Here is a 143,555-nt window from a genome sequence, read left to right on the forward strand (position 1 = left end):
TTGTGGGCCCAAGCAGCACAGAAAGAGGCTAGTGCTACTATGACACAGCGTGGCGGCAGTCAAACCTCCTAGGGCTGTAGTCCTCTCAAAGGCTTCCTCATTCACATAACACTCACATTTGTCACCTGGGGCCCCAGTTAAGGCTGTTGGCCAGAACACCTGCACGTGGCCTCTTCATTGTGGCCTGGGCTTCCTCACAGCATGGCAGCTGGGTTCCAAAAGCAAGTGTGCAGAAAGAGAGCCTGATAGAAGCTCTATCATCTGGTACAATCTAGCCTCAGGAATCAAACAGCATCACCTTTTTGGTGATGGAAAGCCTCTTTCCAGCTTTTTGGTTTTTGCTTTTGCTTTTTTGGCAATGCTGCATGGCATGTGGGATCTTAGCTCCTAACCAGGGATCAAACCCATGCCCCCTGGGGTGGAAGTGTGGAGTCCTAACCACTGGACTGCCAGAGAAGTCCCTCACCTCTTTTTGTTTATGAGAAATAAATCACTGAAGCCAGTCCATCATCAAGGGGAAGGAATTAGACTACACTTTTCTGATAGGAAAAATGTGTAGACAAGTTTAAGATCACTACAACAACCAGGAAATCACCAAGAGAAACAGAAGCTTCTGAAAATATTGTGCGGGTCATGCTAGCTTTCCACCAGGTGTGGAAATGCATCTCAGATGGTTCTATTTGAGTGTCAAGGGTAGTGTGACTGCACAGGCTAGAAGACTTTTGGAAACCCAGGGCAAAGCTGCTAGTTGCCTGACACCCCCCAGAAGGTAGTAAGCTCACTACCCTCTGCCCTGGGCGTTGAACTACGTTGGTGTACACCTGCTACAACTGAAACCATTCACGGCTTGTTTCCATACCATGCACCTGTTTGCTTAAAGTTTGGCAAATGTGTAACATCTGTGGTGCTCACTACAAGCACTGCTACAAGAGAGTACTGCAATTTGCAGACTTGAGAATGAGTATCTGGGGTTGACTTTGGGACTGACCGGAACTCTGTTGGACACACTCAGAGGTGGGTGATGATTCTTCTCATGATCAAAACTCACCAACTAAAGCAGACAGTTAAAATAAGCAGAGATGGATTGAACCCTGAGCCCCTCCACAGCATGGTTAGTGTCTGAAAGTGAAAGTGAAAAAGCAAATTAGACCATAGGTATCACAAACATGTCTGTGAGAAGGAGAGGACAAGGGCAGAAAGTGTGAACCAGGTTCTGCTAAAAGGCAGCAGGCTGGCTCAGATAGCTCTGAGGACCTTCCCTCAGGGGAGACCCTGGGGTTTCTGACACTAAATCATTCATCCCATCCCTGAAAAGAGGGCCAAAGAGAAGAAGCTACTTACGCTGAATCAGCACTTGTCCTTTCACCGAGAAGATGGAAACCCTAGAACATCAAGGTACGACTCATCCGCTCTACCTTCACTCCTTCCTATCTCCAACCAAACCTGCTCCTTCTCCCTCTCTCCTGACAAATGACAACAGGGGGTGAGTAATGCCAGGAGGCAACAGGGGGTGTCAATTGCTGCACGGAGACTTACTAGGCTCTTGGCAGACTTTTGGAGAGGGAAGTGGTAGGGAGAGAAGGAAGGAGGTATGTGTCTCAAAGCTTATGCTCCAATGTAGGGTCTACCTCTGGCCCTGGTGGGATGTGGTGGAGAATGCTCCCTTGTTGTGGAAGGGTGTCCAGAGGAAGGGGGAATCTGACCAGCAGGGACACTGAAGCTGGTTCTTTCTTCACACCACTTTGCACAACTTGAGAGGAGATCAGAGCAGCAGTAGCCTGAAGTCACAGGCCTGAGCAGGGAAGCCATCTGAGGCTGACTTCATTCATTCAACAGATACCCAGTAAGCTACTACTATGCTGAGCTACTAATACTAATGCTAAGGGCTGGAGACACAGAGCTATCTCAGACATGGAGGAACTCCCAGAGGAGGGAGAGAGAAAAGTACAGAACAAATCAGGGCAATCAAGTGTTTCCTGTTGCTGGAACCATGGTGAGGAATTTGTTACAGCTGGGGTAGAAAGGAAGGTCATGGAAGCATTCCCAGAAGAGGGGTCACTAGAACTGCATCTGGAAAGATAAACAAGCACTCCCTAGCAGAGAAGGTGACATGGATAGCCAAAGCCAAAGAGGCAAGGCACAGTCAGCCAGCTGTCGGATAATTCCAGGGGCAAAGGGCATGAAGGTGGTTCAGACTGAAGGGAGAGGCTGGAGAGGCAGGCCAGACCCAGAGCATGCCCAGCCTTGCAGGCGAGGTTGAGGACCTGGAGCTTGACCCTAGAGGCCATGGGGAGGACTGAAGGCCATAAAGGGAACTGAGGCATTAGTCACTCTGGCTAACGTGGAGATTAATCTGGGGAGGTGGAAAGACCTGGAGGGTAGGAGAGCGGTGAGGAGGGCTGATAAGAGAGAGTGGAGGCATATACTAGGGCAAAGGCCATTGAGGATCACCTGGATGTAAGACTAGCAGCCGAGGTCAGCAGTCCTGTCCTGTCCATTCCAGTGTACCAGATTCTAGCCCCAAGCTTCTGTTTCCTGTCCCAGCTTTGGATGGAAAATAAGTCTTGGAGATAGATTCAGAAAGAAAAGAGCAGGCCTTCCCTTGTGATACAGTAGATAAGAATCCACCTGTCAAAGCAATGTGCATAAGTTCAATCGCTGGTCCGGGAATATTCCACATGCCACTGAGAAACTAAGCCCATGTGCCTCAACTACTGAGCCTATGCTCCCCAGCAAGAGAATACACCACAGTAAGAAGCCACGCACTGCAACGAAGAGTAGCCTCTGCTCAACACAACTAGAGCAAGCCTGTGCACAGCAACAAAGACCCAGCACAACCAAAGAAATAAAACTAAATTAATAAAAGAAAGAAAAAAGACATTATGGAAGACTTTGGGCAGTGACACAATTAGGACGGAGAAGGCAGGGAGAAGAAACATTTCCTCCTCAAGCTGGAGATCTGCTCTCAGCCCTGTGTGGTGTTCACCCCAAGAAATAGGGTGGCTGGGAGGAGTAGGGTGTCTGAGAGGGAGGAGGACCCTGCCTTGACTTAATTCAACAAGTTTGTTCGACAGACATTTGTCCGGGGCTTGCTAACAGAGACACGCCAACTTTTTGGAATCAACACACCTGGTTCACATGCCAGGTATACAATTCACCAGATCCATGGCCACAGGCAAGTGACTTCATTTCTGAGTCAGTTTCCCCATCCAGAAAATGAAGATGGTCATCCCCTCTATGTGCAGCTGTTTTGAAGGTTCGAAATAATATATAATACTTGTGGCACATAGAAGGTGTTTGGTAAATGGCAGTCACTATTACTTGTCTAGAACTTTGCAGAGGCTCTGACCATGCAAAGGTACGGTGAACCCAGTTCTGGGCATCAGAAATTTCTGTTTCACTGCTTCCCTCTGCTGATCAAAGGAGGCAGACTCTGCTGGGGAGAGAATCGGAGGATGCTGACACCAGACAGAGCTCCCTATCACTCCACCTGGAGGAGATTCCCCATACACCAAACGCTCTCTAGTGGGAGGACACCAACCTCCCTCCAGATATGGATCCCTCCAGAGACAGCACACATGAAGCAGCATACAGACAGACAGACACTTAACAGCAGTTTGAAATTGAATTCATAGCTCACCTCTCTGCACCTCTTGGCTATAAAATGCATGATGATCTCTACCATGTTTCACAGAATTGTTGTGACTTTCAGGAGAATAGATTATGCCTGGATGATCTCTGTGGACAGACATGCTCTGAGCTACCACACAAATGTTACTGATCAAGCATTTTCTGATGTCCCTTCCCCACCATGCTGGGTGCTAGGGATCCCAGGAAGATAGAAGAAGCTGGCCCTGCCCTTGAAGAGTGCCAGTCTGGTGGGAGAGACAGTCATGTTTCAGGCAGGTGCTAATGGAATGGGGGCTATGCCGCCTGAGGGAATCAACGAAGGACCTGCTGTTATGTCAGCTTGTTCCTAGGACCCAGTTTTTCAGCCCTGAAATGGCAGAGGATAAAGCCAAACTCAGGATGACCTACTCCAATCACTGCATCTCTTGACATAATCCTTTCTGCCCTTCAATTCCCTCTCCCTCAAAGCCATGAAAATGTGGAGGAAGGTCAACAGAGTCAGCCAGACAAAGCCACAGCTGTCTCTGAGTATAAACCCACCTTGTATTCAGGTAAGGTTCTCAAGACCTTGCCTCACTTGGTAACACTTTCACACTGGAATTTCTGGGCCAACTCCTAAGGGAGTTGCCTTCACCTTTAAAGCTTTGTTTTGACTCCACCTCACTAATCTTGCTAAATCTCCGCAGGTGGGTTTCCACCAGACAAGCTTATCCAGGTTCCCACAACCTATAGAAATTTCTGAGGACATAGATATTGACAAAGAATCACAGGGACAGAAAGAAGTTAAGAAAACAGAAAGGGACAAACTGGTAGGGAAACATACCTACTTGGCCCTTCCTTAGAATTTAGTTTCAGAACAGAAAAAAATTTGTATGACAAGGAAGCACAGGGGCTGAGAGAGTGGAAAGGAGAAACTTCAGCCCTAACAGGTGAAAAAGACATCCAGGTATGAATAATTGGAAAAGGAGAAATATAGTTGTCATTAAGTACAGATAATATGATTGTCCACATAAAATCAAATAAAACAAAAAGTTCACAAATTCTTAGAATTATTAACAGAGCAAGGCAATTGGACAAATGTTTGAGTGATTGCATTTCTATACACCAGCAGCAAACATTTGCCATAGAGAACAATATTTAAAAGATTTCAACTATAATAGCAACAATATTATAAAGCAGTTAGGCATAATTATAACTAAAGTTGCATAAGATTTACATGTAATTAAATATAATATATTACCGAGAGATACTTCCTCACCCAAATGATCAAATCTAATGTCAGCAATAATTACACTACTGACATTTTACCCTCAGGTGTGATACACTGAGATAGACATATCAATGATAAAGTATTCCTCCCACAAACATGTATAACCTGAATCTAATCTTGAGGGAAAAAATCACATGACAATTACTGGTGGGAGTGTATATTTACATAACCATTTTGAATCTAAATTGAAGTACATTTTTGCAGAAGATTTGGCCTGTACATTCAAAAATTTCATAAAAGACAAAAAATCATAGGTCTGTGACAGGCTGGAAACTGATCTAGATTAAAGAGGAAAAAAAACCAAGGCAATGAAATGTTATGTAAGCTCTTTGATCACATGTTTTAAAATCAGTATGAAGGACATTAAGGGGAAAATTGAAGAATTTTTAATAAGAACTTTATTAGAAAATAATAATGCAACAATGTCAGATGTCCTGAATATGATCATTACATTGTGCTCATGCAGAAGAACATCTCAGTACTTGGCAGTTATGTGCAGAAATATTTGGGAATACAATTTCATAATTTGAGTTACTCTCAAATGATTCAAAACAAAAGAACATATTAGTATTTATATAAAATAGAGCCCTAAAACAAATGTTGCAAGGGTATGTGGGCGTTGCTTTACTGTTTTTGTGGATATTCTATATAGTCCTTATTACTATTCCAAAATTAAAAACTGGGGTAAAATAAGCAGAGACAATATCAGGACTTCCCTGGTGGTCCAGGGGCTAAGACTCCAAGCTCCCAGTGCAAGGAGTCCAGGGAACTAGATCCCACATGCCACAACTAAGAGTTTACACACTGAAACCAAAGATCCTACCTGCCACAACTAGGACTTGGCACAGCCAAATAAACAAACTTTTTTTTTAATGGAGACAATATCTATCACAGGTCTCCAAAGAAAAATATATATTATGGTCAATTTTAGATTCAATGCAACCTCAATCAAAATCACCATAGAGCTTTTTAAAAATTAAGCCTAACAAACTGATTGTAAATTAATATGGAAGAGGAAAGGGCCAAGAATACCCTAAATATTTCTTTTTTTATTGGAGTATAGTTACTTTACAATATTGTGTTAGTTTCTGCTGTACAGCAAAGTGAATCAGCTACATGTATGTGTATATATATATACATACATATGTGTACACATATACACATGCATGTACATAAACACAAACACACACATATATATATATATTTAGGTCACCACAGAGCATTGAGTAGAGTTCCCTGTACTATACAGTCGGTTCTCATCTGTTATCTATTTTATACACACTAGCATATATATGTTAATCCCAATCTCCCAATCCATTCCATGTCCCCTTCCCCACTTCCATACATTTGTATCCTATGTCTGTGTCTCTATTTCTGCTTTGCAAATATATCCTAGGTATTTCTGAAGAAGAAGAGGGAGGAAAGACTAGCTCTACCAGTTTTTAGAGTATATTATGAAATCACTTAATCACAAAATTAAGATAGTGTAATGGTACAAACCTAGACAGCATATTTAAATAGCCAGAAACATCACTTTGCCAACAAAGGTCCACCCAGTCAAAGCTATGGTTTTTCCAGTTGTCGTGTATGGATGTGAGAGTTGAACCATAAAGAAAGCTGAGTGCCGAAGAATTTATGCTTTTGAACTGTGGTGTTGGAGAAGACTCTTGAGAGTCCCTTGGACTGCAAGGAGATCGAATCAGTCCATCCTAAAGGAAATCAGTCCTGAATATTCAGTGGAAAGGACTGATGCTGAAGCTGAAACTCCAATCCTTTGGCCACCTGATGTAAAGAACTAATTCATTGGAAAAGACCCTGATGCTGGGAAAAATTGAAGGTGGGAGGAGAAGGGGATGACAGAGGATGAGATAGTTGGATGGCATCACCAAATCGGTGGACATGAGTTTGAGCAAGCTCTGGGAGTTGGTGATGAACAGGGAAGCCTGGCGTGCTACAGTCCAAGGGGTCAGAAAGAGTTGGACATGACTGAGTGACTGAACTGAATGGATGGTACAAATTGGCCAATATGGATTAGAAAGATGAGAAATGTGAAATTGGATCCGTATTTTGAGTGAAAGTGAAAGCTCTCAGTCATGTCCGACTCTTTGCGACCCCATGGACTATACAGTCCATGGGGTTCTCTAGGCCAGAATACTGGAGTGGGTAGCCTTTCCCTTCTCCAGGGGATCTTCCCAACCCAGGGATCGAACCCAGGTCTCCCGCACTGCAGGCAGATTCTTTACCGGCTGAACCACAAGGGAAGCCCTCCGTATTTTGCCCCATACACAAAATGTCTGTTCAAGGTGAACTAAGGATCAAAATGGAAACTCTAAAAGGTAAAGCGTTTAGTATATACTTTAATATCTTTATAACTTCGACCTGGGAGATAATTTCTTAATAATTTACAAAAAAGTTGTTTTAGTTGCTAAGTCATGGCCAACTCTTTTGCGACTCCATGGACTGTAGCCTGCCAGGCTCTTCTGTCCATGTGATTTTCCAGGTAAGAATACCGGAGCAGGTTCCATTTCCCTCTTCAGGCGATTTTCTGGACCCAGGAATCAAATCCACATCTCCTGCATTGGCAGGTGGGTTCTTTACCACTGAGCCACCAGAGAAGCCCTTATTTAAAAAAAAAAAAAAAAGTTAATCATAAAAGAAAAAGAATAACTTGAACTATATTAAAATAGTTCTACCCATTAAAAGACATTTTAAGAAAAGATAAGCAATTATTTACAAACTGGGAAAAATATAGTTGTAACAGATACCAACAAATGATTTGTATCAAGAATATATAAAGTGCCTCAAATCATTTACAGAGGGGAAAACAATTAAAAAATGAACAAAAGTCACAATTACGCATTTCACAGAAAAGGGAACCAAATTATTAATAAACATTTGCTAAACCTCACTAGTAATACAGTAAATAAAAATAAAGACCACATGAAATCACAATTACTCCAGTTCAATTTATGAAGATTAAAAAGTCTGACAGTATGGGACAAGAAACTATATTCAATATCTTGTAATAACCTATAAGGGAAAAGAATCTGAAAAAGAATATATATAACTGATTACATATATATATGTATAACTAAATCACTTTGCTAACCTGAAGCTAATACAACATTGTAAATTAACTATACTTCAATTAAAAATGGTTAAAAAATAAAGAAGTCTGACAATAGCAAATGTTAGAGAAAATGTTGGTCAACTATTCTACTATACTACTGTGGCTGGGAGTGTAAACTTACACAACCACTTTGATAAGCAATTTAGTACTAGCTTATAAATCTGAATTTCCAGATACTCTACAACTTAGTAATTCCACTTCAAGATATATACAGGTGTGTGAGTAAGTGTAAGTATGCACAAGGAGAGATGCTCCAGTATATAAATACAATAATATTTTTAGCAGTACTGTTTGAAATAGCAAAATAATAGAAACAATACCATTATTATCCATTGACAGGAAGATCAATCAATAAATTGGGATATATTTGCACAAAAGAATATTTCATATACAGCAGCAAATTTGAGTGAACTATAGCCCATGTTACAATTTGGTTGAATATTGATGATATTTACACTGAAAGAAAATAGCTAGTCTCAAAAGATTGTATACAGCATGATATTCTTTTTGTAAATACCAAAAAAATAACTAAAACAAAAAAATGTGTGTGTGTATGTTTTGAAAATCAAGGAAATGACAAATGCAAATTTCAGGATGGTGTTTACATGGAGATATGGAAAGAGGTTCAGTTCAGTTCAGTCACTCATTCATGTCCAATTCTTTGAGACCCCATGGACTCCATCACACCAGGCTTCCCTGTTCATCACCAACTCCCAGAGCTTGCTCAAACTCATGACCATCTCATCAGTGATGCCATCCAACCATCTCATCCTCTGTCATCCCATTCTCCTCCTGCCTTCAATCTTTGCCAGCATCAGGGTCTTTTCCAATCAGTCAGTTCTTCACATCAGGTGGCCAAAGGATTGGAGTTTCAGCTTCAGCATCAGTCCTTCCAATGAATACTCAAGACTGATTTCCTTTAAGATGGACTGATTTAATCTCCCTGCAGTTCAATGGACTCTCAAGAATCTTCAACATCACTGTTCAAAAGCATCAGTTCTTCGGTGCTCAGCTTTCTTTACGGTCCAACTCTCACATTCACACATGACTACTGGAAAAACCATAACTTTGACTAGATGGACCTTTGTTGGCAAAATAATGTCTCTGCTTTTTAATATGCTGTCTAGATTAGTCATAGCTTTTCTTCCAAGGAGCAAGTGTCTTTTATTTTTTTTTTTTTTTTCTTTTTTTTATCCCTCTGCCAGGGGATCTTCCCCATCCGGGTATCGAACTAGCGTCTCCTGCATTGCAGGCGGATTCTTTACGGACTGAGCCAAACCCCTAACGGTAAAGTGTTTTTTTTTTTAAAAAAAGATATTTATTCTGTTGGTTTGTAGAATGATTAAAGGAGATTATGTAATGCACATGGCATACAGAAAGTACTGAATAAGCAGAAACTATGTATTATTAATACTAATCAGCTTTTCCTTCAGGAGCCTGCAAGTAACTCAAGAGCAGGATTTATGTCTTAACCCGTCTTTTAATCCCCAAAGCTTACTGAATGAACACGTGCCAAGTGCTGCAGACGTTTTGGGGCTTTGTTATTCGTTGATGATTTTTTTCCCCCAGGGTGGGGTCTTTTACATTCTGAGCAATCCCACCTCCAACGCCCACTTGTATCAGTGAAGGACAGAAATGTACCCCCAGAAGAAGGGCCATAAATATCATACTTTGAGCTTTTTAAACAACAGATCCGATTCTAAGCGCTTTTCAGTCAGCTCACCCCACCCCAACCCTCTTCTCTGCTGCAGGCCTTGGGCTGGGCCGGGAAACAGAACAAGGCAGTCAGAAGGCCGGGTTTCTGCCCAAGGAGGGGCAGAACTTCCAGGATGGGAGGCGCTTGGATGAGAACAATCGCGGACTTTCCCACTACCTCAATCAATCCTGTAAAGACTGTATCTCGCCCCTCAAGGGGCCTTAACTAAGCACCCCCACATCTTTTCCCCCCACAACCCGCCCAATTACCAAACCCCGCAGCAGATGGCCAGGGTCCCCAAAGTCTAGTTTGTCCAATCAGAAGACACTCTAGAACAGAAAGGCCGCTCAGCCCCACCCAAGGCAGCGCCTCCTTTCCCGCAAGTGTCTTTTAATTTCATGGCTGCAGTCACCATCTGCATTGCAGTGAACCAAGAAAATAAAGTCTGCCGTGATTTCCATTGTTTCCCCATCTATTTGCCATGAAGTGAAACTGGATGCCATGATACTAGCTTTTTGAATGTTGAGTTTTAAGCCAGCTTTTTCACTCTCCTCTTTCACTTTCATCAAGAAGCTCTTCAGTTCTTCTTCGCTTTCTGCCATAAGGGTGGTGTCATCGGCATATCTGAAGTTATTGATATTTCTCCTTGGCATTCTTGATTCCAACTTGTGCTTCATCCAGCCTGGCTGGATGTACATCATTTCATATGATGTACTCTGCATATAAGTTAAATAAGCAGAGTGACAATATACAGGCTTGATGTACTCCTTTCCCAATTTGGAACCAGTCCATTGTTCCACGTCCAGTTTTAACTGTTGCTTCTTGACCTGTGTACAGATTTCTCAGGAGGCAGGTAAAGTGGTCTGGTATGCCCATCTCTTGAAGAATTTTCCACAGTTTGTTGTAATCCACACCGTCAAAGGCTTTGGAGTAGTCAATAAAGCAGAAGTGGATGTTTTTCTGGAACTCTCTTGCTTTTTCAATGATCCAACAGGTGTTGACAATTTGATCTCTGGTTCCTCTGCCTTTTCTAAATCCAGCTTGGCCATCTGGAAGTTCTCAGTTCACATACTGTTGAAGCCTCTCTTGGAGAATTTTGAGCATTACTTCGTTAGTACGTGAGATGAGTGCAATTGTGTGGTAGTTTGATTATTCTTTGGCATTGCCTTTTTTGGGATTGGAATGAAAACTGACCTTTCCAGTTCTGTGGCCACTGCTGAGTTTTCCAAATTTGCTGGCATATTGAGTGTAACACTTTTACAGCATCATCTTTTAGGATTGGAAATAGCTCAGCTGGAATTCCATCACCTCCAATAGCTTTGTTCATAGTGATGCTTCCTAAGGCCCACTTGACTTCGTACTCCAGGATGTCTGGCCCTAGGTTAGTGATCACACTATTGTGGTTATCTGTGTCATGAACATCTTTTTTGAATAGTTCTTCTGTGTATTCTTGCCACCTCTTCTTAATATCTTCTGCTTCTGTTAGGTCCATGCCATTTCTGTCCTTTATTGTGCCCATCTTTGCATGAAGTGTTCCCTTGGTATTTCTAATTTTCTTGAAGAGATCTCTAGTCTTTCCCATTCTATTGTTTTCTTCTAGTTCTTTGCATTGATCACTTAGAAAGACTCTCTTATCTTGCCTTACTATTCTTTGGAACTCTGCATTTAGATGGGTATATCTTTTCTTTTCTCCTTTGCCTCTTTGAGGAAACAGGATGGACACTTGCATGTAATTATTGCTGATGTTACTTGCTGGGCTGGTTTGCAAGTTTGAGTGTGAGAGAAAGAGGAAAGGAGGCAGGGAGAGGGAGGGAAAAAAGGAAAGAGGAAGGAAGGAGGGGAGGAAAAGAGGTCAGTTCAAAGACTAATGATGACAGTGTTATGAGCCAAGATTATAGATAAACTAAATTTGTGCAACTGGTGTCAGTTAAGAAAAAGAGGAGGAGGAGGGGAAAGAGACACCTAAGCAACCTGGGTACCAAGGAAGGCTTTCTAGAGTAAGGTACCCCTAAGTTGAGCATTGAAGAGCATCTAGGACTTATTCAGATGAAGGAGGCATGAAGAGGCTTTTCAGGGAAAGTCAACATGTAATGATAAAAGGCCAGAGAGTTTGGGCTACAGGTTGCTGATGCTTCAGGTTCTCTGATGCTGAGAAAGATTGAAGTCAGGAGAAGAAGGGGGCAACAGAGGATGAGATGGTTGGATAGCATCGCTGACTCAGTGGACATGAGTTTGAGCAAACTCTGGGAGATAGTGAAGGACAGGGAGGCCTGGAGTGCTGCAGTCCATGGGGTCACAAAGAGTGGGACATGACTTAGCAGCTTACAAGTTGCTAAGGATAATTGCTGAGCAGAATGGGAAATGCTAAGGAACTGTGCCTGTAAGAAACAAGACTAGGGAACTATGTAGGTCCAAAAACTTCAACCATATGGACGGGGTAGGACCTAGGAAACTGACTGGGTTGGGGCACTCCATTCTCTAGGTATGAAGCCTTTCTTAATCTGTGTGACCAGCAAGACTATCACAGCAACAGTAACCTTGGAGATCTGAATAAAGGTGGAGCCAGGCACACAACCCCAAAAATCTTTTATCAGATCTTAAGGCTCTGAGTCTCTGACCATATGCAGGGTGATGATTGGTTCTGTGATGATTGATTCAAGGCTAGCTGGTTCTGTGCCAGTCCTGAAAGCTGAGGTGGGAGCACAGATGTGCCTTTAAGAGGTGGAGAGAGGAACTTTCAGATCAGCATCATGGACAGAAGACCCAGCCATTCCTGTCTTCTCAAGGTTTAGGGCAAGCCAGGAAGACCTAGCTGGAATCTTTTGCTTTGTTTGGTTTTGTTTCAGCTGTTCTAGGTCTTTCTTGCTGTGTGGGCTTTTCTCCACTTGCAGAGAGTGGGGGCTACTCTCTACTTGAAGTGCCTGAGTTTCTCATTGCAGTGGCTTCACTCATGAAACACAGGCTTTAGGGCACATAGGCTTCAGCAGTTGCACATGTCGGCTCAGTAGCCACAGCTCCCCAGCTCTAGAACACAGACTCAGTAGCTGTTGCACACAGGCTTAGTTGCTTTGTGGCATGTGGAATCTTCCCAGACCAGGTATCAAACCCATGTCTCCTGCACTGGCAGGCAGATTCTTTACCACTGAACCACCAGGGAAGCCCCCTGGAGCCTTTGGCAGACAAATCCTTGAGCTCCAAGAGCCCAAGGATAGAGAAATCCCAGATCAGGAGACCATCAGTCCTGATCTTCTGATTGGATGACCTCACGATTGCTTTTGCCTCCTCCCTGGCCTTCCCTGGTGACTCAGGCAGAAAAGAATCCATCTGCAATGCAGGAGACTCAGTTCAGTCCCTGGGTTGAGAAGATCCCCTAGAGAAGAGAATGGCTACCCATTCCAGTCTTCTTGTCTGGAGAATCCCATGGACAGAGGAGCCTGGTAGACTATGGGATCTCAAAAGAGCGCAACACAACTGAGTGACTAAGCATGAATGCACACACTGGCCTTCCTACCTAAAGTCTGACCCCTTCCTAACCTCTGTTTGAATCCCACAGTGCTACCAAAGCAATCTTTCTATGACTTGAATCTGACTGTGACTCTGTCTTTTAAGATTGATATCCCCATCTTGGCATTCAAGACAGTTCAAGACTTCCCCTGCCCATATGTCTGACATTATTGGTCTCCTCTCTTTTCTAACACCTTTGCTCCTAACACAATTTTCCCTCCTATTTCTCAGACGAACCCCTTTAATCCCACAAGTGCTAAATATTGGCGGACCCACAGGGTTCAGTCTTTGGAACTTTTCTTCTATTTCCACTCATCCCATTAGTCATCTCATCCAATCACATAGCTTTAAATACATCTGTAACCTAGACTTCATATTCATGGGCCTACCTACTTGATAACCCCACTTGGGTATCCAATAGGCATCTCAAACTTATCATGTCTCTGACAAAATTGTTGGGAAGAAGGATGTTGAATAATATCCTCTGAATTGAGAAGGAAGTTTAAGACTGAAAAATGCAGCAAGCAACTCCATAAGGTGCAACAATGAAGTCTATTGTGGGTAACTTACATACAGGCAGGACAGTGTGGACCACAGTCCAGACATTGATAGCTCTGCTTCACACCATACTGTGGAGGGAGTACAGGAGGATTTAAAGGAGCCAAAGCTAAAAATAGAATCTGACTATCAAGTGGGAAGCATGTCAGCACCAAGGGAAACTGGGCATTTTTCATCTCCCCCGGGGTCTCATGACCATTAACCATCTGCATCAGCAAAGGCTTTCTTCCAGTTTTTATATGAGACGAAGGCACAGGTAAAAGTTGATAGAGAACATATATGGTTTGTGCACATTCCTTATGAGTAGGTTAAAACTCAGTCATGCAGAAAGAGGAGGGGGTGGACTTCAGGCCTAAGATGAAGCTGATAGGATGGAGTCAGTGTGGTTCAGCCACACAAAACACTTCGTCTCATCCTCCTACCAGCTTCCCCACCATAGTAATTAGCATCTCTGTTGTCCAGTTACCCAGACCTTAAATTCTCTCTTTCTTTCATGCCCTATATCCAGTTCATCAGGAAATTCAGTCAGCTCTACCTTTAAAAATGTGTCCATAAACCAACCACTTCTTACCACTTGGTCCAGATCACCATCATCTCTGTATTACAGCAGTAGCCTCTAAACTACTCTTCTGCTTCTGCCCTTTGTCCTTTTTTTCTCTTCTGAATATGGAAGCCAGAGTGACCTTATTAAGACATTAAGTGGGATCATATAAGCCCCCTTATCAAAATCTTCTAATAGCTCTCTAACTGACTTAGAATGAAATTCATAACCTCTTTGCATCAAACATTCTTCTACAGTCATACAAGTATCCTCACTGTTCCTCAAATGCACAAACATGCTCCCACCTTGGGGAAAGTTTTAGAATCAAATATTGTAAATCTTCCAACTTTGTTCTTCCTCAAAAAAATTTTTTACTATTATAGGTTTTTGCATTTTATATATATATTTTAGAATCAGCTTGTCGATTTTTATCCCAAAAAAGCCTGCTGGTATTTTTGCTTATGGCTGCATTGAATCTATAGATGAATCTAGGAATAACTGACATCATAACAATGTTGTCTTTCAATCCATGAACATGATATATTTATTTATTTAGGTCTTACTTTGGTCTCAGCAGTATTTTGTAGTTTTAGTGTACCAGTTTTACACATAATTTGCTGAACTTATCCATAAATATTCCATGTTTTTAAGTCATTGTAAATGGTTCTAAGTTTTTATTTTCCAGTTGTTCAGTTCTAGTATACAAAAATATAAATAACTTTTGTACATTGACCTTTTATCTTGTGATTTTGCTAAATTAATATATTAGTTCTAATAGCTCTTTTATAGATTCCTTAGGACTTTTTATTTATATGATTATATCATCTGATCTGTAAATAAAGACAGTTTACTTCTTCATATCTAAATATGTGACCTTTTTTCTTTTTTACTGTGGCAGTGATTAGGACCTCAGTACAGTGTTGAACACAAATAATGAGAGCAGACATCCCTGTCCTGTTCTTAATGTAAAAGTATTCTCTTTCAGCATTAAGTATGGTATTAGCTGTAGAACTTTCATAGATGCTCTTTACCACATTTTACTCTTAATTTTAATAGAGCTTTTCTTATAAATAGATGGTGAATGTTATTAATACTCTTTTTTGTATATATTGTGACAAATTATGTTTTTCTCCTTTATTTTACAATATGGTGATTTTCAAACGTTAAACTAATCCTGCATTTCTAAGATGAACCCCACTTGGTCATGATATATGCTTTTTATTTGGAGTGGGTTATGATTTGGTAACATTTGTTAAATATTTTTATATCTATTTTCATAATAGAAAGACAGTTAATTTTCTTTGTACTGTCTTGTTTTCCTTCTCTCAAGGATAATAGTTCTGCGCTAATTATTGTCCAATGCCTAAAAAGTTATTCCATATATTTGTACAGTTTTCTAGTTATTTATGGGCTTCCCCCATGAGGCAGCAGTAAAGAATCCATCTGCAATTCAGGAGACTCAGGAGAGGCAGGTGTGATCCCTGGGCAGGGAAGATCCCCTGGAGGAGGAAATGGCATCCCACTCCAGTATTCTTGCCTGAAAAATTCTCCTCCAGGACAGAGAAGCCTGGTGAGCTACAGTTTGTGGGGTCACAAAAAGTTGGACACGACTGAGTATGCACACACATACACACACTAGTTAGTTATGCAGGACAGAAAGTCCAGCACAATTTTAATCATGTACAGAAGCTAAAATTCCTCTCCCTTGAATATTTTTATTCAAATTTCACTTCAAAAGCTGTAATCACTACAACAATACTCTTCCTTTACTGCTTCATTTTTCTCCTTAGTATTCATTATCTAACACAGTATATATTTATCACCTCATTTGTGAATTTTTTCCTTTCATTAGAATGTAAGTTCCATGCAGGCATGGATTTCTGTGTATTTTGTTCCTTGTTATAACTCCAGCACAAAGAATAGGACTTAGAATACATTAAGTGTTCAATAAATATATGATGGATGGATGATTGAATGGATGAAAGCTTACTTCATTTCAAAACCTTTCCCTAGTTCCATCCCTACCCTTTCTGCATCTTGTATCATGGCACTGATCACATCTTTACTGTTCATCTTTATTGTTCTCTGTCTCTGTCTGTTGATCTGTCTCTCTCTCTCTGTCACACACACACTCACACACACCAGAAGCTCTTACACAGCAGGAGTATGATCTTGTCTATCTTGTGTTTCCCCATCTCCTGACAGGAGAGTTATTTTCGGTGAAGAGCAATTGTCCCCATCTAAGAGGTGCAGTTGTGCAGGAAACCTGCAGAGGGCAGCATGAGGTAATGTATGTCTATTGTCTCCTAGTGCCGGTCTCCGTAAGTAGACTGGTCTCAGATGGAGCTGAACTGCAGTCTCAGGCTGATTTAGACACACAAAACCAGTGCTATTCCCTTAGAAAAGAACTCAGGATGGCCCAGACAGCCTCTCCATGTTGTCCCCCACTCCTACACCTTGCTGATTCAGCATCACCTGCCATTTACTCCTTCATCCACCCCCAGCATTGATGGAGGGAGCCCATACACACACACACACACACACACACACACACAGCCCTTTCTCAATTAGAAGAGCCTTCCCATCACGATCCCATTACCTTCTTTCCAAGTCTGCACTAAGTCTCCTGCTCCAAATAGGTATCTCAGAAGTATGTTTCCTGGTCTCCCTGTCCACTCAATGCATTTAACAATTCCCTTGAAGCCCTTTAATGCCCACCATTTAAATTTAATCCTCAAGCACTGCCAGGAGGTACACATAGTTAGTTCCAGTTTATAGACGAGAAAACATACTCAGAGAGGAAAAGGAACTCATCTAAGATCATACATTCAGTAGGTGAAGAGGCTGAGACTCAAACCCATACAATACTGTACCCAGACTCAGGGCTCCCTCTGATCCAGTCCACTTCCAGCTCAAGCCCCTGGAAAGGAGGGCAAGAACTGGTGGTCTGAAGGCCATTGTACATTCTTTCCTCCCAAGATTATTGTTCTCATCCTAAAATAAACTCAATCATTCCAGACTTTCTTTTTGTCCCACAGTATAAACCCTGGGGACCACTGCCTCTTCCTGGGAACTCTGGCAGCGCAGAACCTGGATATTACTGGTGTATTCCAGGGCCACACACAGGACTTGGCACGTGGAAGTAGCTTCCTTAGGGCAGGATTGTTGGATGGATGGATGGATTGATGGATGGAATGAATGGGTGGGATCACCAAGATGAAGAACAATGCCTAGAAATTCTTCCAATAGCTCTCTTCTGCTCTCCCAATAATTTAATTCAGCAAACAGTGCCCAAGGTCCTTCCAGCACTGGATTCTGTTCTGGGTGCTAGGATAGTCAGTAGATGGGGAAACTGAGGCTACTACACAGCCAAGGGGAAAAAGCTTGCAGCAACTCAAAGGAGACTGTGCCAGGAATAGAAGAAGTATCCCGGTGGGGGCAGTCCTTACCCCTGCCCACAATAATGCTGGGAACCGGTGCTGCTTCCTGTTGCCTGGGACCCACCAGGAGAAAAATCATTGTTTAGCTTGGAGCTTGGCTCCTCTCCTACCACCCAGTCCTTCCTCTTCCCATTGTCTTTAGGGTACCGGATGCAGCTGCCGACACAGCAGCAAAAAGAATGGGGAAGGGGCTGGGAAAGCAGATGAAGCCACCCCAGGAGAGGTAAGATGCTTCAGCTTGTGGTCCCTTTCCAGATGAGCTGCAGACAAAGGCCCAGGCAGCAGGTCTGCCAGCATGGCGCTGGGCACCAGGTGCAGAACTCAGGCTTCCAAGGCTAAGATCCAGATTCAAGTCCCAGTTTCTGACACTGATGTGCTGTGTGTCCCTGGGCAAGCCTCTTGCAATCCCTGGACATCCATTTCCTTTTCAGCTAGAGCAAGGACAAGATGCTTAGCTTGGGAGGACTAATTTATTACAGTGATGATTAACACAAAAAATGCCTAATACATGACTATTTTCAAAAGTTCATTTCTGTTCCTTCCTTCCAACTTTAACCATAGAAAAATAACAAGAAAAATGATGGCAAAAGGAATTCTTGTAGCAGATGGAAGCAGCATTTTCTATTAGGTAAATGAAGATGAATTACCCAACTGGGTCACCATGAAAATTATACTTAATAAATCACATTGAATAATTAATAATCACATTGATGGAACAGGTACATTTATTGAGCATTTACTATAAGTCAGGCACATTGCTTCTTCACACAACTATTCTGTGGGTCACATGTTATCAGGGTCAGTTTCACAAGTATGTGATGCAGAACCCCCAACTCAGAAGGGTGCCCTACAGCTGGGGCTTAATGCTCTGTGGTTACCATCTTGAAATTCTTAATCATTTTATTTTTGAATTTGTGTTTTGAAAGTGAAGTCTGATGGAGCAAAGGAGCCTACACTAGGGACTTGGAGGCTCTGTTCATACGTAGTCCTGCCTCGCCACACCTCCCTCTCCCCTTCCCCAGGGTAGGTTCTCAGCAGCCTGTTCCCCTGCACCATCTCATCCTTGGCCTGGGTACAGACACAGGGAGGGCTGAGTTGGGGTGCCTGGGGAAGGACCCCTCACCCCTGTTAGTGTCCCCATGCCCAAGGAAGCACAGGGCTAACTAATGAGCAATGAACAGCGTGACAAGCTAGGTAAGAAATCATGAGAGAAAGGGGGGGAAAGGCTTTTTTCCTGATTTTTGAACAAGGGATCTTGCATTTCCATTTGCACTGACCCCCACAAATTACATGGCTAGTCCTAGGTACTATTATTACCACCACTTCACGAAAGTGGAGACTCAAAGAGGCTCAGTCATTTGCCCAAGGTCACACAGCTGCCAACTGGCAGAGCTCAGATGTGGACTTAGATCCCAAAGAAGAGAGGATTATGAGATCTTAAAGAGCTTCAGCCTAGGAATCAGAAGTCCACACATTTCTGATCATTGGCCCTGAGCCAGTTCGCCCCCACTCTCTGCCTCAGTTTTCCCACTCTCTGCGTCAGTTTTCCCAAGTGAAAGCATTCTGTAGGTCTTCTAAGGTAGCGCAGCATCTCAAGATGTGACTTCACCACTCACACAGAATGGGATTTTGAGCTCTAGGAACTCAACTTTGCTTACCCTCTGCACATTGTTGTATGAGAATTCAGCCCGTATCATTCACCCTGTATAAACACTATGATGTTGCTCCCTTCCCAAAAAAGCATGGAGCAGAAAGCTGGGCAGGGAATATGCTTATTCCCGTTGTACACACGGAAAAGCTGAAATACCAGAACTGGAAAGTGACTCCAGTTCAGTTCAGTTCAGTCACTCAGTCGTGTCCAACTCTTTGCAACCCCATGGACTGCAGCACGCCAGGCCTCCCTGTCCATCACCAACTCCCAGAGTTTACTCAAACTCATGTCCATCGAGTTGGTGATGCCATCCAGCCATCTTATCCTCTGTTGTCCCCTTCTCCTCCCTCCTTCAATTTTTCCCAGCATCAGGGTCTTTTCCAATGTGTCAGTTCTCATCAGGTGGCCAAAGGATTGGAGTTTCCGCTTCAGCATCAGTCCTTCCAATGAATATTCAGGACTGATTTCCTTTAGGATGGACTGGTTGGATCTCCTTGCAGTCCAAGGGACTCTCAAGAGTCTTCTCCAACACCACAATTCAAAAGCATCAATTCTTTGGCATTCAGCTTTCTTTATAGTCCAACTCTCACATTCATACATGACTACTGGAAAAACCGTAGCCTTGACTAGATGGACCTTTATTGGCAAAGTAATGTCTCTGCTTTTTAATATGCTGTCTAGGTTGCTCATAACTTTTCTTCCAAGGAGCAAGCGTCTTTTAATTTCATGGCTGCAGTCACCATCTGCAGTGATTTTGAAGTCCCCCCACCAAAAAAAGTCTGTCACTGTTTCCACTGTTTTCCCATCTATTTACCATGAAGTGATGGGACCAAACGCCATGATCTTAGTTCTCTGAATGCTTAGCTTTAAGCCAACTTTTTCACCCTGTTCTTTCACTTTCATCAAGAAACTCTTTAGTTCTTCGCTTTCTGCCATAAGGATGGTGTCATCTGTATATCTGAGGTTATTGATATTTCTCCCAGCAATCTTGATTCCAGCTTGTACTTCATCCAGCCCAGCATTTCTCATGATGTACTCTGCATATAAGTTAAATAAGCTGGGTCACTTGGGAAAGTGACTTACCCAAGATCTTAGTGCATTCCAGACAAGTTTTGAATGGGTAACAGGGCTGCACAGACACAGAATCATAATGTGAACATCCCCAAATGAACAGATGGGTCACAACCTTTAGAGGTCCTGGTGTGGGAAGGCGCGTGGCTCCTCAATGCAGGAGCCCTTGCTCTGATAGGGTTGGCTTAATTTCTGGCCTTGAGGGTCCAGGTTTGAGGGAGGAAGCTAGAGAGTACCAAGAGCTCCTGAGAGAAGAAAGACACTTGGCCAGCAGTTTTCAAAGGTTCAGTATCTCATGGGACACCCAACACCAAAAGTCATGTTATCTAAAGACCAATAGACCAAAAAAAAAAAAAAATAGACAAAAAGGTGGACAACGGGACTGAATCACAGATCCTTCCTCCTCCAACCTCCCCACCCATGACTGGTCCACTGCATGAGAGGGCAGGGCCTGGCTAACCAGATGTCATTGAAGCTGGGTGAAACAGCTTTGATCCCACCTCACTCCCTTGGGTTCCTCAGCCCCAGTTTCCCTTGGTGTATATGTAACATCTACAACACAGGAGGGCCATGAGAAGGGCTATCCTGGGCCAGTCATTCCTTATGCCTGGGCTTCTCATGACCACAGCATGTGTTTGTGAAATGGTTCTAGAAGTCAAGACCTTTTCCTGTGCAGTACCACACCTTCAAGGAGATGCTAGTGCAGAGCTGTCCAACAAAACTTTATAATGATGGAAATGTACTGTTCTGTTGCTGCCCAATAGCCACTAACCACATATGGTTATGGAGCACAGTGGCCAGTGAAACTGGGGAACTAATTTAAGCTTTTAATTTTAATTAAGTAAAATGTAAATTAAAATTGTCATAGGTGGCTAGTGACTACTGACTACCATACTGTGTAGCACAGCTCTAGAAACAAAAGGAAATGAAAAACCAAAATAACTGCATCATGTTTGGGAGGCATCAAAAGCACTTTCACAAGTATCTTCTCGTGTGTCTGTCCTGTGAAATAGATGCTAATCCTCACTTTGCAGAGAGGAAAACTGAAGCTCAGATTTAAATGGCTTCCATGTTGACAGAACTAGTAAATATTCCAAATGATTTCATCCCAGATCTCTTGATTCTAAACCTCCACTCATACCTCTACGTAACTCTGCCCACCTACAGAGGTGTCACATATATATCGGATCTTCTACCTCTGGACTTGACACATAAAGATAAATAAGAGACAGGCCCAGACTTTGGGTGCGTATCCCTAGACAAAGCCAGTGTGACTGACACAGTAACAAGTGTCAATATATAAAAAATTACTTTAGGGCCATATTTTAGGATATAAAAATTACTTTAGGGCTTCCTGGTGGTTCAGTGGTAAAGAATCTGCCTGCCAGTGCAGAAAACATGGGTTCAGTCCCTAATCGAGGAAGATCCCACATGCCACGGAGCAACTAAGCCCCTGTGCCACAACTATTGAGCCTTGCTCTAGAGCCCGGGAGCTGCAACTAGTAAGTCCACGTGCCACAACTACGGAAGCCTGCACGTGTGCTCTGCAACAAGAGAAGCCACAGCAACGAGAAGCCTGAATACCACAATGAGAGAGCAGCCCCTGCTCACCACAACTAGAGAAAAGCCTGCACAACAAAAAGTACAGCCAAAAATAAATAAATTTTAAAGTTATATTTTTAAAATTACTTTAAATGACTTTTTTCCGAGGAGTTCAAAGCACTTTGCTTTAAATACTATCTACATGGGAGACTCTCAGATTTATATATCATGACCCAACCTCTGCCCAGAATACCAAATAGATATACCAAACAGTCCATCTGAGTATTGAATTGGCTTCTCAAGTTTGCCCCCAATCTGCTCTTTCCTATATCAGTAAACAGCAATTCCTTTGTTCCAACTGTTACAACCCGACTCTGGAGTTATCTATGACTCCTTGTTTTGCACACACCTGCTCTGTAAACCATCAGCAAATATTGTTAGCTCAATGGTCAAGAAGCATCCAGAATGCTCACCATCTCCACTATTGCCATCATATTTACTTGTCCTTTTCTCTCCTAATTCTCTTTTCCACACAGTAACTAGAGTGATCTTTTTAAAAATCTAAGCCAGAGCTTAAAGCACTAATGGTTTCCCAAAGTCCTCACAGTAGTCCCTCAAGCCCTACAAGATGCTCCTGATGCTTGTCTGACCTCATTTCTTATAGCTCTCCTCTGGCTCTTCAGTGGAGAAGGAAATGGCAACCCACTCCAGTGTTCTTGCTGGAAAACCCTGTGGACAGAGGAGCCTGGTGGGCTGCCGTCTATGAGGTCACACAGAGTTGGACACTACTGAAGCGACTTAGCAGCAGCAGCAGCTGGCTCTTCAGGTCCAGCCACACCACATTTTCCACATCACTCCTTCCTTGGGGTCATTGCACAACTCATTCCCTCACTGCCTCCCAATCTCTAACCAAAGGTCCCCTTATCACAGAGGCACTCCCTGTCCCTTTATCATGTTTCAGTTTTCCCCATAATATTTATCACCTCCTGACATTTAACATGTCATCGTTCTCCTTCCACTCAAGTATAAACTGCAGGAACAGGGTTGGCAGATAAAACACAGGAGGTCCAGTTAAAATTGAATTTCAAATAAAATAACTTTTAAGTATGAAGATGTCCCAGACGTTACATGAGATATACTTACATTAAAAAAAAATTCGTTGTTTATCTGAAATTTAAACTTTCTTAAAGAGTGTCCTGTTTTATTCACTAAATCAGGCAACCCTACGCTGGAAGACAGGGACAGTGGTTATTTTGTTTATTGCTGTATACTCAGCGGTAGAACTGTTTCTGACACGTGGTAATCAATATTTACAGAATGAATGAATGAATGTGTTCAACTAGGTCATTAACCTGTAACACGCCTAAACCTTTAATAAACAGCTGGAGAGTCAGAGGGTTGGCACCCCTAAACTGGGTTAGTCACAACCGGGGGCCGGTGCGGTGATGAACTTCCCAAACAAGTTCATCCAGCTGAGTGCTTTGCCTGGCTCATCGCTGCTCCTCTGGAAAACTCATACGGCCCAGAACTGGTGAGAGACAGGTCCCCTGGGACCCTCCTGGGGGCGGGGCCTCCTCGACGGGGCAGAAGGACTAGCCTGCGCCAGAGCCTGCGCCTTTTAACGCCCCGCCTCCCCTACTCCCTTGCGTGACGTCATCGAACAGGCGGCCAATAGGAGTGCGCCTTACTGGCAGGCGGTGCCGGTGGCCGCTGCCAAAGGGGAAGTGAACTGGGGCTGAAGCTATGGCCCGGGTCTGGAGCCTGCGGCCACAGCCGCCGCCGCCACCAGCGACTTGGGAGCAGCTGCGGCCGCAGCTGGAGCGGGGGCCGGAGTCGCGGCTGGAGTGGAGGCGGCGTGTGTGAGTTGCCGAGAGTCGCCCGTACCGGAACACCTCAAACTCTGGGCGGGAGCGCTTCAGGTGGGCTGAGCTCCGGTCACCCCTCCTCCCCGCGCCCCCAGGCCCAGACAGCAGGGCTGGCGTCTTCCCAGGCGCGGGACTGGCTCCTCTCAGGCCGAATCCTCCAGGCTGGGCTCTGGGTCTTCCTTGGCCTCAGACTCCCTTCAAACTCAGGACGAAGGCCGGAGGACGGTGATCTTCTCGGACTCGGGCATTTTCTCTGTCAGGGTTGTGGTGGCTGGGAGCCCCCTCCTGCTGCCATCTAGGGAGGGACCAGCGCGTTCCCACCGTCTTGCTTTGCATCTCCCCGTCTCTTCCCATTCAAGAACCAAGTTTTCTTGTTTTTCTCTCCATTGGAAATCCTGCCCCGGAAGTCCGAAACACCTATCTGTGTGTCCTTTCCAGCTCTTGGAGTACCCTTAGAAATACTGTCTGCTGGCCAGGGTTCAGAATCTCTCATTCTTGGCTTGACTTTTTATCCTGAGAGACAAAAGTTGCTCCCCTCCCCAGTACCCTCTTAAGTAACTGGCACTCCATGCATAGGCCTTTACCCATTTGGATCACCAGCTCCCTGGCCATCTTTATGTGACTTCCCCCATTCATCTGAGTTTCAGTTTCCTCTGGAGTCCAATCTCCAGCCCGTAGTGTATCTGGTCAGTCCCACCCTGGGTGGGAGTGACCAGAGGGCTCTGGCCCAGGATTCCTCACCCTGGAAGGCAGCTCCAAGGCAGGGAGAGAATTGGGCGTCGGGTACGAACCTGGCAGCTCAGGAGTGGGTGCTCCACTTACCCCACACAAGAAGATGAAAAAGCGCAAAGAGCTCAATGCATTGATCGGCTTGGCTGGGGACAGCCGGAGAAAGAAACCCAAGAAAGGCTCAGGCCATCGCCTGCTTCGCACGGAGCCTCCTGACTCAGACTCCGAGTCCAGCTCAGAGGAGGAAGAGGAATTTGGTGTAGCTGGAAATCGCTCTCGCTTTGTCAAGTGAGTAAAGAAGTGCTGAGGCTGGGATGGGAAAAGGCATCTCCTTGCACTACCAAGGGGGCGAATGAAAGGGAAGGAGAGGGGAGTTCTTAGGAAGAAAAAAGTGTGTAGTTCCTGGAAGGCACAAGGGAGGAAAAATGTTAGAAGATGAGTTCATGTTCTGAATGAAGTATAAGTTAGAGATCTGTCTGTAAGTGTACAAAGAGCTCTGAATCTACGGTGGAAGTGTGGACTTGGGGAATGTGCCAAGAGCCCGGTGAGAGTAGCAAAGAAGCTAAGAATAGGGACATAGGGAGGGAGAAATTTGAGAGACAAGGCCTTGTTGTTAAATTCAGGAGACACAGGGACCTTAAGACTGCAGGGTTTTTTATTTGTTTGTTTGGGTTTTTTTTTTTTCCCCTACTGTTGATGGGTCTGAATCTGGTAATGGGGAAATATGATGAAGGCCGTTCTGTAAAAACTATGAACCTTGAGAGAAATGGAGTATGGGAGACAGACAGAAGAGTCAGCTTTTTTCAAATCACTTTTAGATGGTAACACCCTCCAGTAGTGAGCACAAGTGAAAGTGTTACTCAGTCAGTTGTGTCTGACTCTTTGTGACTCCCGGACTGTAGCCTGCCAGGCTTCTCTGTCCATAGGATTCTCCAGGGAAGAATACTGGAGGGGATTGCCATGCCCTCCTCTAGTAAACACAAAGACATTGGAAATTGTGGGTTAGGGTAGGAAGGGGCTGAAGGGAATCTTTAAAGTGCCCTTGGACTCTCTCAAGGAGCACATTAAAAGAGTATGCTGCTGAGGATGTGAAAGCAAGAGCTAGACTGAAGCTTAGGATGCTAAAAGAAATAAAATCCTTTGAGATTTGTTTGTTTGGAATGTCTTTTTCCTTTTATATTAAAGGAAGAGATTGGTTTCTAATAATCTTTGCCAGATGAAGTAGTTCAGGGCAGTCCTGGGCTTCAGCTATGAAGATCTGATGAAGTGGAATAGTTAACTGGAACAGTTACCCTGTTGGTTTAGCTTAGACCTTGAGTGCTGGTTGACATTTGATGTGAAATCTAACTCCTTCCTATGTTTCCTTCCTTCTGAGCCAATCAGCTGGAGTGTATGAGGTGTCCACTTTAACCTACTGTTCTAGTTTTTTTTCATTCCATTTTCAATAAAGCTTACTCAAAAGTTTATAAAGTTTAAATAAAGTGAAACAAGGTTCTCTGGAATGACTATATATTTGCGAGAGAGAACTAGATAGATAAGTGAATTACAATACAGTAATAAATGGCAGAGAAAACTCTGATCTTTACACTTCCCTAACCTGAGTCAGTTTCCAAAGACCTGAATTGATGATGATGGCAGTGAGCCCCTGTAACTCAGAAACTCCCCCATTTCATGAGAAGTTTGTCCCCAATAGACTAACTCTTCCTGGGTCATATTATCTTGACATATTCAACCTGCTGTTCAGATTTAAGTGTGTTACCCTATGTTCCCTGGTAAATGGGTTGATTTTTCATTAGAGATGCTAATTGCATGCCTACACATGTGCTATTTGGAATCAAACTGTATTCATAATCCCTTTCATACTCCTGGTTGAATTTGTTCTTATGATCAGGGGAGACTATTTACGATGCTGCAGGATCTGTTATCCCCTCTGTGCGTTTGTCATCCTTGCCGCCTGTGTCGTGGCCTGCGTTGGCCTGGTGTGGATGCAAGTCGCTCTGAAGGAGGATCTGGATTCCCTCAAGGAAAAGTTCCGAACAAGTAAGTGGTCACCCTTTTCAGAGTATAACTTTGGACTTCGCCAGGTTCTAGGACAAAGTGAACCACACTGAGTTAAGATTTTTGCTCACTCTGATGAAGCAATTACACGTTCCTTTCAGCATTTTTTAAACTCTTTCTTAGCTGTCGGCTTGAATGCAGTAACATTTATTTTTAAATGCACAAACAAAACACAGTGCTTATGCATCATTGGGACAAATAACATCAGAAATAATGGCATTGCAGTCAGCGTTTATAGCACAAAAGGGAAGGGCTGAGATCCAGGATCCTAGAACTTTGGTTAATTTCCACCTGTTGCCACTGCATGTTTCCCAACTGTAAAGTGTCAGTAGCAACACTAGGCTATTTCCTTCCTCTTCACAGGGCCATTTGAGAAAGAATGTGGGCGTGTCTATCAGACGATATCCTCCTTAAGAAAAGCCTAGGGAAGCATAGTACTGAGCAGTAATAATAATACCCAGCATGTATGGCGTGCTTACTGAGTGCTGAGTCACAGATAATTATTTGTCTCATGAGTCAGTGTCTCTTAAAAAACTTTTGAAGTTGAAGAGTTTTATACATTCTAAATTGTTAAGTTGTATTTTATGCATCCAACGTCCTTTTTCTGAGAGATGTGCTTGCATGGTATCTTCAACCCTTTTTAGCCTAAAGATCTTTCTTTAGCAACACTGAGTTCTTTGGTTCTAGGTTACAAGGGTTAATTTTCTAAGCTAATAAAAATCTTAAAACAACAACAGCAAATTACAAAAAAAGGAAAGAAAGTTATACCCAAAAGATGCTTTACTTAGTCTTTGTTTTAACTAACAAATAATGCATAGCTATAATTACAACCTGAATTTTATTATAAGTAATAAAATTAGCTTTTTAAAAAAAATTTCTAAGCTAAGGAACCAGTTTCAGGTTAATCACAAAATCACAAATACCCTAACTTTAGCAGCTTTAACATTCCAGGAGACTGACCCCTAGGCTTTCTCAAAGTCGTAAAGAAATCTATCCCTAGAACTAGAATTAGAGTTGTTCCTTACTTCCTAGAAGTAAGCCCTAGGTGATCACAACATCCTAGCTTTCCTTCACCCCAGTTTCTCTTTGTTGCCTGCAGTTAGTTAAGTTCCAAACCTAACCTAGGGACAGCTAATTCTTAGTGTATTAATGAGGTTCCTAATGATGTTGCTTAAAAAAAATATATTGAAGTATTAACTTTAGTTTTTTTCGGAGCTTCTGATTCAGGGAATGGGATTAGATAGGCCACAATTCTCTGCCAGGGTCATCCTGATTTCCGTATTATAAATTGGTGGGATCAGAGTACGGTGTAAGAAAGAATGAGCTTTGTATTCTAGTTATTTTCCCTCCTTAATTTTGTACTTAGCAGAATTACATGGTGTTTTTCTTGGTAAGTAATAATCATAACTTGGAAAGGAGGTTCTGAGAAACAGTGTTTTAACTATCCACTGACGATACCTGTCTATGCCGATATCTCTTCGTAACTAGTTGGGCCTCCTACGTTTGTACTGCAGCTTATTTGGGTCACATGTTTGTTGTTGTTGTTCAGTCACGGAGTCGCATCTGACTCTTTGGGTCACATAAAGCAGTTATTTATTTATACATTTCAAAACATTGCTCAATTCTGCCTTCCAGGGATTTATTTCTGACTGCTCTGTGCCTATGTTTTCAGGACACCAGTGTAATGTGTACCTTAGCTGAGCTTTTCATTCTCAGGAAATTTCTTTGTCTAGAAAGGTATGTTTGAAGTGTGTACATACAGTAGACCTAACAATCAATCAGGCCACGAATATGTTTTGAGCACTTGTTAATACCAATTCCTGGAAATTCAGGAGATGCCAGGAGTTGTGCCCTGGGACTGTGAGACCTGCTTTCTACCACTGAGCAGCATTCCCCGGGGACCCTGGCTGTACTTGTCAGCCAGCTGAATGAAGCAGATTTGGAATTGTCAGTTCAGCTGCTCTGCGGGCTTTGGTTTGCTGCAATAGATATGCTAGCACCTGTACTATCTAAAGCAGAACTTCCTGAGAGAACAGACGTGGGGCCTGGGGCTCTATAAGTCAGTCTATAGGCTGAACTTTAGTGGACCACTTGGCAAGAGGCTTTTTGGGAAAACCATTCTCTTAGCTAAATGACGTTAATCTTGTTAAACTTATATAATCTTTCTTTGAATTATGTTGCTACTTTAAATATATTTCAATAAGTTTATTTTTATTTCTTGTTTTTCAAGAGGATAGTGGAAATAAGACTACCTGCTGGTCTGGCTTAAATACCTTTTTTAAAAATTCAGAGCACCTTGTCATTTATTTCATTATCTTCCAAGACACTAGTGAGGAAAGGAGACAGGATTGCTGAGATATCTGGAGCAGAAAGCAGAGCAGGTAGGCTAGATGTTTTTTCTTTGGGGCCAACGAGTAATTTGATCCTTAAGCTAAAAGTGCTGCCCGGCCTTGAAACTCTTCACTCAGTTTTCTTTTTCTAGAACCAGGTACTCCAGAAGACCTCCACAGTTATTCTAAGGAAGATTCTATACCCAGCCATTCCACTCTATCACTCAAAGCTAGACGGAGGGGAAAGAATTTGGAAGAGATGGACAGTATTGATAAGTCAAACATGTCTGTTTCTGGTCATACAGAAGAGTAGCAGTTCAGTCATTTCATGCAGAATTTAAAAATGATCTTATGCTAATAAGGGTGCTAGGATGTAAGCATCTGTGACAGCTGAAGTGTTCTAGAAAGAGTGCTGGTCCTTTCTAGACTTTCCTTTCCAAATTTTCTAGAATCAGAAAGTTTGACTGTTGAATCCTGACTTGCTCATTACAAGCTATGAAACACAGACAAGTCACTTATTCTTTCTGAGCCTACATTTTCCCATCCATAAAACATAAATTTGTGCTACAAAAGCACTTTGGGCATTCCTGTGTCATAACATCCGTCACACTCTACAAAACTCTGGGCTAATGCCTCGTTCCCCACCAGACTGAGAATCTCATGTTCTTTTGTATGCAGTAGTGCCAGGTACATGGCTGAGCACATAGTAGGGGCTCAATTACAAGATGAGTAATTACATAAAAGTATCTTGTAAACTGTAAAGACGCACAAATATAAAATATTACTATTGGCATTATGTGTTGTATCTAAAGGGCATGTCCAGAAATCTTCATTTCCTCTTCTTAAAGATCAGGAAAAGAGCTAAGTAAGTTCTTTTGAGTAGGATTATCAGTTCAGTTCAGTCGCTCAGTCGTGTCCGACTCTTTGCGACCCCATGAATCGCAGCATGCCAGGCCTCCCTGTCCATCACAAACTCCCGGAGTTTACTCAAACTCATGCCCATCGAGTCGGTGATGCCATCCAGCCATCTCATCCTCTATCGTACCCTTCTCCTCGTGCCCCCAATCCCTCCCAGCATCAGGGTCTTTTCCAATGAGTCAACTCTTCGCATGAGGTGGCCAAAGTACTGGAGTTTCAGTTTCAGCATCAGTCCTTCCAATGAACACCCAGGACTGATCTCCTTTAGGATAGACTGGTTGGATCTCTTTGGCAGTCCAAGGGACTCTCAAGAGTCTTCTCCAACACCACAGTTCAAAAGCATCAATTTTTCGGTGCTCAGCTTTCTTCACAGTCCAACTCTCACATCCATACATGACCACTGGAAAAACCATAGCCTTGACCAGACGAACCTTTGTTGGCAAAGTAATGTCTCTGCTTTTTAATATGCTATCTAGGTTGGTCATAACTTTCCTTCCAAGGAGTAAGCGTCTTTTAATTTCATGGCTGCAGTCCCCATCTGCAGTGATTTTGGAGCCCCCAAAAAATAAAGTCTGACACTGTTTCCACTGTCTCCCCATCTATTTCCCATGAGGTGATGGGACCAGATGCCATGATCTTAGTTTTCTGAATGTTAAGCTTTAAGCCAACTTTTTCACTCTCCTCTTTCACTTTCATCAAGAGGCTTTTTAGTTCCTCTTCACTCTCTGCCATAAGGGTGGTGTCATTTGCATATCTGAGGTTATTGATATTTCTCCCGGCAATCTTGATTCCAGCTTGTGCTTTTTCCAGCCCAGCGTTTCTCATGATGTATTCTGCATATAAGTTAAATAAGCAGGGTGACAATATACAGCCTTGACCTACTCCTTTTCCTATTTGGAACCAGTAGTTGTTCCATGTCCAGTTCTAACTTGCTTCCTGACCTGCATACAGGTTTCTCAAGAGGCAGGTCAGGTAGTCTGGTATTCCCATCTCTTTCAGAATTTTCCACAGTTTATTGTGATCCACACAGTCGAAGGCTTTCGCATAGTCAATAAAGCAGAAATAGATGTTTTTCTGGAATTCTCTTGCTTTTTCGATGATCCGGCAGATATTGGCAATTTGATCTCTGGTTCCTCTGCCTTTTCTAAAACCAGCTTGAACATCTGGAAGTTCTTGGTTCACGTATTGCTGAAGCCTGGCTTGGAGAATTCTGAGCATTACTTTACTAGCGTGTGAGATGAGTGCAATTGTGTGGTAGTTTGAGCATTCTTTGGCATTGCCTTTCTTAGGGATTGGAATGAAAACGGACCTTTTCCAGTCCTGTGGCCACTGCTGAGTTTTCCAAATTTGCTGTCATATTGAGTGCAGCACTTTCACAGCATCATCTTTCAGGATTTGAAATAGCTCAACTGGAATTCCATCACATCCACTAGCTTTGTTTGTAGTGATGCTTCCTAAGGCCCACTTGACTTCACATTCCAGGATGTCTGGCTCTAGGTCAGTGATCACACCATTGTGATTATCTGGGTCGTGAAGATCTTTTTTGTACAGTTCTTCTGTGTATTCTTGCCACCTCTTCTTAATATCTTCTGCTTCTGTTAGGTCCATACCATTTCGGTCCTTTATCGAACCCATCTTTGCCTGAGATGTTCCCTTGATATCTCTAATTTTCTTGAAGAGATCTCTAGTATTTCCCATTCTGTTGTTTTCCTCTATTTCTTTGCATTGATCGCTGAGGAAGGCTTTCTTATTTCTCCTGGCTATTCTTTGGAACTCTGCATTCAAATGGGAATATCATTCCTTTTCTCCTTTGCTTTTTACTTCTCTTCTTTTCACAGCTATTTGTAAGGCCTCCTCAGACAACCATTTTGCCTTTTTGCATTTCTTTTCCTTGGGGATGGTCTTGATCCCTGTCTCCTGTACAATGTCACGAACCTCCATCTATAGTTCATCAGGTTCTCTGTCTATTAGATCTAGTCCCTTAAATCTATTTCCTACTTCCACTGTATAGTCATAAGGGATTTGATTTAGGTCATACCTGAATGGTCTAGTGGTTTTCCCTACTTTCTTCAGTTTAAGTCTAAATTTGGCAATAAGGAGTTCATGATCTGAGCCACAGTCAGCTCCTGGTCTTGTTTTTGCTGACTGTATAGAGCTTCTCCATCTTTGGCTGCACAGAATATTATCAGTCTGATTTCGGTGTTGACCATCTGGTGATTTCCATGTGTAGAGTCTTCTCTTGTGTTGTTGGAAGAGGGTGTTTGCTATGACCAGTGCATTCTCTTGGCAAAACTCTATTAGCCTTTGCCCTCTTTCATTCCATACTCCAAGGCCAAATTTGCCTGTTTTCCAGGTGTTTCTTAACTTCCTACTTTTGCATTCCAGTCCCCTATAATGAAAAGGACATCTTTTTTGGGTATTCTAAAAGGTCTTGTAAGTCTTCATAGAACCGTTCAACTTCAGCTTCTTCAGCGTTACTGGTTGGGGCATAGGCTTGGATTACTGTGATATTGAATGGTTTGCCTTTGAAACGAACAGAGATCATTCTGTCGTTTTTGAGATTGCATCCAAGTACTGCATTTCGGACTCTCTTGTTGAACATGATGGCTACTCCATTTCTTCTAAGGGATTCCTGCCCACAGTAGTAGACATAATATAATGGCCATCTGAGTTAAATTCTGGCAGAATGTGGTCCACTGGAGAAGGGAATGGCAAACCACTTCAGTATTCTTGCCTTGAGAACCCCATGAACAGTATGAGAAGGCAAAATGATAGATACTGAAAGAGGAACTCCCCAGGTCGGTAGGTGCCCAATACGCTACTGGAGATCAGAGGAGAAATAACTCCAGAAAGAATGAAGGGATGGAGCCAAAGCAAAAACAACACCCAGTTTTGGATGGGACTGGTGATAGAAGCAAGGTCCGATGCTGTAAAGAGCAATATTGCATAGGAACCTGGAATGTTAGGTCCATGAATCAAGGCAAATTGGAAGTGGTCAAACAGGAGATGGCAAGAGTGAATGTCGACATTCTAGGAATCAGTGAACTAAAATGGACTGGAATGAGTAGGATTATACTAAATTTTAAATGAGTTGCTTCCATGTTGAAAGAACATGAATTTGTAATCATAAGTTTTTTTATGATTAAACTTAATCATAAGTTTGTTTACTGTATTTCATTCCACGTATGTAATCAGAGTACCCTTACTTGTCTTCTCTCTCCTAAAAAACCCCAAATCAGATAATGAATATAATCCCTTCTTGGCTCACACAATCCTCAGGATTTAAACCACTTGCAGGGCTTGTCAGATTTATATATTTATTAGTTAATAATTTTAATCCAAGTTACGTGTTTGTCTTCCTCTTCTACTTAATTCATATAGATTGCAGGAAAGAGAGAGACTTCCCCAGCCTTGGGATGTTTTACCATGTGAGAATGGCAGATATGTGTGGGATAAGCTTTTCTTTATAACCTAACTGAATTCAAAATTCAGTTGGGTGCTAAGTGCTATGTTAATTTAGACTGACTGTTAAAATATTCCTACTACATGAGATGAATGTATTCCTGCAAACTGGGTGTAAATCAAGTGTCACATTAAAAGCACTTAGCCAAGGCTACTATTTATAAAGAACTCCTTCACATATTTTTTAAAAGTGAATAAAAATATCTAATTTCTTTTAATAATTCTGAATTTTCAGATAGTGGGTTTGTTTACAGTGAGGACACCACCACCACCCCCTGGTTTTTGTGGGGATTTTTTGTTGTTGAATTTATTTGTTGAGTTTTCCTTGTTTAACTTAATTAAGATAATATTAACTTCATTTTATACCCTATAATCATTTCACTGGACAAGCATTTAAATGCTTCTATGTACCTGGGACTGTGCTGGTCCCTGGGATTACATGACCAAACAAGACCTGATCGCTGTCCTCAGGCAGCTCTCTTCAGTCTGATGGAGGAGACAAATAATTACAGCACAGCATGTTCAGTGCTCAGTAGAGTTTGGAATTGTAAAGAAGTAACAGTGGCCTCAGGTAGGGGCCAGCTATCTGTACTGAATCTTGAAAGGAATCAACTAGGCTAAGGTGGAGGAAATGAAGGGGCAGAAGTCAACCAGGCAGAGGCTAGTGTGTGCAGTCACTGAAGCTTAAAGAGGTTGGTGTGCCTGGAAAATCAACTTGGCTGGAAAGTAGACTGAAGTGTGGCTAAGGTGATGAGAAATATGGTTGAGAGGTAAGCAAAGGCCAGATTCATTCAGTCATTAATACTTACTGAGTACCTGAAGTGTGCCAGGTGTATTCTCAATGCCGACCATACAGAAACAAAAAAAGTTTGAGAACTTAAGATTTTAGTAAATAGTTTTATATCTGTCCCTTTATGCCAGTCTTTTATTTTAAAAAGAGCACATGATAACTAATCAAGCAGTTTTAAAGAACTATGGCTTTAAAAGAAAGACATAGGTTTTATTCTGGAGGACCAGCCATTATCAATATTTTATTTTCCATGAAAAGGAAAGAATACTCTAAAGATTGAAGTTTCAGAAAGCACTCTTTCAGGCCTCTGCCGTCAGGCTGGCGAATGTCTAAACCATCCAGAAGATGCTGTTTCTCAAAAGAAAGACCAAATTCACCTAACATTTTTCTTTATCTTCTATTTCACTTTGAGCTTTTGGGTTGATTTAAGATTTAAGAAAGCACTGTTTGCTGTTTATGAAAAAGATTTAAAATCTTAGTTGTCAAAGCAGCGTTTGAAAGGTAGTAAGAATCTTATCTTGCATTTGACTGATTTGAGGTAGAAAAAATAAATTTAAACATTTAGAGATATAACTTAGGCTGTCACCTTGAGCATTGATGGAGTAAAGTTTATTTTACTTTGTTGACCAATCAGAAAGTTTCTTAATTGAGCAGGTCAATACTTAACATTTATTTATCACTTATTATATGCCTGGCCAGCTGTGTTTAGTGCTTTACAGCCCTTCTTTCACTTAAAATATTTTCACAGGATGGTTAGAATTATCACTGTATTACACATGAAGAAAGTGAGCTCAAAGAATTTGAGTAATTTGCTCAAGATCACAGTAAGTTACCAAGTTGCAATTCAAGTCTAACTCTTTCTGCTGATGTTGTTTGTTATTGTTTTTAGCCACCTGGCTTTAAAAAAGTTGTACTGCCAGTAGTGAGATAGCCCCAGTTAAATGAAGCTTTAGTGTTAAAGGTACACATTTACAGAAGTAAAAAGAAAGTAAAAAGTGGAGTTGATAGATAAGATTTGTCATTATCCTCCTAGAATTAACTTTCATTAATCTGTCTTCTTTCCTGCTGTATGATCATTTTTTCATCTTGGAGCCATGAGGGAACTTTATGGCTATTTATGATTGTTCTTATGTTTGCTTTTAGTGGAATCTAATCAGAAAAGCTCATTCCAAGAAATTCCCAAACTTAATGAAGAATTACTCAGCAAACAAAAACAACTTGAGAAGATTGAATCTGGAGAGCTCGGGTTGAACAAAGTCTGGATAAACATCACAGAAATGAATAAGCAGGTAGCAAAAGTGTGTTCTTTCTGTATAAGCTATGAATGTTTCATTTTGTCTGTCTAGTATGTATCAGTAAGTGTAGGGAACTCACTTCAGATTGTTTTACGTTTTGAAATGGTGCTTTGCATACTGTGATCCCAACACATTAAAGTCAGGTAAGATAGATAATGGTTATGCATTTACCAATTATTTAAAATGTTAACCCTTTCTACAGAGGAGCAGAGTTTTACCAAGTAGAGAAGCTTAGAAGGAGTTAGAAATTCATGAATCAGCTTTTCCTAAGGAGCAGTGTAGATATTAAATGTAAGAACGTATCGCCTAACCTCCCTAAGAAAATTGGATAACTGGTTTTTATCAGATAATGAGAGCTTATTTTGCTTAATAGAATTTGAGTAATTTGCTCAAGATCACAGTAAGATACTGAGTTGTCTGTAAGTTGCGAACTTACAGACAGCCTTGGGATGTGGTGCTGTATGCCTCACTGGAAACTTATCAGCAGCTAATGATAATTATTATTCTAGAATAGCATTAGAGGAAATGGCAGAGTTGGGTAAATACCTTGACCACGCAAGTAGGCTTAGAGCCAAAACTTCCAGTCCCTAAATTGGCCAGATCTCACATTGATTCCGAAAGAGGGACTGCCAGAGGAAAAAGGAGTATTCAGAGGATGTTGATGGAGCATCTTATATAAATAAGGTGCTGCAGCAGCAACTCGGTGGCTCTAGCCCTTGTTCTCAGTTTGTGTGCTTTAGTTAAGAAAGACATGCATTGACTGAAAAGAAAACTCAAGTGCCAAGTGAATGGTCCACCCACAATAGTCCTTAAAAATAGCTTTGTCATTCCTGTTGTGGCTAAAAGGATGTTCTGTTCTTCGGAGTGGAGTCACAAAGTTCAGAATCAGTCAGGGCAGAGAGCTCTGTGCTAGAATAAAGTGCTTGCCAGTGTTTCTGAAGCTACCTGCGTCTTTCAGCAGTAGTTTGGGAGTGGCGCAGGCCAGCACTTGTGACCACAGATCAATGACCTAGGGCAGTGGCTTTTAGACTTTTGCCTGGAACCCACAATAAGAAATATTTTCCATAATTACCCAGTAAACCACATACATGTGTGTGTGTGCACGCGCACATGCACACACTTGGTCACATCCGACTCTTTGTGACCCCATGGACTGTAGCCCACCAGGCCCTCTGAAAATGGGATTTCCCTGGCACGAATACTGAATGGGTTGCCATTTCCTTCTCCAGGGGATCTTCCCAACCCAGGGATTGAAACCTTGTCTCCTGTATCTCCTGCATTGGCACTTGGATTCTTTACCACTAGCGCCACCTGGGTGTGACTGAAATAAAAGTTTCTGAAAACAATCACTTGCCTTAATATAATGCTGCCTTATGATATTTTATTTTTTATTTAGTTCTCTTTCATTTTTATAAGTATCATGAAATAATTGATGGGTTAGGGCACCTACTATTGACTAGTTAGTTATCATTTAGACTTGGACTCTCAGTAATAAGGGAAAAGCAGGGATTCACTCCTTTTTTACAAGAAATATAGGATAGATTCTGACCTTGCTTGTATTCACAGAACAAATGAGCAGTTTGGCCAGAGAGTACAAGTGAAAGTAAACCACCATGAAGCACTGAGAAATAATTAGCATCTCTTTCTGGGGCAAACCATGGGTTCTTTTGCAGTTCTGAGGCATCTAATTATACCAGAAGGTTGTCCATTGTGTTCTGAGCTTTGAGCACAGTAATAATGATGATGGCACTTAAGATGGTAACTGCCACCCATTAAATTCCTTCTTTATGCAGGCCCCTATTAGATGCACTACATATGAGATATCCTGTTTTGCTTCTGTAGCTCTATGTAGTAGGAGGTACTGTCTCTGTTTTACAGATCAGAAAACCAAGGCTCATTGAGGTTAAGAGGTTTACCCAAGGTCAACTGCTGTGTAGCAGTGCTAACAAAATATTCAAGTTGTAGAAACCTATTTTCTTTCCAGTTTTTTTATTCTACCTTCCATCTTTATATAACCTCTAAAGGATGCAGTAGGTGCTTAGTGGATAAAGCTGAAAGAATGTATTGTCAAGTCCATCGGGGCTTATAATCGATGATTATCTGTTTTAGTAACTTTTTTACTTACTATTTAAAGAGCACTTAATTTTAACCCCAAACAAAAAAGCAACATTTCAGACTTTATAGTATAAAATGGTCTAATAAGTAAATGGTCTACAGTAGCTATTTTTAATTTCACTAATGAAAAGTCATGTAATATCCATGAAAGTCATGACTTATCTTTTGGCTGGAATGTAGGGGCTTTTTTTCTTAATGGTTTGTATTTAATTCAACTTCTTTTAGACTCTTTGAATTGCATTGTGTGACATTAGAGATAAGTTTTATAATGCTCAAATCCAACCTAACATTCTAGAATGTGTCTATCAGAGACCTAAACAGCCTCTGATGTCAGTAATGGGAGAGTGTCCCTTGCCTTTCATTCTAGTTACACATGTAGCTTTGCAGTAGTTTTCCACAGATGTGGGCATTATTCCACCCAAGAGAGGAGTGCTGAAAAACAGAATCCAGCTTTGTGGTTTCCGGGACTGTAGCTGAATCCTGGTGACCAGTGTATGATCCAGGTCATATAAGTGAGTACGAAGTTCTCTAAGTCCTCTAACATTTAGAGGACTTGAATGGTCCTCTGAGAGAGCACTTAGAGGAAAATGAATGGTCAGCTCTCCAGAGCGTACTCTTTCTGTGAGTCAGCTGATAGCCCAGGCCTAGAGCACTTGGGGGCATGGGGAGAAGTGGACAGCGCCTCATCTTTCATTGCCTTGGCTTTCAGCTGTTCCTGTGAAATGGTAGCTGCCAACTAGCCACACTGGCCATTTGTGAGGCCATGACCATTCTCCAGATACTTGTGATCAGGATAGTGCAGTACCTGGGAGAGTAGCTCTACCCAGATTGCTTCACCCAGAACACAGCTTGTTGTCTGTTTAAAATCTGGCCAGTTGTCAGTGAAAGGAGTTCTTCCCTCAGGTGGAAAAAGGTAATCACACAATTGATACAGTATTTGGAATAATCATATCCTTGCTTGTCAAGTTGGTATAGAGCCAGTTGTGTACGTGCTCTGGGGCATTGAATAAAAGAGATGTGGGAGAGACCCCTTCCCAGTACTTCAGGGTTGAGCATGTTAAGATAGTCTTGGAAGGCCCAGTGGAGGGTGTGGGGAAAGGGTTGGGAAAGGGCTAGCCAAGGAGATCTGTCACGCCCCTCCCAAAGCTTTGTGATGTATTTTTCCTATGTGTCTATTTCCTTCCCATCTTTTGTCTTTAAAATTTCACAAGTAATATGTGAACATATTCTTATATAAGATTTAATAGTAAGATACACATAAAACTCTTAAGAAAATTCTTCACTGCCATCTCTGTATGTGCCCCCATCATACACAGATACACACATTCCCTGTCCCTGTAGTTGTTGTCAATAGTCTGGGCTACATTTTTGCAGTTCACTTTATATACATTTACAAAATCATAATAGCTTTTAATATGAATTGGTTTATAGGTTATTGTATACACGTGCACACATATGTGTGACTTTATAAATGGAGTCATTAGGTACATATTCTACAGCTTTCTCTGTTTACTCAATATATCTCTATCCTTGTGATAGACATTTAGATTGTTTTCTAATGTTTTGCTGTTACAAATAAGAAACCAGTGAATAGTCTTGAGCACACATCTTTATGCTTGTGAGCATAATCTTTTTTTAAATTTACGTTTTCTTTCAGCTATATTGAGATATAATTAACACTAAGCACTGTATAAGTTGAAGGTGTACAGCATAATGATTTGATTTACATCATAAAATGATTATCACAGTACGTTTACTGAGCATTCATCATCTCATACAGATACAAAATTAAAGGAGTAGAAAAAAGTATTTCTCCTTGTGATGAGAACTCTTAGGATTTACTGTTTTAACAACTTTCATGTATAACATACAGCAGTGTTAATTATCTTCATCATGTTGTACATTACATCTCTAGTACTTATTTATCTTATAACAAGAGGTTTGTATGTGTTGACTATCTTCCTCCAAATTCCCCTCCCCTCCCCACCACCACCGCCATCCCCACCCCCCACTTATGGTAACCAACCACAAATTTGGTCTCTTTTTATGACTTTGTTTTTGAAGTATAATTGACCTGTAACACTGTTAGTTTCTGTTGCACAACAAATAATTTGGTATTTATTTTCATTTCAAAGTGATCACCAGTGTTACTTATGTCACCATACAAAGATCTTGTATAGTTATTGACTGCCTTCCCCATGCTGCTCATTTCATGCCTATAACTCATTTATTTTGCAACTGGAAGTTTGTACCTCTTTATCTCCCTCACTTAGTTCTTTCCTTCCCCCACACCCCTCCCGTCTGGCAGACACCTGTTTGTCCTCTGTATCTGTTTCTGTTTTGTTATGTTTGTTCATTTGTTCTTTAGCTTCCACGTATAAGTGATTTCCTACAGTGTTTGTCATCTCCGTCTGATTTATTTCACAGAGCATAATGTCCTTTGGGTTCATCTGTATTGTCACAAGTGGCAAGATTTTACTCCTTCCTATGGCTGAGTAATATTCTTTTGTATGTATATGTGTGTGTATGTGTATAGTACACACCACAACTTCTTAATCCATTCATCTGTTGATGGGCACTTAGGTTGCTTGTATATCTTTTCTGTTGTAAATAATGCTACAGTGAACATAGAGGTGCATATTTCTTTTTTTTTTTTTTTCTCTTTTTGGTGTGGACTGATTTAGTTTTTTTTAAAAAATTAATTTCCTGACTTAAAGCAGGAACTTTTATTTAAGCTAAACCATTTCATGCATAGTCATTTTTTATCATTTTATACAGTGATTTGAAACTTATTAGGGTACTCTCTGGCTGCTTTTATCACTTTTATTTTTGATAGTGCATCTCAACTTTATGTTGGCATAAGAACTGTTTAAGGGAGTGTTTGAAACATACATCTTTTCTAATGTTTTCATTTTCTTCAGATAAGTACCCAGGAGTGAAACTGCTGGATGATATGGTAGTTCTGTTTTTTATTTTTTTAGGAATCTCCATACTGTTTTCCATAGTAGCTGCACAAGTTTACATTCCCATTACATTATGTTCCCTTTTCTCCACATCTTCTCCAATATTTGTTATCTGTTGTCTTTTTGACAGTAGCCATTTTGACAGGTGGGAGGCAATGTGGTTTTCATGTGCTTTTTCCCTGATGATCAGTGATGTTGAACATCTTTTCATGTGCCTGTCTTCATTGGAAAAAAAATCTGTTCAGATCTGCCCATTTTTTAATCGGGTTTTTTTTTTAGGTGTTGAATTGTATAAGCTCTTTGTATATTTTGCGTATTAACTCCTTGTCAGATATATTGTTTGCAGATAACTTCTCCCATTCAGTAGAATCCCTTTTCACTTGGTTGATAGTTTCCCTCACTGTGTAAAAGCATTTTAGTTTGATGAAGTCCCATTTGTTTTTGCTTTTGTTTCTCTTGCCTAAGGATATAGATTCAAAAAAATATTATTAAGAGCAATGTCAAAGAGCTTACTGCCTGTATTTTCTCGTAGAAGTTTTATGGTTTCAGATCTTTTTTGTGCATGGTGTGAGAGAGTAGTCCAGTTCAGTTCTTTTGCGTGTAGCTGTCTAGTTTTCCCAGCACCATTTATCAAAGGGGCTATCTTTTCCCCATTGTATAGTCTTGCAATATTTTTTTGTAGATTAATGGCCCAGATAAGTGTGGGTTCATGTCTAGGCTCTCTGGTCTGTTCCACTGATTTATGTGTCTGTTTTTGTACCAGTCCCATTCTGTTTGATTATTGTAGCTTTATAGTATAGTTTGAAATCCGGGAGCATGATGCCTGTAGTTTTGTTCTTCTTTCTCAAGTTGTTTTGACGTTTTGAGGTCTTTTGTGTTTCCGTATAAAATTATTTGTTCTAGTTTTGTGAAAAATGCCATTGGTATTTTAATATAGATTGCATTGAATATATAGATTGCCTTGGGTAGTATGGTCATTTTAACAATGATTTTTTTCCCACTCCATGAACAATATATGTTTCCATCTGTTTGTGTCATTTTCTGTTTCTTTTATTAGTGTCTGACAGTTTTCCAAGTACAGATCCTTTACCTCCTTAGTTAGATTTATTCCTAGGTATTTTCTTCTTTTTGATTAAGCAAGTAACCTCTAGGATAGATATTTCTAGAAATGAAGTTGCTGGATTAAAGAGTATAAACATTTCAAGTTGTGACAGATACTGCTAGATAACCATCTAACAAGTGTCTCCAATTTATATTTCCATTAACAATGCATGAGAATACCTGTTTCCTTACGTGCTTTTCAGACCTCAATATCATTCATACCTTTTTAAAGGCATGGTTAAAACCTCCTTGATGTAATTGCTGCTGTTAAGAATTTATGGTTTGCTGCAAATATCTCTCTGGGGCTGAGGTTTCTCACTTATTCTATTTTTAAATGGATAGAGTTGAAATGTTGATTATTTGTCTGAATATTTTGGAACACTTATGGAGAATTCCATGTTTAAGTGCTTATTAAATTTTGTTATTAAAGAGCTAAGATTTATTTAGTATTTTGTTTGTATCAGTTACTATGCTAAGAGTTCTAGTTATCTTATTTAATCCTCATATCTGTTGCTGTGTTACATTTGCCCCAAAACTTCATGACTTAAAACAACAAACATTTATCATCTCATAGTTTTTCTCGGTCAGAAATTTGGAAGCAGCTTAGTTGAGTTGCTCTAGCGAGGATCTAAGGTTGCAGCTAAAATATAGTATCAAGGCTGCATCATCTGAAGGCTTGACTGGGACTGAAGGATCATCAGTCACAGGACTGTTGGCAGGAGTTCTCAGTTTGTCCCATCATGGCTTCTCCATGGGGCTGCTTGGGTGTTCTTACAACGTGGCAGCTGGCTTGTCCAGAACAAGTGATCTAAGAGAGAACAAAAAGGAAGACTTACTGCTTTCTTATGACCTAGTTTCCAAAGTTGCCCATTGTCACTTGCACTTTATTCTGTGGACCAAAAATGAGTCACAAGTGCAGACCACACTCAAGGGGAAGGGAATTAGTGTCCACCTCTTAAAGGGAAGACCATCAAAGAATTTGTGGACATATTTTAAAACCATCACACATCCCTGTGAAGTGGTTGTTGTTATACCATACTCCCAGTGAGGAAAATTAGTTCACACTTATGTAGTTTTATCTCTACTTCCTAGCCTCCACCCTCTGCTCTGCTCAGGCTCACCTTCTCAGTGTCCATCTCAGCCACAGAGTGTTCATTCTTAGCCATTCATTCATTGGGTAGATACTTACTGAATGCCTGTCTTTGTGCCAGGTGTGTTATGGAAAATAAAAAAGAGGTGGTCCTTGATGACATGGAGCTTACTGTCTGGTGGAGAAGAGAAACCTTCATTTAAAATCACACACATAAATAAATCATTGTCACTTTGAGAAATGCTATGAAGGAAGAATATTCTTGCTGTTGCTTCCTACCTACTCACTGATGCCACACTCACCCTTGTAACCTAGAAAGGAAAGCTAATTTGTTTCTATATATAAAACTCTTACTTCTCTGTCAGAGTCTGATTTGAGTCCTGCTTCAGTGAAGCTTGTCCCTTTCAACCTGCAGTAATAGTCTTTTCTCAGACTTTATTTGGTATCACATTTAGTACTTGTTTCTTTAATGATATCTTCATCTCCATCCCTCTTCCCTACCTCTGCCTCTCTGCCCTCCCCTCTCTTCCCCTCCCTCCTCCCCGTCCTTTTCTCACTCATCTTTTGATCCTGCCCCCAGGCCTTCTTTCTATCCTCCGAATATGCCAAGCTCTTCCTCACACGGGGACCTAGCAGTTCCCTCTGAAATGTACTTCTTTTGATCTGGCTGGTTAATTCCTTATTATTTGGATCTCATCTTAAATTTCATCTTCTAATAGAGGCCTTCTCTGATAGTCCAGTCTGAAGTAGCTACCCAGTCATTCATCAAGTCACCTTATTTTAATTTTCCTCTAATGCATCCCACTATCTAAATATTTTTCTTACATGAAATTCTGTGTCTCTTTGCACTAAAATGTAAACACGAATGATCATTGACATCTGTGTTGTTCACCACTGGAATAAAATATGGCTTGATAAATATTTGTTGCAGGAATGAATGAATGAGAAGGCTTCCCTAGTGACTCAGTGGTAAAGAATCCATCTGCTAATGCAGAAAGCACAGGAGATCCAGCTTTGAACCCTGGGTCAGGAGGATCCCCTGGAGTAGGAAATGGCAACCTACTCCAGTATTCTTGCCTGGAAAATCCAATGGACAGAGGAGCCTGGCAGGCTGCAGTCCATGGGGTCACAAATAGTTGGACATGACTTTGACTCAGCACACACAAATAAATGAGAGGATTAATGAAAGGAAAATGGTCTGCCACTCCTGAACATATCCCTCCTAAAAGGAAAGAGGGAGAAAAGTTCCAGGGCTCCCCACTGTACTCCCTTGTTCAGAACATGCTGCTGCTTACTCCAGGAGCTCTCTTTAAATACTTTACATAGTACTTGTTATTATCTAATACTTTTTTTCTTTGTTCTTCTATCACCTTTCTACCAGGATGTAAGCTCCATGAGAGCAAAACCTCATGATCTTGTTTGCTACTTTCTCCGCAGTGTTGGGCGCAGAGAAGGTGCCAGATATGTGTTGAAGAAAAGAATAAGGGGTCAGGTTTACGCCTACCACAGGGTTAGGCATGTCACAAGTGCCCTGAACCTTCCTTGATTACTCTGTGAGGCCACTCTGAATATAATTGCTATTGGTAGGTCTGTGTCCTCATCCTCGAATATGGGACAGGAAAGCAGTGTGGAACTGCACCTTCAGCCACACTGCAGTTGTTGGAGTATGATCTCTGCAACCTGACATGGCGTATTACACAGATTCCCCCAGTCCTCATTCAAGAGAGAAGTCCGGCTACTTAGAATGTTATCCCTAAATCGCAGAAGGGAAGATACATTTTATTTTGATTCAACTCCTATTTTAATACATTCAGTCTGTCAGTCAGCCAGCAAGTTAGTGGGTATTTATTGAGCCCCTCCAGGGTCCAAAGTAGTGCTTTGGTTGAGCAATTGAGTTTGAAATATTAATCACATTGTTAAACCAAAACTAAGTCCCCAAGTAGTTGAAAGTGCCATTCAGGTTGTCAGGTTCAGTTCCTGTCAACTATATTTTGTGATGATGGGCTTTTACTTTATAATATATTTTCCCACTTGGGTAGGAACAAAAGTTCAGTAAGTAACTGAGGTGGTATTTTTTATCAAAATGAAATCTTTTAGAGGTCCTTGATCATTAGCTTTCTTCCTGTACAGTTGTTTAAGGGTTGTATTATAATCACTGCATCTTTTGGGCAATTTAAGATTTTTGGATCTTGTAGCTGCCAAGAATGGGGTAAAGAATACCTGCCTTTCCCTCTTTGGCCTGGCCAGGAGAGAACAGGTATTATTGCTGCCTTCCACACCTCAGATCTATCCAAGGTACTCCACAGAGTTCCTCTGTTCCTGTGAGCTGACGGGGCAGGGTGTCTGGATTGCAGAATCACGTGGCATCCAAAGGTGCCTTGACAATCCTCATCAACTGCAGTGTGTGTGAAGCGATGATTTGTTCTACAGATTCTGTTTTCATTGTTTATTACTCACTTCCTTTCAGATTTCTCTGCTGACTTCTGCAGTAAACCACCTCAAAGCCAACGTCAAGTCAGCTGCAGACTTAATTAGCCTGCCTGCCACTGTAGAGGGACTTCAGAAGGTAAGCGCTGTGTGTAGATACTGAAATTAACCAACTGTAATCCTACCTTCTTGCAAATTTTCTTTGAGAGGCTGGTATTTGAAATCAGCTACTCCAAGAAGACAGTAGCAGAGTTCAAGACGTCTCTGTTTTGGTGTGCTTAGTTGGGCTTTTAATTTGCAACAAGTGACTTTAACTATGGTTTATATGGATTCACACCATTTTATTTGGCTTTCCAAATCCCAGGAGTGCTTTGCTGGGACTCATGTTAACATGTGTGGGTTTGCTTTTCATTACTTGCCTTTTCAGTTCAACATCCACAGTGTCTTTATGAAAGCAGAGCAGTTGTACATGAGAGTTGCCCTAAATTGCTTTTATTTCCCATAATTGAGAAAGAGAGGTATTTTTGGTGAGTATGTTTTTATTGGTTTTGGTTTAAAAAAAAGGTTTGGAGAAGTACAAATAAAATTCCGGGATATGATAAATGTTGACAAAGATGTAGTGCAAAGAAAACTTTCGAACACTCCTGCTGAGAGTATAAATTGGTAAAAAGCATTTTAGAAAACAGTATATATTATTTTATAAAGGTGAAGGGGCACACCCTCTAAGCAAATCACTCTTCAGTATGTACTCTAGACTCTAGGCCCTAGGCAAACAGTACTTTAGAATTTCTGTTTACTTGATCCCTAGGATTCAGGCCAAGAGCAAGAGACAGTGACCAACCAAATGAAGAATATGTGAGGATCTCTAGACCTGGGTGGGGAGAATGGGTTGGGAATGGAAGGAAAAGAGGGCACATAAGCAACATGAGACCCTGGGACAGGAAATGAAAGAAGAGATTCTGAAGCAGAGAACTCCAGACAATGGGTATCAAATCTAGAATCTTTGACTTTTAAAAGTCAGCATGTGGCAAGTTTGATTTGATTATGTACCAGGCTCTTGTTTTTGTTGTTGTTGCTTTGTTTAGTCGCTAAGTTGTATCTGACTGTTTTGCAACCCCTTGGACCGTAGCCCACCAGGCTGCTCTGTCCATGGGATTTCCCAGGCAAGAATACTGGAATGGGTTGCCATTTTCTTTTCCAGGGGATCTTCCCGACCCAGGGATCGAACCTGTGTCTCCTGCATTGGCAGGTGGATTCTTTACCACTGAGCCACCAGAGAAGTCCCACACCACCCTCTATAAACGTATAAATTGTTTGCACCAGAGAATGAGAAATTCATAAGCCAGAAACAAAAGACTTTTACAGCCATACCACTGTGTGTGCGCAGTCTCTATAGTCTGCTATTTGTCCAATATGGTCATCTGCTTACAACTTTAAAAAAAAATGAGGGACCAGATGAGACCAGTTTCTTTTTGCTATTGTTCCAAAGGCCAAGTGGGAAAAAGGTAGGCCTCTGTACCTTCAATACAGAAGCAACTCTGGCAGTCTTGCATTCGAAGAGGAAATTTGTTTATTCTCACATTCATTCATTTAATAAATATTTGTGGGGCGTCCTCCAGTATGTGCCAGGCACTTTGCAGTTGGTGAGAATACTAGTTTCAGGGTTTTGCTGTAGAGTTCACATGCTGTCAGCTGCTTCCTTAAAAAAAAAAATCTTAAACAAGAGCTTACTATCCTTTTGTATCCTGATGGGCTCATACATCCAGTCAGTGAGGATTCTCTAACAGTGGATGTCTTTGAATGCTTGTAGCTTCTGTAACAACAAAGCTTGTATAGATAACATCCCTGCTTAGAGACTTCTGCCCAGCATGTTGTCTCCTTGCAATTCTGTGCATTTCTAATGTCAGGCACTACTTTTATTACAAGCGGCTCAGTTTTGAAGTGGTAGGTCATCTCAAAAACCTAACTTCAATATATCTCCTGTAATTTTTTTTTTTAATGTTGAAAATGACATTTCCTTTTCTCTTGGATTCCTGGCTGGCTATTGGTGTAATAAAAATACCCTTGGTTAAAAATACTAATGGGACACTATAAAATTGTCAGTATATCTTAATGAAAGGCCAAAACCTACCAAATTAGTAACACTCTTTTGTATGATCCCTTAGAACAAGCCGATTTTAAAAAGACAGTTTCTGAATTACATTCCTAAATCCTCAATCCACTTGGGCTCCTTACACACAATGAAAGCAAATAAGCTACTACCCATATCAAACTCTACTCAGTAGTTACCGATGGGATTCTAAAGCAGAACACATGCTGCCAAATGAAATTTTCCCTTCATCTCTGCGATGTTGGGTTTCCCAAAGCCAAAAATAGCCCCACCTATTTTTACTCAGAAGTCATCATTTTCTTCTGAGAGTGGCAATCTACCGTGTTACCTCTGGTCATCTGCCTGCAGGGCCTGATAGAGACAGTTTGTGGGAGAACTTTACCTACAGGTCCCAGGTTTATAAACTAGTACTTTTTTTTTAGGAAAGCTCTGGCTTTCCTCTATGAAAAGTGTGTGTGTGTGTGTGTGTGTAGTTTCTGGTTAATTGTGTCAGCACAAGCTACATGGAATTCATAGTTTGAAGATATTTGAAATAATCCTCCATTAGGTCAGTGTTTAATGTAAAATCACAATGATATACCACTGCAATCCCACTAGAATGACTAACAAAGAACAGACTGAGGATACTAGTATTGATGAGGAGATGGAATAAACAAGTTAAGCATACATACCATATGATCAGGCATTCACTCCTAAGTATTGTGTTGACAAGAAGGCATATGATGAAGGGAAATGAAAACATATGCCCACATGAAGACTTGTATGTGAATGTCCATAGCAACTTTATTTGTAATAATCAAATGTTGAAAACAACCTAAGTGGCCATCAACAGGTCAGGAGATAAACTGTGATGTATCCATACAGTAGAATGCTACTCAACAACATGCTGAGTAGCTACAGTGTATGTAAATCTCAGAATAATTATACTGTATGAAAGAAGCCATACCAGAACAAAAAAAAAAAGTACATGCTCACTCACTGTTCTGTTTATATAAAATTCTAGCAAATGCAAACTGACACATATAGGTATATAGATAAATAGGTAGTGATAGAAAGTGGATCAGTGGTTGCCTGGCAGTGGGGAGGAATGAATTACAAAGGGGTGTGAGGAAACTTGGGGGTGATTGATGTTTATTATCTTGATTGCAGTAATGGTTTCACAGATGTGTGTGTTTGTGTGTGAAAATTTAGCAAGTTATACATTTTAAATATGTTCAGTTTATTGTTTATCAGTTGTGTCTTAATAAAGCTATTAAAAATTTCAAAAAGGAAAAACCACCCACCCTACTCCATGTTTCTGTTCAGAGTGTAGCTTCCATTGGCAACACTTTAAATAGTGTCCATCTTGCTGTGGAGGCAATACAGAAGACTGTGGATGAACACAAGAAAACCGTGGAGCTACTACAGAGTGACATGGTAAGGAAATCTACAAATGCTACCGAAAGCCAGCACACTCCCCCAGCACACTCCCGCCTGCCCTCTTCTGTGTTATCATGTGATACTAACTTGCCACTTACCTAAACAGACCACAGGAGGCACCTTTTTAAAAGATACAGTAGGCAATGTTTATTGATTTTTCTACAATCTGTTAACTAAGATAGGAAAAGCTGAGTCTTTTGCAAATGTGGTGAAGGAGGTACAGCACTAAGATACCATTCTCAGAGTGGAACGTGTCAGAAATAAAATGGAAAAGAAGGAAAGGGGGTGAGGAAGTGTCTTATTTATTGCTACATAACAAATCACCCTAAAACTTAGTGGCTTAAAACAACACTGGATTATTTCTCACTCTTCTGTGGATCAGGAGTTGGGGCAGGGCTCTTAGACTGTGGAATGATTAGAGGCCAAGCAAAGAGGAGCTCTAGAGGGTGAAAGGCCAGCTTGGGTGTTCCAGCTTTAGCCAGTCTCCCAGTCAGATTACAGCTGCATGGATGACCTCAGCCTATGCCATGTGAAGCGGGATGCTACCCCACCCCCTGTGAGCCCAGTCAACGCACAGAATCATGAGAAATAGTAAACTATTGTTTTAAGCCACCAAGTTTGGGGATGATTTGTTATGCAGCAACAGATAACTGAGACAACAGCAAAACCCCTGCAGTGTTCGGGAATTGCTTTCAAATTTCTCTTAATGCTGTGCCAATATGAGCTGTCTCAGTCCTTCAAAGGCTTTAATTTATCTCCTAATGGATACTCAGCTCCACGAAAGGTTTATGAAGGATGAAAAAGAATGGCACAGCCCTCACTGTCCTGCCAGAGAGAAGAGGTATCCATACGTGAAATCAGGATGGTACAAGGCACACAAAAATTCCCTAGATTCTCCACCAATTTCTAGATCTCCCCTGCATGTTGTTTTCAAGCTTTGGAGTTTCAAGTTTAAACTGAGCAGTTTGTACCAAGGAGACCTGGACTATATTAGAGCTCTGGAAAGGAGGGTTTTTCATTTTCTTCAGAACAAGTACTCCTTATTTTCATTTAGTGGGGCTGACCCAGAAGAAAAAGCCCTGATCTGGGTGTCTGGACACCCTGGATTCTAATTCTAGCTCTACCCTGTAACTGTTTGATCCATGATAATAAAGACTTCTCTAACCCAACAGCTCTTTTATTATTATTATTATTCTCATTATTTTAATAGCTTGAGCATTTTCACAAAGTAATTATTTTCTAAAATAGTTTTTTCCTAACTCAAAAATTCATAGTTTATAGAACCATGGGATTACTTTTTTTTCTCCTCCTCCCCTTTTGTTTATTTTACCATTTGATTATTATAGAAGCAGAGTTGACAATGTCTAGGATTTCAGATTTCAAGGAAAACAATTTATTTTGGCCAGTTGCATACTCTTATCATTTTATTTGCATCTTTTAAACTTCTGTGGTTGCCAGTGGTAATCCTACTACTGAATAAGCCATACAAACATTTTCTGTTAGAGGGAAAAGTGTATATAAACATGTCATACTTCAGTCTCTTCAGAGTCTTGAGCAGTGGGAATGGGGTGAGAAAGGAAGGGTAGCCTTCAAACATAACTCTTGGCATGTGCTGTACAAACTGAAAAGTTGGTAATGTGCACGGTTGATTATGTTGCTCAATGCCCAAAGCCAGTGAGTGGTTCCATGACTGGCTGTTCTTTGAATGTGCAGATCTCTTTAATCCTGGAAAAATGGTGACACTAACCAGGTTCAGACCGAGTTGGTCCTGGGAGATACAGGGGTTCTGTAGTTTCTCTGAGAATAAAGGGAACTGGGAGAGAAGACCTAGTTTTTAGGGAGTTCATTCTCAGTTTCTCATTCTGAGGCTAAGAAACAGGACCTCAGTTCCCTGACGTAGTCTGGGTGCTGCTGGTCCAGTCCAGGCTTTAGGCCAGGCCTCCCCAGAAGTACCTGGTGCCCTCAGGCCTAGCCCGGGACTGGTCACACTAAGGCTTTCGGGAAATGATTGTTGATTAATCTGTGAATGCCCCTGTGAGAAGCTGGAATGTTCCAGGCCATCCCTGATGAATAAGTGGTTGTAGTTATTAGTAGTACTTATTGCCTATACCAACCTCTGTTCCTATTAACAGAATCAGCACACCTTGAAGGAAACCAATGGAAGCAACCAGATCATTCCATCACCTTCCACTCTATCTGAACTTGACAATAAAACCCACAGTGAGAATTTGAAACAGGTACTTTTGACTCTGGTTTAACTCCCTTGAGACCACACTATAATCTGAAGGTGACCTGCGTAGTATGGGCTCTGTGTTGTGGTCCGTCAGCAGGCATCTCTTGCCTGCCTGAGAGCTAAACAGAGAGAGGGTACGTGTGGCTCTGTCAGGGATCCAACATGCAGCCTGTCTCCTCCTTGGCACATTGCTTTTTTTTCCCCTGCATGTCCCTCAGTGGAGTAAATTCCTTTTCACATCTTGAAAGTCATAGAGTAACCAGATTATCCTGAAACTGTTTTTGAAAAATAGCAGTCTGGACAAATTAAAGATGGATGAATAGTAAATTAAAATGATAGCTGTTTTGAGTCACAGTTCAGAACAGTAGAAAGCATATCCTTGAAAATGAAGAGTTTCTAAAGACTAAAGACCAGAGGAGGGAAAAGGATGTTGAGTTCAGAATCACATTAAAGAGAATAAAAGAAATCTTCACTAAGAAGAATTCCTATACTGAGTTTAATGCCCTGTAAAACCTGTAGTCATCATTCCTTTTTAAATAGCAATCAGTACTGGAGAATGTCAATAAAAAAGAATTGAATCTTATACTAAATAATGCACTACCTGTTATAGTTTTGCTACATGAGCCAATTCAGTAATTGGTATTGTTCCAATGGTGGTTTCACTCTTGACAAATTAGGTTAATGAGCATTTCAGTTAATAACCCAGCAAGCTTTCTCCCCAGCAGGTGAGGTAAACATTGGGAAATCAATTTCCAAGCTCTCAGCTTTCTAGGACCAGAGAGTGAAGCATGTGGGTAATCTCTTCCCTCTTTCCCCCTCCTGTCTAACTGAGGTCAGATAATTCCAGAAGGAGTCAACTGGGAGCAATTCAGAGTGGAGGGACAAAGCAGAGACAGACAATTGATGGTCTAGAGCAGGGAAAGGAGTTTACTTCAGTAACTTGACAAAATAAGAGTTGTTCACTACTGCTTCCCTGCTTTTCTAGTACATGTCTTTAGCTGGATTCCATAACTTGATTTATTTCCACTCTAGGATATCCTGTACCTCCACAGCTTTTTAGAGGAAGTAAACAGTGCCCGAGTTGGGTACCAGAGACAGAATGATCTTAAACTCGAGGGGATGAATGAGACCATCAGTAATCTTACCCAAAGAGTCAACTTGATAGAAAGAGATCTGGTTGCTATGAGCAAGGTAGAAAAGCAAGCGAACCTGTCCTCCAGCATGGTAAGCCTCTTCCCCTCTTTTTGACGTGTTCTGTGTGTTTTGTCTGTACATGGATGACATTCCACCACCGTTTCAGACACTGACCTCTGGCATACTTGAGAGGCTCCACATTTGTGTTGTGCTTAATCCTGTCTCCTTTAATCCTTACACTAGCTCTGTGATGTGAATGGCACAGGCGGTGTTAGTCCTGATTTGGAAGGGAGATGTGGAGAGGTTCAGTTGCTTGCCAAGGCCTCCCCACAAGTTATTGGCAAAGATGACAAGCCTCCTTTTGTGTTGCCGGTGACTCATCTGGTAGGGAAGCTACGGCATATATTTCCAAGGAAAGTCTTCTTGATCTTTTCTTTTTCAAGTTACTAAGGATGGAAAAAAGTCTGGAAAAAAAATGTACGTACATGAAATGGAATCACTTTGTTGTACATTGAAAACTAATGCAACACTGTAAATCAACTGTACTTCAGTTTGAGACTTCCCTGGTGGTCTAGTGGCTAAGATTCCATGCTCCCAATGCAGGGGGCCCCAGTTCAATCCCTGGTCAGGGAACTAGATCCCATGTGCCACAAGTAAGACTCAGCACAGCCAAATTTAAAAAAAAATCAGAAGTTAAAAAAAAAGTTATTAAGGGTGGGAACAATGACAGTGACAATAACTAGAGAATCTTGTTTTTTTAAACCCAAACTAGGCTTTCAGACTTGTCCTGTTTCAGTCTTCATCTGACTTTGCAGAAAATGTCAGGAAATGACATTGCAAGAAAGCTGTTTAAGACACGTCATGTCAGACCAGCTCCTCCCCTAAAGAGATCATTGAGTCCATCCTCTCATTTTATACAAGAGGAGCCCGAATGATGTACTGAGTCACTGATGCTGACAGATTGTATGGTTTACTGATTTTTATGTTACTGCAAATAAAATGTGATGGGGGTTTTTTTCTTTTCTTTTTTAAAAAATCACCTTTCACATATGCACTGTTTGAAATCCATGTGGATTATTTTTTAATAGCTGCAAGCCCCACCCTTAAAATTTTCATACAGCAAAGACATAGGCATATGTAGAAATAGAAACCAAATATAGGACATTGCACTGTAAATCAAGTAACCGCCAAAGCTGGAAGCAAGCCCACAAGTAACGTCAAGCTCTGGCACATAGGAAACAACCTTTGAACTGGCTCTGCCACAGTGCAGCCTTGGCAAGTTGCCTGGCCTTGGCTTTGAGATTAGAGGAGGAGAACCCGTTCCTCCTCCTTTCCAGGGGTGTGTAATTTACTACAAAGCTGCAAAGATTAAAGGAGCCTTCTTTCAAAAAGTCCTTTTGAACTTAGCTAAACTAAGCATGGTAGAGGCTAGGAATTTGGGGTGATTTGATGAGTATTAGGCCTTGAAGGTTGGTTTTCAAGGCTTATTGTGAAAACTCACCGGCCGTAAAGCTCCCCATACTGTCCTTCCCCTCCCCACTGTATTTTTTTCCAGAAGAGGAAATTGCTAATAGTACCATCTGTCCTACTGTTTTTTCCAAAAGTGTCATACCCAGCATGGTTTTGGATTAAAGTTCTCTCCTTTTTTGAAGTTTGTGATGGAAACAACTAGAAACACTAGTTTCAGCTTTGTCTCTCTAAAACCTTTCTCCTACTCTTATTCTCCTGCTGGTATTTCTGTTGAGTGTTCTGAGACCCTTTAAATAAGTTTGGCAAGTTTGTTTAAAAAGTCCTAAACGTTGCTTAAGTTTTCATGTTTTCCTTTAATCTTCTCTTGTTTTGTTCCTTTTACCCTTTAAGGTGAATGATAGAGCTGCCACTCTGAAGAGAGAGTCTTTGCATCAAGTGACCAACAGAATAGAGTCAGTAAAATCCCAGGGCATAAAGGTAAATAATAAGAGGCTTTCTCTGAAGTAAGAGTAAATGCATAGGCATCTGCTTCTTTCTCAAAGGGAGCACGTCAGTCTTTTTTGCTGAAAACTTCAAGACACAGTAATTAGTATATTAGTAAATAAGTAAATACTTTATCAGGCACCTGTCCCATGCCCAGCTCTCTGCTAGAAGCTGGGGTGACCACAGTGAGCAGGATAAACATGTGACTGCTCTTGTGGTGGAGCTCAAAGTCCATCAGTCAAAAGATCATTAACACATAATTGAGTGGAATATAAGTGCTACAGAGGAAAAGTACAGGATATCACAGAGTGTTAATAGAACAGGAAGACTTCCCTAAGGAAGGGACTTTTAAGCTAAGACAGTAAGTTCTCTGTACTGTTGATGGGAAACAGAGGCATAAATTATCTAAAAATGGTATCTAAACTAAAAATTATTTCTTGTTAAGATTACAGTCTTTGGGGGAATGGAAGAGGGGAGAAAAGATTGTAGTCTCAGTGCATACAGAGTCCCTTTAAGCTTTAGCCAGTTCCCTTCACGTTGTACCTTCCCTTTTTTCCTTTCTCCCAAATATATTGTCTAGATAAGACAAACAATCTGATATGTTTTGATATCCCCGGAAAGAAAAGGTGTTTTCAACATTCTCTGTGATTAGAGTATTGTGTAGTATTAGTATTATAAGACCTGGGTTAAGATAAAGGAAAAGCCAGGAAGATCATGACTGGGTGACTGAAATATCATTTCATATGCACATTGCATTTGATAAGCTCAAGGATGTGAGTTCACAGGAAATGAACTTGGGAATGAACCATATGTCAGACAGTTTTCAGTGTAATGCTTTCCATCTATACTTGTTCTTAACAGTTTTGTGTATTATCTAGATAAAAATCACACATATTAAGATTTTAGTGCTTTATAAGCTAGGTTTTTATTGAGTTTTCTAACTGCTACTACCAAAAAAAAATTTGAACTTCACCTAGAGAATAACAAGAGAAGTTTAAGATCCAGATAAAAATGTTGAGCACAAAAAAAGTAACAGGTGATTATTGGAAAGTAGTAGTGATTTCAACAACAGTTCAGATTTTGATAGTAAATATCAGAATAAAATAGAGCTAGTACACATTTTTGCCTGGATTTTTTGGCTTTACTTTCTGACACTTTGTGATTTTTAACTGTTACCCCAATATCTTAGTGTTGCTTCATCTAAGCATCCTAGCAAAGTGCAATTTCTCCTTGCTATAAATTATTCAAACATTTAGTACCTAGTTTTAGCTATATATATCCATATTTTGACTCCCTAAACAAAGAGTGATCCATGGTGGTGGTTTAGTCCCTAAGTAGTGTCTGACTCTTGTGACCCCATGGACTATAGCCTGCCAGACTCCTCTGTCCATGGGATTTCCCAGGCAAGATTATTGGAGTGGGTTGTCATTTCCTTCTACTATACAGTAACTGTTAGTGTAGAATAAGGATAGGAGAGAAATAAGTAAATATATGTTGAATGAAAGAAACATATAGTGGTCAATATTGTAATTAGACATAGGATCAGGACCTTTCATACTAGCCTATGCAGTTAGAAACTGACCTCACAGAAATCAGACTTCTCTCTTTTTATAATTAATTGTATTTTTATATGCCACTATATCATCCTGGAATGAGGCAGAGGAAGGGGAAAATTTTTTTTAAAGATACAAGTAAGGCCTTAAATTAGAAATACTATAATTCTTTCATGTTCCTAACAGTTCCTGCCACCAGTTGAATAGTTATCATGGGGGACAAGAAGGCAGATCAAGGGAATACTTGTGGTCTGGTTGCTTTTTTTTTTTTTTAAGGTAATAAGAGCATGAAACTCTACCTAAAGTGGTATAGTCACAAGGAGAAGTAAGCTACTCAGGAAAATTATTTAGTTAGTATGAAATAGTTCCTAGACAACAGGATCCTGCCCATTTAGGAAATGGGTGTCATGAAGGCACCTGAGCAAGTGTGCATTCCTTTACTGCTGGCATATGCATGCCTTCCCCAGCTGCCAAGTGCACACAGCGAATCAGATCATCTGTGGCATAATGTTCCCTGAATGATCTAGGCTCAAATCCAGCCCAGCCCTCATCAACACTGAGTACTAAAGATGTCTCTAGTAATTACTGATTCATTCCTTCATTGCTCTCAGAGGGAGCCTATTTGGGGTCAAGAACTACAGGCTAACTAGGCTTTGGGAATATCATGAAGAATCAGATGAGGTCCTGCTTCTGCCTTAAATCTTCTATGATCTTTGTTTTGGACAGAAAGAAGATAGTTCAGATTCTCAGGTATCTAAGCTTAGAGAGAAACTGCAGCTGATAAGTGCTCTCACAAACAAACCTGAGAGCAGGCCTCCAGAGACTGCCAATGAAGGTAAGATATTCAGGATTGGCTTCTGAATATTTCACGCAGGCTTGGGCAGCTCGCCTCCCACACGGGGAATGGGGAAAGGTGTTCTGGCAGGACTGATGGCACGGAGTGAATGATGCCCGAGCGCACCGAGTTGAAGCTGCTACACTTTGCTTTCATTTAGAAAAAGCCCATTTTGCACATGATTTGTACTCCAGTCTATTAAGGGAAGAATGGGTAATGTTTAGCTGGAAATAGACTTTTCCATGCTGTCTGCATCCAATTATAGGCAGAAACATTACTGTCATGGTGTGTATTAAACCAGCCCTAAATGTTGTTTATGGGAGTCTTCATTTCTGTAAGTGCATAAAATTTACTTAAAAATAAATATTAGTCCTCCTGAAAAGCCATTAACAAGTAATAATGTGGGATCATTGAGTTGGAAGGGCCTTTGACTTTAGGCAGGGACATAACCTAATCGATATTAGCAGTTGCATCAACCTCTGCTGGTGCTGCTTAATGATGTAACCAAGGCACTAGATTATGTTCGTTTTGACCCCTACCCACCCACAAGTACTTTTCATTTTGGGGAAAGCAATACAACTTCTGTTACTCTCTTTTACTTGGGAGACAAAAGTACAGTGGGAGGCCTTGCCCGGACATTGTGCTACATAATTGTATGGTAGCGTTATTTCAGCACAGCCGGTCTGGTGACACATACCCTCAAATCAGGCTCTTAGCAGAGTTCCCACGATGTCAAATCCCCAATGCTTTTCTCATTACAGCTTGAACTCTCAACCTCTAAACACATATAATGCTAACTTGAACTGTAAGAGCATCCAGTTGGGACCACAGCTTCAAACTTAAATATTGAAGTTTGAAGGTGACCTTCAATACTGGTTTAATTTTATATCAGACTGGTAATACTAAAACTGTATATTGTTTGTTACAGAGGAAGTACAGAATTTCACATCAAAGCCATCAACATTGCCAAAATTCCCACGGTCTCTTGGAGACCAGGTTGAGAAAGCTGTCCAGCTAAGACCTGCTTCCCTTCCAGGAATTTCTAGCATCGAAGGTAAAATTTTTATATTATGGAATGATTGAGGAAATAGCTCAAAGTTGTAGCTTTCTGACTCTTTTAACTTGTAAGATAAAGATTGATATCTAACACTGTTGAGAACTTCCTGTGGGCCAGATACTTGATATGCATTATATCATATAATCCTGGTAACAATCCTGGGACCATCAGTAGTCATGTACTATACCCATTTTACCGATAGGGAATTGCCTGAAGTCCATACAGCCAATAACTGATGAGGCAAAATTCACACCAAGGCATTTTGACAACGAAACTTTTACTCTTAACCACACTGCATTATGTTATCTCTCTGTGAATGTTTTTTAGGGTCTTCAGTCATTCAATGAGTACCTAGTTAGACGCAGTGTAAGCAGTAAGAATACAGTATAAGAAGATACAGTCTCACTTTCCCCACGGATATAACAGTCCAGTGAAAAAGACAAGCAAACATAATACTGCGAGACTAGCAAAGTAAAGTAAAAGTTGACCCTGTTTGTCAGAAGTCCTCCAAAAATGAGGGGTCTTTGGCTGAAAATCGGCAAGATAAATGTTAGTAGGAAGGATCTGATTCACAGAGAAATGTGTTTGCTTTGCTTCCAGCAGTATGTGTTCCATCCCTCTTTGTGGTGTTTGGTCTCCTGATGTTGCACTTGCTAACTGCCTGGAAAATCACCCATTCCTGTCACCCTCTCTGCCTGACTCTTCACCTCACTTTAAAAACCTTTCCACCAGGAAACATTTTCTTAACCTCCCAGGATGGGACTAGGCCCTCCTGTGTGTGTACTCACAGTATCTTATGTTTGCACAGGTCACACTATTGTAATTTCCTGGGGAGTTATAATATTTAACTTCACTCCCAGCTCCTATCCTCATGCCTGGGACATGTGAATATTTGTTAAGTGAATAAGTTATCTACAGGTTACAATTAATTCTTAAAGCATAGAAGACTTAAATTTACATTGCCATTTAATTTGAGTTCAAATGAGGTGGATGAACCTAGAGCCTATTGTACAGAGTGAAGTAAGTCAGAAAGAGATAAGTATTGTATACTAACATATATATATGGAATCTAGAAAGATGGTACTGATGAATTTATTTGCAGGGCAGCAATGGAGAAGCAGACACAGAGGGGACAGACACAGAAGCAGAGGGAGGGGACATATGTATACCTGTGGCTGATTCATGTTGATATTTGACAGGAAACAACCTAATTCTGTAAAGCAATTATCATTCAATTAAAAAAATTTTTTAAAATTTATATTGCTATTTAAATACTTGCTTCCCTATCCCCATTTTTTTTCTTTCTGTTTTCTGGGGAGACAGGAGAGTGTTAAGTTGTGTTTGTTGGCAACACAAGTTGCCTCCTCCTGCTCTTCATTTTTACATCAAGAATTGGTGAAATAAAAGGAAGAAAGACTGTTAGAGCAGATTAAGAAATAGCCATCTTAGCATTTATACTTTAATCCCTAATATAGGTGGTGCACACTTTTGAATGACTACATTTTTTAAATGACCTGAGGCAACAATCTGATTTTTATTAGAATACTCTTGCAGAGTGCTTAGCACATTCTATAAACTCATGCCCCGTGTGTACACACATGCACACACACACAAAAAACATTTTCCAGTTGACCACTTGGTGGCAGGAATTGGGAACAAGTGTCTCATTGCTTTCCTGGTTTTCAGAGAGCTTTATATAGCTGCTTTGCTGGGGCTCTTAGGACTGAAAGTAGGGACTTACACAAAAGCTTGTCTACAAAATTGCTTAACAATGCTGTTCTCTGGTATTAGAGACTGAATCTATTTTTTTCTATTGTTTATGTTTAATTGAAGGATAACTGCTTTACAATATTGTGTTGGTTTCTGCCATACGTCAGCGTGACTCAGCCATAAGTATACATATGTCCCCTCCCTCTTGAACCTCCCTCCTGCCTCTCACCCCTTCTCACCCTTCTAGGTTGTCATAGAGCCCTGGTTGGAGTTTTCTGAGTCATATAGCAAATTCCCACTGGCTATCTATATGTTTCCATGCTACTATCTCCATTTGTCACCCTCTCTTTCCCCACTCCCCCATGTCCATAAGTCTGTTCTAGAGACTGAATAATTAATACTAACTCATTCCATGGGGACACAGTCAAGCCCTTGTTAAACATTATATAAACAGTTGGCCCTCCTAAGTATTCATTACAGAGCCCGCTCTTGGGCAGGGTGGGAGAGTGGGGAAGGTCAGTCTCAGAAAGAGAATAGTCACATCCTATTATCCCCCTTCCCCCAACCCCTGGCAACCACTAATCTCTCAACCACTTTCTCTTTGGATTTGCCAATTCTGGGTGTTTCATGTAAGTGGAATCATGTAATACATGGTCTTATGTGTGCTTCTTTCTTTCAATATGCTTCTTTCACTTAGCACAATGTTTTCAAGGTTTATCTATTTTGTGGCATGCAACAGTATTGCATTCCTTTTTTGACTGAATAATATTCCATCCTATGGATATACTGCATTTTGACTACTAGGAACAATGAAGCTATGAACACTCGTTTACAGCTTTTTGTGTAGACACACGTTTTCATTTCTCTTGAGTTAATACCCTAGGAATGGAACTACTGGATTATATAATAACTATTGAATTGACAGTATACCATAGTCTGTTTTATAGGCCATCAGAGCTCCTATCAGTTAGCTCTTTAGGCTTCTGCAGTCCCTTCCACCCCTTCAGCATAAGAATAAAATCTGGAAAATCTTAAAGAAAGGCCCTGAATAGAGAGAAAATTAGTCCATTTACTTCTCCTGTGATTGTCTGTCACTGCTTCTATTTTGGGAGGATGGTGCCCTACAGTATTCTCTCATCCTTAAATTAGGATCAAGAATTAGTCTTTCAGGGACTTCTCTGGTGGCTCAGCAGATAGGACTCCACCTGCAGTGCTGGAGCACAGGTTTGATCCCTGGTCCAGGAAGATCCCACATGCCGTGGAGCAACTAAGCCCCGTGTGTCACAGCTACTACAGCTACTGAAGGCTGCTCACCGGGAGCCTGTGCTCCACAGCAAGAGAAGCCACCTCACTGAGAAGCCCACTCACCACAACCAAGAGCAGCCTCCACTCGCCACAGGTGGAGAGGTCTGCACAAGGCAACAGAGACCCAGCACAGCCAAAAATAAATCAATAAAAATTTAAAAAGCAAAGAGAATTCCTCTTTGAGATTTAGTAAGACCTTAAACTTTACCTCTGGGGAACAAAGTCAGCAAAGTAGCTTTTCTTTTAGTGCTTTAAATTCAGTTGAGACTACTTTTTAAACTGTTAACTAAATTTAGCTATGCATATAGGTATATATGTGTTTTTGTGATTCCTTTTTAACAGATCTTCAGGGCTTATTCCGTAAGACTGGCCAGGATGTGGATGGGAAACTGACCTACCAGGAAATCGAGGACTCCTTAGAGTCTGTTGGGCCAGAACCAGAGCATTTGAGAGAGTTTGATTCTGATGGAGATGGAAGATACTCATTCCTGGAGCTGAGAGCAGCTTTAGGTGTCTAGTCTCATCAAGCTCATTTCAGAAGTGGATGTATGCTGTGGACTACCTATTATCTGCTCAGCTAACAAAAACAACCCTTTTACCTACCCATCAATCCTCCAGTCCTCCAAACTACAATAGCAGACACATTGTCACGTTTTAACTTGTTTGAAAAAGCTATATAAAAGTTATTTTTTTAAAAAAAAGACCATTTTACTTATAATATTCAGAAATCTATGATTTCCTGAAACCAGTAAGATCTTAATTTTAAAATTGCCAGAAAAAAAGTCAAGCCCTCTTTTTTTCTCTTTCCTTTTTCTGACGGGAGGAGACCTTATCTTTTAAAACTGGAAAATGTGTATATAGCAAGACTAAGCCACCTTTTATATTTCACATAAATTTGCCTTAAATTAGCTGCACTTTATACAGACTCAGAAAATGTCTTTCCTTCAGCAGATAGACCTTTTCTGTTTGTAAATATTTAAAATGAAAGAGTCATGCATATTTTGTGAGAAGTGGGAAGAATGGTTTGAAACAGGATGTGAACAAATGACTTGTTATTAAAAATTGCTAATCTTACCTGGTAGCAGCTTGAAGCTATGTCCCCGTCTCCTTAAGACATCTTTAGGTGCTGCCATGGGGTGTGGCCTGGTGCTGGGGGGAATAGATTTAGGGAGCGGACACTGTGGGGACAGGGCTGCCTCTAGACTCAGGAAGGTAAGATCTGGCTATTTGTTCTGTCCTCTCAGCTAACCCCAGCCTGTGAACCAGAAGTCTTGTTGGGGATTTTCTCATTTTAATCCTGTTTCAGGGTTTATATGCATAAAAAGTTAATCCAGTAGGAGCCACATTTCCCCCCCTGAGTGAACTAGATTATCTTCCCCCACCCATCCACTCAAGTCTACCTTTAAGCTCTAACCGACTTTCACCTCTGATACTATCTCCATTCTGAATGGCAGGGCCGCAGTCCCTTGGCCACTGTCTCAGCCTGGCGACTCAGGAACTGTAGAAGAAAGCACTGCCTCTAATTCTGACCCAGGAAACTTCTTGAGATTTTTACCTGGGGGCTAACCAAGAACCTAATGTGTTCCTCTGTGGGCTGACTAAGGCCAAAAAGGTTGTAAAATGAAACGCCTGAAATCATGTTACATTTCCTTACAACTGCAGCGCGGAAATAACTAGAGGCTTTCTGTCCAGAGAACATGGCAGGCAGGCCTGGAGTAGGGGCTTCACATGATGGCAGCAAGTTTTTTCAAATCTAATACAAGCAAGTATAATCCTCCCGTTAAATACTTTTGTAGCCCTGGTACTAAAGGTCCCTGGACTAGAAGGAATTGTTTCTCCTTGTCACCTATGTTTGTGCTGTGTTGATCTTAGAAGCAACCTTCAGGCTACACAAAAAGGAAACTGAAGAATTTAACTGTGCTGTTGGCCAAGTCAGGGAGAAACTAGAGAAGACTTCAGACTTCTTTAGTAGAGCTGGTTTCCATTTTCACTTTGTCCAAGTTTCCCTGTTAGCCATGGATATAGTTGAGCACCTTTAAATGTTTAAGGGCTGGTTTTTTTCTTCATACGATGTTCAGCTTGGTGTTGGCTAACCTTTCTTTTTCCCTGGAGATATTAAAATTTAGAGTTAAGGCAGGATGACATGAATGTGTCTGCTTACCTCATATGGCTCATGTTTCTAATTCCTTCACCTCTCTGTGCTATTTTATGTTCTTGGAAAGGTTTAAATATAGTATAAAATTAGTCTGGCACTTTAGGTAACTTGAAGATAACTTAGTCTTCTGGCTGCCTTTCATGCCCCCTCCCTTTTTTTTAATATATATACCCTTGCAAATTTTGTAACAACCAAATAAAATTCTAGCAATAAACTATACTGCTATATCTGTATATATTGTACCATAAATAATATGTCCATACCTGGAAGGTATTTTTTGAGAATTGATTTATATGAAATATACTTGAGGGTAATGTAGCTTGTCCTTTTTAGTTTCAAATTCTTATTCATAGGCAAACACTTTGAGGACACCTTTACTCTTTGTATGTACTTTCCTTTTGCATCAGCTGTGCTTTTTAGTTTATCCTCTGTTCTTCCCACCTCAAGGTGGATGGTACCATCCTCTCCCCTACCAAATTTGGCAGAGGTGTTCCTCTACACTCTTAGACTTGTGAATACCCTTGTCATACCACCTGGGAAAGTGCTATATCTCCCAGGTAGAACTAGGACATCTTGAACTCCTTTGTTCTAAGTTAAGCACGTTTGTCGGCTTTAAAAAAGAATCCCCATAAGCCTGTACTGTTCATTATTTTTTTATTTTTAATTGAAGGATAATTGCTTTACAATATTATGTTTGTTTTTACCATACATCAGCATGAATCAGTATCGTTCAGTATTAATTTGGGATTTTTATTTGAAAGTTGTCTTAACTTACCCAACGTGTGTTGATCTGTAATCAAGCCTAACCTGCCACACCTCAATCCTGAGAGGAAGGCTGAGTAGAGTTAGTAGTTTTGGTTTTGGTTTTCATTTCAAATGCTTTTTTATCTCTTCATTCTGGCAGCTCCTACTGCTTTCCTAAGTTACCCAAAGCATGACTTCTTGGTCCTGTTTTTCTTTTGCCTTCTATCTGGTATAATGTTTACCTAGAGAGACTCCCCCATAAATCGAGGGGCAATATATTAAAGGAAGAGAAGACTCGAAGAGAGAAACTGGCTTAGATCCCTAAATAGTAGTGTCATCTTTCAGGCAGAGAAGGGCCTGGCTCTTAGGGTTGTGTCTGTTACAGCACAGCTGAGGAGTGGACGTTGTCCACCTGCTGCTAGCTGCTTGCCCTGCCTTCGGCATTCCCCCGCTTTGTTGCTGGACAGAGCCCCATTTGCCCCCCTTCCCGCTCTGGTCTCAGCGGTCACAGTTGAAGATTTTGACTGAGATGGGCTCATACTCATAATGGCCTGCTGTTGAGTTGTTTTTAGTGACAGCTTTTGTTTGCTACACACCTCATTGGCTTGCTTACCAACACAACACCAGTTAGATGTGGGTCCTCTCTCATATCCAAACCAGAACACATTTGGGTGTTCCTGAGACTTTATAGAGCGTATATTGTTTGTTATACGAACCTAACCTACCTTGTTGTTTTCTCATATTAAGAAATGTAAATCTACTTTGCTTTAGTGGAGCTATTTTGGTAATGTTTAAGCAGTTTTGGTTCTGTTTAGGGAGTGAATTCAAGATTTCCATCACTTAATTTTTGGGCTTTGCTAATTTCATATCAGTAATAAAACCATTTTAATTTATCTAAATTAAACATTGCTTTTTTCTTCCACTGTGTCCATGATTAAAGGCTCACGCGTGCACTGCCCCCCCCCCATTAATAAGAAAAAAAATCTACTTTGATCCATTTTTATGGACTCCTTCCTCCTTTTGAATGCAAAGCCTAACAGATGGTGGACAGAAAGTAACACTGAAGAATCTGCAGATTTGCCCAATTTGGCCCAAAGAAATGAAGGCGTTTTGGCAACTGTGGGGATGTGGGCAGGGTAAGGGAAGAGTAAAGACCCTGACTCTGCATCAACCAGGGAAGTTCCACTTAGCCCTGCTTTTTATTTTGAGGTTCACTATAGGAGCATGTTTACAGGAAATACTTCATGTCTTCAGGAAAAACGAAGGAAGAAGGCTTGAAATCCATTGCAATATAAGGGTCATAGAGGAAGAGGCTGGGGCTTTTTTCACACAAGAGAAAAAATTTTTAATTAGCTCTACATGGTTGCTAGATTCTGGGATTACACACACACACAATCTGGGAGGCCTTTCCTCTCAAGAAAAACCATACATAAAGCCTAGCTCATAAATACAGTAAGGGGATTTTCTTATTTCCAAAGGGAAGGAAAATTTTATATCGTGGAGCAGAACTAGATTTTCTTAGATTTGAACTGGGATCAAATAGCCAGTATTATCTTTGTCTCTCCTTTTAGAATAGTTTCCAGAAGATGCAAAAAATAATATTCACATGCACTGGATCTTAACTTTGGGAGAAGCCATGAATCCCTTTAAGATTTAAAAAAAAAAAAAAGGGGGGGGGTACTTTTAGGAGGTTCATTGGCCAGCCCTCTGCCAAGTCAATCTGTGAACCAAGTTAATCATGCCCTACACACACAAATCATTTTCCAGAAAGTTTTCAAAGAATACATTAGGGAATGGAGATCATGGTGAATGGTGGAAAAATCAGGAACTTTTGATGCCAGGCAGACATAAATTTGAGACTTGGCAACGTGATATGATGAACTTCCCTGGTGGTCCGATGGATTAAGACTCTGTGCTCCCAATGCAGAGGGTCTGGGTTTGAACCCTGGTCAGGGAACTAGAACCACATGCCACTACTAAGAGTTCACATGCCTCAAATAAAGATCCCATGTGCCACAACCAAGACCCAGCACAGCCAAAATAAATATTTTTTTAAATTATATGTGAAATGCCCTTGGAAACTCCTGATCTGAAAGAGAAAGGTGGTGATATCTGTTTGACAGTGTTCTTGTTTTAGAAATAATGTAGAGACAGTGCATCATAGATGTTAACAAAGAAGGCAATTGAAGCGGCAGTGCAGTGTGGTTCATAGATTTCATACTGACTTGTTTTGGCCACTACGAATCACCATGGCTCATGCATCCTCGATGACTGTCACTCTTGTGGCTGTGCGCAGTGTCCCACAGAACAGCACCTAACCCAGGGTCTGGCACATGGTTTTGTTCTGAAATAACAGATAGAGGGATGTTGAGCCCGTCACAAGTACTGGCTCAATGTGTCTCCCCACAGCCATTCCCACTGGTGTTGGTGAGACTGAACTTTAGCGTGGTTTGCAAAATGCCCCCCGTCAGACACTGCCCTCCTAACAACAAATGAGACACATGGAGCCTTGGACTTTTTAAATCTTTCATTAGGTGACATCCACATGGGCCCTGGCCTTGTGTCAATACCACCTCCCTGAGATCAGCTCTATTTCCTGTTCTGCCCCTGATACCTCCAGCTCCCATCCTCAGTGAGAGGAGGCTACAGTTCTGAAGCAAAGGGCTTGGCATTCAAGCAGTGGTCCCCCTGGGCCATTGTGGGGAGAGAACTGAAGTGGACATTCCTTTGAGGACAGGTGGCCAAAGGGTAGGAGACCGAGTGGTTCAGCATCGGGGGTAGGTTACACAGGGAGAGGGCAAAGGGCACCTCCTGAAAGATGGGAATTGGGAATGGGGAGCTGGCCTGGGGCCGCAGCATTGGGGAAGAAGGTGGGGGCTGCTGTGGGGGAGGCTGCACTGCAGGTTGCAGGGGGCCAGGGGCCTCCACCTTGGGGCTGCTGTCTTGAGCAGCACAGCTCCTGCTCTCAGGGACATCCAGCTCCCAGGGGCGATCTGAACTCTGGACGTCAGTCGCAGTCTTGGTGGCAGCAGGGGTAGGGCCAGTATTGATGGCTGTGTTCATGCCATAGTGCCGTCGCTTGTTAATCCAGTACAACAGCGGGCTGTAGGTGAATGTGGCTGCTCTCATCACCTCCACCCACTCCTGGGCACGCTCTTCCCGCCGCAGGTTCTTCCTCCAGTGCAGAAAGAGAATGCAGCTGCCAGTTACCACAGAACACAGCCCCAGGAATCCAAAGTACAGTGACACCCACACTAAAGGCAATAAGAAAAAAGAATAAGCTGGCTGAAAGGTGTAGTTTGAGGAGTCTCAGCTGTTTCTCATTCCTCTCCTTAGCCCTTTCACCAGTCGTCCCCTCCACTTATCAAACCAGTCAATCCTAAAGGAAACCAATTCTGAATACTCAATGGAAGGACTGATGCTAAAGCTGAAGCTCCTATACTTTGGCCACTTGACGCGAAGAGACCACTCATTGGAAAAGATGCTGATGCTGGGAAAGATTGAAGGCAGGAGAAGGGGATGACTGAGGATGAGATGGTTGGATGGCATCATTGACTCAATGGACATGAGTTTGAGCAAACCCTGGGAGACAGTGAAGGACAGGAAAGCCTGGTGTGCTGTAACCCATGGGGTCGCAAAGTCGGATACGACTTAGCGACTGAACAACTCCTCCATTTAACCACTCTCTCCATTCCTTGCTTTTCTTCTCATTAACTTGCCTCATCATTCTTTTATTCAGTCAAAACAGAATTTTCAGAGAGCTTAAGAGGCCACCTTTAGCCCTTCACAGATAAGGGAAGTAAGGTCTAGAGAAGCATGCTGCCCAGGCTTACTCAAGCCTCTGGATCCCAACCCTGGCCCATCCAAAACATCAGAATAAGAAGCTTCACTGCAGGCAAAGCCCATCAAGAAAGTAGCAGTTTACCAGTGGATGGGACACCAGTATCCCATCCCATTTCACCAAACCCTAACCATTCAATTGAGATGGTCCTGGGATATTCTCTGGGTGGGCAGAGATACATGGCCTCTGCCCTCAAGAAATCTGTGGTTTTCTAGAGTAAACCCTGTCCCACCTCTAATACTCTTCCATGCAGGCAGTCATCACTCCCATCCAGGCAAAAGGTCTTCCCTGAGTGCCCCCAAGCCTAAGGGCACAAAGCAAGCAGCAGGGGTTTGGGGAGGGAGCGCATTTACCACCAGGGAGGCTGAGGTCCTCGCTTTGGGGATCCATACAGTCAAATCTTGGTACCTCACTGGTGAGAGGGAGCTCCCCTACTCATCTGTTTAGCCAATAGGAGTCCCCAGAATGCCCAGACCCCATTGTTCCTTAAAAGCGGGTCACTGAGTTCCGAACACTGAAGATCCAGGGGCAGCATTTGTAAAGTCTAATGGAAGGAAGGGACTCCACCAGTGGTGTTTTCTGGACATTGTGCACCTCTACTGCTTCTACCAGGGCCTGACCCACGCTCTGAATTGTTGGTCCTCTACCCCTGACCCACAGAGCAGCCTCCAGGACAGGGTCCTAGGGCCCTCAGCGGCTTTTTGTGTCCCTAGGCTTTAAGGAAAAGTTGATGGATACCTGTCCCAAATGGGGACTGGGACAGGGTACACCCAGAGCAGTGGGCAGCCCTGACCTCAAGTCTTCTATGATTGAGTTATCACCTCCTTCCTTGGCTCTTACAATCTCTTTTGTTTAATTACTTTCCTTCAGCCAAGTGTTGGCAAATGTTTCTGGCCCTATGGGAGCTTCCCACCAGCCTCACCTTCCTCCCCATCCTTCATACGCGTTTCCCTTCTGACCAGATGACTCTTCAACAGACCCTGCCCATTCCCATCTCTGGAGCTTTGCTCACACTGCTCCTCCACCTAGGAGTGCCCCTCCCCACTCCCCCCCTCACCCCATCCTCAAACATCTGCTTATCCTTCAAGGCTCAGCCCAACACCCCATACTCTGTGACAGACAGTTGTTTCCATCAGCTCCCAGAATTTCACCATGTCCAGTTTGAAGGCACTTTGAGAGCTGTCTAGTCCAACTCCCAGCAGATGCTTGAGTCCTAGAAGCAGATCTCCTCTATGCACCAGTAATCCTTAGAACTGTTTGGGTCAGGGACTTGCTCACGCCTCCTGAGGTTACAGGCAGCTCAGAAAGCTAACTAAGCCCAAGTCAGCCTCCATGTAGGTTGCACCACTAAGCTTAGATTGGCTTCTTGGCACCATCTAATTACTTCCCTCTTTAAGCCTTCAGCATGGCACTTGGGGATAATGAGCATAGATTTCTCTCCTGGTTCCACTTAATCTGGGCTCTCCTTACTGGCTCCTGCTTTTCAGTCTCCTTTGCTAGTGTGCCTTCTTTTCCCTGGTCTCTAAATGTCAGGTGCCCTAGGACTCAGTCCTCAGCCCTCTATCCACATTCATTCCCTCAGTGATCTCCCCCAGACTCACGGCTTTAAATATCATAGCTACACTGTCAACTCTCACTGTTATAGCTCTAGCCCAGATCATTTCTCTGAACTTGACTCATATACCCAAAAGCCTGACTGACATACCTCCTAGCCAGTCTATTAAGTTACCTCAAACTACCTCGTCCAAAACCAAACTCCTGATGGCCCATCTTCCAATACCTAAGCCAGCCTTCCTCCTGTCTGTAAATGGCAACTTCTTTCAGTTGTTCAAGCCAAAAACCTGACAGTCATCCTTGATGCTCTTCATTCTCTCACACCCACATTCATTCCAGTAGCAAAATCTTTAGGCTTTCAAGACATGCCCAGAATCTGACCAGTATGCCACCACCATCACTCTAGCACAAGCACCATCCTCTCTCACCTGGTCTCCCCCTATAGTGTGACCAGCCGTCCTTGATTGCCTGCGATTGAGGGAGTTTCCAGGACATAGGAATTTTGATGCTAAAATCAGGGAAATGCCAGGTAAACTAGGAAAAATTAGTCACCCTTAGGAGAGCTTCCATCCTTGTCCCCCACGGCCTATATTCCACCAGCAGTCAAAATGATCCTTTTTAAAAGTGGTGCATATAAGCTACCCACTCCAGTATTCTTGGGCTTCCTTTGTGGCTCAGCTGGTAAAGAATCCACCTGCAATGCAGTAGACCTGGGTTCCATCCCTGGGTTGGGAAGATCCCCTGGAGAAGGGAAAGGTTACCCACTCCAGTATTCTGGCCTAGAGAATTCCATGCACTAGTCCATGGGGTTGCAGAGTCGGAAACCACTGAGCTACTTTCACTTTCACTACTCAGAACCCATAGTGACTCCCCATCTCAGATTTAAAACCAAAGTCCTCAACCAAAGCCTACAAAGCCCTGAAAAACCAAACTGCCTGTCCCCATGCCTCCTTCACACAGTCACTTCCTTACTGTTCCACAAGCAGGGCAAGCATGCTCCCGCATCAGGGCCTTTCCACTTGCTGTTCCATCTGGAAGGCTCTTCCCCCAGATATCCGTACAGACCATGCCTTATTTCCTTCAGGTCTCTGCTCACATGTCCCCTTATCTCTGTCTCTCTTAGCCTGTTGTTTTTTGCATAACATGTTATTATCACCTAACATTATTTATTTATTTATATTGTGCCTCACCCTCCATAAATTACTGTAAACAAACACCTAAGGATTTCAGGTAGTCAACTGCTCTGAAAATAAGATAGTGGAATAAAGAATATAAAGTGATGTGGGTGCATCAAGAAAAGTTCCCTTGAGATGCTCTCTTGTGAACTGAGCCCTAAATGATGGGAAGACAGCCACGTGCAAAGGGAGCAGCCAGTGCCAGGATGCTAAGGCAGGTACAGGCTGGCACACTTAGAGGACTTGCTGATCTCAAAGTTCACCACACTACTCCCAGCACAGGCCAGGGCCTGGGGTCCATCTCCGAAACTGAAGATTGGGCCGAGCAGAGTTGAAAGTGCTGTCCCTGCCTCTGAGAGGTCCACCATTCAAGAGGGGCTTCTATCAGGTAAGCCCCAGACAGGAGGAATTTCTTGAGGACAGACGGATTGGTGCCATCACAGGGGGGCCTGCTCCAGGTGAGACACAGGTATTGATGTCACTGTCCAAGTCCAGGGGATGAAGAAGATGATGGCATTGGGTGGAGAGACAGCGTTCCAGGTATAAGGACTTGTCGAGAACAAACCCAGGTGTCTCTCTGGGGAGAAGAGTAGTTGAGTTTGGCTGGAGTTCAAGGTAGGTGTCAGGAAGCAGAAGATGACAAGACCTCAGAAACAGCTGGAATCTCGAAAAGAATTCAGTTTTGGGGCAAATCTCTTGATGATTCTCAGCTTCAGTTTCCTCGTCTGTATAATGGGGATGAAACCTGGGCTCACGTGCTATGAATCAGAGTCCTGCACATAGAAATGCTCAGTAAAGAGACGCTGCTGCTGTGATTAACAGCTGATTAAAGGGCCTTCCATGCTGAAGGACGACGACTCCAGCGTGTGCCTAAAGAATTTAAAAGGCAGCAGGCACGGTGGGGACCAGTAGGTCTGAGCAGCTTTCAAGAGGAGACGGCGGGCAAGGGCTGCTGGTCGGGAGAAGGCGGGCGGGGGCGCTAGAGCTGCGGAACACGCGGGGCGGGGGCGGGGGCCCGGGCAGGAGCAGCGAATGCCCTGCCCCCAACCCAGCCTTTCCCCGGCGCCCGGAACATTGAAAGAGCGGAACCTCGTTGTTGCAGCGCGGGCGCGGCGGACGATGGAGCGGGCGCGCGGGCCGCTGGCCGAGGCCGACGCACCCGGGGAGGAGGAGGAGGAGGTGGGAACGGCCATGGCTGCCGTGGTGGCGGCGGCGGGTGGCGCGGGCCCGGCCGTCTTGCAAGTGGCCGGCCTCTACCGCGGCCTATGCGCAGTGCGCACTCGCGCCCTGAGCCTGGGGCTCGTGTCAGCCGCGCAGCTGCGCGTGTTCCCGGTGCGCCGCAGCTCCGGCCGGCCCGCCGGGGGAGCCGACGGCAGCGGGGTCGGGGACGAGCTTGAGGCCAACCCCTTCTACGACCGCTACCGCGACAAGATCCAGCAGTTGCGCAGGTGCGGGCCCGGCCGGCGGCGGGCGGGGAGGAGGGGCGGCGCGCGGCCCGCACTTCTGGTGTATCTGTATCCGGCGCTCTCAGTCCTTCCAGCATCCCTGCCAGAGGACCTCTGTTTCTGTCCCCACTCTAAGATCACACAGCTAGTGTGAGAGCCGGGAGTCTCTACTCCAGTTGTCTTTGTTTGTTTGTTTTTTTTCCCCCTGCTTTAGTTCTCAAAACGCTGAGGTCGACTCTTAGGGGCAGCCCTTAAGGGGCAGGCAGGTCCGGGAGACCTGTCCTCATTATCGAAATGGGAAAGTGGAGCTCTGCAGAGAAGAGAGTTGCTCAAGATCAAACATTGAGTCAACTGAAGCTTGACCTAGAACTCGGGGTCCCAGGCTTCTAGCTAAGGACCCTGACTACAAGGAAAGGAGACTGGGATGGGAGAAGGACATCAAAAAGTAATAGTGTCACAGTTGGTTCTCAGTTGGACCCTCATTAAGATGAGGAACTGAGGATCAGAGAGTTAGAAGCCTGCCAAAGGTCACGCAGCTGGTTAGGATTTGTCTGACTTGGAATCCCAGGTTCCTAAGACTACCCTCCACCTTCTAGAGAGAAGGTCCTAGACATAAGAGGTAGATATAAGGGGACATGGTGGGTCCAAAGAGTTCAACTGGGAAGAGCTGAAGGAGATCAAAAGTGAAAATTGAAAGGACTTGGGAGAGAACCTGGCAGGGTGGGCAGGCAGTTGTCTTAGGAAGGAAAACCTAAGACTGCTCCTATAACTTCTCTGAGTTCCATCATTTCTACTTCCACAGCCTTAATGCACTGCACCATCTTCACCTAGAGAATTGCAGTCATCCTCTGACTAGTCTTCCCCTCTTCCAGCCTTGGACCCGTCTACCCCTAGTCCATGTCACTGCTATTATAGTGATCTTTCTTTGAAAGAATAACAGAATAAATAAATATTTTTGCTTTCCTTCAATAGCATTTAGATATACTCAAGTATTTGTCTTTTTAAAAATTTCTTCTTGAGCTTCATTCCCCTTCAGTCTTTTCTCACTGATCGCTTTCACAGACAAGCATCTCAGAAGAGTGGTCTACATATACTCTTGAGTACTTCACAGTTCCTGTTCATTCTTATTCGTGAACAAATGAATGACTGGTTTTACTTTCCTTCCTCACTCAGTCGTTGCTGTCAGTATTTACACTACTGTTATCTCCTGAAGAGTGGCTTTCCTAGGCACCCAGACTTTTGGATAATGTCCATATCCTTACTGTTCCATACAAGGCCTTCGTGCTCTAGTACCTGCCAGTCTTCCTAGCTTTACCTCTTACCAAAACTTCCTTTGAACTTTGTGGCCTAGCACAAAGGAATAAAGGACTGGTGTTGGGAGCAGATGTTCCAGGTAAGGAGAGCAGCAGCATAAACAAAGGTACAGCAGCATAAGACCACCTCAACCATTTAGGATTATTTGAGCAAATTTTCATCATAATACTTGTAGCACTCTAATGTACATATTTACTTGTCTTTCTGTCCTACTAGGTGGTACACTCGTTGAGGTAGGTACTCTTTCTTATGTGTTTCTGTATCTCTAGAACCCAGCAAGTTAACCAACAGGCAAGAAACAAGAAGTCAAGTTTGTTGAATGAGTGAAAGGGAGACAGGAAGGGATAAGTTCTAAAAGAAGTTGAGTGAGAGGGAAGGGAAACCTGTGTGCCTACAAAAAGAAAAAAGAAAACATGAAGTAGAGGGAAAGGGAGGTATGAAATGAAAGCAGGACCAAAAAAAAAAGAGTCAGTAGAACCTGTGCCAAACTAAGGAAAGGGGCGAGACAGAGCATAGCCATGAGGCCCAGGACCAAACAGGTAGTGTCTCTCCTGAGATAGTTTAGAAGGAATTATAGTCCTGATTGGCTAGTGCTGGAGCACGCTCACTAAACCCAGGTTCTTGGACCACCAGCCACAAGTTCATTGTGAGCCAAGGGCAGGACAAGCCTGTGTGCCCTGCTGACCCTACTCCAGTCTAGCCCCTGGGTTTTTGCATCACACTACACAGGTGAGCTACAGGATTTCATCTAGCTTTAGGCCCAAGGTAGGTAGGACATGCACAAACGAGCATGTCCAGAGAGCAGGTCCACAGTAGAGACAGATTTACAAAGCACATATTTGAAGAGGGGCTGGAAAAAAGCGAAGAATTTTAACCTAGAGAAGAAAAACTTAAGAGGTGACATAAGAGCAATTTTCATGTACTCATAAAAAAACTAGATATTTTCTCTCATTCCTGGTGGGGTGAAAGATGCAGAGGGGTAGACAGAGACTCGGAATGTTTTCGCCATAAAAGATGCCCAGGGTGGAGTACACGACAGGGCACTGCTGCCTAGGCCACCCCTCATCCTCTCCATCCACTCACTGGCAACACTGACCTAGGCCCTGGTCAGGCAAGATGCCACACCCTACCAGCTGGGGCCCCTGGTGCAACTCTTCATCCAGGACGAGTTGGCCTTCCCTGGAGGGGAGGAAGATCTGCCAGAATACATGGCAGTGAAGGCAGTGGTGTTCGATGTCACCTCCAGAAAAGAGTTGTACAGAGAAGGAGCACTCAGCAGTATCTTGACCAAGAAGAACTCCACCACAGGGGTGACCAGGATGTTTTTAGATCCTGCAGACCTCACCCATAACACTATAGGTCTCATGGCCCAGGAGCTGGAGCCCCTGTATGACATTTTCACCAGAGTGTACACAACCTGAAGAGTTCTTAACAAATGGCAGCCCCAACCTGAACTTCAGGCCTGAAGACCAGCCCCATTTTGACACAAAGGACAAATTCTGATGTTCCATCAACATGTTCTTTGGAGAGAGGATCAGAGGAAACTCGGGTGCTAAATCTGCAAAATAGGCTGCCCGGAGCGTCTGGATCGCCAGGCTCTGAATGGAGATTTGCCCTAGTAGGGGAGGGAAGGGAGATGGCTGAGAATTAGATGTGTTCCAGTAAAAGCTGGACAGTGGGATTCCTGTCTGAGGAGGCGACCGAGAGAGATGCCCACAGAGTACCTTTCCTGTCTTGAGGATTCAAATTCCAAGTACCTGAGAGACCAAGCCCTGTGGCACCCTAGGGAATATCCTGCAGGAGAAAAATGTTACACAGGCTCCATGAGGATGAAAAATAGGTGAATAAGTGGATTTCTTTGTCCACTCTCTTGATTTGTAGGTCTGTGCTCAGGGTAATTAAATTAAGACAAATGATGTCTATGCCCCATCTCTGAAAGTGAAACATGGTGTTTTGTTCAAAATCCAGAAAGGCCCAGGTGGTTTAACCTTTCATTTACCTTTGATCAGGTCTGACCCAGCTGCTTTTGAGTCCAGACTGGAGAAGCGCAGTGAGTTTAGGAAGCAGCCAGTGGGGCACTCCAAGCAAGGTGACTTTATCAAATGTGTGGAACAGAAGGTAAGACCTGCCCCTTTGGGTGCTGTTGGCACACCAATACTCTGCACCACCACGCCTGACCCTTATCCTGGGAATGGGCTCATTGAGGGGTCAGCTGGATAAACTGAGCTCACTCTATCTTTACTCAGCTCAGTCTCCATCTGTAAATGGTATTCTGCTCTTTTTGGCAAGGTATTAGAGTCATGGTGGAGATATAAGGTGATGAAAATGATAATCTCTGCTTCCAAGGGGTATAGTTGAATGGTCAAGGCAAGATACACATGGCAACAGGTATGGGAATTAGGGAGGAAAAGGTGCTTAATACGTATTAGCTTTTATTATCCTTAAACAAGAATCAGAGCTGGGGAAAAGCATCTTGAAAGCTGTGTACAAGTAACACTCCCTATTTGCAGGTTCTGCATCCACAGATTTCACACCTGTGGATTCAGCCAACAGAGGATTGAAAATATTCGAGGGCAGGGTAGGGAACTCTAGAAAGTTCCAGAAAGCAGAACTCCAGTTTGCCACTTGCAGGCAGCTATTTACTTAGCGTTTATTGTATTTATAACTATTTATATAGAGTTTACATTGTACTAGGTATTATAAGCAATCTAGAGATGATTTAAAATGTATGGGAAGATGTGCATAGCTTATAAGCAAATACTGTATGTACCATTTTATACAAGAGAATTGAGCGCCTACACATTCTGGTGTCTTCAGGGGTCCTGGGACCAATCCCTGACTGATACTAAGGGACACTTGTATAGGAAAATTAATCTAATGCAGTGCTTCCACACTTTTTGACCATGACCCACAGTAAAAAATATATTTTACATTGCAGTTCTTGACACACATATGTATATGATTATAACTGAAACAAAATTTTTACAAAACAATACTTACTTTTTTTGCATGGAATGCACTCTTAATATTATTTTCATCTTTTAAAAAATCTTTGGCCATAGTCTACTAAATTTATTTCACAACCTATGATTTGAAAAATGCTAACCTAGGGTGGTACACAGAACAAATCCAAGTAGGCGGGACCAAAGCCAGGGAGAATGTATCTAGATGTGGGCTGCATGGGCCTGAAATAAGGTGGTTACAATGGAAAATCGGGTTCTACATTGTAAAAGGATAGGCGTTTCTTTTACTTGGAGAATAACTTTTTGCCTTACTTGCTCAGTTGTGAATGACTCTTTGAGGCCCCAAAGACTATCGCCTGCCAGGCTCCTCTCTCCATGGAATTTTCCAGGCAAGAATACTGGAGTGGGTTGCCATTTCCTATTCCAAGAGATCTTCCTGACCCAGGGATAGAACTCTTGCTTCTCCTACATTGGCAGGTGGATTCTTTACCACTGGTGCCACCTGTGAAGCACCCTTTTTTGGCTTGGTATCCCAAATTTTAAGAGTTCATTCAGTCTTAATGATTGGTTGAGTTAATTAGAATCAGAATAGTTAATGGATTAATCATTATAAGGTTGAGGAACAAATTCAACCTCTTATGACAAACCTAGTTTACAACTTTTGTATGAACAGACAACTCTACTACAAATATTTTATCTATTGTAATTTCCTAAAACATTTATAGTGTCAAGATTACAAGTTAATAGCTATTGGAAATATTACTGTGTTATAAACTTTCAATATTATATGGGAAAGCTTTTTGTCCCCTTTTGAAATAAGACTTAGAAATTCACCTTTATGATGACAAGAGCAGAATAAGTAAAGATTAAATTTAAATTATGGCAATTCTTAAGTAAATATTCACTTTACTGTCTTTCTTATCTAGCTGGAGAAAGGTTAATGACTAATGAGTCTATTTCTAAAGCCTTTTCTTTGAGTCATTGGTTCCCTACCACATAATACCAAACATCCCCTTTTTGTAATAAATTGTATTTAATTCTCTCTGTTCTACCCTGAAATGAAATGTAGACAATATAACCCACCTACCCATGTAATGTCAGGGAATATAATGCCTTAATTTTAATATTAGTTTTTAAAAAATGCAGATAATAGTATGTAAGTTCTTAGGCACAACTACGCTACGAGACCTAATGCAGTCATCAGGTACTTTCATCTCTATGTAAAATTGCTATGAATACTTACGCAGCAAATGCCAACTGGTACGAGTTGTTATGTTGGTAATTATAAAAACTCCCAAACAATAGTAGTGTTGTTATCAGTGACTCTCATGAGATTCCACAATGTATTGGTACAGTCTTCTCGCAAGTTACATGTAGTTGCATTTCTGAAAAATTCAATATTAAAACTGTTTAAAAAAAGGAAGAGGAAGGGATGGGTGGAGGAAGAAAAGAAGAAAGGTAGGTCTGGCTAGACATTGAAAAGTTGTATGAGATGAGGGAAAATTCTTCATTATGTAGAACTCACCTGCAGAATTGCAGTTCATTTGGCACTACTGCCCCTCCGATAAATGCAGGTGGAACCATCCAGTCAATTATTGTGATAACAACAACAACAAAAAAGTCCCCTTAGATTTCCAGAGCACCTGTAGTAGAGATGCTTTAAATGTTTCATTAATTGCTCTTGAAACTTTGGCCCATAGGGTGTATCCGGTAGGTTTTTCTATACCAGGCTTTTGTCTAGTTTGTAGGTACTGGTTCTACAGACATCATTTATGAAAGATTTGGATTCATTAAAGCACAGAGTAATGAAAAACAGTTTAATCCAGAAAGTCTGTTTCAGTTTCAGATTTCCAGGTGTGGATTGTGCTCTCTGAAAGATAATCATGAACTGAGAAATTGAATGGAAGACTCAGTATAACCCATCCCTACTATCAGAAACAACTCCAGATAGGATTTCCTGCTGTGGCCTTTATCTGAGAGTGAGTTAGGAGAGAAAATAATCACTTTCAGTTTTTCTTGGCCTTTTGTGAGAGGGAGTCTTAATTTGAGGGTGGGAATACATTATAATATGGATTACCGGAAAAGACTCGATAGTCTGCTGAGGATGCCTGCCTTCAGAAGTGCTGTCACAGATGAGAAGCAGCTTGGAAAAGACATCATTCCATTTCTCATCTCCTCTGTGGCTCACTGGGAAGTGGAGCACAGGAAACCTAAGCAGGCTTGTTCTGGGAAGGAGTCCCTTATCCAGGGATTGAATGAATTCTCAGTACCAGTAGATGGTGTTTACTGACGAAGAGGTTTCTCATCTCTGCATCTCAGAATCAGTCAAAAGTTGTCTCACAAACAATAACTCTTAGAACAGTTACTATATAGAGTGAAGAGAAGTGAGTTCTTAGGTGCAGCATTACTAAATGAGGTATTGGCAGCTCACCTAGGGAGGGTGGTCTTTTAGAGTAATAATCCTGTCCCATCCTGTATTTCAGACACTGGGGAAACAGCCTGTGAGCAGAGGATTCACTAAGGACAAGGTAGGTTTCTAATTGAATAGCCAAGTCTGAAGTCATGTGGAACATTTATAACAGGAGACTGCATATTTGAACGTATGTACTGTGGTTCAGTGTTTTTGTGCTTTTCTAACTGTGGAGATTAGAAATATTTCTATGAACTTTTGTTATGACTTTGTTATGGTTTTGTTATGACTCCTACATAGTGTGGGTCCTGGAGTGCTAGAGGAAATGTAGTGATACCTTTCCTGTCTATAGGAAATAGTTTTTAAAAATCAAATAAATACATGTTTACTCTGTAATTTAACTTGCAAATAAGGAACCATTTCTGATAGAATAGCAGTTAAATTAAAGGTAACAACTGAACTTTCTCCTCTTACCAGCTTCAAGCTACAGTACTCATGAGTGAGTGTGAAACTTTTGGGAAATCCGTGCAAATAGAAATGGAAATAGAAATCCCTGAAAATAGAACTGTGAAACCTGCCTGACCCTGTTGGCTGCCTTCTCTGAGCTTGTGGGTTTTTAAATACTCATTCTCCACTTACTGAAGATCTGCTTTACTGTCCTAACATGATGCTTCCTATAAGGCTTACAGATAGAGTTAAGCTGTTTTGTTTTTTCAATTGTAGGTGTTAACTGCCTTTTATTTTTTCCTTTCAGACTCTCAGTTCAATCTTCAACATTGAGATGGTGAAAGACAAAACTGCAGAAGAAATAAAACAGGTAATGAAAGAAAATGAATTGGCATACTTTTTGAAAATATGTGCTTTGTGAACCATTCTGAAGGTGGAAATGAACATACGTTTCCTGATACCTCTTCCTAGCCAAAATGAAAGGCAGTCATTGAAAGCAAAAGTGATGAATTACATGAAAAATAGTGCATAAGAACACTTGGTCTCACTCCTGTATGTCTAATTAACTCACATTTCCCCTTTCTTTTTCATTCCTGTTGTCTGCCTCTTATTTAAAATCATCACTGCTCTCTTCCCGGATGACTGTATTACCTTTCTAAATAGGTTTCCCTGCTCTTACTTCTTTGTCATATCCTCCTCATTCAATCCTCCTGAAGTTCTACTCATAATGTATTGGTTAAGAACAGACTCTAGAACCAAGCTGCCAGTTTTAAGTCCAAGCTCTGCCACTTAACTAGCAGAATGACTTTGATAAGTTAGTTAACCTTTCTAGGTCTCAGGTTTGCTATCTGTAAAATGGACATAATAATACTACTTACTTCATGGAGTTATTCAGGGAGTCAAATGAGTTAATATTTACAAAGTACTTGGAACAGTGCCTGGCACAGAATAAATGCTATATTTGTGCTTTTAAATAAAAGAATAAAAATAAAACATGAAGTAACCTGCTCTCAAAAATTCAGTGACTTCCCATGTTCCTTTGTTTGACATTCAGAGTCCTCCATTATTTTAGGACCTTCTGCAGGAAGCCTTCTGGATACCTTCTATCAAAACACTTGTGATCTGTTCCACTTGTTTGGTCATTCCATATACCATGATTTGTATTGCTATTCACACTTGCATGTCTGGTTCTTTTTTCTATAATTAGAATATAATAAGCTATTTATTGTCATTCCTTATAGTTCCATAATTCTATTTTAGGTAGATTGAGAGAATCAATAATAAAAGTAGTATACTGTGTGTCAGGGGCTGTACTTAGTGCTTTATATGCACTGTTTCATTATATTCTCATAACCCCCTTACAAAGTAGGTGTTATTACAGGGAACTCTGCTCAATTTTATGTTCAGTTCAGTTCAGTCGCTCAGTCGTGTCCGACTCTTTATGACCCCATGAACTGCAGCACTCCAGGCCTCCCTGTCCATCACCAATTCCCGGAGTCCACCCAAACCCATGTCCATTGAGTCAGTGATGCCGTCCAACCATCTCATCCTCTGTCAACCCCTTCTCCTCCTGCCCTCAATCTTTCCCAGCATCAGGGTCTTTTCAGATGAGTCAGCTCTTCACATCAGGTGGCCAAAGTATTGGAGTTTGAGCTTCAACATCAGTCCTTCCAATGAATATTCAGGACTGATTTCCTTTAGGATGGACTGGTTGGATCTCCTTGCAGTCCAAGGGACTCTCAAGAGTCTTCTCCAACACCACAGTTCAAAAGAATCAATTCTTCTGCGCTCAGCTTTCTTTATAGTCCAACTCTCACATCCATACATGACCACTGGAAAAACCATAGCCTTGACGAGACGGACCTTTGTTGACAAAGTAATGTCTTTGCTTTCCAATATGCTGTCTAGGTTGGTCATAACTTTCCTTCCAAGGAGTAAGTGTCTTAATTTCATGGCTGCAATCACCATCTGCAGTGATTTTGAAGCCCAGAAAAATAAAGTCACCCACTGTTTCCACTGTTTCGCCATCTATTTACCATGAAGTGATGGGACCGTTTATATATAAAAATTATGTAATTATGTATAAGAACACCTAAATGGGAAAATAATTTGAAAAAGAGTAGGTATATGTACATGTGTAGCTGAATCACTTTGCTGGTACACCTGAAACTAACACAGCATTGCTAATCAGCTGTCCTCCAATATAAATAAGAAGCTAAGAAAAGAAAAAAAACCATAAAATTTTTTTAAAAACTAAAAAAATAAAGTAGGTACTATTATCCCCAATTTACAACTGAGGAAATTAACTTGAAGCGATAAAGTAACTTACTTAGTGATAGAACTAGGATTCAAACCCATGTCTGTTTGACTCTGCATCATATTCCCTTAGAAGAAGTTGTACCAGTTGCTATGGGTGTCCTTGGGTACTGTATCATTCATTTCAGCAGGCATTTATTAAATGTCAGCCTCTGTGCCAGATATAGAAATAAATGAGGGACCCCTCCTCTCAAGGAATTTCAGCCTAGTGAAAAGACAGACGCGAAAATAAAAAGAGAACAGCACAGAGTTCTATCTTCTGCGAATTTAGGCCTAATACGAAGTCTCCAGGAAACTTCAAACTGCCTTTGGGTAGAAGTGCCAATAGAAAGTGGACACCAAGTATGTCATGTCCTTTAGGGGAGAGAAAAGCCAGGCCTAGGAGGCCTGACCATTACATGACAAATATCATTCCAACCTATATTTTTAGATACAAATTTGTGTTCATTAAAATAATTTTGAGTGCCCAAGGTCAACTATGTTAGGAAATATCTATCAGTCTCATATATTCAGTGTTGATTCATAAACTATCTGCCAATATAAATTAAATAAAAATAAGCAGGACATGCTGTCCTTGAAATGAGGAGGCAGTATTTTGACATAAAAATAGAAAGGCATAGCGATCTTAGGCTGCATTGATAAGGTGATCTGCCCAGGTCCTAGGAGGTAATATTCCTTCTGTGCTTTGTGATGGTGAGATCTCACTTTGATTAGTGTCTTCAGTTACCCCCATCCCATGTTCTTGGGGATGTTGACAAAGCAGAGCAGCTCTGAAGGAAGGTGACTCATTCTTTAGCACCAGCTCGCTTAGGTATCGCATTGGCTCTGATGCCTTCCCTAACTTCTGTACCTTTGCTAATGCTTGTCCTTCTCTGCTTGGAATGTCTCTTATCATCTCTCCTACCTGTCTATCTTCCCAGACTCCCCATTCATCTGGCTAACTCCTGATCATTCTTCAGGACATAGCTCAAGTGTCCCTTCCTCTGGTACTTGTACCCTAAATCGGATTAAATGCCTCTTTGTTGCCCTCAGAGCACATTGGCTATGGTTTGCATTGTAATTCTGTTGTGCTAAGTATGAACATTATTTCAAATAATGTTTCAAATTATTTTTTCAATATTATTGAAATTATTATTTCAAATAATTATTTCAAATTCACAATAATCCCATGAGGTTGATGTTACTGGTATTTTATCAATGATTATATTGTTGTTAATTAGTCATTTTCAGTAGTTTGCCCAAAGTAGCATAGCCAGCAAATGACAGGAGCTGGGATTTGCACCCATATCTGCCTGACCTTGAGACTCTGGGTTCTCTGAGAGGGCCCACAGATGGCTGGTCATTGTGGGTTTGGGGACAGAAAATACGGAAAAAATAGTATGTCTGTTATACACAAAGCACGTCTTAGAAGAAATGATTAACAAGGTCATAGAATCTGTTTCTCTGACAGGAATTTGCTACTAAGAGTTACAGTTTAATCATCTAGAAGAGTAGATGCTATTAAATCTTTTTTGTAATCATGTACAAGTAATAAGTATTACGTTGGATTTTCTTCCCTGTTAGCAAATAACGTATTACTCTGAGCAATGAAAGCTGTCGCTGCTTCTTGGTGCAGATTGAAAAGATGACCAATGGGTCACAGACACTCTCTTTTTTGTACAGATTTGGCAGCAGTATTTTGCAGCAAAAGATACAGTCTACGCAGTTATTCCTGTAAGTACTTTGGAGGGGGAAATGAAAGTGTTACGGCATGAGGGTCAGGGCTCTAACCTTAGTAGGCAGTTGCTTTTACTGTTCTGTGTTTATTGCCTCTTGAGAACCTACATTTATAGCTCTGAGGGTTTTTATTATGCCCTGAGCACCAAAGATTGGGAGCTCCATATGGTATATTTATGGCTCTTGTTTTTCCTCTTTCTGGTTTAGAAATGTCTCTTTGAGTCAAGTCCCTGACAAGGGAGTATGGTGTAAGTTTATGTTGCTGAGCAATTTCCAACTGTCTTTTATTTCTTTTTCGTGTTTTCCAATCAAGCTGTTGGAATTTAGGACAGGTCCTCAAGCATACCTTCCTTCCCTTCCTGTCTATAACTGACCTATACCTGAGCTGACTTGGAGCTTCCCAAGCTTTTGAGGCATCTCCCTCCTCAAAATTGCTGCCTTGGAGATAGTCGCGGGCCACTGCTTGACCATTGAAGATCTGTGACTCAGAAGGAATGCTGCTGACTTCTGGTTTAGTGTCCTGCCGCCCTCTCCCAGAAGAAAGCATTTAATGTTCTCGGTTATCAGCTAGTTCGTTAATTGTTCTTCTCTGAAGAGGAAGTAGCTTTAGGTTAAGTTTATATCAAGTACACAAATATACACCTAGCTTACACGTGTTAAGTTTCCTCTTAAGGAGGAAAATGTACAGATGGAAAAATAAAGCCAGGCCTTTCGGTTGTTGTTGAAAGTATTGCTATCTTTTTTTCTTTCTTCCTCTTTTACATATATACCCTTTCCTTTCATGAGTTCAACAGCCAAAAGAATCTGTGCTTTTCATGTTATTTTAAATCTCTAATACTGACTCATTGTTTGAGCAGGCTTTCTTAGCTCTCCCTCATACAGACTCAGTGACTTATTGTCTCTGACACTTGGCAGAGTCCCCTGAAGAGTTTAGAGCATTTGGAGTATCCACTCCTCACACATAATTCTGATACTGAATAAGAAAGTGTACATCTGGTTTTTCCTCTCTGTTGTAAGAGGGGTTTGTAAATGATGCAACTTAAGATTGTTTTAGTTGTATTTTAGTTCTGGAGTTCAGTCTTGGTGACTTTAAATGTGATTATGACCTTTTTTATTTTCTTGTCTCTGAATTTTATTCTTTTCTAACCTACAGAAAGAAAAGTTTGATTTGATTTGGAACCGGGCTCAGTCCTGCCCAACAGTAAGTTTCCGATGACCATATGAGGATTGCTTCTCAGTGCTGCCAGACAAGGATGTTTTCTAACCATTCTCATCATGCTCCACGCTATCACACATTGTATAGTTATTTAACAAAGATGCTTACATGTTGATTATACTGATAAATGAGATTTTTTAACCTTAGCCCTAACTAACCTTATGGGTTTGCCCAATAAGTCTGTGGCTGTTTAGCTCTCTGAAACATCTCAGCCCTTACTGATATGGATCTTAATCTATTAATATAAGTGGAAAAAAAGAATGTAAGTGAATGTTGGAAGCAACACTTGACACCTTAATCTTTTCAACCTCCTCTAAGTTTCTCTTCTCTTGGCAGTTTCTTTTCAGTTTTGGCTATGCTATTTTGATTATATATATCTGAAAGGAATTATGAAATTGTTGCTGGAATAGTGAGCTGCCAGAAGACCTAAGAGAAAGGGAATAGGTGAGGTGCGTCTGCTGACTTGGTGTCTGTACTGATTTCTAAGATTCTCAAAAAATGCTTCTAAACATTGCTGAGAGAAAAAACATCTAAGTAAATAGAGAGATATACTGTGTCTGATGATTTAGTATTGGCATTTCTCTCCAGATTGATCTCTAGATAAAATATAATCCCAATCAAAATCTTTATAAGCTTTTTTTTTTTTTTTTTTTAAGAAATTGACAGACAGACACACACATACAGAACTGACAAGTCAATTTAAAAAACTTGTTTGGATATCCAAAGGATCTAGAGTAACAAAACAGTTTTGAAGAAAAAGAGCAAAGTTAGAGAACTTACATTACCTGATTTCTAGACTGTGATTTCATAAAACTACAGTAATTAAGACAGTGTAGTAATAACATAAAAACAGACACATAGATCAGTGGAGCAGAGTAGACAATTTGGAAATAAACCAATATATGCATGGTCAGTTGTTTTTCAGCAAAGTTGCCAAGGTAATTGGGGAAACAATAATCTTTTCAACACATGTCCAACAAATTGTGCAGAACAATCTGAGTATCCGTACACACACAAAAAAATGAACCCTTACCTCACACAGTATCCAAAATTAACTCAAGATCTAGAAAAAAAAAATCTTAGGTTGAATATTAGTCACAGTAGCCAAAAGGGTACAAGTAACCCAAGAGTCCAGTGATAGATGAATGGATAAATAAAATGTGGTATATACATGTAGCAGAACATTATTCAGTCTTGTAAAGGAAGGAAATTCTGACACATGCTACAGCATTCATGAACCTTAAAGACATAATGTGAAGTGAAATAAGCCAGTCACAAAAGGAAAAATACTATATTATTCCACTTATGTGAGGTACCTAAGATAGAATGCAAATTAAAACCACAGTGAAGGCTTCCCTGGTGGCTCAGTGGTGAAGAGTCCATCTTCCAATGCAGGGGACACAGGTTTGATCCCTGGTCCAGGAAGATACCTGGGCTATGGGATAACTAAACCCCTGCACCACAACTACTGAGATTGTGCTCTGGAGCCTGGGAGCCACAACTACTGAGCCCCTGAGCAGCCACAACTGCTGAAAGCTGTGTGCCCTAGAGCCCATGCTCTGCAACAAGAGAAGCCTGCAAATTACAACTAGAGAGTAGCCCACACTCCCTGCAACACGAGAAAGCCTATGCAGCAGGGAAGACCCAGCACAGCCAAAAATAAATTAATAAATTAAAAAACCACAGTGAGATACCACTAAGATGACTAAAATTAAAAAGACTGACAATACCAGGTGTTGGTGAGGATATGAAACAACTGGAACTCTAATATATTGCTGATAATAGTATAAAATGGTGCTACGACTTTAGAAAGCAGTCTGGCAGTTTCTTTGTAAGTTAAGCATATACCTGCCATACTACCTAGCCATTCTACTTCTACATATTTTCCCAAAGGAACTGAAAACTTACATCCATTCAGTGACTTCTACACATGTATAAGCTGTTCATGGCAGCTTTATTGGTATTAAGAGATGCTGAAGATATCCAAATCTATCACAGGTGAAAGAGGAAAGAAACTGTGTGTACAAAGAAGTATAGATTCTGTGGTTCCATTTCTATGAAATTCTGGGAAGCCTGACCAGTTTTAACAGAAACCAAGTCAGTGGTTGCTTAGGAATAGTTGGAGAGAGGGAGGGGTGCATTACAAAGGGATTTTTGGACATGATAGATACCTTCATTATATTGGTTGTGATAATCATGTTGACTGTGGTTTCACAGTATACATATGTCAAAACTATTTTAATTGTACACTTTAAATATGTGCAACTTAAACCTCAAATGTACCTCAAGAAAGCTTAAAAACATTTTTTTCTCGGTAGGCACTATGGTTATCTCATCTAATATTAGTAATAACAAAACGGAACCTTAGTGGTTGGCAGTAAGGAGACAGTTCCATGACTAATGCGTATTAGGCTGATTATACTCTTTTGTTCTGGCATCAGTCTCTTTACCACTCCTCCCCAGTTCATCTTGAGCATAAAATTAATCATCTCGGTGATTAGAGCCATACTTCAGTATCAGCCTCAGCTAGTAGAATATGAAGTGATTATAATAATTCTAGCAAAAATTAATTCAGCAACATGAGGAAGTTTAGAAATTGAAAAGGACCAAAAAGTTTATCAAAAGAAGGATGGGTAAAATTGTGGTAAATATCTATTGTCAATTTCCATATAACAGTGAAAATAATGAATTAGTAATATTTACCAACGTCAGTAGATCTCAGAAGTATGATGTGAAGTAAAAAAAGCAAGTAGCAAAAGTATACATATAGTTTGGTAAGATTTAAGTTTTTAAACATGCAAACAGTACTGTTTCTTGTTTTTGGATGTATACTTACACACTAAAAGTATAAAAACCTGGAAGGGAATGACAGGCACCAAATGCAGGTTAGCTGTCATTCTAGAATGGAATTAGAATGGGTTTACATAGACAGCTTCAGTGAATCTCTAATACTTTCTTTCTTAGGTGGGTTGGGAAGTGTAAGAGTGTTATATTATCACATACGAATTTCAAAATACAACAGAAGTTTAAAAACCAAATGTTGAAGAAATGGAGTGAATGACACAGGTCTTGGACATAGAGCAAGAGGTTTTATTTATCCACCTGTCTCCTTGTGTATTCATTTCCCACAGTTTCTCTGTGCACTACCAAGAAGGGAAGGTTATGAGTTTTTTGTCGGGCAGTGGACAGGTACTGAACTCCACTTCACTGCACTTATAAATATTCAGGTAGGTGTCCTGTGTTCATCTCTTCGGGGAAAGAGGCCTACCCCTCTGTGGGACTAAGAGCCCTTGCTAAGACTTTTAAGACAGAATATATACTGACTGCCAGCAGCATTTACTGTGGCATTGATCAACTGTCATACTTCGTTAGGCTAGCTTCTTAGGTCCCACCCAGTACCTATGAGTCATAACCTTAAGGTAGGTTCTGTGTCTTACATGTGTTTTATTAACCAGATCAGCACTATCTAAAGTGCTCGATGCATGTTTTTCATTTCATAGATGTTATTTTGTTTGCTTCCATGCTTCCTTCCTTTTTCTTCGTTTTATTCCCAAATACTAGATTAAGAAGTTTGATCTGAAGCATTTGAAGCTTTTAAAATAAAAGTATTTCAAATGAGATAATCACTAGGATTGTCAGTCTTTATTTGTAGGCCAGATCTGGGAAAAACAAGAATGGATTATAACAGCTTTGCAGTTGGGATGAAGGGGGCACACAACAGAATGAGAATTTTCTTATGACTTTATCCCTTGTGATTGTATCCAAATATTGTATCATGTTTATTTTTTAAAAAAAGAAAAGAAAAAAAATAGCAAGCTTAGAGAAGTTAGTTCATACTGCTAATAAGTCGTAGAGCTAGGTTTGCTTGACTCCATGTTATTGACTCCAAGTCTATGAACTTAACCATTATACTGTTTTGAAAACTATGCTAGGACTACCCTCCTGAAGTCCATATACAGGTATAGGAAAAAGATCCAGAAACAATTATGATCAAAATGGTAGTGTATCTATAGAAATAATGTTCAGGAGAATTGAGAGGCTACACTATTACTAAGAGAGCCCTAGCAGTAATTAGGTATTGATAATTAAAAGGACTTTCTCTGAAATTTTAAAGATGAAACCCAGAGACCTTTTGAATGTATGGTTGTTTCCTCCTACACTGTATGAGGGCTTAGGCTTTGAACCCAGCCTCTCTTCCTAGTCTGAACTGAGGTCTGGTAACCACTGCCCTGTCCATTCTTCATGAAATTATGATGTTCCAATTCTTTTTCCCCCTTTCTCCCACCCAGATTATATTTTAAAACTGCACATTACAAATCTGGCCCATGTGCAAACTCTCCAGCTGTTTGCTACAGCTTAAAAGAGCTCAGTCTTCAGAGCCAGCCAAGGGGAGTAGATTTCAACTGTGAAATGCACTAGTCCATAAAAGTGGCAGTTACACAGGCATATTGCTTTCTTTAGAACTTGATTTGGTAGCTGCTCGTGTCGTTTTGTTTTTAAATATATGGCCATGATGAAGGATTCACTGCCTACTGTAAACATTTTCTGGGAAAAAAGCCAAACCTTTTTCAATTGAAGACACAAATTACACTGTGCAAACTGTCAGTTTTGCTGTGACTTGGCAAACCTGACCATCCCCACGTACCAATCCTCCAACTCACTAGCCACTCAAGGGACTGTTAAGAGCCAGAATTTCCTCCAGACTCTCCATTGCTGTGAAATTGCAGTTTCGTTGTGGTACCTTATTGAGTCTTGATAAGTGTTCCTCCTTACAGACCCGAGGGGAAGCTGCGGCCAGCCAGCTGATTTTATATCACTACCCTGAACTTAAGGAAGAAAAGGGCATAGTGCTGATGACAGCAGAAATGGATTCCACATTTCTGGTAAGAATCAACTTTTACCTTTTTGCATTTATCTGGTGGCCGTAAAGATATTCTTCTGCCAAACCTCACGAGAAGTAAAATTCCAAAGACAAACATAAGAAACATACTTGTTTCTTACGTAAATTGACAGTAATTTTGTCTTGCTCAAGCTCTTCCAATTGAAGTTAGTACAGATTCTCATTCATTTATTCACAATTTGAAAGTCCAAAAGCTCTGACCACAAAATTTTTTCATAACTCCTTTGGTCACCAAACCTTATCTAATTTGAACTTATCTGATAGCTGTATCTTCACTGTAACTTCACTTTGATGTGAGGCCACTGATAGTCCTTATTAATCCTATTCGGTGTGGAATATTCTTGCATTTTACAAGGGAAATATTAATGGATTGTGAGTGTTACATAATACAGTTATATGGTATCTGCATTTGTTATCTTACTAAAATCCAATAATTCTAACTCTAAAACACATCTGGCCCATGGGGTTTCAGGTAAGAGGCTCTAGACAAGTAAATGGCTTCTTAAGTGTACAGAAGAGTTCAAAGTTTAGAATAGTTCTTAATCTTTTATCTTTCTCCACACTGTTCACATGTAGAGCTTTCATCATACATAGTGTTTTTCCTTCCTCCTTTTCCCATTTCCTGGGATAGAGCATTGACCATGTGCCTGTAGGTAATGATGTCTGTTGTGTTTGTTTTCTGTATGTCCAGGACCAGGAGCAATTTTATGATTGCTGTTCAGCCTGTTTGTCTAGTCCTTGCTCATTTCAGTCTCATTTATCCAGCAGTGTTTTTAAGTTCAGGATGTCCTCAAGATAGTGGGCCCATTAGTGCCCTTTCCTCCTGAGGTTCTTTATTATAACACCCACTGATTTTTCCTCTGTCTTTTACCAGCTGCATACAAGGAAGGGAAAAGTGATGGTACTCAGCTAGTATCGCATAGTCATAGTAAGCCCCAAGTCTAGGTCGTGATTGATGTCTCCTTCATTGTCTGTTAGTCCTGTCTCTTATCAGTCTCATTTCTCCCATTCTTCCTTCTACTCATCACACTCAACTGGAAGTCACCCAAAATCCTATCCAGAAGAATGGAGTTGCCATTAACTGAGACAGACAAGACTGCAGGTGGAACAGGTTTGGGAGGAAGATCAGGAACTGAATTTTGGACACATTAAGTTTGAAGTGCCTATTAGATAATCCAAGTAATAGGTAATTAGGCATATGAGTCTGAAGTTCAGGGGGAGAGGTCCAAGCTGAAGAGATGAAAATAGGAGTTGTCAGCATAAGATTGTTATTTACAGCCATGAGACTGAATGAAATCACCAAGGAAGTTAATGAAGGTAGAAAAGAGAAGAGGTCTAAGAACTGAGCCCTGGAGCAATGAGGAAGCATCAGCAAAGAAGATGTAAAAGAAAGAGTCAGTGAGGTAGGAGGAAAACTAAGATGGTAGAATCCCCTGGAGGCTAAGATAAAATGTTTCAGGGAATACGGGTGCTGAGCCAGCAGCTCACATGCTGGTAGGGCAAGTGAGATGAGGACTGAGAATTTACTAGAAGTCATTGGGGACCTCTATGGGGGCAGTTTCAAAGGAGGGATAGGACAACAGTGTATTTGGAGTACATTTAGGGAAGGTTTGGGAGAGAAATTAGAAAAGTAAGCATAAATTTGTCTTTTTTTTTTTTTTTTTATAAATTTGTCTTTGAAGGAATGTTTCTGAGAAGAAAAAGAATGGGGTGTAAGAAGTGGGGGTGAGAGTGGGTGTTTTGTTTTGTTTTGTTTTAAATGAGAGCCTTGTATGTATAAGCTGATGGAAAGGTCAGGTAAAGAGGAACATATTGAAAATGCAGGAGAAAGAGAGTTGTTTAAGTGGTGTTTTGAATGGGTAAATCTTGGGACTGAGGGGTTAATCTTTGCCAGAAATGTAGCAAGAGAGAAGCCAGGATATAAGGACACATTCAGTTAAGTGGATAGAGGTAATGGTAGCTTGTAAGATGTTCTCTCCAGATTGCTTAGTGAAAAGAAAAATCATTAGCTGAGAGTGGGGATGGAAGAATAGATGTTGGATATTTGAGTAGAAAAGAGAAAGTGTGAAATTGTTGTCTAGAACATGAAGTAAGAATGTGTTCTATACCTTTAAGTAGTTGAAGAAACAAAAACTAAAAAAGTAATATTTCATGGCCTGTGAAAATTATATGAAGTTCAAATTTCAATGTGTATAAATAAAATTTTATTGGAACACAGCCATGCTTATCTTTACATATTATCTGTGGCTGCTCTACATCTACAACAGAGAGCTGAGTAGCTGCAACAAGAGACTGTAGGGCCGTAAAGCCTAAAATATTAATGGTCTCTCCCTTTCCAGAAGGTGTTTGCCGACCTGTGATCTAGGAAAAAGGAAGAGAGAATGGGTGTGTGGGAATGAGATAAAGGACTGAGAGTTGGATTTACCTAGGGTGATTTAGCCAAGTGATGTAATGAAGTAAGACAGGGACCGGGAAGTTAAAGGTGAATGCAAAGAAATGACTATAATTATTGACAATGGAGTGTGAGTTGGGTAAAGAGAGAAGTGGAAACATAAGAAAGATGAAGAGACAGTAGGAACTATGAGTCCTGCTTGAGGTAAAAGGTTTTTTTTGGGTTTTTTTGACTTGCAAAATTTTTATTGCTGTATTTAGTTGTGATCTGTTCTCTTTTTTTAATTTATTGAAGTATACTTATTTTACAGTCTTGTGTAGTTGAAGGATTTTTGAAGTTGGGAGTGAGTGTTAAATATAGGAAATAGTAGACAGTGTGAATTTTGAAATTGAGCCTTGGAGGGGATGTAGTTATCAATAATGATAAAATTTAAAACTTGACCACAGACAGGAGTGAGTGACACAGAGATGGTTTTGTATTTTCTGATCTTCAACAAAGCATGACATCTAACCATCTTAAACATGGTTCCCGTAATTATTAAAATTTGCTTCCTAGTCTTAGAACATTCAACAGCATACCAAACAACATACATTTGCCTTGTATAAATCAACCTCTGAGTTTCTAGTGTAGTACAGAATTAGACATGTTAAAATTTAGTGTAGAGATAACATGATTCAGAGATGGGAAACCTAGAAATGTAATATAAATATATGATCCTCTGCATACTCTTGCATACATTTATTTTAGGCATTGTGTTTCCAAATACAGTAAAGCAAATAGATAGAAATACATGGAATCTATAGGTTTCTTCTAAACTGATTAGTTTTGATGATGAAAATTTAGTATAGCATTTAAAAACCTTATTTGGTTCCACATGTGTGTGTGTGAGCAGATGATTTCATTGGAATGTAGTAAATGCTAGGAGAAAGACATGCACAGCTTTGGAGGGGTCAAGGGAGTGTTCTGACGCAGAAGAATGAAGCAATGACTCCTGAACTGAACCTCAAAGATTAGCAGGAGTTTAGCAGTATAAAGTGGGGAGGGCAAAGGGAGAGGGGAATGTTCCAGACAGTGGGAATGGGATACGGAAATGCTAGGAAGCATAAAATGACTTGGAGTATTACAGTTTGCTATCACTGATATATTAAAAAAGGAAATTTGGTGGATTGTGTTCAGAGGATTGACTTTATCCTGTGAGCACAGAAAGATGAGGAGTTGACCCATAGAGAGTTGGATTTTGAGACCATTAACCTTAAGTATTTGCTTCCTAAACATTTTTTAGTTCTAGCCTGGTCAGTGTGATCATTTAAAATGCAGTTGCAGTAGTCTGGGCAAGAGGTGGTAAAGACCTTAGCAGAGTAGGGAAGGAAGAGAGAGAATGACCTCAGAAATGTATAGGGAATAAAATGGGCAAGACTTGGCACTTTATAGGTATTAGGATTGAAAGAGAGGGAGGAATCAGGTCTGTTAATATACCTCCTTGTTGAGCAGCATAGGGAATTAATATGTTTATCTTCTTGGGTCTTGGAAAGGGAAGAGACTACTTTTTCATGTCGAGAATTAAGGGAATAAAAGACAAGGGGCAAATGAGTCGGCAGCGGCTGGGGTGCAGGGGAGCTTTCCATAATCCTCCATGAGAGACATTTCTCCATGTCTTAACTCTCTTCCCATCATTCTAGTGGTCTTCAAACAAGTGGTCAGAGTCCTTTATCCACACAAAATCTTATTATGTAAAACCCCAGGATATAACAGCTGAAAGAGGTGAAGGGACTGAGGCACCTCCACAGAGGCCCTAGGACCTCTGCAGCTTGAACAGCACTGTTCTAGAATGAACACAGCTGAAATTACCCTTACCTCCACCATCCTGAGCCTCAAAAGAAGTTAACTGTCACAGTCCCTACAGTTCAGGGCCTCAGAGAGTGGTGACATCTGCCTCAGATTATGCACTTGCTTAAAAAATGGTCTGTCCTTGAGACATGTTTGAATTTAAAAGGTAAAAATGATGAAGTAGAGTTATTGACCTTAATTATTTTGCCCCACCAGAAATAGTATCAGGGTGACGTGGAGGGAGTACCAGCCTGGGAGTCCAAAGATCTAGTCCTTGCTTTGCCACTTGTGTGCCACATGACCTTGAGTCCATCCTTGACCCTCATCTGCTTTGGTTTTCTGGTCCCATTAAATGAGGACTGGATGATCTCTAAGGCCCCTTCCTGGTCTAAAATGCTATTAATTTGAAATAGCCAGCGATTTGGAAAATGGCTTTTGATTGAAGATCCAGTCTCAGAGATCAGTGCCTGCTTATGAGAAATGACCTGCAACCCATGGGAGGGAATGGAGGTGAAGCAGCCTGTGGTATTTATAAACCCATTTTCATCACTCTGTAGCTAGACATAGCACACTTTTGACAGTTTTAGTAGGAATTTTCCATTATCATTTGGGGTTGGATTTTGGCTGTGTGAACATTATAATGATGAATAAATGCCTCTGATCAGCTAGCACTAGAGAATGTATAGGAAGCAAAGTAAGAGTTTTTGAGGTAATTCTTTTGTAAGATTTCAAGAGTGTAGCCTGTATTTTGATCCCACTTGTGTTACAGTGGTCAGGTCACCATTTTCCTGCTCCTGAGCTTTAGAGAAGGTGGCCTCTTCTTTTTCCTGGGGCTTTGCTGTGGATTAGTTAGAAATGACTGCATAGCAAATTACTACTCCAAAACTTTGTGACATAAAAAAATAAATATTGATTACCTCACAGTTTCTTTGTGTCAGGAGTTCAGGCGCAGCGTAGCTGGGTGGTTCTGGCTCAGAGTCTCATGAAGTTGCTGTCAGGATATTGGAAAGGGCTACTGTCATTTGAAGGTTGATTGGGCTTGACGATCCACCTCTGACCCCACTTGCATGGCTGTTGGCAGGAGGCCTCATTTCCTTGCCATGTTGGCTTATCCATAGGCTACTTGAATGTCCTCATGACATGGAAACTGATTTTCCCCAAAGCAAGTGATTTGAGATAGCAAGACAGAAACCATGATGTCTTCTGTGACTGAATGCCAGAAGTCCTTTTTCATCATTCCACTTTAGTCCGTTTGTTAGAAAGCAAGTCACCAAGTACAACCATCACTCACAGAAAGAGAAACAAGGCTCTATCACAGGGAGAAAAAGTGTCATGGGGAATTCCTCGGTGGTCCAGTGGTTAGGACTTCATGCTTTCACTGCTGATGGCTTGGGTTCATTCCCTGATTGGGGAACTAATCCCACAAGTTGTGTGGCCCAAGAGAAAAAAAAAGGATGTCATAGACTTTGTGGACAATTTGTTAAAACTACAGCTGGCTTTGGCACAACTTTTTTGACTGAGGTGGTATGAGGAATAGGTTTTATTCAACAGTATGTCTAGTTAGTCAAAACCTTAGTACCAGCTCACAAACTTAGTTCTTAGAGCTGGAGAGCTGGTTAACTATTGCTCTTTTTTTTCCCCTTGAGATATACTTAACAGTTACTAAGGAACTGAATGAAAATGGAATTTTTTTTAAGAGGGAAATTTTTAACATATGCATTTATTTATCAGCAAGCATTCACCAGATTTCACTATATGCAGGGATGTAAAACAGGCTCATACTGTGAGGAATTCACATAAGGGTAGACAGACAAAAAAGAAAAAGAGGAAACAAAGGACAGATACAATATTGTCTGATACATGCAATGCTAGAGGAAGAGTAGACTAATTTGGGTACACAGAAAAGGGGCACCTCACCAAGACTTGGGATGTCAGGGAGTCAGGAAGCTTTCTGGAAGCAGTGACTCCTAGGCGAGAGCCCCCACCTGCCACAGGCCTTAGACACAGCTGTGTGGCCCTGTGCTGGAAGGGACTCACTGTTCTTTCTACCTTTCAGAATGTTGCTGAGGCACAGTGCATGGCCAACCAAGTTCAGCTCTTCTATGCCACGGATCGAAAAGAGACCTATGGGCTAGTGGAGACCTTTAACTTCAGACCGAGTGAGTTCAAGTATATGTCTGTCATCGCGGAGCTGGAGCAAAGCGGACTTGGAGCCGAACTGAGATGTTCTCAGAGCCAGGATAAGACTTAGGGATGTCAGGTTGGCTTACAGAGTTTTCTGCTCAGTCCTGGATAGTCCTGAGTCTACCCACCCCTTGAACTCTCGGAGGCTCAGTATCTATAATGAGCCGTCTCTAAGGAGTCGCCCTGTGCGCTTATTTGCAAGAAGTAACGTGGAGGTGAGCCCTGTTACTTGATATTCAGGAACAAAGATACCCAAACATTCTGATAACTATCTCCCGACATACTTGAAGTTTCCTTTTCAAGTGTTTGAGGTCACATCCAGAGACAATCAGGGATCCACAGGATGGTTGACTTAATTTTATGCACTGTAGGAGTGTATTTGTTCTCTGGCCATTTTGACTGCACAGCTCTAATAATTAGTTCCTCACCTTTATAAACTGTGACAGGATAATAAGCTTGAAGACCTGCTGTAGTTAGACGTGGTCTTTGCATACTCTTCCCACTTGGCCAACTAAAGGCGTAACCCAGTTAGACCCTCGAACAACCACATATTGCCATCAGGATTAAGAGTCTATCTAGATGCTCCCAGAATTGCTGGTGGTATTGTTTGGAGTATCAGCAGTTTTTAGGTATATTAAACACACAGGTACAGTGCCTGCTGCCTGCATATTTTTAAACCATAATTTGTGACACCTGCTTCTCTAACTGTTCTGCCTGTTGGAAGCTGTGTATTTGGAGGGGCTGAATTGGTGCAGTATAAATAAATCAACTATTTTGTAAAGAGAGGATCAATCCAGATTTGCTTTTTGTTTTTTAAACAACTCTAAAACCATGCCAGTATTATATTAATAGAAAAGGAAGCAAGTGTACCCTATTGTGTGTGGGGGAAAATAAAATAAAGTCTGGCTTATAATCTTTGTTACACTAAATAGTGAAATCTAAGCTGTGTGCTGTCCATTGTGTCTGTACTGTGGGCTGATCTCATCAAAACTGATCTTGGGACTCAGCCAGTTGCTTAAAATAACAGGAAAAAAAAAAAAAAGAAGCTGTCCAACACTAGAAGCTCAGGTTTGGCTTACAGTATCCCTGTTGTGGCTCCAAGCTCAGTGATAGAAGAGGGTGGCAGTAACACACCAGCCTTCTGAACGCGAGGCCTCAGAGCACCCCCCTCCCCCACTCTTGTTGTCAGCCACCTTTATTATAATGTTTTTCCTTTTCTTCATCTAACATGTTCCACTTTGCTGCTCCTGCCTATGGTCTGGCGAACAACGCTGAACATGGTGTGTGGGAATATAACCAGGATTTGCAGTTTATGTGTGTTTCATTTATTACTGGAGACTTTTTATAGGTTGAGCTTGTTCCCAAGTCCTTTAAATGGGATTGGACTTCCCATTATTTTCTGAGCTGGGTTTCTTTTGTTGTACTTCTGAATCTGTATGTAGATAGAGACAGCGTTTGTTTAACCTGGAAAAATTACTGGTCTTTCACAATCTCTCTAAAGGTTAAGCTATTTCCTAATGCAGATTCAGGCCTCTTTTGCTGACATTTCTTTCTTTCTTTTTTTTTTTTTTTAAAAAGAAACGAGTCTCGATGTTTTGAGTCCTAAGAATGTTTGATGTTCAGTGGAATTACTTTCATAGATATGTTTCCTTTTCCCCTCCAGATGGCCCCAGTCTTTAGCCTTAGTACCTTTTATAACACCTCTACCAGAGGATGAGAAAATGATGAAGAAATAAGTCAGAACTGACTGCTCATTTTATGCTCCTCCCAGCTTTGCCCTAAATCACCGGTCGCCAGAGAAGGGCCTGTCCATGGCCAGTTACATCAGATGTGATCAAAGTACCATCTGTTTCTTCTTTATATTTACCTAGCAAGATCTGGCAAAGAATGACAAGAAAATTGTCAAATTAATCAGTCCCCTGTTATAGTGTGGTGTTATAGAACGTGGACAGGCTTTAGAGTTAAGTGAATCTGGGTTCAGTGTTGGGATTCATTAGCTCTAAATGTTGAACAAATTATTTAAACTCTCTAATTCTGTTTCTCCATCTGTATAATGAGAATAATAGTATCTACCTTATGGGATCATTGTGAGAATTACATTAACGTATATAAAGATTATAGTAGAGCTTAATAAATGTCAATTCCCTTCTTCCCTACTTCACCTCTCGCTAAAGACCCACACAAATTAGTATATCAGATGTAGATCATTCTTTATTCCAGTTTTAAGAGCAAGCCTTATCTCACTGGTTCTCAAACTTTAAGTTGCAGTGGAATTACCTAGAGCACTTTAGAATGTAGACTCCCAGGTCCCAAACTCCAACCTGCTGAAGTGCTGGGAATCTCCATTTTAATATTGCTCCAGGTGATTCTGATGAAGATAATTAGCCAGTTACACTTTGAGAACCACTGCCTTATCTGTTCTTCACAAAAAATCCACATTAGCCAGGTCTCTCTTTCCTGTGGACGTTAACCATAGAATCAGCTTCTTCGGCTCTTTGCCTCCTATAATGGTCCCCTTGGCGTACCCTATGTTATATTTATTTATGTATGTGTCTTTTCCCCCCTAGACTGTGAGCTCCTTGAGGGCCAGGGGTTTAACCTCCATTTCCAGCACCAAGGACATGGCTTAGAACATTGAAGATACTCAGATTTTTGTTGAATAAATAAATGACATGGATTTTAGCCAAAACATTATCTTGTTCATGTATATGCCTTATATTTAAATAGTTTGCACTTAAGAGATTCTCTTGACACACATAAGTGAAAAATTTACTGAGTAGGAATATTTGCTAATCAAGACAGCAAGGTAAACAAGCATTCTCTGTATCTCAGCTAAATCTCCTGCACTTCTGTGGTGGGCTGCCTGCTCAGTGCAATTCAGCAGTCGTTCCAGAGGACATCCTCTACAGCCTCCGACGTAGGTGCTGACGCCGGAGGGTGAGCGCGGTGATCCCTGCACTCAGGCTGTGTTCCGGCCCCCAGCTGCGTCTTGCCTGTGACTCTGCCTCAGTCCAGCGCCTGGGCAGAGTTTGTCTCGTCTTGTTCTGAGTGGGTGCTTTCCTCCTCAAGCAGCTGGGAAGCAGGAGCCACAGGCTCTGTTTTTCGCAGTCTCGGCAACACTGACCTTCAGTCTTGGAGAAGAGGTACAGATGCTCAGTCCGCCTGTCATTTGACTTAGAATTGATTCAGCATTCATTAATAGTTATGGAACACCTGTTATATCCCAAACACAGTTATAGGAAACTGGGGAATACAGCAATGAAGGGGACAAATAAGGCCTCTATTCTCATGGAGCTTATATTATTGTGGAGAAGACAAATGAAAAAAGCAATAAGATTTCAAATACTGGTAGTGCTGTGAAATTTTTAAAATGTGATAAAACATAAGAGTGGAGGCAATAACATAATGGTCAGGAATACCATCTCTGCAGAGGTGACAGCTGCTGCTTGACCTATGGAAAGTACCAGGTAGAGATCACCAAGTCTGAGGCCTTAAAGTGGGGCCAAGCTAAGTATGCTTAAAGGTTCAGTTCAGCCACTGAGGAGCTCAGAGTTCAGCAAGGCAAGACACTGACGTGAATACTAATTGCAAGACCAGAGCTGTCTTAGGAGAGGGGCAGGGAGGGTTAGAGAACACTATCAGATGCTGTGGGGAATGCAGATCTTGCTTGACCCGTGGTACCTACCCTGAAGCACCTATGACTTAATAAGGAATCAAAGACTTATTAAAAGTCTCAAAGAATGTGTGTTCCATGCAAGACAGGACATGCTATGAGTTCACAGTTGGTCTCAAAATATATACATGTTAACAATACCATTAACATCTATTGCTGGGGTCCAGCCCCAGCAGGATCCAGGGGAACCCTCAGGATGAACGGCATCGGCGAGAGAAGACAGACACACACACACAGACGTTGCATAGAAGAGGTAGCTCTTTTTTTATTTTTAGGATAGCTCAGTTTTTATAGAATGAATGTTACCTCCCCCTTAAGCCACCACATATTACATCAGATATTGGTCTGTGCTTCCGTCAATATTTTTTTCCCCATGTTTTTCCCCTAAGCATTCATCTAGAACGTTTCTGATTACAGAGTTTATACTTAAATATCCCGTACATAATCTTCTTGCTTCAATGGCCTAACATTCTCACTCTAACAAAAACAATGTTTCATAAATCTCAGGTATAGTGTAAATTCTTTGGACAATAAAGCAATACATGGGAAGGGTTACAGTAGTAACATGTTTGACATTTCTGAAAATAGTAGCATGAGAAAAACCTGATATTTTTCTTTACCTGAAACCACAAAATCTCAATTTACAATGATTAACTATTAAACAGCAAAAACACCTTTAAAGCAGCAAAACACCTCTATTAATAGTAAAATAATGGCAGTAAAGCTGGTTAATATAAATCTTCCATTAAAATCCTATATACCCCATTTTCTAATTTTACAAAAATACCCATAATATCCCATGTTGTTTAAAGAAAGGGGAACAATGAACAAATAGCAGCAAGGAAATAGCAATAGTGAAAATTCTTTCAACCAAGGAGCAAGTCAACTAAAGCAGTATATCTACTTCTAAATCTAAATACCTCTACTCTTTTCTATTCTAGAACATTATAATCTTTTAAGCAAGCAGCCAAACTATACCTGTGGCCTTTTCTTTTATGACTTGATGTTTATGGTCGTGTCCTGAGCCAGAGCAATCTTAAGCATTTCCAAAAAGGCTTGGACTTTTCCAGCGAGGCCTTATTACTATAAATTATCATTTCCAAAAATTAATAGAAAGCCCAACAACAGTAAGACAGAAGGAAAAAAGGGACATAGCAGGCCCCCGGGACAACCTCGAGGGGAAGAGCTGCCTTGCAGGTTCCTTTCTCGTCCTGTGACCTTGTCCCCGGGACAACCTCGAGGGGAAGAGCTGCCTTGCAGGTTCCTTTCTCGTCCCGGCGGCTCCCAACAATCTATTATTGGTGGCTTACCTACCATGTGCCAGGCATGATGCTGAGCCCTTTACCTGGACTGTATCAGTCCTTCCTACAACCCAGTGAGGTCACAGGAACCTGCTGATTGGTGGGATGTGCCACTGCTCCCCTTGTGCCCCCTGCCTTGCCCCACTTCCAGCTCAGAAAAGAGGGCAGCCTCCCAGTCACCTCTAACCCTAACTTCAAGCAACCAACTCAAACCTTTAGAAGCCATGAGTGTCTTGAACCAGCCCTTGCTCTGAAAAACAGGTGTGCCAATTTTCCTGCCAACACCTTAAGAACAAAATGCACTTGTTATGTATTTTTGATTCATCCAAACTTTATTTCTAAAGACATCATATTCTACCTAAAGGAGGACTTTTTGTGCTGTGTTTCATCCTGCATGGAGCATTTTGGTCTTGGCAGTTCTCTTAATATGGCAGGTTGAGGCAGCATTTTTACCCTATTCTGATAAAGGAGACTTGGTGCACAAAAAGGCAAGAGATGACTTGAAGGTCGCTGCATCAGGAACCAAGCCAGGAATAGAAGGCCATGCTCAGACTTAATGATATCATTTGTAATGTCCACTGAGCAGTCTCATCCCTCACATTCACAAAGCTACTTCTGAGCTCTCTGGGCCTCAGGTACTGGAAGAGCCACAAGAAAAATCAGTTCATATCACTTATATGAATCCTCCCAAGCTGTCCAGAGCTTTCAGAACAAAGTCGCTTTGGATCAGCTCACAAGAGCTTTCAGAACTAGTCTCTGGTGACTTCTCCAGGCTCATCTCTTGGTAGGCCCCACCCACTCCTTTAGCTCCCATCAGTCTGGATGACTGGCAGTTTCCTGAATATACTGTTCTTCCCTCGACTCTGATCTTTGCATAGAATTTGCAAGCTTTGAATGCCTGTTCCCCCTTCATCAAGTTAATTCTGATTTGTCTCAGCACTAAAAAGATCTGACACTGTCCAGTCACTAGTTTTCAACTGTGCTTCAAGAAGTCCTTACAGGGGGACTTCCGTGGTGGTCCGGTGGTTGAGAATCCACCTTCTGACACAGGGCATGTGGGTTTGATCCCTGTTCAGGGAACTAAGATCTCACATGCTGCAGAGCAACTAAACCTGCATGCCACAACTACTGAGCCCATGCTCTGCAAATGACATCTCCCATGATGCAATGAAGATCTCTTGAGCAGCAACTAACATCTGATGCAGCCAAATAAATTTTAAAAATATTTTTAAAATATTTTTTTAAAAAAGAAATCCCAACATGGACTTCCTGGTGGTCCAGGCTAAGACTGCACTTCCAGTGCAGGGGGCCTGGGTTCAATCCCTGGTCAGGGAACTACATCCTACATGCTGCAGCTAAATATCCTGCTTGCCGCAATGAAGATTGAAGATCCCATGTGCCACCACTAAGACCCAGCACAGCCAAATAAATATTATAAAAGAAACAAAGAAAGAAATCCCAACAGTTCCTGGGGGTGGGAGCCTGGTCCTTATCCCTAAGTCAACCAGAGAGAAGCAAACTTTATTTCCTGGGCTTTCCCTAAGCTGTCATTTGAAGAAACAGTTTCCAAGAAATACTGAGAAGAGAAAAAAAAGAACCTGGTCTAGTTTAACCTCCCACTCACCACAGCAGCCCTGCCTACAGCATCTCCAAATCATTGGGCAACTATCTGAAAACTTCCAGGGACTGGGAACTCTCCACCTGCCAGCTGACCTGGCCCCTGCAGGGACAGCTCTGAGTAATTGCAAGTTTGTCCCCACCCTACGCTGAAATCTCACCATCTCTCCCCACCCTCACTGGACTTTGCTCTGCCCACCATAGCTACAGCCTCCTAGAGAAGTCTCTTGGCTTTTCTATCCCCATTGCATCTCCTGCTGATGTGTGAAGATAGTGCTCACGTTACCTTGGAGTCTTTTCAGCAGAGGAAACAAACTCTGTCTTTCCTTATATGACCCAAAACCCCAGCCTCTGCTTCTGGACAAACTCACCAGTGTCTGCCTTACAGTTGGGGCCTGGAGTTAAGCCAAAGATAGCCTTGTGGGGTGACCAGAGTGGATTTGAGATGGAAGTCCTTTGGGAGTTGGCCTGGCCCACTTGTCAATGACCTCTCCACATTGCCTCTCACTAAGGTCATCTTACTGACTCATCCACCTTGTCCTCCCTCATCCTCATCCTCACTGCCATCCTCAGCTGTCTTCCCAGGATCTGTCAAACATGGCTTTTCCTACTGAGAGCTCTTTGCATTTGCTCCTATTTCCTTTCATCTGCCTGGTTTCAGCCTAGCATTCCATCACATCTTGACTTGAATTTTGCCTGGTGCCCAGAGGCCGTGTCCCTCTCTACGGATGTGATACTTGCTTTTCCTTGGTGTTCTTCTACATCTGCCCTGGCAGTAATCAGAGGTAAGTGATGTCCCCTCAAGCATTTCACTTACCTCCCCACTCCGCCCCCCACGCACACATACAAATTCTTGCCTTGGTTGAAACATCACTACTGGATCACACTTAACTTTTGGTTCACTGTGATTCCCCAAATCCCTTTCGTTGTTATTGTTCTAACATCCATGATTTGGCATGAATCTCCACCTTGCATTCTTATTTCTTCAACCTACATGTATTCTCCCCTTTTGACCTTGCCTCTGTTCATTGGAAGCACTGATGCTGAAGCTGAAACTCCAATACTTTGGCCACCTCATGTGAAGAGTTGACTCATTGGAAAAGATCTTGATGCTGGGAGGGATTGGGGACAGGAGGAGAAGGGGACGACAGACGATGAGATGGCTGGATGGCGGCATCGACTCGATGGACATGAGTTTGGGTAAACTCCGGGAGTTGGTGATGGACAGGGAGGCCTGGCGTGCTGCGATGCATGGGGTCACAGAGTCGGACACGACTGAGCGACTGAACTGACTGAACTGACTGGTCAGGAGGGAAGTAGCTGACAGATCTTGCGTTTTGACACTGATTTTTCAGGGAAGAGAGGAAGCATGGAGGTGTTTTCCTGAGCCCTGCAGGGGCCAGGTCAGCTGGCAGGTGGAAAGTTCCCATCTCTGGAAGTTTTCAAACAGTTGTCCAATGACTTGGAGATGCTATAGGCAGGGCTGCTGTGGTGGGTAGGAGGTTAAACTAGACCAAGTTCTTTTTATTTTTTTCAGTATTTCTTGGAAAGGTCCACAGCTCCCAACAGATTCTGAGACATTTGCTTCCGCTATCTGTTTCTTCCATTTGATCTTTTTCAACAGTGCTATGAGGATAACATTACTCCCATCTTACAAATGACGACACTGGGGAGATAGCATTGTAGATGTTAAGAGTAAGGACTAAATTAAGACTCTCAGCTCTGCTTTTGGACAAGTTAATCTCTCTGAGCCTTTGTATTCTCACCTGTAAATTAAAAAATAATGATCGTATCTCAAAGAAAATGATTAAATGATATATAGAGAGTACATAGCACTATAGTTCACACACAATATAAGTGCAGAGTAGTGGCTGTTAGATTAAGTTACTTGACCTTTTCAAGGCTCACGTCTCCTATATAGAAGAGGTGGGAAACTTTTCTGGAACATAGATCTACTTCTGGAACACAAGTTGTTTTTTTTTTGTTTGTTTGTTTCTTTTAATCAGAGGTTAATTGCTTTACAATGTTGTGTTAGTTACAAGTTTCTATTGTGTTATTTTTCCTGCGCTATGTTTCCATTTTTAGACATTCTCTTCCAACAATTTAAAGAGGCTTGAGCAATATTAAGCATACCAGAAAGCATGGCATTAGGAACTGGGGAATCTCAAGGCTGGATTCAGAAATCAGCAGGTTAGGAGCAAAGATGGGAAGGCTGGGTTAAGCCCAAACAGAGCATACAGGTTGGAGAGATCACTGTTTCCCTCTCCCTAACTACCAGGTGGCTAGACTCAGTGCCCTCAAGTGGGCAAAGGAAGGGAGGTGTGAAGGCAGGACCCAGAGCCTGGGAGCTGACCTCTGGGTCAGGAGCCAGGTGGCACTTGAAGATCCAGGGCAAGGTGCGGGGCCTACCTAATTATTTGTGGATGACTTATCAGACCAAGTTACTTCTGATTACAGATAGCTACTTATTTAATTCCTTGACAACTCACTAAACATAACAGTTTACAGCCTAAAGAAACCAAAGCCTATAATTTACTCCTCTGGCTGGACATCAGAAACTCCAAAAGAACTCGTCAAAGATGTTGATTCTTGGGGCCCATCACTGAAATATGGATTATTTTGGTCTGGACGAGGTCTGGGAAACTGTTTACTTAAAAAAAATATCCAGGTAATTCTGAGGCTCAGCCTGGTTTGGGAACCCCTATGATAGATTCGTGATTTTATAGGTGAGGAAAAATGTCCCAAACCAGGCAAGATGACTGCCCCTACATCATACACAGTTTTGGTGGCAACGTTCCTTCCATCCCTTTGTTGTAACTTTTCTCTGCACTTTCGTGCCAGGCAACACAACTGGAAAACATCTGAAAAATAAGGATTTGATTATTGTCTGCTTCTAGGGAAGATTTCTGGGAAGAGGCTAGCTGTTCCTAGCATGTCTCAGTTGAGCACCTCAAGGGACAGCAGAGGAAACCAGAGGCCCCAGAGACTCCTTAAGTCCAGATGGCTTCCTCATTTGATTGTTGAGAGCTGAGAATTCTCCAGGCCCATGACCCCTGGAGCCCAGTGCTGGATTATCTATTGCACTGGGTTATTGTGCCTGGCCCCTGCAACTGCACGGAGAATTGTGTGTTGCCTGTGTAGACTGAAGTTCTCCATCCATCGTGTGTGCCTTTGCTCTCGCCTGTGGTGAGGGAGCAGACAGAGATGATGTATAGACAGCTGGGCAGGCAGCAGTGATGGAGAATGGTTGGGAACTCAGGCACAAAGCTCAGCTGGGGGACTCTCACCCCATTGAAGCTGGGATTGATTGGCTGGAACTTTCTCACCCTTCTCAGTTTGTCTCAGAGACAGCAGCCTGCACTGTGTCCTCTGGGAAGAAGAATTGTTTTCAAGGTCGGGGAAGCTCTGGGTATCTCAGAGATGTTCTGCCATATACCTTATTCCCAGAGGCAGGTGACTCTCCACTCTAGAAACCAAATGAGGACTTCCTTAATGGTCCAGTGGTTAAGAATTCGCCTGCCAATGCCGGGGACATCAGTTCAATCCCTGGTCCGGGAAGATCCCACATACCTCAGGGCAAGTAATCCTGTGCATCACAACTATTGAAACCAACATGCTTAGAGCCTATGCTTCACAACAAGAGAAGTCACCACAATGAGAAGGCCACGCATCACAAATAGAAAGTAGTCCCCATTCTCTGCAACTAGAGAAAGCCTTCACACAGTGAAGACCCAGAAAAAGAAACAAGTGACTCTCCAGTAGCCTTCTGTTTCCTGAACCCCTTCTGTCTGTACTTGGTCTTCTTCCTATTTCCTTCTGCTTTTCTACCTTTGGCTCACAATAAATGATGTTCTTTCTTGGGTGCCGGACACAGGTCTTATCTCCATATGTGTGGGATATGACCTGTCTAAGCAGATTTTGCAGGGGTATCAAAAAAGTAAGCAAAAAATCTAAGGTGGTGTCAAGGTTGCTGAGGATGGTTGAGGATCTTAATGATGTTAATTGCATTAATCTGGATCCAGGTACAAATGTCTATGTTCATCTACTTTCCCAGGAGAACATCTTCAGAAAAGAACATCTTCTTTTCTGAAGAAATAAGAAATTTTTTCCTTATTTGGAGAAATAAGAAAGAGATAATAAGAAAATAAGAAAGAGAAATAAGAAACTTTCTCCTTATTTGAAAGGAGAACTTTCAAATAAGTTCTCCTCGCTAAGGTCATGTGAGTACACCTGCTAAGCCCTCAGGCAGTGTGGGGCAGGGGGCTGGTACACGAATGGAGTTGGGAGGCCTGGGTTTGAGTCCTAACTCTGCCACTTTCAGGCTGTGCCCCTTGGCCAAGTCATTTCACATTTTGCTATCAATACTCACCTCCCAGGGTTGTTTCAGGACTCAAAAATGTCTAGCATGGTGAAAGCACTTTGTCAGCTAGAAAATTCCTTACAAATGTTAGTTGTTGCTACAGTGTTCCATAGGAGAAGGTAAAATAAGAATCCACTATTCAGGGTTTGTGATCCAATCGGAAGACAGAATCTCACAGCCTAAACAAGGAAAGTTGAAAAGTGTTAGTCACTCAGTCGTATCCAACTCTTGTGACCTCTGTGGACTGTAGTCCACTAGGCTCCTCTGTCCATGGAATTCTCCTGGCAAGAATACTGTAGTGGGTTGCCATTCCCTTCTCCGGGGGACCCTCCTGACCCAGGGATCTCCCGCACTGCAGACAGATTCTTTACCATCTGAACCACCAAGTGTATCTGCAAATCATGAAGAACTTTCTGTGCCAAGGGCTCCCCCCTGAGGAAGGTTGGTTCCAGGCAGCTGGCGTAAGACTGGCAGACTTTCTGGAAGAAGAGAGCACACGCCCTTTGTTCCCTTAGCCTTGGGCAATGATGCACTCTTAGAGTTGCTTCTGAAAAAGGCCCAAATGCAGCTATGACCAGCTGGAAAACAACTTCGGGAAGTCATGGGCGGTACTTGGTGTGGAATCCAAACTCCACGGGGTGCGGTGTAGGTCTCCACCAAGAAGAAGTTGCTGCTCACTGCCTGAATTTCAGCTTCCTGGAAGTGGGAGGACACCATTTTCTCACTTCCAGGAAATGAAACCAGGATGTTTCACCAAGGGGTTCTCCCAGACAGAGCCCCGGGGCAGAGTTTGGGGTGTCATCCTAACACATCCAGCGTTTTCTTCCCCATTTGGGGGAATTGTGTCTTCCTATTTCATGCCCCTCCCTCCCTCCCTCTGGAGGGAAGGACAAAACAGCTACAGAAAGACAAATCTCCCTCCTTTCCAGAGTTGATGAGAGGAAGAAATGAGAAAAAGCATCTCCAGCACAGGTGTAGAGAAGTTTCATGTCCACATCCTCAGTATGTATTAATATCTTTGGGCCGGTCCCTTTTGCTCCCTTCGTCTCAGTTTTCTCATGCTCTGTGGAGATTAGACCAATAGCCAGCGCCCTCCCCCTTTAAGAGCCACCCTCTCTCTGAGCTGCTGCTTGCTAAGCATCTTCGGCAGCCTCAGTCTTATGAGTTACGAAGTAGGACACCTGGGCCTTGTGGACATTCCTGGGAAGACTGAGACTTTGTCATCACCCACAAATCAAGAGCAAGATCTGCAGCTGACCCCAGTACAGAGCCTGCCGTCTAATGAGCCCCCAGTACATATTTATGGAAAGAATGAATGAATGAAATAGACGTACTATCTCCAATGCTCCATGCTGTCTCTATAAGATGTTAAAACTATACTAATTCACCACTGTTATTACTAGAAGACATCACCTCAGCTCTCTTGAAGGTCCCCCATTTTTACCCCACCCCACAAGTAGTATGGGGAACAGAAAGAGGTTGTCTTAGCCCATTAGGCTAGTAGAATAGAATACCATAGACCAAGTGGTTTATGTGAAAGTGAAAGTTGCTCAGTCGTGTCTGACTCATTGCCACCCCATGGACTATACAGTCCATGGAATTCTCTAAGATAGACTACTGGAATGGGTAGCTGTTCCCTTCTCCAGGGGATCTTCCCAACCCAAGGATCTAACCTAGGTCTCCCATGTTGCAGGCAGACTGCTGGGTGGTTTATAAGCAACAGAAATTTATTCTTCATAGTTCTGGAGGGAAGTCCAAAAGAAAGGCATCCACAGATTCAGTGCCTGGTGAGGACCTGCTTCCTGGTTCATAAACAGTTGTCATCTCACTGTGTCCTCACATAGTGGAAGGGACAAGGGAATTCTCTGGGGTCTCTTATATGGGCGCTAATCCCATTTATGAGGGCTCCAATGTTATGGCTTCATCACTTCACTTCACAAAGGCCTCATCTCCAAATATCATCACATTGTGGGTTAGGTCTATCAGCACATGAATTTGAGGGGACACAAGCATTCAGTCCATAGCAGAGGTTCTCAAACCTTAGTCTTCTACATAAATATCACTGGGGAGCTTGCTAAACATCAGATTCATGGGCCCATCCCAGAGACACTTAAACAAAATCTCTATGAGAAGGACACAGATATCTACTTTTAGTGTGGTTCATCTTTTTTTTTTTTTAGTTTAATGGATTATGTTGCTCTCTGTGGTTTATGCACAGAGACACATGCATGCTCATGTGAAGAGAAATCACCCTGTATTTTACCCAGGACATGGAACAGAAAGTGTCAGACCTACCCAGGAACATATTCTTTTGCCTTTTTTCATTCTATGGATTTTATAAACTTCTCTTTTAGATTTATATTAGGTTTTATGAGCATCCCAGTGAGATTGCAGGATGTCTGAAGAAACAGAAGAGCTGTGATTTTTGTAAGAATAAACAGGCAGAAACTAACCAACCTGATGGGGACAGCAAACTTAACCAGCACTAGCTAATAAGATGATATCATTCAAACAGTGATGAAACAAATACATTTCAACTTTCATTTCCTTAATCTGATGATGTTTTGCCTCAAAGTGATGATAGAAATGGTTGTCCAATCTCTTATAATGTTAGTTTCCTCATCATCTCTGGTTTTGTAGACTCTGAATGTATTGCATTCCTTTGCAATTTAGGTTTGAAAGTCTTGAGGTTGGGCTGGTCAGACACACTCTTTCTTCAGTCTAACTTCTGGTGCTCAACTCAACAAACCTGAGTTGACCGCAGAATTTTACCATGTGTTTTATATTTTCATATGTTTTCATGTTACTAATTAGTGTCCTTTTCAGCTTGAAGATCTCCTTTTAGAATGTCTTGTAAGGCTGGTCTAGTGGCGATGAACATCCTCAGCTTTTGTTTGTTCACTTCATTTCAGAGAAACAACTTTTCTAAGTAAAGATTCTTGGTTGGAAGTTTTTCTTCCAGCACTTTGAATATATCATCCCACTCTCTCCTGGCCTGATTAGTTTCTGTCAAGAAATCTAGTGTGGTTCATTTTTAAACATTTTATTGTTGAAATGTCAAACACTGAGCCAATAATATCATGAACCCAAGTTCCTGTGACCCAACATAGAAAAATTTCAACACATGGCATTCTGGTTTCATTTATATCCCCACCCACTTTCCCTCTAAATCCTGGACATCATACTGTTTCATCCATACTGCTTATGTTTATATTTCTAAAATATAAGTACTTAAAAAAAATTCCTAAAATAACAATAATTCCTTAATATTATCAAAAGTGCAACCATATTCAAATTTCCCCAATTGTCTCATAACATTTTTTAACACTATATTTACTGAAATCAGATTAAATTTATTCATTAACATAGGGGAAATCAGTATCTTTAATAAAGACAAGTATGTCTATCTGAAAATGCAGATCTTTCCATTTGCTTATCTTATTTTGTATCCATCATGCATGTGTGCTCAGTCACTCAATCTCGTCCGACTCTTTGTGACCCCATGGACTGTAGCCCACCATGTTCCTCTGTCCATGGGATTTTTCAGGCAAGAACAGTGGAGCTGGTTGCCATTTCCTCTTCCAGGGCACCTTCTCAATTCAGGGATCAAACCCGCGTTTCCTGAGTCTCCTGCATTGGCAGGCAGATTCTTAACCACTGAACTACCTGAGTGTATCCATCAGTGTTGTCTTAAAGTTTTTTCATATAGGTTTGCATCTCTTGTTAGAGTTATTATTAGTTATTTTATCATTTTTGTTCACATTGTAAGTGGGACTTTTCTTTTTCCATTACATTTTCTAGCTAGCTATATTTTTAATATAAAAAAGCTTTTAATTTATGTATATTTTTGTACTCTTCTGCCTTACTGACTTCTCCTACTGTTTATAGCAAAAATTTTAGTTGACTTCTTGGGTTTTCTAGAGAAACAACCATATTGTCTGCAAATAATAGACGTTTTCCTTCTTCCTTGTCAACTTTTAAACTTCTAATGTCTTTCTCTTACCTAATTGTATCAGCTATATAATGTTAAGTAACAGTGATGACATGGGCATCCTTGTCTTGTGACTTTAGTAGAAATAATGCCTGAATTCCTGCTTCACAATTACCAGTGTTGAAAAAAATAATATTAGTTCCCTAACTATTCCATTTGGATCTAAAAAAGATATATTTTTTCACATTAGGAAAAGTGAACTTGACTTCTATCTTACAGAGTTACTTTTAAAAATCAAGAGTGTTGATTTTATCAAATGTTTTTCTGACACCTATGGAGATAATAATTTGATTTTCACCCTAGATCCATTAATGATGAATTTCATTATAGATTACCTATTTTTTTGTGTTTTTTTAAAAATTTAAGTACAGTTGATTTACCATGTTGTGCCAGTTTTAGGCGTATAGTAAAGTGATTCAGATATATATTTTTTTTCCAGCTTCTTTTCTTTTTTCTTTTTTTTTTCAATTTCTTTTCCATTATAGGTTATTAGAAGATATTGAATATAGTTCCCTGTGCTATACAGGGAATATAGCACAGAACATAGCACAAAAAACTGATACAGAATATAAGTCCTTGATATTTATCTATTTTACATATAGTAGCTTGTATCTGTTAATCCTACAACTTTTCTATTTATAGTTGGCTTGTTCAAATTAGGCTCCAAATAAGATCCATACCTTGTAACTGGATATGTCTTTTTTAAGTCTGTTTTTTTACCTTTTATTTTTTAATAATTTTAGACACACATAGGAGTTGCGAAACTGATACAGAATTCCCGTGTACCCTTTGCCCAGCTTCCCTTAATAATAACATGTTACATAGCCATAGGAGAATTGTCAAAACCAGGAAACTGGCATTAGAACAATACTATTAAAAGTATATACTTTATTTGGATTTTACCAGTTTTCATATGCACTCATTTTTCATTTGTTTCCTTTTGTGTATATAAGTCTATGAAATTTTATCATATGCATAGGTTTGTGGAACCATTGTCTGGATACAGAACTGTCACCCAGAGAAAGTTCTTCATGTTACATCTTTTTTTAAATTTACTTTATTAAAGTATAGTGATTTGCAATGCAGCATTGTGTTAATATGTGATTCAGTCATATATATATATATATATACACACTTTCTTTTTCATATTGTTTTCGTATGGTTTATGTGCTATGTCTTTATAATCACATGTTTCTCCCCAACTCTAATTCCTGGCAACCACTGATCTGATCTCCATCACTATAATTTTGTTATTTTCAGAATTTATATAAATTAAATAATTTAGTATGTTACCTTTTAAGAGTGAAGTGGTTTTTTTTTTAGAATTTTTTTTTTTTTTTTTGCAGTGCTGTTCAGCTTTTGGGATTTTAGTTCCCAGACCACGGATTGAACCCAGGTGGCAGTGAAAGTGCCAAGTCCTAACCATTGTACCACAAGAGAATTCCCTAAGACTGAATTTTTCACTCAGCATAATGCCCTTGAAAACATCCAAGTTGTCACAAAAATCAATAGTTGATTTATTTTTATTGCTGAGTAGTACTCCATAGTGTCACTTTTAACTAAGAGGTTCCCCACTCATCTCTTGTTTTCTTGCCATTTATTTATTGAGAATCTGTCTTATAGAATTTTCCTCATTCTGGATTTTGCTGATTTCAACCCCCCAGTGTCATTTCACTTGTTCCTCTATTCCCAGTCCTTCCTATAACTGACAGTTAGATTCCTGGTCAGAATCAGATGGGTTTTTTGTAAGGAACCCCCATCCCCACTGGCAACTCTGAGGCAGGTGTTACTGAACACACTTGGAGAAAGGATGCTGTGGAGGAAGGAAGAAAATGCCATGGGGACTGGCGCAGGTGGAGGAGGCTTTCCTGTAGGAGAAGGGCCTTGAACTGGCATCGTACTCCAGGCAGGCAGCTTTGGAGGCTCAATGTGAGGCTCCACTGTGGCAGAGGATCAGATCAGGTTGGACAGAACTTCCTGTGCCAGCTTCATGGTGGGCTCTATGGAAGACTGAGCCTGGGATACTGGTGAATCTCCCCCCCAACCCCAAATATCACCTCCACTCCTGAAACACTCCTGAGCTGAGAACTAACCCAAGTGACTGGAGGGTGTGCAGCTGGAGGATGGGGCAATGCCTAGCAGGGCCATGTTGGAAGTCAGGTTCAGGGGGGCAGGGAGGGAGCTGTGAAATTGTCCTAAGGCCCCTATGCACCCTAGGCTTCTGCTCTTGCATTGCAAGTGGATTCTTTACCACTGAGCCACCAGAGAAGCAGAAATAGGCTCAGAGAGGTCACACAGAATTTTGATGTACATGCTTCTCAACCTTAGCTTCCCCTATCATATTCCCTTGAACCTTGTCTTCCTCAAACTAAAGAAAGTCCAACCATAATTCCTCTTACTGCCATGAGAGGTGGGCTTTCCAAGGGGCACTAGTGGTAAAGAACCTGCCTTCCAGTGCGGGTAGACATAAGAGACGTGGTTTCGATCCCTGGGTCAGGAAGATCCCCTGGAGGAGGGCATGGTAATCCACTCCAGTATTCTTGGCTGGAGAAACCCATGGATAGAGGAGCCTGGCAGACTATGGTCCATAGGTTCGCAAAGAGTCGGACACAACTGTAGCGACTTAGCATGCACACACACACCATAAGAATGTCCTTTGCTTTTTCCTCAATGTGCCGGGAGTAAAGACCCAGGATGGGAGATTCTGCCTTCTGGGCAGAGAGGGACAGAAACTGAAATAGAAACATTTTCTCGGGCTAGTGAGGAGACGGTGAGGTCCATTAGGCTACAGGAACAGCCAGATGCCTGGTGGGGTGAACTGGGGATACTATTGCTCATTCTTGGAGGAGTGTGGTGTTGGTGGGGGAATCATTTCCTGGCATAGAACAGGCTGGGGATTCCCATGAAGAGGTCACTCTGTATCAACGGAGTCACTGGGTACAGGCCCACAGAGGCAGGAACAGGAAGCTGGTCTTGATAAGGCACTTGGAAAGGTATGTCTGGAAGATGCTTTTGTGGCTGGAAGATGGGGGAAAGCTGAGGCCCAGAGAGGGGCAGAGCCTTTCCCAGAGACATACAGCAGGGCAGGAGCCCAGGTCTGGATACCACTCCAGGCCACTTGATTACCACGTCACTTGATTCTCCCATTGAGAAGCCTGGGCCATGCAGTGAAAGAGGATATTTCCTCAACTAGGTCCTTGCTGACTCCTGCCAAGCTTCAGAGATGGCCTTATGTGAGGACTTGTCATACTCAGGACACATTGTCAGGAAACCGTGCCTGTCCTGTATCAATATGTAGTGCTGTGGTGTTTCAGCATGCCATCAAAGAGGGCTGGAGTACCCCAAGGACACACAGCTAATACAAGGTAAAGCCAGGACCTTGTTCTCCAAGGTCTGAGTCTTCTCAGCCTCAACAGGACCTCCTAGAAGAATACAGTGTCTTGAGCCCAGACTGAGAGCAACAGGAAGGGTGTACAGGTGTTTGCAGAATCTGGGCTGTCTCTGGCTTCTCCCAATCCTTCCACATGCCTCCCATCCCACATGCCAGCCTGTTGGTTTGTATTGAAGCAGACACCCAGGGGCTCTGTGGATAAGCTGGGAGCTTCTGAAGTTTCTTCAAAATGGATCATCTAAATTTCCCACAATGTAAGATTCTGTGCTTTTCACTCTTTACCAAGCAAACTCCTGCCTATCTCATAAAACCCAATTCAGAGGTACAGCAAATGACCATGTATAAAGCCACAGAGAGAGTCACATCACATTCCAAAGAATCTTACAGACCATGATCTCTGACCACAGTGAAATATAATTAGAAGTCAACAAGAAAAATATAAACCTCCCATAGGTTGAGAAGCTAAAAAACACACTTCTAAATCATCCATGGGTTAAAGAGGAAATGACAATGAAATTATGAAATATTTAGAACTGAATGATAAGGAAAGCACAAGCAGTTTCTATTTCCTTTGTAAAGTCAAAGTCCCTGAGCCCAACATGCCAAGAATCTTCTGCACTCCCCACCCTCCTCCTCCCAGCTCTGGGTCCCAGGAGGCTGACCTCTATGGGCTACATCAACTGGTTCCCTTGTCCTTGGCTTCTGGTAGGATTTGGACAATGGGGAAACCTTCCCAGAAATCAGATGGAGGGCAGTGAGGCCCCTTTTTACCCCCAGTCCTTCACAGTATGATTTGCTGTAGGCAGGGTGTGCCGGTGGAGCTCAGGCCACAAATCTGGTCAGTAGTGCCATCCTCATGGCTCCCACTTTTACCTCTCCCTCCCAGCACCCCTCCAGCCTTGGGCGGACAGCAAATGGCTGCTAATCCTTTTGTGATACGCAATCCTTGTGGTTTTCCTACACCATGACTATGGCTCTAAATACTGCTTTCTTTAAACTCTCCTCGGAGCACCCACTTTGGGTATTCCATGTGTTTCCTGCTGGTAACGCCACGCTTACCAAGTGCTCACTGTCAGTCCATAACCAAGTTCTCACACCTGGATGGCTCAGCTCTGATCTTGTGTTATCTCTGTGTGTTGGTCCCCCACCCCACCCCGGGCTGACCCATCAGCACCTAAGTTCACCACTGGGTCAGCTCCATCACCTGATCTCCCCATTCTCGGTACACAAAGTCATACTCAGTAAAGGGTATTAATCATGATATCAAACAAATGAAGGACTAGGTTTGAATTCCTTCTGTATACACTAGAACATGCAAATGTTCGCTTATAGAGGATCTGGGGCAGAGTTAAGACTCAGATATTGGGGTCGGGGGGAGAGAGTGGCAGCTTTAGACTGGGGCAAAAATAGGTATTCAACATAAAATGAATCTTTAGTTCATTTTTAAGACTCCAGTGTGTTCTCATGCCATCCAGCAAGCAGACGTTCCAGACACAAGAGGAGCCCAGTGGGGTATCTGGGCCATGTAAATGCCTCCTGCCACTCTCCCCACCTGCTCACCTCCAGCACCCCTCCAGAGTAACTTCTGCAGCCCATCTGTCTGCCTTGGCCCTCCTACCGTAGAAGGCTGCCACCCTTCCCTCCCATCCCAGGGCAGAGCCTGCCAACTGGTCCCTGGGCCTGGGACCCACAGAGCACATTCAGTGCTTCTGCAGGGTATGTGTTTGCCCTCAGGGGGAAAGAACCCAGGTAGAAAAATAGGGAAAGCAAAACAGGTCTTGAAGGGTTTGGATCTGATTAGAAGAAAGGAGGGAAAAGAGATGTTCTAAAGTGGAAATAGCTGGAACAAAAATGTGGGTGAGTGAGGGGAAAGGGTGGAAATGGGATGATTTGGCCCAGGAGTGAGGAGAATCTGCCCAGCCTGAGCCAAAACCCCAGCCCTGGTGAGTGAGGTGAAAGTCTGATCTGAGCACTCTTGGGAGCCAGTCCTTTGAGTGCTGAGGTAATGGTTCCCAAGGCGGTCGTTCATTCAATCAGCAAATGGGTATTAAGTGCCTGCTATGTGCCAGGCACTCTGCCAGAAGCTGAGGGTATGGGAGTGGATGGCAGATCTGATCTCTAATTGAGCTCAGCGACAAGGGAAACACTGACGATTCTAGGAGGGCAAGGAAACCACCATTATCCAGCTCCAGACAGAGCTGTATAAAATGGGTTTGTCCCCATTTTACAGTCAAGGAAACTGAGGCTGCCTCCTTGACCCTCCTAAGAGAACCAGCTCCAAGTCCTTTGGCCCTGGGAAGCTGGGGGAGCGATATGGACTTTCCGGAAAGGCGAAGGTATTGGGAGGGGGGTCCTCTCTCCCCGCCCCTTCCCCGCCCCTTGGCCGCAGCGTGGCGGGGCCGAGAGGGCCTGGGCGGAGCAGGCGTCGCCTTGGGGGCGGAGGGCGACAGCGGGCTCAGCAGGGCAGGCAGGCGGACAAGCGAGAAGACCGGCACCGCCGGGAACCTGCAAAGGAGAGAACCACGCGCTGGGGATGTGACTCCGCGACCAGAGAGGACTCGCGCTAACCCACCCGGCGGACCCCGTGAGTGAGTTCCCCCCGCGCCCCGCCGCGCACACAACTCAGCCTCTCTTCCACTTTCATTTCTTCGGCTGTCCCGGCCTGGCACCGTCCCCAGGCGACCTGCGCCCGGAGCAGACTGCCCACAACCCTGGTTCCGGGGTCCGGGACTCGGAGCTGGAAAGTCAGGGTGGGGTGGGGGCGCGTCGGTTGAAGAGGGCGTGTCTTCGCAGGCGGAAATTTCAGGCCTGCTCCTCTGGGTCCTACGGCCCATCTGTCCTGGCTGCTGGGCTAGGGAGACGGGGGCGTCAGGTGTTCTGGGAGAGGTCGAGGAGTGGTCGTGGGTGGCCGAGCGCCACGGGGAGGAGCTGGGAGTCCTCGTCTCGACTTTTATCTTGGATTTCTGCTCTCAGCGCTCCCGCCCACCCCCACCCCGCTAACACACATCGGTCTACTCTAGGCTGGATTCTGGTTTCCAGCTGGGGCCAGGCTCCTGAGTCAGGACTCGAGGAGTGGCAGGTGTGGCCCAGGCAGGGGGCTGAGTGTCAGAAGCAGGCAGAGCTCCTCTGTGGCCTTTATTTGGGAAATGCAGATGCCCACCCAGGGAGCGAGCCATCACTGGCCACTTTAGGAATGAAAGGACGTCCAGAGTTAGGAAACAGGGGCCAAGAGGGGGAATAGCCATGGTTCCAGGGAGGGGACAGAGATTCTGTGAGATAAGAGACTCACTAAAGGAATGAGAGTGGGAAGTGAAAACAGACAAGTGGCCCGGATACAAGGGCATCTATCCATGTTCCCTCCCTCAAAAGCTTTCATTTCCCCGGGGAAAGACCCAGGCGTTGACATTCTGCAGCAAGAAGGTGGGACCCTAGCTCACTGGTTAGGACACCCAAGTTGCTGTGGAGTGTGGGGGAGGCACAGTGTGTTGGGGGAACAGGAATTAAGTTGGTCTAGTGGATGGGAAGATGCTTCCCCTTTTCCTTCACTCCCCGCCTCTCTCCTTATCTCCACCAGACCAGTTGCAAGCAGCTAGGGCAGGAAAATGGCCCTTGACCAGTTGTCATGCCCCAGCTTATCCCAGTGTCCCATTGTGCCATTGGAGATGCCCTGCTTGTGACGTGCTGAATGAACCCGGGCTCCTGAAGTCCTCTTCCGGGGCCTCAGTTTCCTCATCCATTCAAGAAGTAAGTGAGGCCAATTGATTTCTCAGGACTATTTCAACTCGGTGATTCTTGCTTTTGAGCTTTCCACAAAGCCTGAGCATCCAGTATGTACCAGGCCTGACCTAGGCTGGGAGGTGAAGCTGGTGGAGGACAAAATGACCAAAGAGTAGTCTCCACCCGAGGACAAAGAAATCTGGGTGCAGTAGAGGAGGCTATGGGAGGAGGTAGTGTTCAACTTGACAGTGGGAGTCAAGCCCAGGGACCAGTGTAAGAAAACATACAGAAGCAGGAGTTGGGGGGCTGTCCGTGGATCAGGAAGAAGCCCAGAGTGGTTGCTCTAGGGAAGTGGGGCAAGAAAACTAGGATGAGATGTTGAATGCCAGGGTAGGTTTGTTGGTAGCTGTCGGTGAGGGTGGCTGTGCAAAGGTGGAGAGCCCAGGGAACCAACTAATTGTAGTGTGATTTTGGAAGCTCCTGCCCTAAGAATAATGTGAGTTTCTTTTCTTTTTTTTTTTTTTAATTTCGTGGCCATGCCACGTAATGTATAGGATCTTAATTCCCTGACCAGGGATCAAACCCATGCCCCTTGCATTGAAAACGCAGAGTCTTAACCACTGGATGGCCAGGGAAGTTCCCTAAGCAGAATTTAGATGCAGGGGCATGTGAAGTGTGGAAATCTCCTCTAGGGTCAGGAAGCTTGGGTCCCACACTGAGGACTTCTTTGGGTGAGAAGTTGAGGGGTAGCAGATGGATGACCTGCCACATCTTGGAGGTTTTTTTCAAGATGACAAGATCCTGCGGGGAGACCTGCCTGTACTCTCCAAATTCCTTTCATTTTACTTGACTTCTCCCCTCCTGGCCTGTGTGTTATGTGTACAGGGAGGAATCCTTGTTTCACACTTCTCCACTAGCTTGACTTGTTGTCTGACATGACAACCCACATGTGCCTTTGGTTACACCCAGTTGTCACCTTGCTCCCACCCTCCTTTCCCCAAACCTGACCCAGTATTACTAGAGGTGTGAGAAATGAAAATACTACAGTGTCAGCTCTGAGGTCAAGGCCAGGCTTTGTGGCTGTTTTCAAGCCTTAGTCTAGGGTTAAGAGTTCAGGCCTTAAATTGACCAGGGTCAAGGCCAGGTCAGAGTTCAGCCTGGAGCAGCTGAGTGCTTAGCCTACTCTCAGCCTTAGTGCTCGGTCTGGGGTCAGGATCAGGGTTCATGTGGCTAAATTCCAGTGGGTACCTGGGTCCCTGCATTTCCCAAGAGCACAAGCACTCAGGGAAAATGAGGTGATTACTCTAGAAGTTCCAGGAACTTGGCCTGTGAGTGACCCGGGAAACTGCATGGGCCGAATCCCGCCTGCTGCAGGAGTCACCCAGCAATGGTGGACGACACTAGAACCCAGGTCTCCTGTCTCAAAGCCTAGGGCTCTTATCATCGTCCCCAAAGGCTGTTCTGAGTCTGAGATCCTTCAATTCTAAGAAGCAAAGCAAATTCTGAATTCTGGATGGTCCCAACTGGATGATGTGACTGCATTTTCCTGCCTCCCAGTGAGGGCCAGGCACATAGTAGGAGCTCTAGGAATGTCTACCGAATGTCAGGTGCAGTGGGAGGGGCCAGTGGCTTGTTCTGGTTGGGTTTCAGGCTGGAGAGGCAGGCTTGGGAGCAAAGATCTCCAGCCACTGTTGGAGGAAGTGGTGCCCTTCTAGACCTGCCACCCTCCCCCTCTCCTCCGGTGCCTGCAGTCACATTCAGAGGCCACCCAGCTGGCCATCTGAGAGCTCTTTCCTTTCAGGGTAGTAAAAGGAAAGGACATTTTTGGTAGAAAAGTCCCTCCTGCTCCCTGGGAATCCCCGGTGGCCGGATGGACTACGGGATATCCCAGAGGAAGCCGAGGGTGGGGGCTCCCCCCTCTACCCTCAGCACAATGCCGGCAGGCTGTCCCACGCTGTACCAACTGGCCTGTGAGATCCCCAGAGATCATTTCACCCAGGCCCCTGCCTCCTGCAGGAGCCTCTGCCAACTCTCTAATAGTCCACAGCAAGTCTGAGGAGCACCTGTTTGGAGCCTAGGCCCAGCCCTCTCTAAGACACAATGAAAGTGGAGAGGAAAGAAAAGAGGTGGGAGGGCTGTGAAAAGCTTGGCAGGGGGAACCAGGGGAGCTAGCAATAGGGCAGGATACTGAATTGAAGGGATGAGGAGGCTTTAGATTCCAGGCTGAGAACTCCAGGCCAAAAGTCAAGAGGTGAGAGGGCAATGATGTGGCGGAAATCAAGTCCATTTGGTAAGGACCTGACCACCGTGCTCCCCTCTGCCCTTGGCCCTGGCAGGGCATCCGCAGGTCCTGCCCTTGGCCCCTTGGCCCAGCCTGGCCATGGCACTGTGCCTGAAGCAGGTGTTCTCCAAGGACAAGACGTTCAGGCCGCGGAAGCGCTTTGAGCCAGGCACGCAGCGCTTTGAGCTGTACAAGAAGGCGCAGGCGTCTCTCAAGTCCGGCCTGGACCTGCGCAGCGTGGTGAGGCTGCCGCCGGGGGAGAACATAGATGACTGGATCGCCGTGCACGTGGTGGACTTCTTCAACCGCATAAACCTCATCTACGGCACCATGGCCGAGCGCTGCAGCGAGACCAGCTGCCCAGTCATGGCCGGTGGGCCTCGCTACGAGTACCGCTGGCAGGACGAGCGCCAGTACCGGCGGCCGGCCAAGCTCTCAGCGCCGCGCTACATGGCGCTGCTCATGGACTGGATCGAAGGCCTCATCAACGATGAGGATGTCTTTCCCACGCGCGTAGGTGAGTCTCGCCTGGCAGGCAGGTCAGGCTCCTTTTTTGTTGTTGTTTTGTTTTGTTTTCTCTGGGGCCTCTTTTTGTCTGAAGCTTGAGTGTCCCTCCAGGGACCACCCAGACAAGACCATGATGATTCTCAGAATCTTCCAGAACAAGTGCCTCAAGGTGCTCCTAGCAAGTCACCCTGTTTGGGCTAATCTGACTTGCTGCCGCTTGGGAGTCTTTTCTGACTCCTGGCCCCAGGAAAGGAAAGGGGATCAGGACTGGGGGCCAGAGAGCATCTCCACTGCAGTGGGCCTTAAGGGAAGAATTTTTCCATTTCAAGCCAGTCAAGGAGCCTTGTCTTAGCTCAGCTGGGCGGCCTGGAAGAGTGAGGGTGGAAAGGGGAGATGAGTGACGTCATCCTGGCCCTGCTTCCTCACTCAAGGGCAGCCGGAGGGGGTGTTGGCTTAGAAGCTAAGCTGGCATGACCTTATGTTCATCACTGCAGCCCGCCCTACCTGGCCTCCTGTGCATCTTTGTTAAGGTTATGGGAATCAGAGATGGGCGGGCCAGGGTGGTCAGGCCCGGAGGGGAGAAGTCTGAATGCTGAGGGCCTTGAGTCACAAATCACCACCCACACCCCTCCCCATTTGGTGGCCTGCCCTTTCCTGCACTATTATATGCAACCCAGGTATCTTCATTTCACAAGAGAAGAAACAGGTGGAGAGACGGACAATGCACTGAATCAGGAGGTACTCAGAACTTGCTCAGGTCTTGTGGGACCCAGGACCCCGAGTCTAGATGGGCAGGACAAGTCTGAGGGACCTGGGCTGGGCCTGGAAGAGCTCACAGGGAGACAGGGCTCAGCCCCACCCGAGAGCACTGAGGAAGGGGAAGGGCCTCATGGAGTAGGGTGAGTCAGTGTGGGCCTGTGTCTGAGCTCTTGTTCCCTTTTAGTTTTCACCCCCAGGCCTGTGAGATCCCAGATGCCTGTGCCTTAACCCTGGGATGACTCTGCCACAGCAGAGAAGAGGGTGTAGCCTCAAATTCAACTGTGAGCATGGGAGATGGTACAGAAATTGTGCCTTTTTCACAGAGAAAGTCCTTGGCTTTCTTGCTGGCAGGGTCTATAGCATTTATTTGAGGGGTGCTTCGATGCAGTGCAAAAAGGGCTTGAATCCCGCCTCCAGTCTATACTAATTAATAGTTATGTGGCCTTGGGCAAGTGGTTCCATGTTTATGCACCTCTGTTTTATCAAATCTAGAGTGGCTGCCATATCCATTAGCATACCAGGCTAAAGGTGCAGAGGACCCAGCACAAAGCCTGGCTCACAGATGGAAGGTTCTTGCAAGTGTTATTGAATGTTTGAAGGACTGAGAAATATCCAAATTCATTCTTGAAGATTTAGGAATTCTCAGGATTGGGGTCTGGGGCCCGCTGTGTGGATATTGCAAAGGGGAAGAAGTCAGGTGGGTTGGAGGGGCAAGTCAGGATCAGATTATGAAAGGCTTTGAGCAGCTACCATGCTGGGAAGACAGGATTCAATCCTGAAGCCCCATACTTTTAAAAATGGCCCCCCCCAAAAAAAAGTGGGCCCCAGATATTGATAAACTCCCCTTGGAATTGCATCCAACAGTGTTGTGTGTAAGCACCTACAGATGCATATGCTTCTGGAGAGAATTGTGGCATAACTTCCATCATAGTCTCAGCAGGGTTGGTCAGTGATCCAACAAGGCTATAGAGTCCTGTTCAGGGTGATGGGGAAATTGGAAGATGATTTGTATTTCAGCAGCGAAGAGGCACAGTGAGCTTTGTGCTTCATTAAAAAGGGAAGTATGGGAGAAAGCAAACCTTGATCTCTGTTTCCCACAGGGAAGTATGCTAGGGAAAGAGGCCATCCTGGGCGGTGTGGGGGAAGGGCAGGGTTGGGCAGAATTTCATCAAAAGGTTGCTGATGTCTTGTATTTATCTGCCCATCCCACCCCCTAGGAGTTCCCTTCCCCAAGAACTTCCAGCAGGTCTGCACCAAGATCCTGACCCGCCTCTTCCGCGTCTTTGTACACGTCTACATCCACCACTTCGACAGCATCCTCAGCATGGGGGCCGAGGCGCATGTCAATACCTGCTACAAGCATTTCTATTACTTCATCCGCGAGTTCAGCCTGGTGGACCAGCGGGAGCTGGAGCCACTGGTGAGGCTAAGCCCCCACTGCCCTCCCCTATCAGGGCTAGCCTCTGTGAGTTTTCAGATCCAAAGGCTCCGTGCTTTAAGAAAATCCAATACCCAAGTGGATATATTAGGGGACCACAACTCATTTAATAGTGGATTTTGTACTTTAATAGCGAATTCATTCAAGTATCAGTTTACAGACACAGGTCTGCATCCTGGAGTTGGGGGGTGGTGGTGGCAGGCAGGGGCCAGGCTCAGGCAGAAGAGTTGCCAGGGCCTGAAGTTTGGGAAGGGGCTGCCTGGTACACTGAGCTCTGACTGACTCCTCCCCACCTTGTGTCTCTGCAGAGGGAGATGACAGAGCGGATTTGTCACTGAGCCCAGACCTGGACCTTGTTGACTGTCAGATGGACCATCTAAACACAGAGTGTCCAGGGGAGGGGACCCTCAGAAGTCTGGTGGCAGAGGGACCTTAAGGCCCTGGAGCCCCTCCACACATCCAAAGTCCCTGAACTTCTGGTTCTCAGGAATCTGCCCACATGTCCTCCTGACTGCTTGGGAGTAGAGAAAGGAAGAGCTTAAAGGCAGGCAGACAGGAGGAAAGGAGGAGCTAACCCCGCAGCATGAAGTCTAGAGGGTTTCTGCTCTGACACTTGACCCTTCCATGGTGCTTCCCAAGCCTGTTTGGGGAGTGTGGATATGGCTGAAGTGATAGCAAGAAAGGTGCAAGAGCATGAGCAGCTGGTCTGTGAGTGGACACAGATGAGATGAGTGTGTATATGTATGATATTGACTATGGGGTGTGTCTGTGAGAGCAAGCTGCCTTAGACCCTTCCTGGCACATGGGCCCTCCATAAATGTTAGGTAAATGGATGGATAGATGGAAGGAAGTAGGGACTAGAGCCTTCAGACCATGACCACTTAGGAATGATGACAAGTCAGTCACCCCATTTGGTGTGCCTGACCTTTGTGTGTAGCTTTGTGTGTAGCTTTGTGTGTAGCTCCATATTTGAACCTTCCAAGCCACCATTTTCCATCAGCATGACTTCTGGGGAGCTGGTAGGAGTTAGGAAGGGGAGCCCTATCCTGAGTACCTAAAATCTTGGCCCACCATCAACACGGGTTCGGATTTGCTCAGCCAGAGATGCTCATGCGCTATCATTTCCCTCATCCCTCTGCCTCCAGGAAGGCCTAGTTATAAACAGCCTCCTAGGCATCAGGGGTGATCTCTCATGTCCACAAAGGTCCTCTGTCCTTAAATCAGGAATCATACACACCAATCTAGCTCCCCAAATCTCCAGATGTGGTTGTGAGGATCTGAAACCCAGTAGAAGATAATCCTCTAACTCACAGAGCTAATGAACTTGAACTGGGAAACTCCAGAGCTTTATCTCCCATCTGGGATATTGAGGACCACACAGCTGTGAACAGACTCTTCCAGGCTTGGAGAGCCCCCATCCTGCAAGTACCTGCCTCCTTCCCAACCATCACTGAGACATTCCAGCTGGTTGGATTTCAGAGCAAAGCTACCCACAGAGAAACTGGCATGGTCATTCAGCTCTTACTACTCAGCACCTCCATGTCCAGCCCTGCACCCAGACATACAAGTGAGAAAACTGAGGCAGGGACAGGGCCCTCCTCTCCTGGAGACAGTGGGCTGGGGGGCCAGGATGGAGAACCAGAAGGAATCAGGATCATCCAGTCTCGCTTACAGAAACATCCGTGGACACAGGAGAAAACTGAAGCCAGAAGAGATGTGGGAGAAATTGTCCAAGGCCTCCCAGCAAAGCTTTTGTGGAGCTGGAGTAGAAACCAGGGGTTCTGACTTTCACCCCAGGCCTCTGGATTGCCACACAGGGAGATGAGAGGCACTCCAAAAGAGTCTTTGACAGCTCTCTCCAGAACACAGCTGTTTTTTGCTTCGAGCAAGGATTGCTAGCCTGATGCCAGAGTACCCCACCACCCCTGTGGTCTGCTGGGGTTGTCTGCTGAGCCAAGCCTCCAAAATCATGCCCCTCTCCATGGCCCTGCAGCTGCCAGATCCCTGGGGAAGCAGATGGGTCTCCTGGGGTGAGCCAGCTGGACCTGGGACAGCTGCCTCCAGAAATTCCCAAGGGAAACACTGGCTCAGCAGCTTTGCCAGAAATTCTGGCATGGGGCTGGGGGTCCGGGGTTGGGGGGTAGTCAAAGATTCTCCCAAAGAGGACTGTGTATTGGGAGTTGGAGTCTAGGCTACTGCCAGTGCTGATTATGAAGGGGGGGGAGCGGAATGGAGACAATCTATTTTTTGTGAAACAGGGGGAAAATTTATCTTTGTTATTTTTGGTAAAATAAAGGAGGCAAACTAAAGGGCCTGGTGGGAAACTGTTGTCAGGGTGCCACATGGCTCCTGGGCAGGCTGTGGAAGGAACTGGGCCAGAATGGGGCAGAGAGGGCTTTGTGTCCTGAGATCCTGGGCCTTGTGAAGGGCTGGCTGGTGTAGTCATGTCTGGCCCAGCTTTCCAGGGTGGAGACACTGAGCTTTTCCCAGGGCTCTGAGAATTCAGGACCTAGAATTCCTGGGCTAGGCTAGAAACCTTAGAGTGGAGAGGGCTGGGCCTTACCTTCGGGGAACTCAGTCTCTTTGGAGAGTCATTGTTTCAGCTCAGGGTGCCTGTCACTGGTCACTCTTACCCATCCTATTAATCTGGGTGGTTTATTGGAGCTAATGGGTTAAGGGACAGGACAGAAATACAGCCCTAATCCTAATCAGAGCAGAAGAAGTTCTTAAGGCTGTTTGTTGGGTGCTGGTTAGAGCTTCAGGTGGGGGTGGCAAGACATAGGCTGACTCCTGAGTTTATTCCCCAGGGACAGCTGACGCTCTTAGCTCAGGTCCTGCTATCATTCCACAGCCCCTTACCCCAACTGCCTAGATAAAGAGTTGAAAAACAGCTTGGTTCTTAAAGAGTCAGCAAAGACCCACCTAGAGCTCTTCTTTCTCCCTGAGAAGGAGACAACCTGGCTTTATGCAGTGGCTCTCCTAGGAGGCAGAGACCTGGGTGCGAGTCTCAGCCCAGCCCTCAAAATACTCTGGCACATTCCTTTCTCCTCTGAACCTCAGTTTCCCCCATCTCCTTCATGATCAGGTGTGGGAGTAAGGGACTTACTGATTTCTAAACTCCTGGTTACTCAGTTTGGATCATTCACAATAGTAACAAATACTATGTGTTAGGTATGGGCTTCCCAGGTGGCTCAGTGGTAAAGAGTCCACCTGCCAATGCAGGAGACTCAGCAGACATGGGTTCCATCCCTGGGTCAGGAAGATTCCCCTGGAGAAGGGAATGGCAACCCACTCCAGTATTCTTGCCTGGAAAATCCCATGGGCAGAGGAGCCTGGCGGGCTACAGTCCATGGGGTTGCAAAGAGTCAGACATGACTGAGCGACTGAGCACACAACCTGTGTTAGGTAGAACTCTAAATGCTTGACATGTAATAGCTTGTTGAATCATTTGTTGCCTGGCTACCTTCCTGATGCCCAGTGTCCCTCCTTTCGTTGCTGTAGGCGTCTAAGGCCTCCACTCTGCAGCCCCTTCTGGCTTACCAGAGGAGGCCCCAGTCCAGCATTCTATAAGGTGGCTTTGCTTGCACACCTCCTATGACAGGTCACTCACTACTTCCTCAATTACTAGACTCAGAAACTTCAGGCTCTGGGGTCACAGTTGTTCTGGAATACACCATATAAAGGTAGATTTATCTCAGAACTGTGTGGCCAAGACCTGTACCTTACATGACAATGTCTGAATACATCAGAAAGCCCTCACAAAACTACTTTGAGAAATTCAGAGAGGGATGCTTGGAGAAGACGACGACAGAGAAAGAAGATAAAAGAGAGAGCTGGGGCCTCAGCTACACGAAGAAAAGAGCCCCCCATAGGGCAAACTTTGGCAAGAGAGGATCTGGGAAGAGGCAGTGTATTGAATGTAGAAAGGCAGTCAGGCTGCAGAAGGCTTTGTTTTCCTGTTGGCTCAGGAGCCATAAAAATATTTGGAGCAGGGAATAAGGAATCGAGCCATTTGCCCCACCCTGGAGCAGAGCATTCACCTGCTGAGTAAAGGATACCCCAGTATCCTTGACCCTCATGAACACTGCAGCCTTTTGGAGGTTGTTTCCTGCTGGTACTCCCACTGCCCCACCTCCCAGGAGTTGTGTGGAGTGTATGGTGAAGGGAGCCATAGGCATGGCTGGAACTCCATCTTATGTGGGGAGACTTTCCTTAAGACTTTCCTCCTCTGAGCCCCTGGAACCCTCATCTCTGTATAACTGAACTTGGTTGCCATGTGGGGCACACAGCAATTTTAAGAACCTCTGTTGGAACCTAAGCCTGAGTGACAAGATCATCTGGCTATTGAGATATTCAGTTCAGTTCAGTTCAATTGCTCAGTTGTGTCCAACTCTTTGCAACCCCATGGACTGCAGCATGCCAGGCTTCCTTGTCCACCAACTCCTGGAGCTTGCTCAAACTCATGTCCATTGAGTCAGTGATGGCATCCAACAATCTCATCCTGTGTCGTCCCCTTCTCCTCCCACCTTCAATCTTTTCCAGCATCAGGGTCTTTTCCAGTTAGTCAGTTCTTCACATCAGGTGCCCAAAGTACCAGAGCTTCAGCTTCAGCATCAGTCTTTCCAACGAATATTCAGGATTGATTTTCTTTAGGATGGACTGGTTGGATCTCCCTGCAGTCCAAGACACTCTCAAGAGTCTTCTCCAACACCATAGTTCAAAAGCATCAATTCTTCAGCTCTCAGCTTTCTTTATGGTCCAACTCTCACATCCATACATGACTACTGGAAAAACCATAGCTTTGACTAGATGAACCTTCATCAGGAAAGTAATGTGTCTGCTCTTTAACAGGCTGTCTAGGTTGGTCATAGCTTTTCTTCCATGGAGCAAGTGTCTTTTAATTTCATGGCTGCAGTCACCATCTGCAGTGATTTTGGAGCCGAAGAAAATAAAGTCTGTCACTGTTTCCATCATTTCCCCATCCATTTGCCATTAAATGATGGGACCAGATGCCATGATCTTTGTTTTTTGAATGTTGAGTTTTAAGCCAGCTTTTTCACTCTCCTCTTTCACTTTATTCAAGAGGCTTTTTAGTTCCTCTTGACTTTCTGCTATAAGTGTGGTGTCATCTGCATATCTCAGGTTATTGATATTTCTCCCAGCCTGTGCTTCATCCAGCCCAGCATTTCACATGATGTACTCTGCATATAAGTTAAATAAGCAGGATGACAATATATAGCCACGACGTACTGCTTTCACAATTTGGAACCAGTCCGTTGTTCCATGTCTGTCCTCGTTCTAACTGTTGCTACTTGACTTACAGATTTTTCAGGAGGCAGGTAGGGTGGTCTGGTATTCCCATCTCTTTAAGAAATTTCCAAGCACCCAAACCTTTTAAGAAATTTTACAGAATTCGTTCTCTTTTTTAAAAAGACTGGCAGCATTCAAAATATTCCTCCCAAGCATGCAGAAGCGCTCGGTAAATATAATAATACCTGCTCCTTGCCCGGCCTCCTCCTTCCAGGCACTTCCCAGGACTCCTGACCTCCAGTCCGAAAAGGTAGCTTCAGAAGGCGCCAAGCCCCGCCCCCTACCCCAGCAATCGCCCCGCCCCTCTTCCATCACGCCTGCGCAGTTTACTTAGTACGGCCCCACCCTTTTCCAGCGCGTAGCTAACAGGACGCAGGCGCAGCTCCGCCCCTCACGCCTCTCTTAGGTCGGGCCCGCCCCTCCGGGCTAGTACTGCCTCTTCCGCGTTCTCTGGGGAGCGTTCTGTAGGTGGAGTGCGAGCGACCTGTCCCTCCAGGAGTCAGCTGAGGTAAAGCCCAGACAGCGAGATACCTCTGCGAGTAAAATGGGGCGCCCACGGGGGAGGGGGTGCGGCCCGTGAATGAGTCCTGTTCCTGGGAAGGAGCTGTTGGGGCTTTCGGAACGGCCCGAGGTCACGACCAGATTCTATTCTGTTGCGGGCCGGGCTGGCAGGAGGGGGCGGACAGCTGAAGGAGCAGCTTCTTTAAGACCGTCCTTGGGGCTCCGTCTGGGACGAGCTCTGGGCGCATCGTGTGTCTCCAGTCCGGGCTCAGCCGGCGCCTGGGTTCGGGGCTTGGGTTGTGACAGGTGTCCGAGGTCGGAGTTTAGCCAGGGGCCGGTTTGAGACTCGGTACGTATCAGGCTATGTGGCTGGGCTCAAGGCTCAGGCAGTCCAACGTCATGAATAGTTTTTCATGTGAGGAATGTTTCATATCTGTGTACTCCATTATTTTAAAGTGAACTGTTTTCACTTCAAAGTTCCTGACGTGTGTGGGTCGCTGTCCTGTGAGGAGAGAAAATAGTATGGGATACAATCTGTCTCCTTAGGGAGTTTCCAGGCTACCTTGTCAGATGGTCAGTGGCAGATCAGAGGCCAGCGTGGGTGACAGGATTGAAATGTTGGAAATACTCGAGTTTGGGTCAGGCAGACCTGGGTTCAGATCTCACCTCTGCCACTTAAGTAGCTGTGCGCCTTCACCACGCGGGCCTCTGATCTGCCACTGACCATCTGACAGGTGGCCTGGAAACTAACTCCCTAAGGAGACAGACTGTATCTGCCACTAAGTAGCTGTGCAAGTTGTTTTCCCAGCCAGAGCTTTAGCTTCTCTTGTATTAAAAGGGCACAGGAGGGTCATTGTGAAGGTGAGTTGCAGTCTTTTAGTGTGACACGTGTCATGAATTGGGTGCTGAATATTTTGTGCATGAAATGAGTGTGATTTCTAGGAATTAGGTCATTTTGGACGTTAGAAAGGCCTTGGGGGAAGAGTTAAAGTGGCCTAGGTTTTGAAGCCTCAGTGGGATTTACAGGTGGAGCTGACCTTGCAGGTTGGGTCAGTGTTTGTTGACCAGTCCTCCTATGCCCAGCACTGTGCTCGACAATTCATGTCTGTTATTTCACTGGATCCTCAGCCATTGACCCAAGTTCTTTCAGCCCCACTATCCTTAGCTTCAGCCCCTCTAAAGAAGCTTCGGCTGGAAGTAATGTAAAGAGGGTTGGTGTTTTGTTTTGTTTTTTAATGTGGAGCTGGGGCAGCTGGAGATTTTGGTGATCTCTCCCCAACTTCTTCCACATCAGCTTTTCCCTTTCTGTGATCCATAGTGCTACTTGGTTTCTTGACTTTGGGAGGCCTATTTTGCTAGCAGATTTTGATGTTTATAGGGCCTAGCATGGGAGCACCTCTTAAACTCGGATTGCATGAAGCTGAACCTGGGCAGTGAGTTCTGTGAACAGGAGCTGTTGGATTCTGGCACAAACTTATGAAGATCCTATAGTAATTTAGTAACTTGGTTCCTTTTACCTTTTCACGGGTGCCCATGTGATCTTCCTGAGAAATGTTCTCAACATATCTCTGCTCAGAAACCTTGGTTGGCCTTGTTGCCTACCTTATGGAGTTTGGGCTCCTTGACCTCATGGAAAGGCCCCTCTATAATCTGTTCCCAAATCTCTCTCCTGCCCTGTTTCCCTTTGTTCTCTCAAACCTGCACCCTATGGCCCAGGCAAAATAAACTTTTTTTTTTTTTTTAATTTCCTCAAGTACTCCCTTGCATGTTCCTTTATTCACTCTTCCTAGAGTCCCCACCTCCATCTTTCAAGGCCTGTGTCTCCTGTAACCTGCCATTGAAGCTTCTCTGATCCCCACGACTGTATTAGTTGCCCCTTCCCATCTTCTGTAGCAGAAGCTACACCTTGAATATAGCTCTGATTACAGTATGCCTTGGAATATGTCCCCCAAGATGTGCTCTGAGTACATTGGTAGAAAGGGACCATGCCTATTTCATCCCTCCTCTGCCTGGCACATAGTAGGCCTCTGCAGTGTGTGCAGTCAGATGAGTCAGTGACATTTTTATATACTCGCTTTGGTCTTTGTTTTATGAGCTTTCAGGTTCAGAGTGGGCCTTTGTATTCTTCCTTCTTTTTGTGCCTAAGGAGAGTCCTAGTTTAGATTGATGGTGCCCTAATTATAGGCATCAAAGGTAAGAAAGTGCAGGAATCCTGCACAAGGCAGAATCTGTCATTGCTACTATTGTTTTCAGCCTCTTGCCTTGCCTTTGCTGTGAGTTCTGTTGGCAAGGAGGTGATGTTCTGTTCAGGAACCTGCACTGAATGTGTTATAGTTCACACAGGGGAAGGTGCACAGGTGGTTTACCAATCAATTGTCCTGACCTTGCCTTGGCCCCTCTCCTCTGGGAACCAGCAGCTACAATTTTTCCTTGCCAGCAGCTTCACCATCTGGAACAGGAAGGCTCTTTGGTGATTGTAGAGAAATATACCTCATTGAAGGCACAGTGAGTTTGGACAACATCTGGTTCTTCTTCGATTTTACAGATGAGAAGAGGCCCACAGAGGGGAAGGGACAAGACTGGACAAGACTTGAGTCAGTGGTAGAAATAATATGAAAAGTGAAAGATTCTGACTCTGTTTTCTTCCAGTCTGCTACTTTATAAGAAAATATTGAACATTTATTGAGTACTTCTTATGTGGCATATACTGTTTTAAGTGCTTTATATGTGACATGTCAAAACTATGTATTCTACAGACTTGGGAACGGAGGCAGCTAGAAATCATTCAGATCTACTTTTGGGTTCTACATGTTTGCTTTATGGGCTTCCCTGAAAATCAATTGGTAAAGAATCTGCCTGCAAGGCAGGAGACCCTGGTTCGATTCCTGGGTCGGGAAGATCCGCTGGAGAAGGCATAGGCTATCCACTGCAGTATTCTTGGGCTTCCCTTGTGGCTCAGCTGGTAAAGAATCTGCCCATAATGTGGGAGACCTGGGTTCAATCCCTGGGTTGAGAAGATTGCCTGGAGAAGGGAAAGGCTACCCACTCCAGTATTCTGGCCTGGAATACTGTTTGCTTTTTAATATGGTTTCAATGGCTGTCGTTCTAACCAGTGGGGTAGAAACAGTTCTTCAGGGTCACCTACCTCCATGAGGGAGTGATGTCCTCCCAGCCATGTCTTCCTGTATCCTGAAGAAATACCTTTAGACGAGTCCAGAGTGTGTTGAAAGAGTGGTGATAGAATGAAGCAAACTGCATGAGTATTGGTGGCTCTTAGTTTAGGAATATTAGTATACTTTAAAAATTGCGTGTTACAAGTCAGGCAGTGAGAGCAGAATTTTAGAAACTCAGTCCAGGAGCTTTCCGTAAAGTTTCTCAGTCAGTGATTCAGTTCAGTCCAGTTGCTCAGTCGTGTCTGACTCTTTGCGACCCCATGGTCTGCAGCACGCCAGGCCTCCCTGTGCATCAGCAACTCCCAGACTTGTGTCCATTGAGTCAGTGATGCCATCCAGCCATCTCATCCTCTGTCGTCCCCTTCTCCTTCTGCCTTCAGTCTTTCCCAGCATCAGGGTCTTCTCAGATGAGTCAGTTCTTTGCATCAGGTGGCCAAAGTATTGGAGTTTCAGCTTCAGCATCAGTCCTTCCAATGAACACCCAGGACTGATCTCCTTTACGATGGACTGGTTGGATCTCCTTGCAGTCCAAGGGACTCTCAAGAGTTTTCTCCAACATCACAGTTCAAAAGAATCAATTCTTCGGTGCTCAGCTTTATAGTCCAACTCACACATCCATACATGACTACTGGAAAAACCATGGTGGCAAGATTCAATTCAAAAAACACACATTGAGCTCTTTCTACATACAGGACCCTGGTATTGAGAAATACACACAGAAGAGAGCAACACATTTCCTGCCCTCCTATAAGTAATTGTCTTCTCAGAGCCTTCTCCCTCCAGTGTAGTTGGCAAGACAGATAAGTACATAAATAACTGAAATCAGGTTGACTCTAGTAAATGTAGTGAAGAATGTAAACAAAGTGGGAGAAATCAATCCCAACATGACCAAAGGGGGTTCAGCAAGGATTCCTGAAGGTTGGAAAATTTATGCTAGGCCTTGAAGGAGGTTCATTCCAGTGAGAAGGAACAGCTTGGGCAGTGGTCTAAAGGTGGGGATGAAGTAGAGGGAGAGGAGTGGATTTGGTGAGGAAGGGAAATAAACTGAAATGATGAATTGTGGCCATAATGTATAGAGGTGTGAAGAGAAGAACACTGATGTTTATCTAGTCTCTACTCTGCTTTGTGGCTGAGTATATCAGATGTGTTACACACTATAATTTATTTAATCCTCAGAATCCTGTAACATGGGGATATTTAACCCCAATTTAAAGATGAAGAAATTGGACCTCAGAAAGATTAGAGTGATTTTCCCAAAGTCATGTAGCTCATAAGTGACAGAGCTTGGTCCAAACCTATTAGTGTTGGATTCAGAGACCTGTGTTCTTTTCATTATACTGCAAGACTCCAAATGCTGTGACTGGGGCTCTGTTTATTCTGTCTTCCAAAAGGAGGTAAAGAAAGTTGGAGAATGGGAACATTATGTTGCAGCACACGAGCTCTTTAGTTGTGGCATGCAGGATCTAGTTCCCTGACCAGGAGTGGAACCAAGACCTCATGCATTGGGAGCATGGAGTCTTAGCCACTGAACCACCAGGAAAGTCCCAATAGTAATACTATTGATAATTATTATTGATATCCAATTAAGTATTGGTTTTATAGAAGGTATATTTTTATGACCATTTCCCTGCTGTCTTACTCTGATATCATTGCCTTCTCTTTCTTTTCCATTGTCCCATCAAGAAAATTTGAAACATAGTCATACCTCATTTTATTGCACTTCAAAAATATTGCATTTCTTACATATTAAAGGTTTGTGGCAACTATGTATTGTCAGATGATGGTTAACATTTTTTAGCAATAAGTGTATTTTATTATTTTTAATTTTTAATAATATTAATTTGATTTAATGATTAATTCTAATTAAGGTATGTACATTTTTTTAAGACATAATGCTATTGCCTACTTAATAGACTACCATATAGTATAGATATGACTTTTACATGCACCAAAAAACTGAAGAATTTATGTGACTTGATTATTTAGGTGATCTGGAACCAAACATGCAGTATCTCTGAGGTATGCCTGTACTAGATTGTTCCATCACAGGACTGCAAAAGATGATATGACAAAAACTGCCAGTAGGAAAAGGGTCAATTAAAACTCAGTGGCTCAAAAAAAAAAAAAAAAAAAAAGTCGGTGACTCATTAGAGAAGTCTTACCTGACTTTTACCAGTCTCACCTGATCTCCACAGCAAATAGGAACAGAGCTGCATATTTATTTCCTTTTGCACAGGCTTCAACAAAAATGCCTACCAGGAATCCCCTGGCGGTCCAGAGGACTCTGTGTTCTCACTGCCGAGGACGAGGGTTCAATCCCTGGTCAGATTACTAAAATCGCACAAATTGCGTAGCATGGCCCAAAAAAAACAGTACTCAGCCAAACCCCTTCAATTCACTTGCCAAAAAGTACAGTAATAATGTATTTTGAAAAATGCTCCCTGATTTGGTTCTTCTTTCTCTCCAACTTAAGCCTCTCTAGCCTGAACTTAAGCTGTTTCTTCTTTTTCCACTTTCCATGAATATGGAAAAGTTCCCTCTGATTATAAGGGAGCATGAGATCAAGATTTTCTCATGAGAACCTTTTGTAGACCTAAAACCAGAATCAAATTGAGCCTCATCTTCTCTTCTGGAGGTTAAACAGCCATGTTTTCTTTTACTTCACTCTTAAAACATATTTTCCGTTGCTTGGATCACATTGGTCATGATTTTCTTTCTCTTAGGTCTTTCTCCTTCTTGACAGTGACCCAAACTGTGCTTAGTCTGCTAATAGAAGTCCAACTAAAACAGTTTAAGAGCAAAATAACTTCACATGTTTTCATTCATTCATTAAAATTTATTGAATGTTTGCCCCATGTCAGACACTGTGCTACGGATAGGGGACCCAGAGGTGAATCAGACACAGTCTCTGCCCTGTGGCTAGCTCACAGTCTAGGGGGAGATGTGCAATAAAATGCTACAGGTACTGTGATTGAGTTATGCACAAGTGTAGGAAGCTGGAAATTGTTCAGTGAAGTTAGGTAGAAACTGTCCATTTTGCCTGGACTATAGATCAGGACTTCTATAGAGGAGTGGTAAGATATAATGCCGGAGGGGTGGGCTAGGGCAAGATTGTGGAGGCCCTGAGTGACAGCATGGGACCTTGGTCATTCCAGAGACAGTAGATACCCATTAGAAGTGTTGGAATAGGGAAGTACCAGGCTCAAATCTGGCTTTTCAGATCAAGGACAGAGATACCACAAGCTTATCTGTCTTATCTGCCCCCCTACTGATGTTTTATGGGAGGAAATGTCTTATTTGTGTACTTGTTTTTTTTTCTCTAAAGCTTCTATAGAAAGACTAGTTCTTGAACTCTGAAAAAAATTCATTCCTTGTACAGCAGAAAATTCATGAATAATTGAGAGAGAGCTGAGTGCTTCACCTGTATAAGATCTGATGGCAGACCAGTCTGTGAGATTTTACCCTTTCCCAGCTGTATACCAGGAAGAGGTGCGGGAATGAGGTGAGGGTTCCAGGGCTCTTCTGGGTATTTCGTATGGAATGCTAAGAAGATTCAGGTAGTGTGAGAGTCAAAAGTTCTTTCTGAGGAGGAAAAGAGGCCCACTAGAATTTGGAAAGGTGTCAGAAGGAATCAGGGCCAACCAGGCACTCAGAATCCTGGGTCATGTGTCTGAAAACCTCCAAATTCTGTCTCTGCCTTTCTACTCTTCTCTCCATTTGTTCTCTTCTGCTGCCCAGTTGTGGTTTACAGAGTGGCTGGGTTGCTTTCCATAGTCACAGCTGATCTGAGGAAGCCGTATCCCAAGCTAGAGTAATAATTATGATTTATTGAGGGCATAATATAAACCAGGCATTGTGCCATGAACTTGATTCAGATTAGCTCATTCTCACAAAATCCCTGTCACGTAGATGTTATTGCTCCCTTTTGATAGATGATGACAGTGAAACACAGAGAAGTTAAATATTATGTCCAGGGTTACCTCATTATTACACGATAAGGCTAGATTCTGAATCTAGGCCCTAATGACTCAAAAGCCCACTCACTTTCTCTCCCCCCAGCCCTGGAGTGGCTCCAAACAGAATAAAATAAAAGTCCATAAAGAAATTGTGAAGACTGTTTTTACTGTAGGTCTACTAGAGGTAGAAATGAACAGAAATGTGTGTGTGTGTTTGTGTGTAGAAAGATGGAGTTGGTGAGGAAAGGAAAGCTGGATTGGCAAACTATGGCCTACAGTCCTTATCTGGTTCACCACTTGTTTTTGTCTAGACTGCAAGCCATTTACATTTTTAAATGGCTAGAAAAAAGTTCAAGAGAAAATTAATATTTTGTGACACAAAAAATCATACAAAATTAAAACTTCAGCATCTATAAATAAACTGAAATATAGCCACACTCATTCATTTTCATATCATCTCTGGCTGCTTTTGCTCTGCAAAGGCAAAATTGAGTAGTTTTTGTGACGAGGCCATGTGACACACTGAGTATAAAATATTGACTCTGGCCCTTTACAGAGAAAAATTGCCAACCCCTGCTATAGGCAACAAGAAGGGACCAAGATATTCAAACCTATGGCAAGACTGAAAGCAAAGAGTTAAAAGTCAAGAGTGTTCAAGGTTATCCCTGGAAGCATTGTGGCCACAGGGAGAGGGAACATAACCTGAGCTTTCGTAGACCTTGGAAATAGTGGGCCACAGAGATTTGTTTGGGAATAAAATGCACAATAGGAAGGATTATTCTATGTGTTAATGTTCTCTTCTGAACAATAAAGAAATATTTTATGGATGAAATAATTCATTCAGATATTAACTGGAGCCCTTTTTTTGTGCCAGATACTACATTAGATGCTGAAAATACAAAGATGAAAAAGATACGTCCTTGCCTTTGAGGAGCTTAAGGCCTCATGGGAGAGCCACGTGTGCATGAAGGGAGCCGACTCTAAGTATTACAATAGTAGATGTGCTTTCAATTCAATGTTGGATGAAGTAGAAAAAAAGTCAGGGACTATTCCTGTAATTTGTGGGACTGCTCTCAGTAATTTATAATGGGCCTGGAAGGATGAATGGGTGTTATTTTTCAAGGAACTACATACCAGGCTGAAGGAGAGCCTGACTGTAGTAATAGTTGGAGCTTATGAGGTTGGAAGAGAAAGCAACATTAGAAATGATTTAAAGGCTCTGTGGCTGAGTGACTGGCAGGGTGATAATGTGATAGAGAAAAAGAGAAAGGAGGAAGGAGGTGGTAGCTGGGGGTTGGGGACAAGTCCAGTTTGGGACATGTGATTTGAGGTAATGATGAAACACATCCGGCTTCCAGTTAGGAAACACTTTAGAAATGTTAGCATGAGGGCCTAGAATTCGGATTTAAACTACATTTTCAGAGCTTTTCTGTTGGGAAAAGGGGAAGTACATACTCACTGCATAGAGAAATTGACAAATCAACATTGGCAGCTGATAAGTGGAGCCATGAGATTAAAAATAGCAGTGGACGTTTGGAAAATGAAGTCATCAGATGGAAAACCAGCAATAGTTAGGCAATTGGCAGAAAACCTTGTTCCTGTTCAGGCCACCTGCTGTTCTCAGCATCTACTTTTCCTTTCTGACTCTTGCCTCCCCACTGTGAGTCTTAGACCTGACCACTGGGAGATGGACCCAGAATTCATTCATCTCTAAATAAGTGGACAACAGAGCAGTGGCAGCCTTTACCTTCTGCGTGAGGTTCTTCAGAGAACAAAGGTGTCCATATCTGTTATCCGGGTCCAGTTACTTCTTTTGGGGTCTGGAATGCCGCAGTGGAAGCATAATTTGAAAACTTTAACCCAGACACTTGTTAAGTCAAAGCTTTGTGTCAACATTTTAAACGCTCCAATGCCTGATTTTAAAGACTGGGGAAATCTATGATTGCCTTGTGATTACCTACTTACTGGTATAACACATAGATTTAGGGAATACAGGTTGATCTTTATCTTCTCTGAACATTAAGTCAGTATTTTTACATCCTGTCCATTTCTGCTTTCTGAAGATTTTCATGCCAGATATGATGAAGCAGAGGCTGATGGAGAACTGAATAATATCTGTTGTGCACAGAGGCCATTGAAACCTTTCCTGTAGCTGGAAAACAGCAGCCCCCTGACAGAAGCATTACTGTGTTTGAAGTTTCAAGTTTACAGAGGATTCTCTTCACAGAGTTGGGCAGACCTATAGGTAAGATTGGATGCCCATTTTACTTAACTTTAGAAAAAAATTTGTTACCTTTTGGCCACACCAGATGGTTCTTAGGATCCTAGTTCCCCAACCAGTGATCGAACCTGTGTCCCCTGCATTGGAAACTCAATCTTAACCACCGGGCCTCCAGGGAAGTCCCTTACTTAACACTTGCATCAGGTTGAAATGACAGATTTCCCCGCTATCTGAAAGTAGAACCTTCTGGTGAAACCTTCCTTAAGCCATAATGGTGTAAAGCAATTATCTTAGGACACATCTTGCTAATGGATGCACAAAATAAATGGAGATCAAGCACAGATGCTCACAGATGGAGTTCCAAGCTCCATCAGCTAGATGCTGAGTGTAGTGCCTAAGGAAGGAGTTCAGTGGTACCACTCTCACTGCTCACGGTGCATGCTGCCACTATAACATTTAGGATGTGCTGAACTACATTTTCACTTTTCATCCTTTCTCATAAAAAGGAAAACCCTCTTAGTATTTCTTGAAAATGGGTACATACTAACAAAGGTCTTTCATAAAAGCAAAGTGGCATAAAGCAAACTTTCCATAAGTGGTGTAGACCTGTATCTGATATTGCCAGAGGAAGGAGTAAGCAGAGAAACTTCAGTGTTCAATTGGGCAACTGGGATCAGCTGGGCTCCTTGGCACACTTAAGACAGTTACTAAGCAGGGAGAAGCACAAGAAGAAAATGGCAGAGAGGGTCATAAGGAAAACCATGCAGTAAATAAAACATTTATTCCCTAAAGGTAAAACAACTGTATCATAACAAAATGAAATCAAATACGACAGAACTATAAAAAATAAAATTCTGAACCCACTTAATTTCATTCTTCCCAAGTAACTGCTGTTAATAATGTTTTGAAATGTATCTTTTCAGGTTTTTAAAATAAATGTAACATATCTGAGGACTTTTTGAAGGGTTCTGTATCACATGCTGACCTGAGGTCTCATCATGCCTCACACTTATAACAGTGCCTCATTTGCTGATTGGTTTAGCTGTGAGCTAGGTGAGAATGGCTTTAGCCTGATTTGTGAGTTTTCCTCCTTTGCTGCTATGTCACCCTCCTTTGGCTGAAGCTTGCCAGGGACACAGACTTCCCTTGCTTTCCATCCCCAACGAGCTGCCCTTGGTGGATTCCCCCCTTCTTTGATGGTACTGCTGTTCCTACGTTACCTGACTTTCATTAGGTAACATATATTGAGGTAACCCTCTGTGCCTAGTTCCATACAAGGCAGTGGGGATGGAGAGAAATTAGGCCCCATGCCTTCCTTCAAGGACGGTAGTGGTCTTTGACTCCACCTCCATCTCCAGTCACTGGGCAGAATCAGGATCAGCTTTGCCTCTGTGGCTTCATTCCCTCTCCCCATAACACCCCTCATCTCTTTTTCTTCCTTTCTGTCCCCACACACCTTCCCTGTTTTCCTCCAGGTTGCCACAGCCTCACTCTGCCCTCCAGTCCCCTCTCCAGCCTACAGTTTGTTCTGCTGTCACAGCCAGTTTGATGGCCCTAAAGCAGCAGTCCCCAGCCTTTTTGGCACCAGGGACTGATTTCTCAGAAGACAATTTTTTTGTGGACTGGGGGTTGGGGGGTGGTTTAGCGATGATTCAGGTGCATTGCACATCTGTTGTGCACTTTATTTCTAATCCAATGCTGCCACTTATCTAACAGAAGGCCTGGAGGTTGGGGACCCCTGCCCTACAGCACAGCTCCAGGGGTGGCCAATCCCTCCCCATTGCCTAGAACAGTGGTTCACAGATGTGCTCTGCAGACCCTGGGGAGCCTTGAAAACCTTTCAGGGTATCTACAAGGTCAAAGCTGTTTTCATAATAATAGTGCCAAGATGCTGTTTGTTGTTGCAGAGCAACAACAGGCAAACTACTGGTGCCTTAGCCCAAATCCTGGCAGTGGCACTGAACTGTACTCACAGTCATTGTTTTCTTTTTTCTTTTTTTTTTTTTAGCGGAGTGCAGTTTATTACACCGGCGGGCCCAAGGCAGAGTCTCCTCTTAGCCAAGGACCCCGACCAGCATTTGTGAAAATCTTTTATACCCCATGTGTACGTCCAAACCCACTACCTTGAGACTTACATAAACAAAGGAAGGGTAAATACAACTACAATAACCCCATCATTCACGTGTTATGTGTTCAAACAGACAATAATCAATAAGCCCGCAGTTACATTCCAAATAGTTAATAACCGATAAGCCTGTGCTTACATTCTGATAGATAGTGTCCGGAGGCAGGGGTGATTAGTGTCTGTTTTCTCTTCTTCAACATTCCCCTGCCCAGAGGGGGGTCTTATCCTTCCATTGTCATTCCCACAGGCACTAAGCAGAGAGTTCAGAGTCCACTGGAGAGGTGGCCGTGCACGATCAGCACAGACAGGCCTGAGATGGAGTCCAGGCCCTATGAATTCCTTCTTCATTCCCCACTCTTGATGCTCTTAGTTTCCATAACGAGCATCATTTATTGAGATATATTGTACCTTAGCCCTCCTGCCACCCACATGAGAGAATGCTATCAACCTCTGGGTTACAAAATTCACGAGGCATTGTAGGAAGCAGGGCCCACAAAGCAGTATGATAAACAAGGCAGCAACATAGTCATACCATTGGAACACAGATCGTGTCCATCTTGCATGCAGATAAGGCAGGTTTACTGGAGGCTGGTATAGGCTAGGCTTAATTCTGCCATGGGCGAAAGCAAATCCTAATGTGCAACGCCGCACCCAGCCAACTGGGAACCATGGCCATAAGTTAAGCCCACAGAGCCACTGGGTCCCATTGGGGGCTACCCAGCGGATTCCAGGATTATATTTCCAGTCGGAACCGAGCCACTGAGCAGACTGATTGGGGTGATAGGTAACTTCCAAGATTTGTTTACTTTGTTCAGGGCACAAATAACAATTCTTTTGGGTCTAGGGGATGGTCTCCAAATCCAACTTTCTGTTCTTTTTGTTCCCAGCAAATAGTAGCAGGGGCAATCAACTATCCTTTCTCAGGAGTCATCCAGAAATATTCATCCCAGACCTGGTAGTATTGCTCAAGGCACCGGGAGGCCTGTCCCCCTTTTGTAAGGGAGCCCTTTTCCTCCTTAATTCTCATATATGAGGTATAAGCCTTTGTTATCTCCATAAGGCTGGTGTTCATGTTAAATGTAACCCTATGTCCCTGGCCCATTGATGGCTTCTTCTAACACCAGAGGGCAAAGAAAGGTTATGGTTGGTGAGAGACAGGAAAGTTCCTTTCTGTTGTTAAAGTCCCCATAACGGAGTGATGATACCCACCAGGGGAGTCTGTCTATTACTGACAGGGGCATAGCCCCACATACCCAAGTTCAGAATTGCATTGGTGAGGCCGAGCAGCAGGAGTCGTTTACCCAGCTCCATCCTGTAGAGGGCTCGTCTGGGACCTAGTTTTCTTCTTCCTCCTCAGAATGATCTTGGTTTCCCGTGGGTTGGTGGGGTCCTTCTGGGTGGTCCACTCGGCGTCCTCCGGGTCAGCGTGGTATGCCTTCTTTGCTCTGGTGTGATGGATCAAGGGACAATACCTGCAACTTTAACTGAGCGCTCAGTTCCCCTGCTGCCATCCACTACCTGCTGACATGAAAGGTCCGGGCGTTGAGAAGCAGAATCCTTCCAGAGGGGCGAGGCGCCTTCCCCCCTCTAGGAGATTCAAGCTACAAAGCCTCGGGGTGGCCTCAGATGAGACCTGTCTCCTCAAAGTGAGGAGTTTCCCGGCCAATGCACCAAATGTTATAGCCATGCTTTCCTGGAAACAAACTCACTCAGAAGGACAATGCAGATAGTGGAGTGCAGTTTATTACACCGGCGGGCCCAAGGCAGAGTCTCCTCTTAGCCAAGGACCCATTGTTTTCTTTACCACTACACACTTAGAGCTTTTTTTTAAATGCTGTTTTCACTTAAATCTGTCCTTGATGAAACAGTAGAAATCATTAATTTTACTGAATTTCCTTGAGTACACAACTTTTTAATATTCCATATGACACAGTGAAAATGTTCAAAGCACTCCTGGTGTATATCAAAGCACAGCACTTGTATTGAGGAAAAGCGCTTGTGAGATTGTTTGTGAATTGCAAGCTGAACTAGCCACTCTTTTCATTTTTTTCTTGAAAGAATAAATGACTAAAGGTTGGTGAGGCTGGAAAGTAGATGGGCATCAGATGTTGAAGAGCCTTGTGGGCTGTATTAGTAAGCTTGGGTGAGCTGACTTCGGCTTTTTATACTGTCCTGCTCACACAAATCCAGTCCTTTACTCCTGCTTGCTATTTCTTTTTTTTTTTTTAATTGAGGCATAATCAACATACAACATTTTATTAGTTTCAGGTGTACAACATAATGATTTGATATTTATGAAATGATCACCACAGTAAGTCTCATTAACATCTATCACTGTACACAGTTACAGAGTTTTTGTGTGTGATGAGAATTTTAAAGGTCTACTCTTAGCAACTTTCAAATATACCATACAGTATTATTAAGTATAGTTGTCCTGTGTTGACTGTTAGTCACTCAGTTGTATCCGACTCTTTGTGACCCCATGTACCGTAGCCTACCAGGCTCCTCTGTCCATAGAATTCTCCAGGCAAGACTACTGGAATGGGCTGCCATTTCCTTCTCCAGGGGATCTTCCCAACCCAGGGATAGAACTCAGCTCTTCAGCATTGCAGGCAGACTGTTTACCGACTGAGCCACCAGGGAAGCCCTTATAATTGCCATGCTGTACATTCTATCCCATGACTTAATTGTTTTATAACTAGAATTTTGTACCTTTTGATTCCTTTTACCCCCAATTTCACCCACCCTTTACTTGCCACCTCCAGCAATGACCAGTCTGTTCTCTTTTTTAAGATTTCACATATAAGTTACATTCACTGATCATATAGTATTTGTCTTTCTCTGTCTGACTTATTTCACTTAGCCTAATACCCTCAAGGACCATCCGTATCATTGCAGATTGCAAGATGTCATTCTTTTTTATGGCTGAATACTATTCCATTGTATGTATATATGTATGTGTGTGTGTGTATCTCATGCTCTTTTATCTACCTATCCATCAGTGGATACTTAGATTGTTTCCATATCTTGGCTATTGTAAATAATGCTGCTGTGGGCATGAGGGAGCAGGTATCTTTTCAGGTTATTGTTTTCATTTTCTTCAGAAAAATACCCAGGTATGGTCATATGGTAGTTTTGTTTTCCTGTTTACCATTTCTTAAGTACACATTCCCTTTGTCCCCTGCACCTTTCCTCTTCTCATTCCTTTTACCAGGTGATGCAGTGACAGCTCTGAAGGCTACACATGAGCCCAGAATCAGAACAGAGGAAGAAGATGGTCCTGAAACTAGACCTTTTGCCCCTGGGAATCTTACCATCCCCACCCTGTTTGAGGCCTGTTGTGAATCATCACCCCACTGGCAGCTTAGTGGTCCTCATTGTAGTTGAGTGGTAGGCTGCAGTCTGCATAATGCTACCCAGCCTTGCTGCACCCTGGACTCTGGGGCAAACCTGTGAAATACTGTAGACCCTTGGAATCACACTCACAGGCCGTCCTTTAATCAGGACAAACTGATTTCGCAAGGTGTGTGTTAAATTTGACTAGCTTCCATTTGAGTGTGCCCTTTCCTTGATCTTGTCCCCTCCATAGTAATAATACCACCAGAAACCAAATCAACCAACTAATCAGTCAGACAGAAGAATACAGTAGCCTTGTCCTGATACCAGAACTGCCATGGAATAATGTAGTTGGGCTGGCTGGTAACTCGTCTGGTAACAGGCCAAAACACAAAATACAAAACTGCCTCAGAGCAAGGGAGAGGAAATTTCTGCATAATTAGATTTTAGATTAATAGTGAAAATGTGGTAAGTCATGACCTTGTTTTATGTAAGCTGCTGCTGCTAAGTCACTTCAGTCATGTCCGACTCTGTATGACCCCATAGACATCAGCCAACCAGGCTCCCCTGTCCCTGGGATTCTCCAGGCAAGAACACTGGAGTGGATTGCCATTTCCTTCTCCAATGCATGAAAGTGAAAAGTGAAAGTAAAGTTGCTTAGTCATGTCCGACTCTTAGTAACCCCATGGAGTGGGGTGCCATTGCCTTCTCTGTTTATGTAAGCTAGAGCCGCCCAATATTTTTGACATCATAGTACACAGAGAAAGTGATGTTGTTCAGCTGGTGAGAGGATCAGTAGCTCACAGCACGTCGG

The 143,555-nt window shown here is 42.8% G+C and overlaps 5 protein-coding genes across 13 annotated transcripts in view; 4 read left to right on the top strand and 1 right to left on the bottom strand.

Annotated features, from left to right (window-relative positions):
• The first annotated feature begins 23,733 nt into the window (after positions 1-23,733).
• Positions 23,734-64,288, top strand: EFCAB14 (EF-hand calcium binding domain 14). The gene is made up of 11 exons (XM_043461429.1): positions 23,734-24,915; positions 26,519-26,667; positions 35,329-35,474; positions 45,217-45,315; positions 48,592-48,702; positions 50,838-50,942; positions 51,971-52,162; positions 53,933-54,019; positions 56,305-56,413; positions 57,342-57,467; positions 60,828-64,288. The coding sequence occupies exons 1-11, from the start codon at positions 24,734-24,736 to the stop codon at positions 61,001-61,003; spliced, it is 1,482 nt and encodes a 493-aa protein (XP_043317364.1). The 5' UTR covers positions 23,734-24,733; the 3' UTR covers positions 61,004-64,288.
• A 1,608-nt stretch (positions 64,289-65,896) lies between these two features.
• On the bottom strand, positions 65,897-70,804 carry TEX38 (testis expressed 38). Of its 3 annotated transcripts, none has more exons than XM_043461433.1 (2): positions 69,997-70,804; positions 65,897-66,638 (listed from the first exon to the last, which is right to left on the bottom strand). In XM_043461433.1, the coding sequence occupies exon 2, from the start codon at positions 66,511-66,513 to the stop codon at positions 66,028-66,030; it is 486 nt and encodes a 161-aa protein (XP_043317368.1). In that variant the 5' UTR covers positions 66,514-66,638; positions 69,997-70,804; the 3' UTR covers positions 65,897-66,027. The 3 variants fall into 3 exon arrangements, with proteins under 3 accessions (XP_043317368.1, XP_043317366.1, XP_043317367.1); XM_043461431.1 differs by having other exon boundaries at positions 69,970-70,804; XM_043461432.1 differs by lacking the exon at positions 69,997-70,804 and adding an exon at positions 69,752-69,851.
• A 205-nt stretch (positions 70,805-71,009) lies between these two features.
• ATPAF1 (ATP synthase mitochondrial F1 complex assembly factor 1) lies at positions 71,010-97,776 on the top strand. Its single transcript, XM_043461430.1, has 9 exons — positions 71,010-71,402; positions 74,723-74,831; positions 78,160-78,204; positions 78,841-78,903; positions 82,512-82,562; positions 83,719-83,766; positions 86,913-87,008; positions 88,557-88,664; positions 94,957-97,776. The coding sequence occupies exons 1-9, from the start codon at positions 71,074-71,076 to the stop codon at positions 95,149-95,151; spliced, it is 1,044 nt and encodes a 347-aa protein (XP_043317365.1). The 5' UTR covers positions 71,010-71,073; the 3' UTR covers positions 95,152-97,776.
• An 18,022-nt stretch (positions 97,777-115,798) lies between these two features.
• MOB3C (MOB kinase activator 3C) lies at positions 115,799-124,428 on the top strand. Of its 4 annotated transcripts, none has more exons than XM_043461435.1 (5): positions 115,863-116,001; positions 116,992-117,161; positions 119,471-119,932; positions 121,899-122,101; positions 122,428-124,428. In XM_043461435.1, the coding sequence occupies exons 3-5, from the start codon at positions 119,515-119,517 to the stop codon at positions 122,455-122,457; spliced, it is 651 nt and encodes a 216-aa protein (XP_043317370.1). In that variant the 5' UTR covers positions 115,863-116,001; positions 116,992-117,161; positions 119,471-119,514; the 3' UTR covers positions 122,458-124,428. The 4 variants fall into 4 exon arrangements, with proteins under 4 accessions (XP_043317369.1, XP_043317370.1, XP_043317371.1 ...); XM_043461436.1 differs by having other exon boundaries at positions 115,867-116,005; XM_043461434.1 differs by lacking the exon at positions 116,992-117,161 and having other exon boundaries at positions 115,799-116,001.
• A 3,354-nt stretch (positions 124,429-127,782) lies between these two features.
• The window catches only part of MKNK1 (MAPK interacting serine/threonine kinase 1), a 49,344-nt gene continuing 33,571 nt past the window's right edge, over positions 127,783-143,555 (top strand). For 2 of the 4 annotated variants that reach the window (XM_043461438.1, XM_043461441.1), the window contains exons 1-2: positions 127,783-127,937; positions 137,123-137,304. The gene's annotated coding sequence lies outside the window, so the exon portion shown is untranslated. The remainder of the gene's footprint in view (positions 127,938-137,122; positions 137,305-143,555) is intronic. The other 2 variants (XM_043461442.1, XM_043461439.1) reach the window with 2 other exon arrangements.

Source organism: Cervus canadensis, chromosome 2, assembly GCF_019320065.1.
Source record: "Cervus canadensis isolate Bull #8, Minnesota chromosome 2, ASM1932006v1, whole genome shotgun sequence".
NCBI lineage: Eukaryota > Metazoa > Chordata > Mammalia > Artiodactyla > Cervidae > Cervus > Cervus canadensis.

Coding starts and splice junctions, on each gene's coding strand:
- EFCAB14 (XM_043461429.1), top strand. CDS start 24,734: ATGAAAAAGCGCAAAGAGCTCAATGCATTGATCGGCTTGGCTGGGGAC. Junction 24,916..26,518: donor AATCGCTCTCGCTTTGTCAA/GTGAGTAAAGAA, acceptor TCTTATGATCAG/GGGAGACTATTTACGATGCT. Junction 48,703..50,837: donor AGCTACTACAGAGTGACATG/GTAAGGAAATCT, acceptor TCCTATTAACAG/AATCAGCACACCTTGAAGGA.
- ATPAF1 (XM_043461430.1), top strand. CDS start 71,074: ATGGAGCGGGCGCGCGGGCCGCTGGCCGAGGCCGACGCACCCGGGGAG. Junction 71,403..74,722: donor AAGATCCAGCAGTTGCGCAG/GTGCGGGCCCGG, acceptor ACCTTTGATCAG/GTCTGACCCAGCTGCTTTTG. Junction 78,205..78,840: donor GAGGATTCACTAAGGACAAG/GTAGGTTTCTAA, acceptor TTTTCCTTTCAG/ACTCTCAGTTCAATCTTCAA.
- MOB3C (XM_043461434.1), top strand. CDS start 119,515: ATGGCACTGTGCCTGAAGCAGGTGTTCTCCAAGGACAAGACGTTCAGG. Junction 119,933..121,898: donor TGTCTTTCCCACGCGCGTAG/GTGAGTCTCGCC, acceptor CCCACCCCCTAG/GAGTTCCCTTCCCCAAGAAC. Junction 122,102..122,427: donor AGCGGGAGCTGGAGCCACTG/GTGAGGCTAAGC, acceptor GTGTCTCTGCAG/AGGGAGATGACAGAGCGGAT.